General features: G+C 40.1%; 3 protein-coding genes across 5 annotated transcripts; 1 reads left to right on the top strand and 2 right to left on the bottom strand.

Annotated features, from left to right (window-relative positions):
• Nucleotides 1–42,689: 42,689 nt before the first annotated feature.
• Nucleotides 42,690–53,481, bottom strand: imp4 (IMP U3 small nucleolar ribonucleoprotein 4). Its single transcript, XM_076099723.1, has 9 exons — nucleotides 51,647–53,481; nucleotides 51,046–51,154; nucleotides 50,850–50,933; nucleotides 50,628–50,737; nucleotides 49,500–49,632; nucleotides 44,896–45,050; nucleotides 44,701–44,795; nucleotides 44,530–44,603; nucleotides 42,690–43,121 (listed from the first exon to the last, which is right to left on the bottom strand). Exons 1-9 carry the CDS (start codon nucleotides 51,647–51,649, stop codon nucleotides 43,009–43,011), a joined length of 876 nt encoding a protein of 291 aa, XP_075955838.1. The 5' UTR covers nucleotides 51,650–53,481; the 3' UTR covers nucleotides 42,690–43,008.
• A 976-nt stretch (nucleotides 53,482–54,457) lies between these two features.
• On the bottom strand, nucleotides 54,458–79,057 carry rabl6b (RAB, member RAS oncogene family-like 6b). Of its 3 annotated transcripts, none has more exons than XM_076099720.1 (17): nucleotides 78,913–79,057; nucleotides 75,650–76,040; nucleotides 75,405–75,539; nucleotides 75,042–75,089; nucleotides 74,775–74,804; nucleotides 72,621–72,673; nucleotides 71,165–71,253; nucleotides 68,091–68,231; nucleotides 65,448–65,553; nucleotides 65,172–65,275; nucleotides 62,352–62,737; nucleotides 61,973–62,120; nucleotides 60,783–60,986; nucleotides 58,352–58,613; nucleotides 58,019–58,205; nucleotides 57,086–57,150; nucleotides 54,458–56,991 (listed from the first exon to the last, which is right to left on the bottom strand). In XM_076099720.1, the coding sequence occupies exons 2-17, from the start codon at nucleotides 75,777–75,779 to the stop codon at nucleotides 56,800–56,802; spliced, it is 2,280 nt and encodes a 759-aa protein (XP_075955835.1). In that variant the 5' UTR covers nucleotides 75,780–76,040; nucleotides 78,913–79,057; the 3' UTR covers nucleotides 54,458–56,799. The 3 variants fall into 3 exon arrangements, with proteins under 3 accessions (XP_075955835.1, XP_075955836.1, XP_075955837.1); XM_076099721.1 differs by having other exon boundaries at nucleotides 75,650–75,879; nucleotides 78,913–79,014; XM_076099722.1 differs by lacking the exon at nucleotides 74,775–74,804.
• Nucleotides 79,058–79,981: 924 nt separating this feature from the next.
• traf2a (Tnf receptor-associated factor 2a) lies at nucleotides 79,982–107,857 on the top strand. The gene is made up of 10 exons (XM_076099502.1): nucleotides 79,982–80,379; nucleotides 82,799–82,877; nucleotides 84,240–84,338; nucleotides 85,755–85,916; nucleotides 89,863–89,937; nucleotides 90,074–90,148; nucleotides 98,762–99,244; nucleotides 100,407–100,584; nucleotides 100,705–100,853; nucleotides 104,031–107,857. Exons 1-10 carry the CDS (start codon nucleotides 80,192–80,194, stop codon nucleotides 104,247–104,249), a joined length of 1,707 nt encoding a protein of 568 aa, XP_075955617.1. The 5' UTR covers nucleotides 79,982–80,191; the 3' UTR covers nucleotides 104,250–107,857.
• The last annotated feature ends 36,322 nt before the right edge of the window (nucleotides 107,858–144,179 follow it).

Raw genomic sequence — 144,179 nt, 5'->3', positions numbered from 1 at the left:
CTAGAGATGCATTTTCATTATTTATGGTCTTAAAAGACGTTTCAGGCAGAGAGGAGGCCAAAAGTTGATTTTGTGAAAGTAAACATAGTTTTAAAGATTTTCTTCAGAAAAGTGGCTCAGGACAGGAGATTTCACAGTTTCATGTCATTTCCATGAATATCTGCAGCTTTCAGCACTTTACTGCCTAGAGATGCATTTTCATTTTTTATGGTCTTAAAAGACGTTTCAGGCAGAGAGGAGGCCAAAAGTTGATTTTGTGAAAGTAAACATAGTTTTAAAGATTTTCTTCAGAAAAGTGGCTCAGGACAGGTGATTTCACAGTTTCATGTCATTTCCATGAATATCTGCATCTTTCAGCACTTTACTGCCTAGAGATGCATTTTCATTTTTTATGGTCTTAAAAGACGTTTCAGGCAGAGAGGAGGCCAAAAGTTGATTTTGTGAAAGTAAACATAGTTTCAAAGATTTTCTTCAGAAAAGTGGCTCAGGACAGGTGATTTCACAGTTTCATGTCATTTCCATGAATATCTGCAGCTTTCAGCACTTTACTGCCTAGAGATGCATTTTCATTTTTTATGGTCTTAAAAGACGTTTCAGGCAGAGAGGAGGCCAAAAGTTGATTTTGTGAAAGTAAACATAGTTTTAAAGATTTTCTTCAGAAAAGTGGCTCAGGACAGGAGATTTCACAGTTTCATGTCATTTCCATGAATATCTGCAGCTTTCAGCACTTTACTGCCTAGAGATGCATTTTCATTTTTTATGGTCTTAAAAGACGTTTCAGGCAGAGAGGAGGCCAAAAGTTGATTTTGTGAAAGTAAACATAGTTTTAAAGATTTTCTTCAGAAAAGTGGCTCAGGACAGGTGATTTCACAGTTTCATGTCATTTCCATGAATATCTGCATCTTTCAGCACTTTACTGCCTAGAGATGCATTTTCATTTTTTATGGTCTTAAAAGACGTTTCAGGCAGAGAGGAGGCCAAAAGTTGATTTTGTGAAAGTAAACATATTTTTAAAGATTTTCTTCAGAAAAGTGGCTCAGGACAGGATATTTCACAGTTTCATGTCATTCCATGAATATCTGCAGCTTTCAGCACTTTACTGCCTAGAGATGCATTTTCATTTTTTATGGTCTTAAAAGACGTTTCAGGCAGGGAGGAGGCCAAAAGTTGATTTTGTGAAAGTAAACATAGTTTCAAAGATTTTCTTCAGAAAAGTGGCTCAGGACAGGTGATTTCACAGTTTCATGTCATTCCCATGAATATCTGCAGCTTTCAGCACTTTACTGCCTAGAGATGCATTTTCATTTTTTATGGTCTTAAAAGACGTTTCAGGCAGAGAGGAGGCCAAAAGTTGATTTTGTGAAAGTAAACATAGTTTTAAAGAATTTCTTCAGAAAAGTGGCTCAGGACAGGATATTTCACAGTTTCATGTCATTCCATGAATATCTGCAGCTTTCAGCACTTTACTGCCTAGAGATGCATTTTCATTTTTTATGGTCTTAAAAGACGTTTCAGGCAGAGAGGAGGCCAAAAGTTGATTTTGTGAAAGTAAACATAGTTTTAAAGATTTTCTTCAGAAAAGTGGCTCAGGACAGGATATTTCACAGTTTCATGTCATTCCATGAATATCTGCAGCTTTCAGCACTTTACTGCCTAGAGATGCATTTTCATTTTTTATGGTCTGAAAAGACGTTTCAGGCAGGGAGGAGGCCAAAAGTTGATTTTGTGAAAGTAAACATAGTTTCAAAGATTTTCTTCAGAAAAGTGGCTCAGGACAGGTGATTTCACAGTTTCATGTCATTCCCATGAATATCTGCAGCTTTCAGCACTTTACTGCCTAGAGATGCATTTTCATTTTTTATGGTCTTAAAAGACGTTTCAGGCAGAGAGGAGGCCAAAAGTTGATTTTGTGAAAGTAAACATAGTTTTAAAGAATTTCTTCAGAAAAGTGGCTCAGGACAGGATATTTCACAGTTTCATGTCATTCCATGAATATCTGCAGCTTTCAGCACTTTACTGCCTAGAGATGCATTTTCATTTTTTATGGTCTTAAAAGACGTTTCAGGCAGAGAGGAGGCCAAAAGTTGATTTTGTGAAAGTAAACATAGTTTCAAAGATTTTCTTCAGAAAAGTGGCTCAGGACAGGTGATTTCACAGTTTGATGTCATTTCCATGAATATCTGCAGCTTTCAGCACTTTACTGCCTAGAGATGCATTTTCATTTTTATGGTCTTAAAAGACGTTTCAGGCAGAGAGGAGGCCAAAAGTTGATTTTGTGAAAGTAAACATAGTTTCAAAGATTTTCTTCAGAAAAGTGGCTCAGGACAGGTGATTTCACAGTTTGATGTCATTTCCATGAATATCTGCAGCTTTCAGCACTTTACTGCCTAGAGATGCATTTTCATTTTTTATGGTCTTAAAAGACGTTTCAGGCAGAGAGGAGGCCAAAAGTTGATTTTGTGAAAGTAAACATAGTTTTAAAGATTTTCTTCAGAAAAGTGGCTCAGGACAGGTGATTTCACAGTTTCATGTCATTTCCATGAATATCTGCATCTTTCAGCACTTTACTGCCTAGAGATGCATTTTCATTTTTTATGGTCTTAAAAGACGTTTCAGGCAGAGAGGAGGCCAAAAGTTGATTTTGTGAAAGTAAACATAGTTTTAAAGATTTTCTTCAGAAAAGTGGCTCAGGACAGGAGATTTCACAGTTTCATGTCATTTCCATGAATATCTGCAGCTTTCAGCACTTTACTGCCTAGAGATGCATTTTCATTTTTTATGGTCTTAAAAGACGTTTCAGGCAGAGAGGAGGCCAAAAGTTGATTTTGTGAAAGTAAACATAGTTTTAAAGATTTTCTTCAGAAAAGTGGCTCAGGACAGGTGATTTCACAGTTTCATGTCATTTCCATGAATATCTGCATCTTTCAGCACTTTACTGCCTAGAGATGCATTTTCATTTTTTATGGTCTTAAAAGACGTTTCAGGCAGAGAGGAGGCCAAAAGTTGATTTTGTGAAAGTAAACATATTTTTAAAGATTTTCTTCAGAAAAGTGGCTCAGGACAGGATATTTCACAGTTTCATGTCATTCCATGAATATCTGCAGCTTTCAGCACTTTACTGCCTAGAGATGCATTTTCATTTTTTATGGTCTTAAAAGACGTTTCAGGCAGGGAGGAGGCCAAAAGTTGATTTTGTGAAAGTAAACATAGTTTCAAAGATTTTCTTCAGAAAAGTGGCTCAGGACAGGTGATTTCACAGTTTCATGTCATTCCCATGAATATCTGCAGCTTTCAGCACTTTACTGCCTAGAGATGCATTTTCATTTTTTATGGTCTTAAAAGACGTTTCAGGCAGAGAGGAGGCCAAAAGTTGATTTTGTGAAAGTAAACATAGTTTTAAAGAATTTCTTCAGAAAAGTGGCTCAGGACAGGATATTTCACAGTTTCATGTCATTCCATGAATATCTGCAGCTTTCAGCACTTTACTGCCTAGAGATGCATTTTCATTTTTTATGGTCTTAAAAGACGTTTCAGGCAGAGAGGAGGCCAAAAGTTGATTTTGTGAAAGTAAACATAGTTTTAAAGATTTTCTTCAGAAAAGTGGCTCAGGACAGGATATTTCACAGTTTCATGTCATTCCATGAATATCTGCAGCTTTCAGCACTTTACTGCCTAGAGATGCATTTTCATTTTTTATGGTCTTAAAAGACGTTTCAGGCAGGGAGGAGGCCAAAAGTTGATTTTGTGAAAGTAAACATAGTTTCAAAGATTTTCTTCAGAAAAGTGGCTCAGGACAGGTGATTTCACAGTTTCATGTCATTCCCATGAATATCTGCAGCTTTCAGCACTTTACTGCCTAGAGATGCATTTTCATTTTTTATGGTCTTAAAAGACGTTTCAGGCAGAGAGGAGGCCAAAAGTTGATTTTGTGAAAGTAAACATAGTTTTAAAGAATTTCTTCAGAAAAGTGGCTCAGGACAGGATATTTCACAGTTTCATGTCATTCCATGAATATCTGCAGCTTTCAGCACTTTACTGCCTAGAGATGCATTTTCATTTTTTATGGTCTTAAAAGACGTTTCAGGCAGAGAGGAGGCCAAAAGTTGATTTTGTGAAAGTAAACATAGTTTCAAAGATTTTCTTCAGAAAAGTGGCTCAGGACAGGTGATTTCACAGTTTGATGTCATTTCCATGAATATCTGCAGCTTTCAGCACTTTACTGCCTAGAGATGCATTTTCATTTTTATGGTCTTAAAAGACGTTTCAGGCAGAGAGGAGGCCAAAAGTTGATTTTGTGAAAGTAAACATAGTTTCAAAGATTTTCTTCAGAAAAGTGGCTCAGGACAGGTGATTTCACAGTTTGATGTCATTTCCATGAATATCTGCAGCTTTCAGCACTTTACTGCCTAGAGATGCATTTTCATTTTTTATGGTCTTAAAAGACGTTTCAGGCAGAGAGGAGGCCAAAAGTTGATTTTGTGAAAGTAAACATAGTTTTAAAGATTTTCTTCAGAAAAGTGGCTCAGGACAGGTGATTTCACAGTTTGATGTCATTCCCATGAATATCTGCAGCTTTCGGCACTTTACTCCCTAGAGATGCATTTTCATTTTTTATGGTCTTAAAAGACGTTTCAGGCAGAGAGGAGGCCAAAAGTTGATTTTGTGAAAGTAAACATAGTTTCAAAGATTTTCTTCAGAAAAGTGGCTCAGGACAGGTGATTTCACAGTTTGATGTCATTTCCATGAATATCTGCAGCTTTCAGCACTTTACTGCCTAGAGATGCATTTTCATTTTTTATGGTCTTAAAAGACGTTTCAGGCAGAGAGGAGGCCAAAAGTTGATTTTGTGAAAGTAAACATAGTTTCAAAGATTTTCATCAGAAAAGTGGCTCAGGACAGGTGATTTCACAGTTTGATGTCATTTCCATGAATATCTGCATCTTTCAGCACTTTACTGCCTAGAGATGCATTTTCATTTTTTATGGTCTTAAAAGACGTTTCAGGCAGAGAGGAGGCCAAAAGTTGATTTTGTGAAAGTAAACATAGTTTTAAAGATTTTCTTCAGAAAAGTGGCTCAGGACAGGATATTTCACAGTTTCATGTCATTCCATGAATATCTGCAGCTTTCAGCACTTTACTGCCTAGAGATGCATTTTCATTTTTTATGGTCTTAAAAGACGTTTCAGGCAGGGAGGAGGCCAAAAGTTGATTTTGTGAAAGTAAACATAGTTTCAAAGATTTTCTTCAGAAAAGTGGCTCAGGACAGGTGATTTCACAGTTTCATGTCATTCCCATGAATATCTGCAGCTTTCAGCACTTTACTGCCTAGAGATGCATTTTCATTTTTTATGGTCTTAAAAGACGTTTCAGGCAGAGAGGAGGCCAAAAGTTGATTTTGTGAAAGTAAACATAGTTTTAAAGAATTTCTTCAGAAAAGTGGCTCAGGACAGGATATTTCACAGTTTCATGTCATTCCATGAATATCTGCAGCTTTCAGCACTTTACTGCCTAGAGATGCATTTTCATTTTTTATGGTCTTAAAAGACGTTTCAGGCAGAGAGGAGGCCAAAAGTTGATTTTGTGAAAGTAAACATAGTTTCAAAGATTTTCTTCAGAAAAGTGGCTCAGGACAGGTGATTTCACAGTTTGATGTCATTTCCATGAATATCTGCAGCTTTCAGCACTTTACTGCCTAGAGATGCATTTTCATTTTTATGGTCTTAAAAGACGTTTCAGGCAGAGAGGAGGCCAAAAGTTGATTTTGTGAAAGTAAACATAGTTTCAAAGATTTTCTTCAGAAAAGTGGCTCAGGACAGGTGATTTCACAGTTTGATGTCATTTCCATGAATATCTGCAGCTTTCAGCACTTTACTGCCTAGAGATGCATTTTCATTTTTTATGGTCTTAAAAGACGTTTCAGGCAGAGAGGAGGCCAAAAGTTGATTTTGTGAAAGTAAACATAGTTTTAAAGAATTTCTTCAGAAAAGTGGCTCAGGACAGGATATTTCACAGTTTCATGTCATTCCATGAATATCTGCAGCTTTCAGCACTTTACTGCCTAGAGATGCATTTTCATTTTTTATGGTCTTAAAAGACGTTTCAGGCAGAGAGGAGGCCAAAAGTTGATTTTGTGAAAGTAAACATAGTTTCAAAGATTTTCTTCAGAAAAGTGGCTCAGGACAGGTGATTTCACAGTTTGATGTCATTTCCATGAATATCTGCAGCTTTCAGCACTTTACTGCCTAGAGATGCATTTTCATTTTTATGGTCTTAAAAGACGTTTCAGGCAGAGAGGAGGCCAAAAGTTGATTTTGTGAAAGTAAACATAGTTTCAAAGATTTTCTTCAGAAAAGTGGCTCAGGACAGGTGATTTCACAGTTTGATGTCATTTCCATGAATATCTGCAGCTTTCAGCACTTTACTGCCTAGAGATGCATTTTCATTTTTTATGGTCTTAAAAGACGTTTCAGGCAGAGAGGAGGCCAAAAGTTGATTTTGTGAAAGTAAACATAGTTTTAAAGATTTTCTTCAGAAAAGTGGCTCAGGACAGGAGATTTCACAGTTTCATGTCATTTCCATGAATATCTACAGCTTTCAGCACTTTACTGCCTAGAGATGCATTTTCATTTTTCATGGTCTTAAAAGACGTTTCAGGCAGAGAGGAGGCCAAAAGTTGATTTTGTGAAAGTAAACATAGTTTTAAAGATTTTCTTCAGAAAAGTGGCTCAGGACAGGTGATTTCACAGTTTGATGTCATTCCCATGAATATCTGCAGCTTTCGGCACTTTACTCCCTAGAGATGCATTTTCATTTTTTATGGTCTTAAAAGACGTTTCAGGCAGAGAGGAGGCCAAAAGTTGATTTTGTGAAAGTAAACATAGTTTCAAAGATTTTCTTCAGAAAAGTGGCTCAGGACAGGTGATTTCACAGTTTGATGTCATTTCCATGAATATCTGCAGCTTTCAGCACTTTACTGCCTAGAGATGCATTTTCATTTTTTATGGTCTTAAAAGACGTTTCAGGCAGAGAGGAGGCCAAAAGTTGATTTTGTGAAAGTAAACATAGTTTTAAAGATTTTCTTCAGAAAAGTGGCTCAGGACAGGATATTTCACAGTTTCATGTCATTCCATGAATATCTGCAGCTTTCAGCACTTTACTGCCTAGAGATGCATTTTCATTTTTTATGGTCTTAAAAGACGTTTCAGGCAGGGAGGAGGCCAAAAGTTGATTTTGTGAAAGTAAACATAGTTTCAAAGATTTTCTTCAGAAAAGTGGCTCAGGACAGGTGATTTCACAGTTTCATGTCATTCCCATGAATATCTGCAGCTTTCAGCACTTTACTGCCTAGAGATGCATTTTCATTTTTTATGGTCTTAAAAGACGTTTCAGGCAGAGAGGAGGCCAAAAGTTGATTTTGTGAAAGTAAACATAGTTTTAAAGAATTTCTTCAGAAAAGTGGCTCAGGACAGGATATTTCACAGTTTCATGTCATTCCATGAATATCTGCAGCTTTCAGCACTTTACTGCCTAGAGATGCATTTTCATTTTTTATGGTCTTAAAAGACGTTTCAGGCAGAGAGGAGGCCAAAAGTTGATTTTGTGAAAGTAAACATAGTTTCAAAGATTTTCTTCAGAAAAGTGGCTCAGGACAGGTGATTTCACAGTTTGATGTCATTTCCATGAATATCTGCAGCTTTCAGCACTTTACTGCCTAGAGATGCATTTTCATTTTTATGGTCTTAAAAGACGTTTCAGGCAGAGAGGAGGCCAAAAGTTGATTTTGTGAAAGTAAACATAGTTTCAAAGATTTTCTTCAGAAAAGTGGCTCAGGACAGGTGATTTCACAGTTTGATGTCATTTCCATGAATATCTGCAGCTTTCAGCACTTTACTGCCTAGAGATGCATTTTCATTTTTTATGGTCTTAAAAGACGTTTCAGGCAGAGAGGAGGCCAAAAGTTGATTTTGTGAAAGTAAACATAGTTTTAAAGATTTTCTTCAGAAAAGTGGCTCAGGACAGGAGATTTCACAGTTTCATGTCATTTCCATGAATATCTACAGCTTTCAGCACTTTACTGCCTAGAGATGCATTTTCATTTTTCATGGTCTTAAAAGACGTTTCAGGCAGAGAGGAGGCCAAAAGTTGATTTTGTGAAAGTAAACATAGTTTTAAAGATTTTCTTCAGAAAAGTGGCTCAGGACAGGTGATTTCACAGTTTGATGTCATTCCCATGAATATCTGCAGCTTTCGGCACTTTACTCCCTAGAGATGCATTTTCATTTTTTATGGTCTTAAAAGACGTTTCAGGCAGAGAGGAGGCCAAAAGTTGATTTTGTGAAAGTAAACATAGTTTCAAAGATTTTCTTCAGAAAAGTGGCTCAGGACAGGTGATTTCACAGTTTGATGTCATTTCCATGAATATCTGCAGCTTTCAGCACTTTACTGCCTAGAGATGCATTTTCATTTTGTATGGTCTTAAAAGACGTTTCAGGCAGAGAGGAGGCCAAAAGTTGATTTTGTGAAAGTAAACATAGTTTTAAAGATTTTCTTCAGAAAAGTGGCTCAGGACAGGAGATTTCACAGTTTCATGTCATTTCCATGAATATCTGCAGCTTTCAGCACTTTACTGCCTAGAGATGCATTTTCATTTTGTATGGTCTTAAAAGACGTTTCAGGCAGAGAGGAGGCCAAAAGTTGATTTTGTGAAAGTAAACATAGTTTTAAAGATTTTCTTCAGAAAAGTGGCTCAGGACAGGTGATTTCACAGTTTGATGTCATTTCCATGAATATCTGCAGCTTTCAGCACTTTACTGCCTAGAGATGCATTTTCATTTTTTATGGTCTTAAAAGACGTTTCAGGCAGAGAGGAGGCCAAAAGTTGATTTTGTGAAAGTAAACATAGTTTTAAAGATTTTCTTCAGAAAAGTGGCTCAGGACAGGTGATTTCACAGTTTGATGTCATTCCCATGAATATCTGCAGCTTTCGGCACTTTACTCCCTAGAGATGCATTTTCATTTTTTATGGTCTTAAAAGACGTTTCAGGCAGAGAGGAGGCCAAAAGTTGATTTTGTGAAAGTAAACATAGTTTTAAAGATTTTCTTCAGAAAAGTGGCTCAGGACAGGATATTTCACAGTTTCATGTCATTCCATGAATATCTGCAGCTTTCAGCACTTTACTGCCTAGAGATGCATTTTCATTTTTTATGGTCTTAAAAGACGTTTCAGGCAGAGAGGAGGCCAAAAGTTGATTTTGTGAAAGTAAACATAGTTTCAAAGATTTTCTTCAGAAAAGTGGCTCAGGACAGGTGATTTCACAGTTTGATGTCATTTCCATGAATATCTGCATCTTTCAGCACTTTACTGCCTAGAGATGCATTTTCATTTTTTATGGTCTTAAAAGACGTTTCAGGCAGAGAGTAGGCCAAAAGTTGATTTTGTGAAAGTAAACATAGTTTCAAAGATTTTCTTCAGAAAAGTGGCTCAGGACAGGTGATTTCACAGTTTCATGTCATTTCCATGAATATCTGCAGCTTTCAGCACTTTACTGCCTAGAGATGCATTTTCATTTTTTATGTTCTTAAAAGACGTTTCAGGCAGAGAGGAGGCCAAAAGTTGATTTTGTAAAAGTAAACATAGTTTCAAAGATTTTCTTCAGAAAAGTGGCTCGGGACAGGTGATTTCACAGTTTGATGTCATTTCCATGAATATCTGCATCTTTCAGCACTTTACTGCCTAGAGATGCATTTTCATTTTTTATGGTCTTAAAAGACGTTTCAGGCAGAGAGGAGGCCAAAAGTTGATTTTGTGAAAGTAAACATAGTTTCAAAGATTTTCTTCAGAAAAGTGGCTCAGGACAGGTGATTTCACAGTTTCATGTCATTTCCATGAATATCTGCAGCTTTCACACTTTACTGCCTAGAGATGCATTTTCATTTGTATGGTCTTAAAAGACGTTTCAGGCAGAGAGGAGGCCAAAAGTTGATTTTGTGAAAGTAAACATAGTTTCAAAGATTTTCTTCAGAAAAGTGGCTCAGGACAGGTGATTTCACAGTTTGATGTCATTTCCATGAATATCTGCAGCTTTCAGCACTTTACTGCCTAGAGATGCATTTTCATTTTTTATGGTCTTAAAAGACGTTTCAGGCAGAGAGGAGGCCAAAAGTTGATTTTGTGAAAGTAAACATAGTTTCAAAGATTTTCTTCAGAAAAGTGGCTCAGGACAGGTGATTTCACAGTTTGATGTCATTTCCATGAATATCTGCATCTTTCAGCACTTTACTGCCTAGAGATGCATTTTCATTTTTTATGGTCTTAAAAGACGTTTCAGGCAGAGAGGAGGCCAAAAGTTGATTTTGTGAAAGTAAACATAGTTTCAAAGATTTTCTTCAGAAAAGTGGCTCAGGACAGGTGATTTCACAGTTTCATGTCATTTCCATGAATATCTGCAGCTTTCACACTTTACTGCCTAGAGATGCATTTTCATTTGTATGGTCTTAAAAGACGTTTCAGGCAGAGAGGAGGCCAAAAGTTGATTTTGTGAAAGTAAACATAGTTTTAAAGATTTTCTTCAGAAAAGTGGCTCAGGACAGGAGATTTCACAGTTTCATGTCATTTCCATGAATATCTGCAGCTTTCAGCACTTTACTGCCTAGAGATGCATTTTCATTTTTTATGGTCTTAAAAGACGTTTCAGGCAGAGAGGAGGCCAAAAGTTGATTTTGTGAAAGTAAACATAGTTTCAAAGATTTTCTTCAGAAAAGTGGCTCAGGACAGGTGATTTCACAGTTTGATGTCATTTCCATGAATATCTGCAGCTTTCAGCACTTTACTGCCTAGAGATGCATTTTCATTTTTTATGGTCTTAAAAGACGTTTCAGGCAGAGAGGAGGCCAAAAGTTGATTTTGTGAAAGTAAACATAGTTTCAAAGATTTTCTTCAGAAAAGTGGCTCAGGACAGGTGATTTCACAGTTTGATGTCATTTCCATGAATATCTGCAGCTTTCAGCACTTTACTGCCTAGAGATGCATTTTCATTTTTATGGTCTTAAAAGACGTTTCAGGCAGAGAGGAGGCCAAAAGTTGATTTTGTGAAAGTAAACATAGTTTTAAAGATTTTCTTCAGAAAAGTGGCTCAGGACAGGAGATTTCACAGTTTCATGTCATTTCCATGAATATCTGCAGCTTTCAGCACTTTACTGCCTAGAGATGCATTTTCATTTTTTATGGTCTTAAAAGACGTTTCAGGCAGAGAGGAGGCCAAAAGTTGATTTTGTGAAAGTAAACATAGTTTCAAAGATTTTCTTCAGAAAAGTGGCTCAGGACAGGTGATTTCACAGTTTGATGTCATTTCCATGAATATCTGCAGCTTTCAGCACTTTACTGCCTAGAGATGCATTTTCATTTTTTATGGTCTTAAAAGACGTTTCAGGCAGAGAGGAGGCCAAAAGTTGATTTTGTGAAAGTAAACATAGTTTCAAAGATTTTCTTCAGAAAAGTGGCTCAGGACAGGTGATTTCACAGTTTGATGTCATTTCCATGAATATCTGCAGCTTTCAGCACTTTACTGCCTAGAGATGCATTTTCATTTTTATGGTCTTAAAAGACGTTTCAGGCAGAGAGGAGGCCAAAAGTTGATTTTGTGAAAGTAAGCATAGTTTCAAAGATTTTCTTCAGAAAAGTGGCTCAGGACAGGTGATTTCACAGTTTGATGTCATTTCCATGAATATCTGCAGCTTTCACACTTTACTGCCTAGAGATGCATTTTCATTTGTATGGTCTTAAAAGACGTTTCAGGCAGAGAGGAGGCCAAAAGTTGATTTTGTGAAAGTAAACATAGTTTTAAAGATTTTCTTCAGAAAAGTGGCTCAGGACAGGAGATTTCACAGTTTCATGTCATTTCCATGAATATCTGCAGCTTTCAGCACTTTACTGCCTAGAGATGCATTTTCATTTTTTATGGTCTTAAAAGACGTTTCAGGCAGAGAGGAGGCCAAAAGTTGATTTTGTGAAAGTAAACATAGTTTCAAAGATTTTCTTCAGAAAAGTGGCTCAGGACAGGTGATTTCACAGTTTGATGTCATTTCCATGAATATCTGCAGCTTTCAGCACTTTACTGCCTAGAGATGCATTTTCATTTTTTATGGTCTTAAAAGACGTTTCAGGCAGAGAGGAGGCCAAAAGTTGATTTTGTGAAAGTAAACATAGTTTCAAAGATTTTCTTCAGAAAAGTGGCTCAGGACAGGTGATTTCACAGTTTGATGTCATTTCCATGAATATCTGCAGCTTTCAGCACTTTACTGCCTAGAGATGCATTTTCATTTTTATGGTCTTAAAAGACGTTTCAGGCAGAGAGGAGGCCAAAAGTTGATTTTGTGAAAGTAAGCATAGTTTCAAAGATTTTCTTCAGAAAAGTGGCTCAGGACAGGTGATTTCACAGTTTGATGTCATTTCTATGAATATCTGCATCTTTCAGCACTTTACTGCCTAGAGATGCATTTTCATTTTTTATGGTCTTAAAAGACGTTTCAGGCAGAGAGGAGGCCAAAAGTTGATTTTGTGAAAGTAAACATAGTTTCAAAGATTTTCTTCAGAAAAGTGGCTCAGGACAGGTGATTTCACAGTTTGATGTCATTTCCATGAATATCTGCAGCTTTCAGCACTTTACTGCCTAGAGATGCATTTTCATTTTTATGGTCTTAAAAGACGTTTCAGGCAGAGAGGAGGCCAAAAGTTGATTTTGTGAAAGTAAACATAGTTTTAAAGATTTTCTTCAGAAAAGTGGCTCAGGACAGGAGATTTCACAGTTTCATGTCATTTCCATGAATATCTGCAGCTTTCAGCACTTTACTGCCTAGAGATGCATTTTCATTTTGTATGGTCTTAAAAGACGTTTCAGGCAGAGAGGAGGCCAAAAGTGGATTTTGTGAAAGTAAACATAGTTTCAAAGATATCCTTCAAAACAGTTGGCGCAGGATATCTGATTACACAGTTTCATGATGTTTTCATTAGAACCTGCTTTTTAAATACCTTTACTGGTTTAAGGTACATTCTCAGCCTTTTATGCTCTCAAAAGATTTTTCAGGCTTGGAAGAGGCCAAAAGTGGATTTGGTGAAAGTAAACATAGTTTTGAAGATATTCTTCAAAATACTGGCTCCGGACAGCTGATTTCACAGTTTCATGATGTTTTCATTAGAACCTGCTTTTTAATCACCTTTACTGGTTTAGGGTACATTCTCAGCTTTTTATGCTCTTAAAAGACGTTTCAGGCAGAGAGGAGGCCAAAAGTGGATTTTGTGAAAGTAACATAGTTTCAAAGAATTTCTTCGAAAAAGTGGATTTTGTGAAAGTAAACATAGTTTCAAAGATTTTCTTCAAAAAAGTGGATTTTGTGAAAGTAAGATTCAAAGATTTTCTTCGAAAAAGTCGATTTTGTGAAAGTAACATAGTTTGAAAGAATTTCTTCGAAAAAGTGGATTTTGTGAAAGTAAGATTCAAAGATTTTCTTCGAAAAAGTGGATTTTGTGAAAGTAAACATAGTTTTGAAGATATTCTTCAAAATACTGGCTCCGGACAGCTGATTTCACAGTTTCATGATATTTTCATTAGAACCTGCTTTTTAATCACCTTTACTGGTTTAGGGTACATTCTCAGCTTTTTATGCTCTTAAAAGACGTTTCAGGCAGAGAGGAGGCCAAAAGTTGATTTTGTGAAAGTAAGATTCAAAGATTTTCTTCGAAAAAGTGGATTTTGTGAAAGTAACATAGTTCCAAAGAATTTCTTCGAAAAAGTGGATTTTGTGAAAGTAAGATTCAAAGATTTTCTTTGAAAAAGTGGATTTTGTGAAAGTAACATAGTTTCAAAGAAGTTCTTCGAAAAAGTGGATTTTGTGAAAGTAAACATAGTATTGAAGATATTCTTCAAAATACTGGCTCCGGACAGCTGATTTCACAGTTTCATGATGTTTTCATTAGAACCTGCTTTTTAATCACCTTTACTGGTTTAGGGTACATTCTCAGCTTTTTATGCTCTTAAAAGACGTTTCAGGCAGAGAGGAGGCCAAAAGTGGATTTTGTGAAAGTAACATAGTTTCAAAGATTTTCTTAAAAAAAGTGGATTTTGTGAAAGTAACATAGTTTCAAAGAATTTCTTCGAAAAAGTGGATTTTGTGAAAGTAAACATAGTTTCAAAGATATCCTTCAAAACAGTTGGCGCAGGATATCTGATTTCACAGTTTCATGATGTTTTCATTAGAACCTGCTTTTTAATCACCTTTACTGGTTTAGGGTACATTCTCAGCTTTTTATGCTCTTAAAAGACGTTTCAGGCAGAGAGGAGGCCAAAAGTGGATTTTGTGAAAGTAACATAGTTTCAAAGATTTTCTTCAGAAAAGTGGCTCAGGACAGGTGATTTCACAGTTTGATGTCATTTCCATGAATATCTGCAGCTTTCAGCACTTTACTGCCTAGAGATGCATTTTCATTTTTTATGGTCTTAAAAGACGTTTCAGGCAGAGAGGAGGCCAAAAGTTGATTTTGTGAAAGTAAACATAGTTTTAAAGATTTTCTTCAGAAAAGTGGCTCAGGACAGGTGATTTCACAGTTTGATGTCATTTCCATGAATATCTGCATCTTTCAGCACTTTACTGCCTAGAGATGCATTTTCATTTTTTATGGTCTTAAAAGACGTTTCAGGCAGAGAGGAGGCCAAAAGTTGATTTTGTAAAAGTAAACATAGTTTTAAAGATTTTCTTCAGAAAAGTGGCTCAGGACAGGAGATTTCACAGTTTCATGTCATTTCCATGAATATCTGCAGCTTTCAGCACTTTACTGCCTAGAGATGCATTTTCATTTTTTATGGTCTTAAAAGACGTTTCAGGCAGAGAGGAGGCCAAAAGTTGATTTTGTGAAAGTAAACATAGTTTCAAAGATATCCTTCAAAACAGTTGGCGCAGGATATCTGATTTCACAGTTTCATGATGTTTTCATTAGAACCTGCTTTTTAAATACCTTTACTGGTTTAAGGTACATTCTCAGCCTTTTATGCTCTCAAAAGATTTTTCAGGCTTGGAAGAGGCCAAAAGTGGATTTGGTGAAAGTAAACATAGTTTTGAAGATATTCTTCAAAATACTGGCTCCGGACAGCTGATGTCACAGTTTCATGATGTTTTCATTAGAACCTGCTTTTTAATCACCTTTACTGGTTTAGGGTACATTCTCAGCTTTTTATGCTCTTAAAAGACGTTTCAGGCAGAGAGGAGGCCAAAAGTTGATTTTGTGAAAGTAAACATAGTTTCAAAGATTTTCTTCAGAAAAGTGGCTCAGGACAGGTGATTTCACAGTTTGATGTCATTCCCATGAATATCTGCATCTTTCAGCACTTTACTGCCTAGAGATGCATTTTCATTTTTTATGGTCTTAAAAGACGTTTCAGGCAGAGAGGAGGCCAAAAGTTGATTTTGTAAAAGTAAACATAGTTTTAAAGATTTTCTTCAGAAAAGTGGCTCAGGACAGGAGATTTCACAGTTTCATGTCATTTCCATGAATATCTGCAGCTTTCAGCACTTTACTGCCTAGAGATGCATTTTCATTTTTTATGGTCTTAAAAGACGTTTCAGGCAGAGAGGAGGCCAAAAGTTGATTTTGTGAAAGTAAGCACAGTTTCAAAGATTTTCTTCAGAAAAGTGGCTCAGGACAGGTGATTTCACAGTTTGATGTCATTTCTATGAATATCTGCATCTTTCAGCACTTTACTGCCTAGAGATGCATTTTCATTTTTTATGGTCTTAAAAGACGTTTCAGGCAGAGAGGAGGCCAAAAGTTGATTTTGTGAAAGTAAACATAGTTTCAAAGATTTTCTTCAAAAAAGTGGATTTTGTGAAAGTAAGATTCAAAGATTTTCTTCGAAAAAGTCGATTTTGTGAAAGTAACATAGTTTGAAAGAATTTCTTCGAAAAAGTGGATTTTGTGAAAGTAAGATTCAAAGATTTTCTTCGAAAAAGTGGATTTTGTGAAAGTAAACATAGTTTTGAAGATATTCTTCAAAATACTGGCTCCGGACAGCTGATTTCACAGTTTCATGATATTTTCATTAGAACCTGCTTTTTAATCACCTTTACTGGTTTAGGGTACATTCTCAGCTTTTTATGCTCTTAAAAGACGTTTCAGGCAGAGAGGAGGCCAAAAGTTGATTTTGTGAAAGTAAGATTCAAAGATTTTCTTCGAAAAAGTGGATTTTGTGAAAGTAACATAGTTCCAAAGAATTTCTTCGAAAAAGTGGATTTTGTGAAAGTAAGATTCAAAGATTTTCTTTGAAAAAGTGGATTTTGTGAAAGTAACATAGTTTCAAAGATTTTCTTAAAAAAAGTGGATTTTGTGAAAGTAACATAGTTTCAAAGAATTTCTTCGAAAAAGTGGATTTTGTGAAAGTAAACATAGTTTCAAAGATATCCTTCAAAACAGTTGGCGCAGGATATCTGATTTCACAGTTTCATGATGTTTTCATTAGAACCTGCTTTTTAAATACCTTTACTGGTTTAAGGTACATTCTCAGCCTTTTATGCTCTCAAAAGATTTTTCAGGCTTGGAAGAGGCCAAAAGTGGATTTGGTGAAAGTAAACATAGTTTTGAAGATATTCTTCAAAATACTGGCTCCGGACAGCTGATTTCACAGTTTCATGATGTTTTCATTAGAACCTGCTTTTTAATCACCTTTACTGGTTTAGGGTACATTCTCAGCTTTTTATGCTCTTAAAAGACGTTTCAAGGCAGAGAGGAGGCCAAAAGTGGATTTTGTGAAAGTAACATAGTTTCAAAGATTTTCTTCAGAAAAGTGGCTCAGGACAGGTGATTTCACAGTTTGATGTCATTTCCATGAATATCTGCAGCTTTCAGCACTTTACTGCCTAGAGATGCATTTTCATTTTTTATGGTCTTAAAAGACGTTTCAGGCAGAGAGGAGGCCAAAAGTTGATTTTGTGAAAGTAAACATAGTTTCAAAGATTTTCTTCAGAAAAGTGGCTCAGGACAGGTGATTTCACAGTTTGATGTCATTTCCATGAATATCTGCATCTTTCAGCACTTTACTGCCTAGAGATGCATTTTCATTTTTTATGGTCTTAAAAGACGTTTCAGGCAGAGAGGAGGCCAAAAGTTGATTTTGTAAAAGTAAACATAGTTTTAAAGATTTTCTTCAGAAAAGTGGCTCAGGACAGGAGATTTCACAGTTTCATGTCATTTCCATGAATATCTGCAGCTTTCAGCACTTTACTGCCTAGAGATGCATTTTCATTTTTGATGGTCTTAAAAGACGTTTCAGGCAGAGAGGAGGCCAAAAGTTGATTTTGTGAAAGTAAACATAGTTTCAAAGATTTTCTTCAGAAAAGTGGCTCAGGACAGGTGATTTCACAGTTTCATGTCATTTCCATGAATATCTGCAGCTTTCACACTTTACTGCCTAGAGATGCATTTTCATTTTTATGGTCTTAAAAGACGTTTCAGGCAGAGAGGAGGCCAAAAGTTGATTTTGTGAAAGTAAACATAGTTTCAAAGATTTTCTTCAAAAAAGTGTATTTTGTGAAAGTAAGATTCAAAGATTTTCTTCGAAAAAGTCGATTTTGTGAAAGTAACATAGTTTGAAAGAATTTCTTCGAAAAAGTGGATTTTGTGAAAGTAAGATTCAAAGATTTTCTTCGAAAAAGTGGATTTTGTGAAAGTAAACATAGTTTTGAAGATATTCTTCAAAATACTGGCTCCGGACAGCTGATTTCACAGTTTCATGATGTTTTCATTAGAACCTGCTTTTTAATCACCTTTAATGGTTTAGGGTACATTCTCAGCTTTTTATGCTCTTAAAAGACGTTTCAGGCAGAGAGGAGGCCAAAAGTGGATTTTGTGAAAGTAACATAGTTTCAAAGAATTTCTTCGAAAAAGTGGATTTTGTGAAAGTAAACATAGTTTCAAAGATATCCTTCAAAACAGTTGGCGCAGGATATCTGATTTCACAGTTTCATGATGTTTTCATTAGAACCTGCTTTTTAAATACCTTTACTGGTTTAAGGTACATTCTCAGCCTTTTATGCTCTCAAAAGATTTTTCAGGCTTGGAAGAGGCCAAAAGTGGATTTGGTGAAAGTAAACATAGTTTTGAAGATATTCTTCAAAATACTGGCTCCGGACAGCTGATGTCACAGTTTCATGATGTTTTCATTAGAACCTGCTTTTTAATCACCTTTACTGGTTTAGGGTACATTCTCAGCTTTTTATGCTCTTAAAAGACGTTTCAGGCAGAGAGGAGGCCAAAAGTGGATTTTGTGAAAGTAACATAGTTTCAAAGATTTTCTTCAGAAAAGTGGCTCAGGACAGGTGATTTCACAGTTTGATGTCATTTCCATGAATATCTGCAGCTTTCAGCACTTTACTGCCTAGAGATGCATTTTCATTTTTTATGGTCTTAAAAGACGTTTCAGGCAGAGAGGAGGCCAAAAGTTGATTTTGTGAAAGTAAACATAGTTTCAAAGATTTTCTTCAGAAAAGTGGCTCAGGACAGGTGATTTCACAGTTTCATGTCATTTCCATGAATATCTGCAGCTTTCAGCACTTTACTGCCTAGAGATGCATTTTCATTTTTTATGGTCTTAAAAGACGTTTCAGGCAGAGAGGAGGCCAAAAGTTGATTTTGTGAAAGTAAACATAGTTTCAAAGATTTTCTTCAAAAAAGTGGATTTTGTGAAAGTAAGATTCAAAGATTTTCTTCGAAAAAGTCGATTTTGTGAAAGTAACATAGTTTGAAAGAATTTCTTCGAAAAAGTGGATTTTGTGAAAGTAAGATTCAAAGATTTTCTTCGAAAAAGTGGATTTTGTGAAAGTAAACATAGTTTTGAAGATATTCTTCAAAATACTGGCTCCGGACAGCTGATTTCACAGTTTCATGATGTTTTCATTAGAACCTGCTTTTTAATCACCTTTAATGGTTTAGGGTACATTCTCAGCTTTTTATGCTCTTAAAAGACGTTTCAGGCAGAGAGGAGGCCAAAAGTGGATTTTGTGAAAGTAACATAGTTTCAAAGAATTTCTTCGAAAAAGTGGATTTTGTGAAAGTAAACATAGTTTCAAAGATATCCTTCAAAACAGTTGGCGCAGGATATCTGATTTCACAGTTTCATGATGTTTTCATTAGAACCTGCTTTTTAAATACCTTTACTGGTTTAAGGTACATTCTCAGCTTTTTATGCTCTTAAAAGACGTTTCAGGCAGAGAGGAGGCCAAAAGTGGATTTTGTGAAAGTAACATAGTTTCAAAGATTTTCTTCAGAAAAGTGGCTCAGGACAGGTGATTTCACAGTTTCATGTCATTTCCATGAATATCTGCAGCTTTCACACTTTACTGCCTAGAGATGCATTTTCATTTGTATGGTCTTAAAAGACGTTTCAGGCAGAGAGGAGGCCAAAAGTTGATTTTGTGAAAGTAAACATAGTTTTAAAGATTTTCTTCAGAAAAGTGGCTCAGGACAGGAGATTTCACAGTTTCATGTCATTTCCATGAATATCTGCATCTTTCAGCACTTTACTGCCTAGAGATGCATTTTCATTTTTTATGGTCTTAAAAGACGTTTCAGGCAGAGAGTAGGCCAAAAGTTGATTTTGTGAAAGTAAACATAGTTTCAAAGATTTTCTTCAGAAAAGTGGCTCAGGACAGGTGATTTCACAGTTTGATGTCATTTCCATGAATATCTGCAGCTTTCAGCACTTTACTGCCTAGAGATGCATTTTCATTTGTTATGGTCTTAAAAGACGTTTCAGGCAGAGAGGAGGCCAAAAGTTGATTTTGTGAAAGTAAACATAGTTTCAAAGATTTTCATCAGAAAAGTGGCTCAGGACAGGTGATTTCACAGTTTGATGTCATTTCCATGAATATCTGCATCTTTCAGCACTTTACTGCCTAGAGATGCATTTTCATTTTTATGGTCTTAAAAGACGTTTCAGGCAGAGAGGAGGCCAAAAGTTGATTTTGTGAAAGTAAACATAGTTTTAAAGATTTTCTTCAGAAAAGTGGCTCAGGACAGGTGATTTCACAGTTTGATGTCATTTCCATGAATATCTGCAGCTTTCAGCACTTTACTGCCTAGAGATGCATTTTCATTTTTTATGGTCTTAAAAGACGTTTCAGGCAGAGAGGAGGCCAAAAGTTGATTTTGTGAAAGTAAACATAGTTTTAAAGATTTTCTTCAGAAAAGTGGCTCAGGACAGGTGATTTCACAGTTTGATGTCATTCCCATGAATATCTGCAGCTTTCGGCACTTTACTCCCTAGAGATGCATTTTCATTTTTTATGGTCTGAAAAGACGTTTCAGGCAGAGAGGAGGCCAAAAGTTGATTTTGTGAAAGTAAACATAGTTTTAAAGATTTTCTTCAGAAAAGTGGCTCAGGACAGGAGATTTCACAGTTTCATGTCATTTCCATGAATATCTGCAGCTTTCAGCACTTTACTGCCTAGAGATGCATTTTCATTTTGTATGGTCTTAAAAGACGTTTCAGGCAGAGAGGAGGCCAAAAGTTGATTTTGTGAAAGTAAACATAGTTTTAAAGATTTTCTTCAGAAAAGTGGCTCAGGACAGGAGATTTCACAGTTTCATGTCATTTCCATGAATATCTGCAGCTTTCAGCACTTTACTGCCTAGAGATGCATTTTCATTTTGTATGGTCTTAAAAGACGTTTCAGGCAGAGAGGAGGCCAAAAGTTGATTTTGTGAAAGTAAACATAGTTTTAAAGATTTTCTTCAGAAAAGTGGCTCAGGACAGGTGATTTCACAGTTTGATGTCATTTCCATGAATATCTGCAGCTTTCAGCACTTTACTGCCTAGAGATGCATTTTCATTTTTTATGGTCTTAAAAGACGTTTCAGGCAGAGAGGAGGCCAAAAGTTGATTTTGTGAAAGTAAACATAGTTTTAAAGATTTTCTTCAGAAAAGTGGCTCAGGACAGGTGATTTCACAGTTTGATGTCATTCCCATGAATATCTGCAGCTTTCGGCACTTTACTCCCTAGAGATGCATTTTCATTTTTTATGGTCTGAAAAGACGTTTCAGGCAGAGAGGAGGCCAAAAGTTGATTTTGTGAAAGTAAACATAGTTTTAAAGATTTTCTTCAGAAAAGTGGCTCAGGACAGGAGATTTCACAGTTTCATGTCATTTCCATGAATATCTGCAGCTTTCAGCACTTTACTGCCTAGAGATGCATTTTCATTATGTATGGTCTTAAAAGACGTTTCAGGCAGAGAGGAGGCCAAAAGTTGATTTTGTGAAAGTAAACATAGTTTTAAAGATTTTCTTCAGAAAAGTGGCTCAGGACAGGAGATTTCACAGTTTCATGTCATTTCCATGAATATCTGCAGCTTTCAGCACTTTACTGCCTAGAGATGCATTTTCATTTTGTATGGTCTTAAAAGACGTTTCAGGCAGAGAGGAGGCCAAAAGTTGATTTTGTGAAAGTAAACATAGTTTTAAAGATTTTCTTCAGAAAAGTGGCTCAGGACAGGTGATTTCACAGTTTGATGTCATTTCCATGAATATCTGCAGCTTTCAGCACTTTACTGCCTAGAGATGCATTTTCATTTTTTATGGTCTTAAAAGACGTTTCAGGCAGAGAGGAGGCCAAAAGTTGATTTTGTGAAAGTAAACATAGTTTTAAAGATTTTCTTCAGAAAAGTGGCTCAGGACAGGAGATTTCACAGTTTCATGTCATTTCCATGAATATCTACAGCTTTCAGCACTTTACTGCCTAGAGATGCATTTTCATTTTTCATGGTCTTAAAAGACGTTTCAGGCAGAGAGGAGGCCAAAAGTTGATTTTGTGAAAGTAAACATAGTTTTAAAGATTTTCTTCAGAAAAGTGGCTCAGGACAGGTGATTTCACAGTTTGATGTCATTTCCATGAATATCTGCAGCTTTCAGCACTTTACTGCCTAGAGATGCATTTTCATTTTTTATGGTCTTAAAAGACGTTTCAGGCAGAGAGGAGGCCAAAAGTTGATTTTGTGAAAGTAAACATAGTTTTAAAGATTTTCTTCAGAAAAGTGGCTCAGGACAGGAGATTTCACAGTTTCATGTCATTTCCATGAATATCTACAGCTTTCAGCACTTTACTGCCTAGAGATGCATTTTCATTTTTCATGGTCTTAAAAGACGTTTCAGGCAGAGAGGAGGCCAAAAGTTGATTTTGTGAAAGTAAACATAGTTTTAAAGATTTTCTTCAGAAAAGTGGCTCAGGACAGGTGATTTCACAGTTTGATGTCATTCCCATGAATATCTGCAGCTTTCGGCACTTTACTCCCTAGAGATGCATTTTCATTTTTTATGGTCTGAAAAGACGTTTCAGGCAGAGAGGAGGCCAAAAGTTGATTTTGTGAAAGTAAACATAGTTTTAAAGATTTTCTTCAGAAAAGTGGCTCAGGACAGGAGATTTCACAGTTTCATGTCATTTCCATGAATATCTGCAGCTTTCAGCACTTTACTGCCTAGAGATGCATTTTCATTTTGTATGGTCTTAAAAGACGTTTCAGGCAGAGAGGAGGCCAAAAGTTGATTTTGTGAAAGTAAACATAGTTTTAAAGATTTTCTTCAGAAAAGTGGCTCAGGACAGGAGATTTCACAGTTTCATGTCATTTCCATGAATATCTGCAGCTTTCAGCACTTTACTGCCTAGAGATGCATTTTCATTTTGTATGGTCTTAAAAGACGTTTCAGGCAGAGAGGAGGCCAAAAGTTGATTTTGTGAAAGTAAACATAGTTTTAAAGATTTTCTTCAGAAAAGTGGCTCAGGACAGGTGATTTCACAGTTTGATGTCATTTCCATGAATATCTGCAGCTTTCAGCACTTTACTGCCTAGAGATGCATTTTCATTTTTTATGGTCTTAAAAGACGTTTCAGGCAGAGAGGAGGCCAAAAGTTGATTTTGTGAAAGTAAACATAGTTTTAAAGATTTTCTTCAGAAAAGTGGCTCAGGACAGGTGATTTCACAGTTTGATGTCATTCCCATGAATATCTGCAGCTTTCGGCACTTTACTCCCTAGAGATGCATTTTCATTTTTTATGGTCTGAAAAGACGTTTCAGGCAGAGAGGAGGCCAAAAGTTGATTTTGTGAAAGTAAACATAGTTTTAAAGATTTTCTTCAGAAAAGTGGCTCAGGACAGGAGATTTCACAGTTTCATGTCATTTCCATGAATATCTGCAGCTTTCAGCACTTTACTGCCTAGAGATGCATTTTCATTTTGTATGGTCTTAAAAGACGTTTCAGGCAGAGAGGAGGCCAAAAGTTGATTTTGTGAAAGTAAACATAGTTTTAAAGATTTTCTTCAGAAAAGTGGCTCAGGACAGGAGATTTCACAGTTTCATGTCATTTCCATGAATATCTGCAGCTTTCAGCACTTTACTGCCTAGAGATGCATTTTCATTTTGTATGGTCTTAAAAGACGTTTCAGGCAGAGAGGAGGCCAAAAGTTGATTTTGTGAAAGTAAACATAGTTTTAAAGATTTTCTTCAGAAAAGTGGCTCAGGACAGGTGATTTCACAGTTTGATGTCATTTCCATGAATATCTGCAGCTTTCAGCACTTTACTGCCTAGAGATGCATTTTCATTTTTTATGGTCTTAAAAGACGTTTCAGGCAGAGAGGAGGCCAAAAGTTGATTTTGTGAAAGTAAACATAGTTTTAAAGATTTTCTTCAGAAAAGTGGCTCAGGACAGGAGATTTCACAGTTTCATGTCATTTCCATGAATATCTACAGCTTTCAGCACTTTACTGCCTAGAGATGCATTTTCATTTTTCATGGTCTTAAAAGACGTTTCAGGCAGAGAGGAGGCCAAAAGTTGATTTTGTGAAAGTAAACATAGTTTTAAAGATTTTCTTCAGAAAAGTGGCTCAGGACAGGTGATTTCACAGTTTGATGTCATTTCCATGAATATCTGCAGCTTTCAGCACTTTACTGCCTAGAGATGCATTTTCATTTTTTATGGTCTTAAAAGACGTTTCAGGCAGAGAGGAGGCCAAAAGTTGATTTTGTGAAAGTAAACATAGTTTTAAAGATTTTCTTCAGAAAAGTGGCTCAGGACAGGAGATTTCACAGTTTCATGTCATTTCCATGAATATCTACAGCTTTCAGCACTTTACTGCCTAGAGATGCATTTTCATTTTTCATGGTCTTAAAAGACGTTTCAGGCAGAGAGGAGGCCAAAAGTTGATTTTGTGAAAGTAAACATAGTTTTAAAGATTTTCTTCAGAAAAGTGGCTCAGGACAGGAGATTTCACAGTTTCATGTCATTTCCATGAATATCTGCAGCTTTCAGCACTTTACTGCCTAGAGATGCATTTTCATTTTGTATGGTCTTAAAAGACGTTTCAGGCAGAGAGGAGGCCAAAAGTTGATTTTGTGAAAGTAAACATAGTTTTAAAGATTTTCTTCAGAAAAGTGGCTCAGGACAGGAGATTTCACAGTTTCATGTCATTTCCATGAATATCTGCAGCTTTCAGCACTTTACTGCCTAGAGATGCATTTTCATTTTGTATGGTCTTAAAAGACGTTTCAGGCAGAGAGGAGGCCAAAAGTTGATTTTGTGAAAGTAAACATAGTTTTAAAGATTTTCTTCAGAAAAGTGGCTCAGGACAGGTGATTTCACAGTTTGATGTCATTTCCATGAATATCTGCAGCTTTCAGCACTTTACTGCCTAGAGATGCATTTTCATTTTTTATGGTCTTAAAAGACGTTTCAGGCAGAGAGGAGGCCAAAAGTTGATTTTGTGAAAGTAAACATAGTTTTAAAGATTTTCTTCAGAAAAGTGGCTCAGGACAGGTGATTTCACAGTTTGATGTCATTCCCATGAATATCTGCAGCTTTCGGCACTTTACTCCCTAGAGATGCATTTTCATTTTTTATGGTCTGAAAAGACGTTTCAGGCAGAGAGGAGGCCAAAAGTTGATTTTGTGAAAGTAAACATAGTTTTAAAGATTTTCTTCAGAAAAGTGGCTCAGGACAGGAGATTTCACAGTTTCATGTCATTTCCATGAATATCTGCAGCTTTCAGCACTTTACTGCCTAGAGATGCATTTTCATTTTGTATGGTCTTAAAAGACGTTTCAGGCAGAGAGGAGGCCAAAAGTTGATTTTGTGAAAGTAAACATAGTTTTAAAGATTTTCTTCAGAAAAGTGGCTCAGGACAGGTGATTTCACAGTTTGATGTCATTTCCATGAATATCTGCAGCTTTCAGCACTTTACTGCCTAGAGATGCATTTTCATTTTTTATGGTCTTAAAAGACGTTTCAGGCAGAGAGGAGGCCAAAAGTTGATTTTGTGAAAGTAAACATAGTTTTAAAGATTTTCTTCAGAAAAGTGGCTCAGGACAGGTGATTTCACAGTTTGATGTCATTCCCATGAATATCTGCAGCTTTCGGCACTTTACTCCCTAGAGATGCATTTTCATTTTTTATGGTCTGAAAAGACGTTTCAGGCAGAGAGGAGGCCAAAAGTTGATTTTGTGAAAGTAAACATAGTTTTAAAGATTTTCTTCAGAAAAGTGGCTCAGGACAGGAGATTTCACAGTTTCATGTCATTTCCATGAATATCTGCAGCTTTCAGCACTTTACTGCCTAGAGATGCATTTTCATTTTGTATGGTCTTAAAAGACGTTTCAGGCAGAGAGGAGGCCAAAAGTTGATTTTGTGAAAGTAAACATAGTTTTAAAGATTTTCTTCAGAAAAGTGGCTCAGGACAGGAGATTTCACAGTTTCATGTCATTTCCATGAATATCTGCAGCTTTCAGCACTTTACTGCCTAGAGATGCATTTTCATTTTGTATGGTCTTAAAAGACGTTTCAGGCAGAGAGGAGGCCAAAAGTTGATTTTGTGAAAGTAAACATAGTTTTAAAGATTTTCTTCAGAAAAGTGGCTCAGGACAGGTGATTTCACAGTTTGATGTCATTTCCATGAATATCTGCAGCTTTCAGCACTTTACTGCCTAGAGATGCATTTTCATTTTTTATGGTCTTAAAAGACGTTTCAGGCAGAGAGGAGGCCAAAAGTTGATTTTGTGAAAGTAAACATAGTTTTAAAGATTTTCTTCAGAAAAGTGGCTCAGGACAGGAGATTTCACAGTTTCATGTCATTTCCATGAATATCTACAGCTTTCAGCACTTTACTGCCTAGAGATGCATTTTCATTTTTCATGGTCTTAAAAGACGTTTCAGGCAGAGAGGAGGCCAAAAGTTGATTTTGTGAAAGTAAACATAGTTTTAAAGATTTTCTTCAGAAAAGTGGCTCAGGACAGGTGATTTCACAGTTTGATGTCATTTCCATGAATATCTGCAGCTTTCAGCACTTTACTGCCTAGAGATGCATTTTCATTTTTTATGGTCTTAAAAGACGTTTCAGGCAGAGAGGAGGCCAAAAGTTGATTTTGTGAAAGTAAACATAGTTTTAAAGATTTTCTTCAGAAAAGTGGCTCAGGACAGGAGATTTCACAGTTTCATGTCATTTCCATGAATATCTACAGCTTTCAGCACTTTACTGCCTAGAGATGCATTTTCATTTTTCATGGTCTTAAAAGACGTTTCAGGCAGAGAGGAGGCCAAAAGTTGATTTTGTGAAAGTAAACATAGTTTTAAAGATTTTCTTCAGAAAAGTGGCTCAGGACAGGTGATTTCACAGTTTGATGTCATTCCCATGAATATCTGCAGCTTTCGGCACTTTACTCCCTAGAGATGCATTTTCATTTTTTATGGTCTGAAAAGACGTTTCAGGCAGAGAGGAGGCCAAAAGTTGATTTTGTGAAAGTAAACATAGTTTTAAAGATTTTCTTCAGAAAAGTGGCTCAGGACAGGAGATTTCACAGTTTCATGTCATTTCCATGAATATCTGCATATTTCAGCACTTTACTGCCTAGAGATGCATTTTCATTTTGTATGGTCTTAAAAGACGTTTCAGGCAGAGAGGAGGCCAAAAGTTGATTTTGTGAAAGTAAACATAGTTTTAAAGATTTTCTTCAGAAAAGTGGCTCAGGACAGGAGATTTCACAGTTTCATGTCATTTCCATGAATATCTGCAGCTTTCAGCACTTTACTGCCTAGAGATGCATTTTCATTTTGTATGGTCTTAAAAGACGTTTCAGGCAGAGAGGAGGCCAAAAGTTGATTTTGTGAAAGTAAACATAGTTTTAAAGATTTTCTTCAGAAAAGTGGCTCAGGACAGGAGATTTCACAGTTTCATGTCATTTCCATGAATATCTACAGCTTTCAGCACTTTACTGCCTAGAGATGCATTTTCATTTTTCATGGTCTTAAAAGACGTTTCAGGCAGAGAGGAGGCCAAAAGTTGATTTTGTGAAAGTAAACATAGTTTTAAAGATTTTCTTCAGAAAAGTGGCTCAGGACAGGTGATTTCACAGTTTGATGTCATTCCCATGAATATCTGCAGCTTTCGGCACTTTACTCCCTAGAGATGCATTTTCATTTTTTATGGTCTGAAAAGACGTTTCAGGCAGAGAGGAGGCCAAAAGTTGATTTTGTGAAAGTAAACATAGTTTTAAAGATTTTCTTCAGAAAAGTGGCTCAGGACAGGAGATTTCACAGTTTCATGTCATTTCCATGAATATCTGCAGCTTTCAGCACTTTACTGCCTAGAGATGCATTTTCATTTTGTATGGTCTTAAAAGACGTTTCAGGCAGAGAGGAGGCCAAAAGTTGATTTTGTGAAAGTAAACATAGTTTTAAAGATTTTCTTCAGAAAAGTGGCTCAGGACAGGAGATTTCACAGTTTCATGTCATTTCCATGAATATCTGCAGCTTTCAGCACTTTACTGCCTAGAGATGCATTTTCATTTTGTATGGTCTTAAAAGACGTTTCAGGCAGAGAGGAGGCCAAAAGTTGATTTTGTGAAAGTAAACATAGTTTTAAAGATTTTCTTCAGAAAAGTGGCTCAGGACAGGTGATTTCACAGTTTGATGTCATTTCCATGAATATCTGCAGCTTTCAGCACTTTACTGCCTAGAGATGCATTTTCATTTTTTATGGTCTTAAAAGACGTTTCAGGCAGAGAGGAGGCCAAAAGTTGATTTTGTGAAAGTAAACATAGTTTTAAAGATTTTCTTCAGAAAAGTGGCTCAGGACAGGTGATTTCACAGTTTGATGTCATTCCCATGAATATCTGCAGCTTTCGGCACTTTACTCCCTAGAGATGCATTTTCATTTTTTATGGTCTGAAAAGACGTTTCAGGCAGAGAGGAGGCCAAAAGTTGATTTTGTGAAAGTAAACATAGTTTTAAAGATTTTCTTCAGAAAAGTGGCTCAGGACAGGAGATTTCACAGTTTCATGTCATTTCCATGAATATCTGCAGCTTTCAGCACTTTACTGCCTAGAGATGCATTTTCATTTTGTATGGTCTTAAAAGACGTTTCAGGCAGAGAGGAGGCCAAAAGTTGATTTTGTGAAAGTAAACATAGTTTTAAAGATTTTCTTCAGAAAAGTGGCTCAGGACAGGTGATTTCACAGTTTGATGTCATTTCCATGAATATCTGCAGCTTTCAGCACTTTACTGCCTAGAGATGCATTTTCATTTTTTATGGTCTTAAAAGACGTTTCAGGCAGAGAGGAGGCCAAAAGTTGATTTTGTGAAAGTAAACATAGTTTTAAAGATTTTCTTCAGAAAAGTGGCTCAGGACAGGAGATTTCACAGTTTCATGTCATTTCCATGAATATCTACAGCTTTCAGCACTTTACTGCCTAGAGATGCATTTTCATTTTTCATGGTCTTAAAAGACGTTTCAGGCAGAGAGGAGGCCAAAAGTTGATTTTGTGAAAGTAAACATAGTTTTAAAGATTTTCTTCAGAAAAGTGGCTCAGGACAGGTGATTTCACAGTTTGATGTCATTTCCATGAATATCTGCAGCTTTCAGCACTTTACTGCCTAGAGATGCATTTTCATTTTTTATGGTCTTAAAAGACGTTTCAGGCAGAGAGGAGGCCAAAAGTTGATTTTGTGAAAGTAAACATAGTTTTAAAGATTTTCTTCAGAAAAGTGGCTCAGGACAGGAGATTTCACAGTTTCATGTCATTTCCATGAATATCTACAGCTTTCAGCACTTTACTGCCTAGAGATGCATTTTCATTTTTCATGGTCTTAAAAGACGTTTCAGGCAGAGAGGAGGCCAAAAGTTGATTTTGTGAAAGTAAACATAGTTTTAAAGATTTTCTTCAGAAAAGTGGCTCAGGACAGGTGATTTCACAGTTTGATGTCATTCCCATGAATATCTGCAGCTTTCGGCACTTTACTCCCTTGAGATGCATTTTCATTTTTTATGGTCTGAAAAGACGTTTCAGGCAGAGAGGAGGCCAAAAGTTGATTTTGTGAAAGTAAACATAGTTTTAAAGATTTTCTTCAGAAAAGTGGCTCAGGACAGGTGATTTCACAGTTTGATGTCATTTCCATGAATATCTGCAGCTTTCAGCACTTTACTGCCTAGAGATGCATTTTCATTTTTTATGGTCTTAAAAGACGTTTCAGGCAGAGAGGAGGCCAAAAGTTGATTTTGTGAAAGTAAACATAGTTTTAAAGATTTTCTTCAGAAAAGTGGCTCAGGACAGGAGATTTCACAGTTTCATGTCATTTCCATGAATATCTACAGCTTTCAGCACTTTACTGCCTAGAGATGCATTTTCATTTTTCATGGTCTTAAAAGACGTTTCAGGCAGAGAGGAGGCCAAAAGTTGATTTTGTGAAAGTAAACATAGTTTCAAAGATTTTCTTCAAAAAAGTGGATTTTGTGAAAGTAAGATTCAAAGATTTTCTTCGAAAAAGTCGATTTTGTGAAAGTAACATAGTTTGAAAGAATTTCTTCGAAAAAGTGGATTTTGTGAAAGTGAGATTCAAAGATTTTCTTCGAAAAAGTGGATTTTGTGAAAGTAACATAGTTTCAAAGAATTTCTTCGAAAAAGTGGATTTTGTGAAAGTAAGATTCAAAGATTTTCTTTGAAAAAGTGGATTCTGTGAAAGTAACATAGTTTCAAAGAAGTTCTTCGAAAAAGTGGATTTTGTGAAAGTAAACATAGTATTGAAGATATTCTTCAAAATACTGGCTCCGGACAGCTGATGTCACAGTTTCATGATGTTTTCATTAGAACCTGCTTTTTAATCACCTTTACTAGTTTAGGGTACATTCTCAGCTTTTTATGCTCTTAAAAGACGTTTCAGGCAGAGAGGAGGCCAAAAGTGGATTTTGTGAAAGTAACATAGTTTCAAAGATTTTCTTAAAAAAAGTGGATTTTGTGAAAGTAACAGTTTCAAAGAATTTCTTCGAAAAAGTGGATTTTGTGAAAGTAAACATAGTTTCAAAGATATCCTTCAAAACAGTTGGCGCAGGATATCTGATTTCACAGTTTCATGATGTTTTCATTAGAATCTGCTTTTTAAATACCTTTATTGGTTTAAGGTACATTCTCAGCCTTTTATGCTCTCAAACGATTTTTCAGGCTTGGAAGAGGCCAAAAGTGGATTTGGTGAAAGTAAACATAGTTTTGAAGATATTCTTCAAAATACTGGCTCCGGACAGCTGATTTCACAGTTTCATGATGTTTTCATTAGAACCTGCTTTTTAATCACCTTTACTGGTTTAGGGTACATTCTCAGCTTTTTATGCTCTTAAAAGACGTTTCAGGCAGAGAGGAGGCCAAAAGTGGATTTTGTGAAAGTAACATAGTTTCAAAGATTTTCTTAAAAAAAGTGGATTTTGTGAAAGTAAACATAGTTTCAAAGATATCCTTCAAAACAGTTGGCGCAGGATATCTGATTTCAGTTTCATGATGTTTTCATTAGAACCTGCTTTTTAAATACCTTTACTGGTTTAAGGTACATTCTCAGCCTTTTATGCTCTCAAAAGATTTTTCAGGCTTGGAAGAGGCCAAAAGTGGATTTGGTGAAAGTAAACATAGTTTTAAAGATATTCTTCAAAATACTGGCTCCGGACAGCTGATTTCAGTTTCATGATGTTTTCATGAGAATCTGATGCTTACACACCTTTACTGGTTTAAGGTACATTCTCAGCCTTCTTATGCTCTTAAAAGACGTTTCAGGCTGGGAAGAGGCAAAAAGTGGATTTTGTGAAAGTAACATAGTTTCAAAGAATTTCTTCGAAAAAGTGGATTTTGTGAATGTAAGATTCAAAGATTTTCTTCGAAAAAGTGGATTTTGTGAAAGTAAACATAGTTTTAAAGATATTCTTCAAAATACTGGCTCCGGACAGCTGATTTCACAGTTTCATGATGTTTTCATTAGAACCTGCTTTTTAATCACCTTTAATGGTTTAGGGTACATTCTCAGCTTTTTATGCTCTTAAAAGACGTTTCAGGCAGAGAGGAGGCCAAAAGTTGATTTTGTGAAAGTAAACATAGTTTCAAAGATGTTCTTCAGAAAAGTGGCTCAGGACAGGTGATTTCACAGTTTGATGTCATTTCCATGAATATCTGCAGCTTTCGGCACTTTACTGCCTAGAGATGTATTTTAATTTTTTTATGGTCTTAAAAGACGTTTCAGGCAGAGAGGAGGCCAAAAGTTGATTTTGTGAAAGTAAACATAGTTTCAAAGATTTTCTTCAGAAAAGTGGCTCAGGACAGGTAATTTCACAGTTTGATGTCATTTCCATGAATATCTGCAGCTTTCGGCACTTTACTGCCTAGAGATGCATTTTAATTTTTTTATGGTCTTAAAAGGACGTTTAAGGCAGAGAGGAGGCCAAAAGTTGATTTTGTGAAAGTAAACATAGTTTCAAAGATTTTCTTCAGAAAACTGGCTCATGACAGGTGATTTCACAGTTTGATGTCATTCCCATGAATATCTGCATCTTTCAGCACTTTACTGCCTAGAGATGCATTTTCATTTTTTTATGGTCTTAAAAGACGTTTCAGGCAGAGAGGAGGCCAAAAGTGGATTTGGTGAAAGTAACATAGTTTCAAAGATTTTCTTCAAAAAAGTGGATTTTGTGAAAGTAAACATAGTTTCAAAGATATCCTTCAAAACAGTTGGCGCAGGATATCTGATTTCACAGTTTCATGATGTTTTCATTAGCACCTGCTTTTTAAATACCTTTACTGGTTTAAGGTACATTCTCAGCCTTTTATGCTCTCAAAAGATTTTTCAGGCTTGGAAGAGGCCAAAAGTGGATTTGGTGAAAGTAAACATAGTTTTGAAGATATTCTTCAAAATACTGGCTCCGGACAGCTGATGTCACAGTTTCATGATGTTTTCATTAGAACCTGCTTTTTAATCACCTTTACTGGTTTAGGGTACATTCTCAGCTTTTTATGCTCTTAAAAGACGTTTCAGGCAGAGAGGAGGCCAAAAGTGGATTTTGTGAAAGTAACATAGTTTCAAAGAATTTCTTCGAAAAAGTGGATTTTGTGAAAGTAAACATAGTTTCAAAGATATCCTTCAAAACAGTTGGCGCAGGATATCTGATTTCACAGTTTCATGATGTTTTCATTAGCACCTGCTTTTTAAATACCTTTACTGGTTTAAGGTACATTCTCAGCCTTTTATGCTCTCAAAAGATTTTTCAGGCTTGGAAGAGGCCAAAAGTGGATTTGGTGAAAGTAAACATAGTTTTGAAGATATTCTTCAAAATACTGGCTCCGGACAGCTGATGTCACAGTTTCATGATGTTTTCATTAGAACCTGCTTTTTAATCACCTTTACTGGTTTAGGGTACATTCTCAGCTTTTTATGCTCTTAAAAGACGTTTCAGGCAGAGAGGAGGCCAAAAGTGGATTTTGTGAAAGTAACATAGTTTCAAAGATTTTCTTAAAAAAAGTGGATTTTGTGAAAGTAAACATAGTTTCAAAGATATCCTTCAAAACAGTTGGCGCAGGATATCTGATTTCAGTTTCATGATGTTTTCATTAGAACCTGCTTTTTAAATACCTTTACTGGTTTAAGGTACATTCTCAGCCTTTTATGCTCTCAAAAGATTTTTCAGGCTTGGAAGAGGCCAAAAGTGGATTTGGTGAAAGTAAACATAGTTTTAAAGATATTCTTCAAAATACTGGCTCCGGACAGCTGATTTCAGTTTCATGATGTTTTCATGAGAATCTGATGCTTACACACCTTTACTGGTTTAAGGTACATTCTCAGCCTTCTTATGCTCTTAAAAGACGTTTCAGGCTGGGAAGAGGCCAAAAGTGGATTTTGTGAAAGTGACATAGTTTCAAAGATTTTCTTCGAAAAAGTGGATTTTGTGAAAGTAAGATTCAAAGATTTTCTTCGAAAAAGTGGATTTTGTGAAAGTAACATAGTTTCAAAGAATTTCTTCGAAAAAGTGGATTTTGTGAATGTAAGATTCAAAGATTTTCTTCGAAAAAGTGGATTTTGTGAAAGTAAACATAGTATTGAAGATATTCTTCAAAATACTGGCTCCGGACAGCTGATTTCACAGTTTCATGATGTTTTCATTAGAACCTGCTTTTTAATCACCTTTACTAGTTTAGGGTACATTCTCAGCTTTTTATGCTCTTAAAAGACGTTTCAGGCAGAGAGGAGGCCAAAAGTGGATTTTGTGAAAGTAACATAGTTTCAAAGATTTTCTTAAAAAAAGTGGATTTTGTGAAAGTAACATAGTTTCAAAGAATTTCTTCGAAAAAGTGGATTTTGTGAAAGTAAACATAGTTTCAAAGATATCCTTCAAAACAGTTGGCGCAGGATATCTGATTTCACAGTTTCATGATGTTTTCATTAGAACCTGCTTTTTAAATACCTTTACTGGTTTAAGGTACATTCTCAGCCTTTTATGCTCTCAAAAGATTTTTCAGGCTTGGAAGAGGCCAAAAGTGGATTTGGTGAAAGTAAACATAGTTTTGAAGATATTCTTCAAAATACTGGCTCCGGACAGCTGATGTCACAGTTTCATGATGTTTTCATTAGAACCTGCTTTTTAATCACCTTTACTGGTTTAGGGTACATTCTCAGCTTTTTATGCTCTTAAAAGACGTTTCAGGCAGAGAGGAGGCCAAAAGTGGATTTTGTGAAAGTAACATAGTTTCAAAGATTTTCTTAAAAAAAGTGGATTTTGTGAAAGTAAACATAGTTTCAAAGATATCCTTCAAAACAGTTGGCGCAGGATATCTGATTTCAGTTTCATGATGTTTTCATTAGAACCTGCTTTTTAAATACCTTTACTGGTTTAAGGTACATTCTCAGCCTTTTATGCTCTCAAAAGATTTTTCAGGCTTGGAAGAGGCCAAAAGTGGATTTGGTGAAAGTAAACATAGTTTTAAAGATATTCTTCAAAATACTGGCTCCGGACAGCTGATTTCAGTTTCATGATGTTTTCATGAGAATCTGATGCTTACACACCTTTACTGGTTTAAGGTACATTCTCAGCCTTCTTATGCTCTTAAAAGACGTTTCAGGCTGGGAAGAGGCCAAAAGTGGATTTTGTGAAAGTGACATAGTTTCAAAGATTTTCTTCGAAAAAGTGGATTTTGTGAAAGTAAGATTCAAAGATTTTCTTCGAAAAAGTGGATTTTGTGAAAGTAACATAGTTTCAAAGAATTTCTTCGAAAAAGTGGATTTTGTGAATGTAAGATTCAAAGATTTTCTTCGAAAAAGTGGATTTTGTGAAAGTAAACATAGTTTTAAAGATATTCTTCAAAATACTGGCTCCGGACAGCTGATTTCACAGTTTCATGATGTTTTCATTAGAACCTGCTTTTTAATCACCTTTAATGGTTTAGGGTACATTCTCAGCTTTTTATGCTCTTAAAAGACGTTTCAGGCAGAGAGGAGGCCAAAAGTTGATTTTGTGAAAGTAAACATAGTTTCAAAGATGTTCTTCAGAAAAGTGGCTCAGGACAGGTGATTTCACAGTTTGATGTCATTTCCATGAATATCTGCAGCTTTCAGCACTTTACTGCCTAGAGATGCATTTTCATTTTTTTATGGTCTTAAAAGACGTTTCAGGCAGAGAGGAGGCCAAAAGTTGATTTTGTGAAAGTAAACATAGTTTCAAAGATTTTCTTCAGAAAAGTGGCTCAGGACAGGTAATTTCACAGTTTGATGTCATTTCCATGAATATCTGCAGCTTTCGGCACTTTACTGCCTAGAGATGCATTTTAATTTTTTTATGGTCTTAAAAGGACGTTTAAGGCAGAGAGGAGGCCAAAAGTTGATTTTGTGAAAGTAAACATAGTTTCAAAGATTTTCTTCAGAAAACTGGCTCATGACAGGTGATTTCACAGTTTGATGTCATTCCCATGAATATCTGCAGCTTTCAGCACTTTACTGCCTAGAGATGCATTTTCATTTTTTTATGGTCTTAAAAGACGTTTCAGGCAGAGAGGAGGCCAAAAGTGGATTTGGTGAAAGTAACATAGTTTCAAAGATTTTCTTCAAAAAAGTGGATTTTTTGTGAAAGTAAGATTCAAAGATTTTCTTCGAAAAAGTCGATTTTGTGAAAGTAACATAGTTTCAAAGATATTCAAAGATATCCTTCAAAACAGTTGGCGTGGACAGCTGATTTCACAGTTTCATGATGTTTTCATTAGAACCTGCTTTTTAAACACCTTTACTGGTTTAAGGTACATTCTCAGCCTTTTATGCTCTCAAAACATTTTTCAGGCTTGGAAGAGGCCAAAAGTGGATTTGGTGAAAGTAACATAGTTTCAAAGAATTTCTTCGAAAAAGTGGATTTTGTGAAAGTAAACATAGTTTCAAAGATATTCTTCAAAACAGTTGGCGCAGGACAGCTGATTTCACAGTTTCATGATGTTTTCATTAGAACCTGCTTTTTAAACACCTTTACTGGTTTAAGGTACATTCTCAGCCTTTTATGCTCTCAAAAGATGTTTCAGGCTTGGAAGAGGCCAAAAGTGGATTTTGTGAAAGTAAACATAGTTTTAAAGATATTCTTCAAAATACTGGCTCCGGACAGCTGATTTCACAGTTTAATGATGTTTTCATTAGAATCTGATGCTTACACACCTTTACTGGTTTAAGGTACATTCTCAGCCTTTTATGCTCTCAAAAGATGTTTCAGGCTTGGAAGAGGCCAAAAGTGGATTTTGTGAAAGTAAACATAGTTTTAAAGATATTCTTCAAAATACTGGCTCCGGACAGGTACATAAGGTACATTCTCAGCCTTTTATAAAAGACATAGTTTCAAAGATTTTCTTCAAAAAAGTGGATATTGTGAAAGTAAACAGTTACAAAGATATTCTTCAAAAAAGTGGATTTTGTGAAAGTAAACAGTTTCAAAGATTTTCTTCAAAAAAGTGGATTTTGTGAAAGTAACATAGTTTCAAAGAATTTCTTTGAAAAAGTGGATTTTGTGAAAGTAAACAGTTTCAAAGATTTTCTTCAAAAAAGTGGCTCAGGACAGTTGATTTAACAGTTTCATGTCATTTTTCATGAATACCTGATGCTTTCACCACTACTGCCAAAATATGCATTTTCACTTTTTATGCTCTTAAAGTGACTGATTACTTGGAAAGTTACTGGCAAGTTCATTAGATCTGTTGATGTACTCTTGCCATATGTCACTTTAGGTTGCTGTAGCTGTGTTCAGGCAACTACAGGATTCAGTCCGTACAAGATGCGGTTCGGGCAGTAAGTTGTCCTATTGACATCCTGCTCAGTCTGGAGGGTAGGGAGAGTTTCTCCTCTGCTGGTGAGTATGGGACAAGGTTGGCAGACACTTTGTCCACAGGGGTAGAGGCAGTTAAAAGGCATCAAGTCTTCTGAGGCAGCAGAAGCCATGTTCTGCTGCCTCAGGTCAGCAGAACATGGCTTCTGATTTTTGTGCCAAGTACCAGTACTATTTAGAGGGGGAGTTGGTATGGATGCATAATAGAGTCAGGAAACTTGGTATGCGCCCTACGTTACAGAGGCAGTTTAGAGGCCCTTACAAGATTTTAGAAATAGTGACTCTTATCTTATCAGGCTGGTTGAGTGAGGGACGGGAATGGTTGTCCATTTCAACGCACTCAAATCTTTTCTCTGTTCCCTGACTGAAGCATCAGCAGCTCAGGAGGGGGATGGAGTACCCCGACAATGGCAAACCAACTCCAGACTTCCATCTGAGGTCCCCTTTAGCTCGACCTGGGTCATCATGCACAGCCGCCTGAGAAGGAACCAGGGAGAAGAGGGACGGAATTGCTAGCCCCTAGGCCATCAGAAAAGGAAAGCGACTCCACAGCTGAACCGACGTCGGAGATCATGTAGGCGATCGGAAGTTACTCATCAAGGGGATGAAATAGAGCCTTAGCCCTGCCAGTCCCAGTTTTTGAGACTGATGCCTCAGCCCACCCTTCAGAGACAAAGGAAGCTTGTTACTGAATCCCACAGGAGAAGGGGACGACGGAGGGTACCACCATCGGGTATGCGCCCTCCAAGCTGTTAGTCCACTGACTACGATATGGTGTCAATGTGACTTAAGTGCATGTCCTGTAATGGTAATTTTTTACGTAGTATATATTTTTACTTACGTAGTATATATTTCTACTCAGTATTAGGGGTGGGGGAAAAAATCGATACAGCATAGTATCGCGATATTTTGCGTGGCGATATTGTATCGATACACGGAGGCCAAGTATCGATCTTTTATTATATAAACTATTTAAAAAAAATAATAATAAAAATTAATAAACATTTACTAGAAAAATCAAATCAATTGCTTTTTCAGTCCACTAGATGGTGCTGAGTTGTTTTCTGGTGAGGTCAGGAAAGGTCCCGGGTCAGCGTGATTGGTAGGAAGTTGGTCAAAACAAAGATAGAGACATCTGGACTCACAACGGGGTTAAATCTGCCAACAGTAGCCAGGCTCATGGGGAGAGTGCAGCGCATAACTGTATCTCTGCCCTTGACGTCCACGCATCGCAAGTTATACTGAGTTACAGTGGCGGCTGGTGGACAATTTTCTAGGTAGGGCCATCCTATCAATTTCAGCAAACATCCCAGTATGATTTAATGCAAAGAAATGAAAGTATCAAACACGCATTACTACTTTGCAGTTAAATATTTAACATTTATTCCAACACGGAAAAAAGCAGTAAATAACACTTATATAATATAATATAATAGAACATGTTTATTTATTGAGATGCCCCTATGGACCCTGTTATCGGAGGTAAAGATCAGAGGAGAAGTGAACATGAAGTGTAATTATGAATACTGATGTTAAATTAAGCTATGATGAGTTTTCACTGTTAATTTACCATCTCAATTAAATGTTGATGCCTCCATGACCAAGTTAAGCAGACGAGACTGAGGACAACTATGTAGAAGAAAAGATGTTCACTTTGCCTAATATGTAGCTTGACAGAGTTCTCCATGTGTGTCCTGGTGTTCTCATGTTCCCTTACCTCCTCATCCCTCACTCCCTAACTGTCATGCTGGATCTGTCCCCGTTGTTTTAAAAGCTAAATAAGTTATTAGCATGACGTCATCCAGCTAGCCAAACCTGTCTGGTACAGCTAGTACAGAAGCTTTGCATGTACTGCTTCCCTTTCCCGCTAGTCTGCTGTCTGATTGTGAGGTCAGGCTGATCTGATATCAGCTCTTTGGCCTGCAGAATCTCCGCCAAAGTTCTCCTCTCAAACGGGTCTTGGACGAGTAGTGCTCGCGCTGGCGCTCGCACTCGCCTGTAGAGACTTCTCCTGACGAGAACGCGCAGCCAGGGGGGCCAAATAGTTTTGGCCCCACGCTGAATCTATTTGAGGGCGCTGATTGTCTAAATTGTATGTCACTCATTTATATCTTTAATCAGCAATTGGCTAAACTGCTTCATAGACCCGCCTCTTTTGGGCCAAAACGATTTGGCCCCCCTTGTTGCGTGTTCTGAGACGTGTCGTGCATACAGGTGGAGGAGGCCCTGTCCACATTACTCCGTTTCTCCTTGGATGCAGATTTGTCAAATAGAAACGATCTCCGTCCACACGGGAGTTTCAGCATCATTCTCGAGTTGATCTGCGTCCACACGGCAGCCTTCGAAGGCGGACAGCACGTGACCATTAACGTACACTGGGCATGCGCGTGACGGTGTAAACAGGAAGTGGATTGCTTGCTTAGTTAAAAAAAAATAAAAATACGACAGAGTAATAAAGTAGTCTTTAATAATGAAAGGTTGTATTTGATACTTAAGATCTTCCTCTAAAATCTCCCTCTATAAACTCAAACAGACACAGTTCGTGGAAAGTTTTAGAAGTTTTATTTTTCAGACGTAGTTACAGAGCTGCGGGTCTCTCGCTCTCTCTCTCTCACATCAAATTTACTTTAACATCAACACTTACACGTAAACGTTTACTAGATTATGGGTCCATCAATGTGGTCTCTCACTCGTTTCCTCCGTGTTGTTGATGTCTAGTAGCTCTGAACATCATGTCCGCCTAGCTAGCTTCTAAGCTAATTTTAACATTACCGCCAATGGAGAAATGCTAACCGCTATTAGCATTACAGCGGTGCGGGTCTATCTCTCTCTCTCACATCAAATTTACTTTAACATCAACACTTACACGTAAACGTTTACTAGAATATGGGTCCATCAATGTGGTCAACACACGTCTCTCACTCTATTCTGCTCTTGCTTCGTGCAGGAAAGCTTAGCAGATCACTAACAGTAGATCCGTGAAATAAAGACCATGGAATCCATAGAAGAGTTTCAAGACTTCAGTGTGAATCTTTCTTATTTGTAAAACTGTGGAAACACAATATGAAATATGGCTTTACAAACTGTCCCTATACACATTACATGAATACAAAACAACAATCCATGATATAGCCAGCATGTAACATGTCCGCCTAGCTAGCTTCTAAGCTAATTTTAACATTACTGCCAATGGAGAAATGCTAACCGCGATTAGCATTTAATACAACACAAATGTTATACTAAACACGCGAATAGAATATATCTACGTACATCTTTTCATGCTTCATAAATACATACTTACAGACTAAGGTCTCTCAAGGCTACCAAACGGAAGAAGTAAAACGTTAGTGCAGCGTGTCTTCTCATTAGAATCTAAAAACAACGAGCTGCTCCATAGGGCTGATGACGGTCACGCCGCTCGCTAATCACTCCAATAACAGCTACTTCCTCCACAGAAATGCAGACTTTTACTGCACAACAGCTGCTAGCTGCTGCTAGCTGTTGTGCTAGCAGCAACATCGTGTAGCTGTTGTGCTAGCAGCAACGCTTGCAATTAGTTATCCATGTTGAAATGAATCGCTGGTAGCCCAGTTTGTTTTCTTCCGGGTACGGGTCACGTGATAGTGAGTGTGACGAATCAGGGACGGAGACGTCATGGTTGCCAAGAACCAATCCAGTAGCGAACACGGGTGTGGGCGTAATTATTTCTAAGCACATCCGTATACGACCATCCACACGCAAACGCAACCCCGGAGTTCTCAAATACCTCCAACCTCGGCGGAGTTGTCAGATTCCTCCGTTTAGGGTGCTCCAAAACTCCGGCGTAGTGTGGCCGCTCAGTGTAAACGTAGCAAATACGGAGTAAAAACGGAGTAATGTGGACAGGGCCGGAGAGCACGAGCAGACGAGCACACAGGCGGAGAGGACGTGCAGGAAAAGCATATATTTTGCGCAGATATCATATTTGACCCATATTACTGGGTACATTCCATAGTTCAAAAACACAAATATTGACAATTTGTATAATTTATGATTATTATATATATATATATATATATATTTTTTTTTTTTTTTGTGTGGCTCAAGGTGGGGCCAGGCCCCATGGCCCTCTATTGACCAGCCGCCGTTATATAACTCTATATATCCGTTATATAACTCTAATATCCTACTTATATAAGTTATAGTTCATATACTGAGTCCACACGTTTGCATTTAGTTAAGTTGGACTATGTAGTAATACAAACAGTTCAGTTTGTCAGGTTCATGCAACATTTATGACATTGTTGGTCAGTCTGTCTGCTTGACAATCATATTTTGCTGCAATAAAAATGATTGAAGTGAGATGAACAGACTGAAAACTATATCTTATTAGATAAAACATGTTGACACAATTTTCCTTTGGGGACATAATTTGAAGTTGAAAAAAGTAATAAATCGCAATATAGGCCTATGTTATCGCAATACTCGTTTTTGCTGAGCAGCAGTACGGTGCTTGTTAACACCTAATAACCAGAGCATTCCGTGTAGAGGGCATTCACAATTTCTCAAAACACGTCAACATGTCTAACAGTACGCATTATGTTGTGATGAATGAACCTTCTCTGCGCAGAGAATAAATACTTAAAATACAACCTGGCTTTTGGTATTATGTATTTCAGCATGAAAAGATTCACGCAAAGCGGGTATCGGAATTTTTTCCACCACAGTCCTCCGTTAAGAGGAGGGGAAACTATAGTGAACTTGGGTTGCAGTGTCTTCGGAGACTATGACAACTTATTAAACACTAATGGGTTTTACAGTTGTCACTGTCGAAGACTCTGTGAGCTGGTCACACTCAGCTCGACTTGATTGCTGAGACGAAGAACTGATAAATCAAGAGCCGAGCAAGTGGCAGTGCGTGTCTGGGGAGCTGAGGTAACGTGCCTGACGAAGCCACTGCTATTGTGTTTTGTTCGCCAGCCGCGAAGACAGTAAGTAAAGGGAAGATGTTCCTATGGTAGGGCGGCTGCTAGTAAAGCTGTGTGGGCCCCTGACACGCTGTTTCAGCACTGGACCAACAATTCCCCCACGGGTTTACGCTGCATGCCAGGTCAGACTAGCGCCACAAGCCTAGACCCCGGGGGAGGGTCTCGATCACCCGGGATTAGAAGTCATTTTAATATAGTAAAATAATAAGTGCTTTTTGGTCCTGTTTATTGCGGTCTTTGTATCTTTGTATATGTGGTTACGTGAAGACTTTTAATAGATCGTTATACAGTAGTAATGTATCCGTGGAACCGGGGGATCACTGGGGGGGGGGGAGTTAGGTATAGGAAGATACCTGTCTAGCTCAGTTTAAACAGTGTGCTCTATTAGTGTGAAGCAATTGTGCCTGTTTGGGGTGAAATCTGGTGTGCCTTTTACTGAATTCAGGGTGTTTGATTGAATGCCCTTTGCAGCGCAATGAGTGCATCAGAGGTGTTACTGGTTGGTGGGGGATGGACTTGTCTGAGGAGGTGTTACAGTGTAGCCAGTCTGCTGGGTTCACGAGGAGCCTGCTGTTGTCTGATGAAATGATCGGAGTGAAATAAAGAGCCTCCAATTGTTTTGTCTTACATGATTGTGAAGTATGTATTGTTCTTAAATCTCTGACACTGGATTTAGTGTTTTGCAACCGTTTGTGTTCATTTACAAATGATGACGTGCGAGTTGTGAATCAGAGGCACGTACGTTTGTTCAGATACAAATCACTCTGCATTTATTTGTACTACGAGACACAGATTTAAAGATAACTGCATTGTTTTTGCTCCATGATTTGTTCTTCATGAACACAACTATGTTCAGACAGCAAATTAATGTGGGATCTTGTTTTTGCAGCACAGCTCCAAACAACCCTACAGTTCCATTGGTGAGAAAGAACAAGAACCTGTGTCACCTGAATCCTAACTGATGAAATTACATAGGGGGATGCTCAATCCCCTGCAGTTGTCACTTACAGTAAATATTTGCACACATAAGTATAAACACCATTGAGCCAACATAGATCATTACGCATTTTATATTTAAAAAAAACAACACAACAGTTTTAATACAGAACAGTATGCATTAGTTCTTTGTTAATCAATGGTTTTATCAAAAAAGGCCAAATTTAGTTGAAATCTACTTTCACTCATGATGGATTTGATGCAGTTCGACTATGGTAAACCCTTTATTTTAACAAATTATAGTTCTATCATATTTGGTACGCAACAAACAAAAACTCACGTCATTTTATGAACTCCACATTTAAAAAAAAAAAAAAAAAAAAAAACAGTCCAAAAAGCATTTTTTGACAACAGTTTGTTCTGCTTTATTAGTTCCTATTGCACACTGAGGAACCTCCTCTTCTTGGCTGTGTGTGTGTATGCATGGTGACGCCACTCCACATCCGCGGTGCTCTCATTCTCCAGGGTGCCGAGTTTGATCATATACACTGAGTAAAAGGACAGATGTTAAAATTCTACACATCCCAGAAGAAAAGTAGTACAGAACAGAGGAATACTATTTCCTGAGAACAGGAGCCTTTAGTACGAAGCGGGATCAACATACCCAGGATTTATTTTGGTATGACAATAGTTTAGCCTTATTCTTTCAGCTGTAACCCCGGCGGTGACAAAAACACTTGGAGGCAAATAAAAAATAAATGTAAATACATAATTCAAAGAGGTAAAAATGTTTCCCTCCATAATTTATAATCTCATACAGCATACATAAAAGTAACTGAAGCAAAGTAACACAAGGCAACACATCCAGTCTGTGACTAAGACACGACTCCGACACACGGCTCAAGAAGCATATATGATATATGATATGAAAATATGACAAGGAATATGTACTGATTTCCCCCCCCCCCCCCCCCCCAAGTTCGTTTCACACCGCCGGGGTTGCAGTTTAAAGAATAAGGCTAAAATGTAGTCACACCCCATAAGAATACATCTGCAACACATTCATTTAATATAATACACACATGTAATTAGATTCAGATCTATCGTGCTCTAGACGAAGCAGTGAAATTAGAACTTCATTTACACATCAATGAAGCTGTTATTTCAACTGTGTTGCTTTTAGTTTGGATTATGATTTTAACTTCTTTGTATTTGTGTAATATTATCTAAATACCCACAGGCCGAGCTTTGATTGGTCAGTCGAAGGTGCTTTTGAGTAGATCACTTATTTGAAACATAATATACTCCTTCATACAAAGTTAAGCGAGCCATCCAGTTCAGGGTGAAAAGTCTCGTCGTCAAAGATTCACTCACACAGTTTCTTAAGAAATTTATTTCTCTCGTAATTCCTCTCTTGTTAAACTTCCTCATGAGTAATACGTTTTCAGTTTTATCTCGTCCTGTAGAGACGTTTATTAACACTGATATTTTTACACGACATTCACAGCCCTCTCATGAAGACAAAGCTTTTCTAGTGTTTTTCGTTTGAATTCTGGACTGGGTTTAGCCTAGCTCAGACTCAAGGCTGTGTTGAGACCGACATTAGCACTGCGAGAAAAAAGCTTTTCTTTTTTAGAGTTTTGTTATATGAGAACAAAACAAAGACTGTTAAAGGGATCCCGTGTGTTTAGTCATTTAAAAATCTGGTCCAAGTTATGAACCCAGTGGGACGTTTCACGAGTAGTAAATACACATAGCAGCGCTCTCTGGTGGACAGACCACACGATGAAATGCCATCAGTGTTTCTATGCTCCTTTTAACCACGCAAAGCTGGGGAACGTACACGTTGTATTTGGATAAGTTACTACACTGTTTACCCCCGGCTTCCAGTCTTAGTGCTAAGCTAATATATAAATATAGAAGATGAAAAATCTCTTAACATCTATTCATACTTACGTTTCATCTCAAACCTGGGTCCCACTTCTGTCAGCTCGATGTTCTTGTGATCCGTTTTCTTGTAGGTGTGATGCCTGTAATAAAGAAAAATAAAGAAAACGTGTTACTCATATCACTGTTCACCGCAAAGTCTTTATGGCATGTACACCGAGGCAGTCGTTTCACACTGACCTGAAAGAGATGAAGTCCTCCTGGTTGGCGAATGTAATGACACGCCTACTGTCCTCCTTCGGCACTGGAAACAGATACTTGAGGATATTTGAAACCTGCGTGAGCAAAATTATCAATTAGTTGTATCCAAAAACCAAACAGGTGACAGAGAATATCAACGGCACGTGCATAAAGCACAGTCCGGCACTCACTCACCCTACTGCCGAGTCGTGAGGAGAAGTTGTGAAAGATGAGGTGGGGGTAGGCCTCCGACATGGTGCCTATGTCTGGGACATCGTGCCTCATCACTACGTTGTACAGCGTGAAGTAAGCCGTGGGTCCGAACGGTAAGTGGCACACCACCAGGCCGTCTGAAAATATACAGGCACCAAAATAAATAAATCAGATGCTCCATGTGCTCTCTGTACTTACTCTTTATACTCTGATTACAGCTGCACTCCGTTTAAAATCCCATGCAATCTTGTTTTCCTTTTACTACTCGGATAAATGTCTTTTGGGTTGGTTGTCATTAAATTTAGTGCTAACACACAACATGCTATTATTACGGTGTTAAGCGGATGTTTACCATGGTCGCCATCTTTAATCCGTGTGTTAGCAGGCTACTACTGAGGTTGAGGGTAATTCAATTATGGTTCATCCTCTGGGGAGCATGAATGTCCTAAAATGATTCCATGGCAGCCCAAAGACTCGCTTTGGCGTTTCGCTTCTCTCGCTCTCTCCCTCTCATAGAAACTCTCCTGGGCGAGTGTGTGTGTGACGTATGAGGCGTGTGACAAGCAACCACCCAGTGAACATCACAGGCAATATCCCATTCATTAATAAATCAGTCAAATAAATATATAAATAACTATTAAATAATAAATTAAATGAATGATGATGAAGAGACTGCCTGTTGAATTTAACTTTAACTACGTGAATAATTAGTAAAACTTCATAAACTTCGGGGCGACCATGGCTCACTGGGTTGGCTGGTAACCGCAAGGTCGACGGTTCGATCCTTGACTGGGACGTGTCATGTGTCGAAGTGTCCCTGAGCAGGACACTGAACCCCTAACGGCTACCTGGCAGCCCACTGCTCCCTATATACAGGGATGGGTCAAATGCAGAGACAAATTTCCCCCTTAACGGGATCAATATAGTATAATAAATTTAAATTAATAAAGAAAACATTTAAAATGACCAATCTGACTTCAAACTATAGTTCACCACCTCAGAGTGTCGCTCAGATTCCAGGATATTCTGATGTGGAATTTCAAAATGAAAGCACCTCTAACATGTAATATAAAATAATCCCTCGAAATTTAGATTAGTTTTACTGGAATGATCACGCTGCATTAGAGGGTTTAATTAAACAGTGAAACTATTTTAGAAAATAAATGAAAATATGAAGCTATGTATCGTATATCCCAAAAAACGGAGCAAAATTTCCCCATTCACTTGAATGGGGTTTCGGCGTCAAGAGAGCAAAAAAAACCACTTAACTTTGGGCCCATATTGACTAGCCATACATTAACGTAGAATAATTATTCAAAGTATAAAACGTAGACAAAACGCTGGACTTTATTCAGCCAAAGGGACATTTTGATAGCTAGCACAGTTTTCATGAAGTCACAGATTAAGTTTCAGGAAAATTTTGGGTCTGTTTCAGATTTTATAATGGGTGTTGCACGGCTCGTTAAGCGCTAGAGTGAGGGCATAACTGTCAGAGTGGAGCGGAGCAGGAAAATATTCAGTGATTTTTAGAAACAAATTGCTCCAGCTCCCACAATTTTTACTCTTTATACACCATTTTTGGCCAAAAAGCTTGGAAATGTTGTGCTGTCTGTGGAATCCAACGGACTTACACATTTGGCTCAAAGAGCCGCAGAGCGACATGAACTCCAACCAACTGCTCCATTAGACTCCATGTTAAATCTGACCACTCATTTCTCAAAGAAAGCAGACGGTACCAGTTTTGTATATTGCTCTGGAGCTCACATTTTTAATACCACAAACATAAAAAACACATTAACGCGTTTGCCAGAGTCTTATCTTTCTCATGGTACCCATATTTTGGCACTCAGACTCCTGCTAATTTGTTAAAAGGAGTTAGGGGTTTTGTTCAAAATCACTGTTTACTGTAATGTTTCTTAATCAGTCTGCCTCTAACACCAGGTGCGTCCTCACCATGGCAACCAGTTACACACACGCACGCAGGCTCTCTCTCTCTCTGTCTCTACACACACACACACACGATATTCAAGGAAAGATCATTAGACCTCCTGTCTGCCTGTCTCACTCACTCACTCAATCCATCTAACTGTCTGTCTGCCTGTCTCTCTCTCCCACTCACCGAGTCCATCTAACTGTCTGTCTGCCTGTCTCTCTCTCCCACTCACCGAGTCCATCTAACTGTCTGTCTGCCTGTCTCTCTCGCCTACTCACTCAATCCATCTAACTGTCTGTCTGTCTGCCTCTCTCTCTCCTACTCACTCAATCCATCTAACTGTCTGTCTGCCTGTCTCACTCACTGTCTCTCTCTCCTCTCTGTGTCTCTCTCTATCATACAGTCATTCAGGTCTGAGATATTTTTAGAGGACTTTTCCCCTCTCACCCCCCCCCCCCCCATTTCAAATTAAAAGCCTCACAGAATGAATTCTAACTGGAATGCGTGTGATGAAGCCTCTCATTTTAGTGTCAAACATTATGATTCTGTCTCCTCTCCCCCTCTCTCACCCACCCACCCTTTCAAAATAAAAGCCCCACACATACAAGATTCAATCCAAGAGTATGAATCTGAAATGCATAAAAGAGAGTTGCGCTATCTCAATTGAACCTGAATGACACTACCGGTAACATTGCCGTGTGTATATATTGCGATTTCTTCGGGCAGTAGAAGCCACACTGTCAAAATTTCTTTAGAATTTTCTAGTTAAAATTGCTACCCAAGTTTATGTGTCAGGTACTTAGTTTTTTGTTGACTACCGAAATAGCCCTTTAAATAACATCCTCCCGCACGTCGGGGGTGCCGACGGGACTGCGGCCTGAGAACGTCCGCGGCCGAAGTGTAAACCATATTGTGTAAAAGTCATGTAAATCGGATGCTGTTTGTCAGAAAATGCAGATTTCCTTTGGCCTGGTGGCGCTGTGAGTATTAGTAAAAATGAGCTTGTAGACATCCTCAGGCCATGAGTGTTATCAAGCATGGGAAGTTTGGTACCGTTTGGAACAAGTCCAGCTGAGTTACATCAGCATTTTTGATGGGGAATCACGTAATGTAGCTGCCTGCTACGGCTAAGCCATTTGATCAAACGTAAAGCTTTTGATAAATATTAATCACAACAGTGTTAAGATTGTACTGACACAATTTGAAGAGGATCAGACAAAGTACCTAGGAGGAGTTTGTTAAAGTATAGCGCCTATAAATTGTCCAAAATCATGGGAAAATTCACACATAAATCAAAATGGCCGACTCCCGGTATGGTTTAGAGCCTGGTCCTAGGAGACTTTTTTAAAAGTCTTTATGGGATACATGCATCTTCCAAATTTCATACATGTAGTTGAAACGTAGCGATGGGGCTGCTCTTTTGAAAAGTTGTAGGGGGCGCTATGGAGGCAATTCAAAACGGCCAAGCCAAAATCACATATAAAATATGTCTTCCCATGACATATGACACATTTACAAAGTTTCATGAGTTTTTGATCATCCCAAGCCACTGAACCATCAACTTCTTTTTCATGGCGAATGATGCGTTGCCATGGCAACAGCGTTCAACAAAAACTCACAATATTCATGATGAAGCATCTTCAATGTCATAAGGCTTTCCTTACTAAATTTAAAACTGATCTGATCAACTGGCTAGGAGGAGTAAATAAAAGTATAAAATGTGACATTTCCTTTTGCCAGTAGGTGGCGCTATGAGTTGTTGGCATTGATATATGCTCAGACTTGAAGTAGCATCATGCATATGTAATTTTTTGGAGACTAAATAATGTACCTTGGAGTTATTACAACTTTATTGTTCATGCCGAATGAGGCAAAATGGCCACCACAGTCACCACAGTCAAGGTTCTTCCATGAAAACTCACAAATTGAATAACTTTTCATCACAAAGGTCTGAAGAGCATCCTAACCAAATTTGAGGTTGATCCCATTAATTCTGTAGGAGGAGTTTGTTAAAGTACAAAGGCTGAAAACTGCGAAAAGTGACAAAAAAGCACAATGTGGCAGGCTGCAAATTTGGTGATTTTAGGACAAATGGTTGAGAAGTTATGTGTATTGATATATAAGCCACGCCCCTAAGACGTTTATTGGTCCATATCTTGTGAACTCAAAAGAGATATCAAAAAGCTTTTAATAACCTTTGATGATGTAGATCCAATAATGATCCTGAGCAAATTTGGTAGTATTCGGACTCGGAGTGTAGGAGTTTGCAAAAGTGTGTTTTTCACAAAATTCAAAATGGCGGATAATCTAAGTAGGCGGAGTTTAGGGGTCTGAGAGGCTTTTTTGTAGAAATAGCAGAGTTGAACATGTGTGTTGAATTTCAAGTAAATCGGACATAAGGGCGTCGCCGGTCCAAATTCTAGGGGGCACTAGAGAGCCATTTTTTTTACACACAAATATTCAACCTATATCAGATGGCTATAATCACCAGGACTGACAAGTGTGCAAAATTTGGTGAGTTTTTGAGTTTTGCAAGTCCGCCAAATATGCGCCCGATGTACTATGTGTATTCGAATTTCAATAGGGCCTTCGCGGCCCGATGTTGTCGGTTGCTCGTGCCCTAATAAAAGACTGAGGTAAAACACAGGCGTACCTGGCTGTCCTCTGGTTTCATGCACGATGACGAGGTCTGTGACGTTGTTGGCTTTACAGGCTCTCACCAGCGCGTTGATCTCGTGGTTTCCTCTGTTCATGCGCTGGGCTCCAGGGAACATCAGCTTTGCCTCCTGTAACCCCACACACACACACATTGTTCTCCGATCTCTTTGGTTGCTCTCGGCTGTCAAGTTTGTGATGAAGAAAAGACAGTTGAAGAGGAAGTTGTTTGTAAGTCTGCTCTTTACTCCAACACGTCTCTCAAGTGTCTCTGTTGTTCAGTAGTTTGTGCTTTTTTTTTTCTTCAAATAAGCAGCAGTAACTCGTCCGTTCGAGTCCCACGTGTTCTAGTTTTTTTTCTATACTAGTTTGGTGTTGTTAAACTACAATTCATCAAGACCTTTTGATGTTTTTTGATTCGCCCTACACCGAGGCATGAGGCACTAATTTTCCTTCAAGAATTCCAGATAAGAGGAGGTGAGTGATTTACAAATGGTCATTTTGTGGCTGAAGTATTCCATTGCTGATTATAAGCAGCCTTAAACTGGCCAAACATGTTAATGTAGGACCTTTCCCCCAATGCATGCTGGGATAGGCTTTAGTCCATCTAAGGCTCCAAACAAGAATATGATTGTTAGCCTTGTTGTTGGATTGAAATTATTTTATCATTGATTATATTATTAATCATTATATTATCCATTTCATTACCATTTTTGGTCTATCAATAAATAAATTAAAAATTAAAAAAATCTGGAGTAAATGGAGCAAACGCTGCATTTTTAGATTTGTCATTTACAGATGACAAAGTAACTCGTAATTTGGTAATTTTGTTTTTAGAAACGGCTCAATTTAACCACAACAGGCATTCATTTATTATCTTTTTATTACTGTGCACTTTATTTTCCATTATTGTATTGCATTATTGCAGTGGACAGTGTTCAGTCTATTCTTTACAGACATGATAGCAATTAATTGGTACTGTTCTAATTGAACACAGTCTCCATTTTATTTATAATTAGTTAAAAAAGAAACATCTTTTAAAAAAAGTACGGTAATGTAGTAGTATATCCTATAGGTCCATCTGCTGTCCTGACTGAGCCATTCATTGCAGACGAACCGGTCTTACCTTGGAAAACATCTTGAGTCTGGAGCTGGGGTCTCTGGATGTGGTGACCATGACTTTAGGATCTTCAACTCCTGCCCATTTATACTCATCGTCCATGTGGGAGCTGACACCTGCGCGGAGAAGACCCAAAAAATCAATATGAACAAACACATTGTTGCAAAGATCAGAAACGGGATGATATCAGACAGGATGCTGTTCATAATAAGCAATAATAACACCCGCCTTCAGCCCCTTCATCGTCGTACTCCAGTAGCTTCTGCAGCTGCAGAGCATCTTTGCGTACCTCGGTTGGAAGGAGACGATTTTCTGCAGAGGGGAAAAAAGAAAAACAGCTTGTGTTGACACCAGGATCGTTTACACTGCCGACCAGCCGTCGTACCAAAACACAACAGGATGAAAAATGATAACGCCATCCCACCTTCAAGCGCGCCCTTCAGCTTCTGTTTCTTCTCCTCAATTGTTCGGAGCCGGTCCTCTTGTGCCTTTCTATACAGGTACTCTCGTCTCAGTCTCACCTCCCGACGAAGCTGCAATGACAATATCACACCAGATCAACTCAAGCAAAGAGATGCAGGCTCTTAATACGCTGATGTCATTCGGACAGGGAAAGGTGAGCTTGGTTCAGAAACTATGGCGTTTGTGTGACAGAGCGAAATCAATCTAATCAGTCTTTTCACTACGACACCGTGGTTAAAGGTTATAAACTATAAAAAAGGTTTTTAACCGCAGTTCTGGGTGTCTTCTTTGTACAAGACTCAAAAATTAGCTATTTTCGAACTAACTATGCAACTTATAAATACACGATACAAAATCGATTTGTCGAACTTCACAAATCGATCTTTATCAAGATGTGGACCAGAACTGTGATGTTTACATTCAATGGCGATATCACGCGCACATGAATGACCAGTAACGTCACATTAATACATAGCTGCACTGCTAATGGAACATTTCATACCAAGCTATTAAAACTCCTCATGCTAATATATATATTTTCTTTTAGTCATTTTTAGACTTACCATGGTGTTTCTTTAAAGAGGAACCGGGTAGCAGGCGAGGAGTACTCACATGGAGGTAGAAGGACATGCGTACAAGAGCTTCCTTCGTTGGCTGACAGGAGGAGCCAACCAAATCGCTCGATACTGACTTCTTCTTCTTTTATTTTTCCTGGCGGTTGGCAAACAGCTTTCGGGTGCATTACCGCCGCCCACTTATCTGGAGTGTGGACTAAGTACCTACCCTCTCTCTCATCCGATAACAGCAAAAAAACAAGAAAGAAAACTAAATAATTAAACAAACAAAAATAAACGAATGAAACAAACAAACACAAAAATATTAGCAATATTATTCTTGTTGACCCTAAATATTCTTGAAGAGGTTTCCTCGCTTTTAGTCCATTATTTAAAACTTCTCTCGCTGAATCATACTTCTGACAAAACAATGAAACTTCTTCACAAAATTCACACTTTCCATTATTATGCTTTCCAATAACAGAGGGCCAAATATCCTTCGAACCAGTTTCTTACTTGATACTGTATTCATATTCATTTATTTATTCATTTTTGTATTTATTTATTTACTGATGCTTGTTATTGCATTATCGTTTTTGCTGCTATTTAAAACTGCAAATTCCACCACTGTGGGACAAAGACAGGAATCGCTTCTCTTCCTGAGCATAACCACTTTCTGTGGTCAGATTATGCTTATTTTATTATTATTTTTTGGGGGATATTGCTTTTGGCAAGTAGGTATGTGTAAAACCTTCACCTAGAACTTCAATCTAGATGTTCCCTTACAGAGTTAAAAAACTTGATGCGTACTGTAACTGCTTTATTTAGTATCAATAGCTGAAATAGATGTTAGAGGCTGTACGACTGCCTGGAATTCGTAATAAAATGTACTGATATTGTAATAAAGTCATTGGGCATATCAGGGGTACAACTGAAGTTTCCACATCATTTTAAATCATACATTGATTTAAATTTAAAGCATAATACATGTGCAGATTATCCATCTCAATGAGGTAAACGCATATTGTCGAAAACCTCATTACACAGTGAAACAAATCAGTATAGGGAATAAGGGAATAAATTGAGATAATTGTGAAGGTGGTGAAATTTCTTGTAATGGGTTGGCTACTTTTGTATTGTATTGGTAGGAGGTTATACCGTTTACCAGCTCTTTTATTTACCACTAGATGGTACTGCGTGTGCAGGTGCCTGTGAGCTAATGTATTGGCAGAAAGTGACATGTCCCTGAGCTAAAGCATGAGAGCCTGCTGAGGGTTTGGTGTAGGCAGAGCTCCAGCGACTTTAGCCTAGCAGTGGAGAGGGATAACCCCATCATAAAGCTGGCTGAGGGCTACTTTCACAGCTGTAAGTAGAGCTAGTAGATCAGTCTTCAATGGCCATCAATCTTGGCAAGGTACCTATCTTAAAGCTGCATTAATCATTTAAAAAAATATTAACGTTGGATCAAATGATCAATTTGAAAGGTGATTAACTACAGAAATGATGACCAGCTCTGCAGTCGGATCATTGTCTCTGTTTTGTCTGGCCCTCAACCGAGCTCCCATCAACCTCATTTACAGCCACCAAAGCGCTGATAAACCAGCTGTTCAACACCTGCTCAGCTGCAAACAGCAGACGGACACAGTCAGAGACTATAGCTGGAGAACACACCGGAGCATTAAGCAGCTAAAGAGAAGGGTATTTCCCCCAGGAGCTGGTGGAGACCAAAAACAGAGCTCAAAGATACGTCAATATAGGACCTAGATACTCAAAGTGGTCAGAAACACAATTCTTAACAAATGCTAATGCTGCTCTGTGTCTGGTGGATGAGTGAACAGATTCGCTAACACGACCACCAGAATATCGAAGGCGATTCACATGAGAGCAATTCATCAATTCGAGGGACATTTACAAAAAAAAACATTATAATAGGAAAGTATATAAATATGCTGGTTCAAACATTTAGCATGCAATGACTAAACAAACTGTTTAATGCATTTTGATCAACGTGACAGAAGCAGTTAATGTGGGAAAACAGCAGACAATTGTTCACAATCATTTGCATGAATGTGCCAAAGCATTTGCAATGAGATAATTGTTTTTATGATGTGGAGGTTGAACAAGTAGTTTTGAGTTGTTTTATTTTACCCAAAATAGCTTCCTGTTGAAAATGATTTGGGCTTTGAAAAACTAAAGAATGAGGTAGACATGTACGTTTCTTTGCCATCCCCCCTGCAGCGGATATCTGGAGGATAATAAAGATAATAAATAATAAAGATGGAAAAATTAAGATGGAACATAAAAACACATGAAATCAGAGGAATGCAAGCAGAGACTAAACCAACACCTGGTTAATTCCTAAACCAGGTGTTTGTCTTTTAATTTGGCTTATTGAAGAAGTTTTGACAAACGCTAATAAATAGTTTTCTTGATTATCCCCTAATCGATAAGAGTAAAATCAGGCAGTAAAATAAAACCCCCACATTTGATCATCATCAAGGTCACGTGTCAAAGTGCCGTCCCATTCGTATTTCAACTATTTCAAGCCCCTCAAACTCAACTACTAACCTGCTGACGTCAGTGACGTCCCCGAGGGTTCAGGGTTTAAGGCCTTAGAGAGGGGACTTTGGGGATTGGGCTTTAGAGCAGCCTGATGACATCACCTGAGCAGAGCTCTGGCTGATCCACAGTATGAGGTTGCAGCATGATGAGGAGGAAGATGTCCTGGCTTCATTTCAGCTATACTTCTCTTTTTGCAGAAATGCACAGAATCATCCAAACCATGGCGTTTTTTGTTTTTTTTTAAGACAAGAAATGATCTTTATGAAGAAATAAGTTTGTATTTATTGGACAAACCAAACATAGGCAAACTCACAGTGTAAAGATGGAGGTGAAAAATAAATGAAGGGTTTCATTCCAAAATACCACACATCCATTTGGAAACACCTGAAAATACATATCCATCGTCGGTACTCCGGAGAGCAGATTTTTCCCTCCCGTGTTGGATCTTTCTTGGTTCAATCATTTTATAGCATTTCAATGATATTTATGGGCATTTTTCCATATTTCCACATTCCGTATGTATCATTTTGGAACAAAGCTCTTCAGATATAAAGGATATTATTGATATACTTTATACATTCTTTTCTTGCTGTACATTTAAGTCTCATGCTTTGCTTGAAACTGCACTTTCAGCATTTATCCTCAATCATATGATAAAACAAACAAAAAAACAAAACAAAAGGAAGAGCACACAGTATTCAGGATCAATGCTGAGTAGTTTCAACTTTGGAATATCAAACATTTCTTTGTACAACACGTATGAATGGAAGATGGAGACCGTATGAAATCTGTCGAAATATACACATCGTTATTTTCTATTAGATGCAACAATGCTTCACTTGTTTGAAAAAAAAAGAAAAGGTGGTGGTTTATGGAAGATACCGTTTGTTGTTCATATCACCACGTACATGTCTTTAAACGCAGTGGAAGTGAACCATTAGAGTTTATAGGAGATATGAACAGCACAAACTCACAGTTTCAGTGCAAACTCACGCAAACTAAATCCTGACGTTTCGCAACAAAACAAAACAAAACGGAAGCAATAAATAACAAGGATAAAACAGGACATCTTGCAGAGAAATATTAACACGACTCCATAACACTCCCTTAGCTGGTGTTGTTGCTGTCAGAGGAGAATCAAAGGAAAACAAAAGACAAACAGATGTCCTGATTCACTTCAATCTGATAAAAGGCTTCAGAGATGACGGAGACTCCGTTTTCACCAATAAAAGGCGAGCAAACGCTTTACCGTAGGAAAACTTAAAAAATGGTTCACGAGGACGGCGGAACGTCATTCCCTCAGTCGGAGCTAAACCTCTGTTAAGGCAGTTGCAGAAAACATTTGTGTGTCGCCCTCAGGGTGAAGCAGAGAAAAGGGGGCCGCTAGGTTCGCTTGTCAACTGTTGATTTGTGCTAATGGGACAGGAGAGTAACTTATACAAGTTATATTAACCATTCATGAAATAACCGGCGAGGACATACGGCTTTAAATGAGGCTTGTCAAGATAATCACGTTATCTACTTATCGTACAATATATGGACATGACCTCAAATATTTTAACGTTAACTTATTGAATGATATATGGACATGACCTCGATAATTTTTGCTGACCTCGATATTGCATGTCAGTTTCACACAGACTATGTCCACAATAAGCCTACTAATAGAGAACACCATAACACTTTTTTAGTGGAAACTGGTAATGCCAGGATCAGATTACACAATATTTGTTTCTTTCAAGGTGGTCACGGTCACATTAGACAATCAGAGTCATACATTCTTGCTGTGACTTGGCCAAGAGACACAGCAGACTATAGTACACAGACTGACTCACTGTCCCAACATCATGGATCACCACTTAGGAGTTTTCAAACCAGGCAAAAATAAATATTTTTTCAGGACACGGTAAGGCGTCCGTGATGCTGAATTTTGTCTTCCACTTTGACACACTACAAGGGAAGAGGAGTGCAACTGTCACATCTAATGCTTTCAAATGTAGCCGGCTTAGTGTGGACGTACTCTAAGAGTGAAGAAGGGAAAGTCATTTCCTTTGTTGTCGATGGCCAAAATTCTTCAATCAACTCAATCTAAATTGTTCCTCAGAGACATGAGACCAAATCTGCCATTGAGCACTTGAGCCAAAAAAAGAAAAGACAGAACATGATGGAGTCTCTAAGGAGTCACTCATCACTTTAAGCATGCGCTCCAATGTTACACCAAACAAACTAATTCAGAACAAAACGGTGAGCCTATTTACAGTAGTGGAGTGGGAGTGGATTAGTTGCAGTGTATCAAATCAAAGACAAAATGTTCAGCCAACATATTCAAACGTGTCAAAGTACAAAGAGCCAATCTGTGGCTATACCGATCATCAACATTTTTAATTTATGTACGTGTGGGTCTCCCCGCCGTTTGCTGTCGGCTGGAGTGGAAGTGACCGCGGTAGTGCAGATGGGGAACTCAATCAGAAGGAATATACAGGTATCAGAGTCCTTAGTGATTTTACCTGGGTGTTGTCGGTAGCCTTGCGTATTGCGTATGACTTGGAGATGCTTTATGCTCTTACAAGTCAAGGAACCAGGAGTTTGTTTTTTATTTTTTATAGTTCTTCATAATCCCCGTCATCTCGTTTGATCAACGCTGCTCCTCCGCCCAGAAAGTCCTCCAACTCGTCCACTTCTGTTTTCTTGGTCCGGGACTTCTTCTTCTTTTTTTCTTTCTCGTCTCCCGCTGCAGCTTCGTCTTTTTCCTTTTTCTTGAGTTTGTGTTTCTTCTTGTTCTTTTCGTCTTCCTAAAAACCAAAGAACACAAGTTATTGTGTTGACACTGCTGTCTTTTAGAAATGTTACAACTTACAGTGTGTAACATAACAACAATAACTTTACCTCTTTGCTTTTCTTCTTCTTTTTCTTCTCTTTCTTGTCTTTGAAGGAGTGTTTGATTTCTTTGTCTGAAAGAGGAACAGATACACCCATTGGTTTGTGGACTGTGGTTTTAAAAACTTGAGTTTGGTGTTTTAGCCGTTGCTAAAAGTGTCTACAATCTGCGTTTGAAGGATACATTCCGGATCTCAAATTGATTCAGCAGAGAAAACAGGTTGGGAAGATAAAGATAGAAGCTAAATTTGCAGATCACAGAGTAAAAGTGAACCACTACATCACCTGGTGATCCAGACAGAAGAGCATGAAATTAAGGAACAACACTGTTCCTGTAAAGACGGGCAGGTCTTTATTCACTGTTACTATTATTAATGAGCAAAAAATCTGCATGTGTCTAGACATTGAGTATACCTTCAGTAGCTAGCGTAGCATGGAAGTGCTAAGGCTAGTTAATGATGAGCTGACGTACTCTGCTGATGTTAGCTCCGCGGGTCTTTACGTAGAAACGGAACGTTTTAGAAACCTATATCTCCTTCCAACCTCTCCGTGTAACGAGTATCACTATTACACAACGTTTAACTAACTCCAAATCCACTGAACAAGCATTTTGGATTTTTGCATTTTGGATTCAACAAAATAATAATTAGCTTTGCAAAACCGAGAAGGTGGAGCAGCTATTGCCAACTTTTCTTTTTGTTGAATAAAGAATCTATTTCAAATTGAGAAGACGATTCTGAAGCGAGAATCTCGACACCGCACCAGCGAAATAAAATCGTGAGATTCCCAAAGAATGCCATGTGATATACTGACTCAACAAAGCAGATATTATGTTAAGTCACTCATCAGAACAACAGCTTATTTGTGGATACTAGTGTGGATTCTAATCAAAACTTCACTTCAGAGTTAGAAAGGCACGTGGACAGATACTTCATGACTTGCCTTCCTGCTCCTCGCTGCTGTCCTTGGCGGCGGGAGCCTCTTCTTGGATGCCGAGGCCAAACAGGTCGGTGATGTCCTTGTGTTTGAAGGAGATCACGGTGGGCTTCAGGGGTTCTAGCACCTTGGCTAACTGCACGTCCTCGTCAGAGAGGTCGGACAGAAGCTCGTCTCTGACCGGAAATATGGCCTGGGAAGAAAAAGGGTCAGTCGAAAAATGAACGATCGCATGAGGAAATGTTTTGATTTTTCCAAAAACTACAAAATAAAAGTTCAGGTTTTCTGCAGTAAAAAAAGAGCCGCGAACCGAGTCAACTTCAATCTACTTGACTTTACCTTCGTTATCTTTGGTGTGTCCGACGCTTCAGACTCGAAGTCGGGGTCATCCATGACATACGAGAGCATCTGCTGGGCCGCAGGGGCCTCGGGGTCTGTATCGGAGTCCTCGGCTCTTGGTGGGCTTCCCTTCTTCTTGCCCTGGTGTCGGGGCAGCTGCTCTGCTGCTGGGGTTAGAGTGAGGGAGATGGGTGCTGCGCTCTGGTCTCTGAGCTCTGGAGCTTTAGATGCCACCTTTGGTTTTGTGATGTGGATCACAGGCCTGAAACAGGGCGACATGGAACACGCACTGTATACATTTTTATCTTTCACTCCATGTTTTTCTGTAGGCTCTATTTGCGATGCCACTGGGATCTTTAGCTGCAGCTGTTGTGAACATTGAAGATTCTTCGAAAAGTCACAGAAGCCACAGGATCTCCACGGCTACATCGAAGTGATTCACGGCTCAGGCCATGCATTTTCTATTGCAATATATTAAGGTTCACAGAACATCCAGTCAAAAAGAAAAAAAAAGAGACCGGTTTCTGTTAGTAACCACGATGATGTGTTTTTGTGGGCAGAATAATTCTCTGAACACGTTAGCCAGCAAGTTCTGTTGGCTTTGTTGTTGCTGTTTTTGTTGGTTGTTTTTGAACGATGGCCGATTAAAATATGAGGTTCTCTGAATATGTGCAGCCACTCTTTCTTCGGGACCGTGAGTGTTACTTGAGAAACATTAACCAAAGGGAAAATAAATGGATTATCATTAAGATGTAGAAACCAAGCATGCATGGTAAAGACAAAATGGGGGAGTAGAAATCTTCAGATGCCTACAACTATCCTACAGAAAGAAAACTAGCTATTCCAGCATTGGCAACAGCTGCTACACTGCAAAGCAACCAGGGATGCACTGATACCGGATATAGGTCTGATTCTCAAATAGCTGGATTGGGTATCAGTGACAATTGGCTGATCTGGTATCGGATACCATTATTTGAATAAATAACTATTCAGTGCATTTATATCCGTTTTGTTTTACAAAATTAGGAACGCAATGTTTAAATCAAGCCTGATGGTTCCTTACATTTAAAAGGATGATCCCGGAATCTGTATTGGGTCAGAAACAGTCGGTATATCCCTAAAAGCAAACCAAAGCAGAAGTTAGACTTTCCACATCCGCGAGTACGTGAAGGTCCGCGTGACGTAACTTTCATCCACAGACGGTGTATTTGAAGGCCCTGTGTTTTTCACATGTGAAGTGGAGGGAACTATTCTTTCCTTTGTTTTTGCCTCCAGCTAACACCGTGACCAAACCATGACTTCGGCACAAAAAGGGTCTATCGCAAAGATGCCTTCAAATGGAATAAAAGAGTTTGGTGTTTTTCACATGTGAAGTGGAGGGAACTATTTTAACTATTTTTGCTATACCGCCATCTCTTCTTGTTGGTGTGAACAAGACACAAGAGAAAAGGTATGCTGTTGTATTAAAAACACGAGCCCATCTGACAGAAAAAGGGCAAACGTGAAATGTGAATCTGCTGTAGCACGTCATGTGGAGGGAGATCGAAAAGAGTGCAACCTGACTACTGATGGGTGGTTTCTGATCTCTTTTTTTTTTTTTAAACACCAGGGATGAAAACGATAGCTCATACAGTCAAGGTGTCGGTAACAGCAATCTCACACCGACTTCATAATCAGACAGTGATGAGATCTGTGCCATGTAGCTTTCAGTGAACTGTCTGAATGTAGTTCATTCGATCTGGACATAGTCGAGCGCCAAGATGCATCAACATTTGCTTTTAGCTCTTTTTAGAGCGACAAATCTTTCCATCACTGCTCCGACGATCGCCATAACTGACCTCTGTGTACCTGTGCAACCATGTGCCGCTATGTCATCAACTGTTGAATAACTTCAGGTTTTATGCTTATTTCTTCACAGTTTGAAAACATAAACAATGTTTCCATTTGGTGAGAGGCTTTAAAAAAAAAAAAAAAAATAAAAAAAAAGCAAATGATCAAATCTTGCAGCACCCTATGCCTGTTCTCAAGGCACGGCAGAGAGCCGCAGCACCGACTTTGGGAAAATATGCCATAAGCTAAAATAAGTTTAATTCCTTCATTGATCTAGGTGAAATTCCATCAACACAACTTTGGATTCATTGTATTTACATTTTGAATGTTCCCTTTAAATGCAGAGCCAATATATTGCTGATATCATCTTATTTGGGCTTCTCTTTGGTGATGCCATGATGCCATGATGACTCATGGCATTAACTGCTGCAACACGATCGGTGGCTTTGTGGTTATTTATATAAGATGTGGCTTGAAAATATTGATCCCCTGGTTGGTTAACTTTTACTATGACGGCTCTGCTCTTACTCAGCCACATTTGCTCTACATCAACCCTTAATAACCACAACATATATCCACGTCATTGTGAGAAAGCACTTACGCTTTCAGCTCAGGTTCACTGTCCAGGTCTTGGTTCTGTGTGACGGCGGGGGCCGCTGGACTCCCCTCATCCTCGTCACTGGTCAGAGTGATATCTTTGCTGGGGGGCAGAGTCTTCGGTTGGGGAAGGCTGGGCTCCGTGTCGTCGGGATCCAGCTCATCCAGGAAACCAGACACCATGGGGTTTCCTCTGTCCTCGCCGTCACTGGGACAGACACGAGACAGGAAAAAGGTCTTTTTTTAACCTTTACTCATTGAGAGAGGAGGGTCTTCTATTGTGAGCTACAAACAAACAGCCTGTTCGATACCAGGGGCCGGTTGCACAGAGACACTTAAGGCTTCAAGGTATTTTCTGCATTGAGAGAGATTCTACAGTGGTAAAATAGTAGTTTCCATGGAGAGCGGTTGTTGGTATTGCCAGGCCATTTAGCCACAACACTGGTTGTTATATTTTCATGGTTGCAGACTAGCTGGATGTTGATTGACATGAAATACGTTGACATGAAATACGTTGTCTATTACTGACCGGAAAGATCAAAACCGTAGTGCAATCATCAATTGCAAAGGGGCGTCTATTCACTGGTCCCCGTACACATGTGTGTAAATCAAAGTCACAAATTACAGGTCCTCTCTCGTTAAATGGCGGCATTTTGTCACCTCCCTGGCAGCAAGCCCGTGCCTCATGCAGCCATTGTCCAAATTTAGTGTAAAATCAATTGCTCATCGTTAAGCGTATCCAATGGGTTCTCCCGGTCTCGGAACAGTCTTCCGGATGCGTTCATTGCTTTAATTTATTGACATAAACTCAGCCATGTTGTAGTTAAGATTTTTTGTGCAACAGTTTGACTAACTTTATGGGATTTCTTAAGTATAAGACCAAGATAAGGAGAAAACCTTTAAATATTCAAGTGAAAACTTTAAGGAAAGCTTAAGATGACTTAAGGGTGTTTTGTGCCACTGACTATATTTTAAGGGAATGTAAATTTAAACTTTTAGGAAAATCTTAATTTAGGGTGTTTTGTGCATTTTGTATTGTAAATCTCGTCACATCAAAAATAAAAACCCATGTTGAGGCTATTCAAAAAACTGTATGGAAAAAAAGGAATGTAGAACAGTGAAACATACTCAAATCTTCTGAAAGGATTAAGAAGCTAACTGAAAATGACACAAAAGCCTTGGAGGACATCTCACCTGTCGCTGTCCACAGCCGGTGCAGGCTGAGGCACCTTGGTCTTGGAGGGCAGGCTGTCCTCCAGGAAGCTTCTATCCAGCCTCTCATCTGGCACAAAGTCGTCCACACTCTGAACCTTAGCAGGACACACAGGTGCGGCTGGGTCGTCTGAGGAAAACAGAGACCAATAACTGTAAAATAAATTAATTTTGTTTTGCTAATTACACAATGAAACGGTGACATTCGAACACCAGCCAGGGCTCTGATCATTTTAAACTTGGTAAGTTTCAGACTAGAGGATGACAGTATCAACAAAGGTTGCAGACAGTGTGCATGTAGCTACAGAGGAGACGGCGTGTGAGTCTTTTACTGCTCCGGTAATCTTTAGAGAATACTTACCTGGCGCAGAAGCAGGAGCCTCAGCGGCAGGAGGTGAACCAAACCAGCGGGACATGAAGCCGCGTTTCTGGAGGGCGGACACTCCTGATGCGGCCGAGGCCTGAACGTGTTCGGGCGACTGGGCCGGCGGCTTCAACTCAACAGCGGGGGGACTTGCTGCGCTGACGGCTGTCGACGGAGGCGGAGGGGAGGAGGCGGACACGGACGGCGACTGCGGGAGCACTTGGGAGGGAACCGGGGGCTGAGGGGTGCTGGGGCTGGAGCTGCCCGTGGAGGCCCCGCTGGGAGGGACGACGGGGGACTGGGAGCCTGAGTCGGGACTCTGACCGTTAGCGGGACCAGGAGAGCCGAAGCCCTTACTGCGAGACTCCAAGTTCTCCAGGAAACTGCAGGAATCACAACGGGGCTGGTTAATAAAGTATGATTCACCTGCAACAATATCTGAGGCTATTAAGACAGCGCAGAGACTGTAGAGTGTAAATGCTGCTCTTGTAAAGTCATCAGGAATATTTCAATTGTCTTGACGATGTTCTGTTCTTTAAGCTGGTTAATCACTCAAGAAAACCCATTTAAGTTAGAAGCTTGGATACGAACACAATTTCACAAATCTATTTATCATTTGCATTGAAAAACAGATTACTGATTATTCCTTTTACGAGAAATTAGCAATAAACTGAAATGGAACTCGTCTTTGTTAAAACATTTCACAGATTCAGCAACAGCTGCCCAGACAAATGTGGATATGTCCTTCTTAAAATGTAACTTAAGAGTTTTGTGTCTTCTGACAACAAATAATTAAAATTAGTGGACATGTGCAAAAACTATTTTTTTTCAAATTTCTGGTGCACACAAGAAAGTATCAGGTGCACATAGTATACCACTTAGGGCCATTGTAGGCACAAAAATAAATAAAATTAAATTGTGATCTTTGACTACACATAGGTGTGTGTCATATTTCAGCACAGCTGACACTAAAACCCAAACATTGACCACACTGCCCAACCATAGCTACACACTTGACACTTTTAAGGGACCGTGCCCAACTGTCACTGTGCCAAAACAACACAGAGAAGGCACAATTTCTTTAAAATGTCATTACCTCAGTTTTGCACTCCATATTATTTTCTCTGATAAATTAATGACTTTAATTTTAACAGACTTTAATAGAGTTATCTCTCTGAATATTACCCCCTCCCCCGGCTCCGTCATTTATTTATTTTTGTACCCATAATTGCCCAAACACGCCGTTGCAGCCGTGCTCGAGAAACTTGTAGATGAAAAAGCGTTTGCTCATTTCCCTCTGCACTCTATACACATACCCGCAAACTCATAAGAGGTGAAAAAGGTGACAACCCTGTGGGGGTGGGCGGGAGAATTGTATTTTAAATATGAGCTTTAAAATGTATCATTCTGGTGTATTCTGAGAAGAAAATTAAGTGATAAGACAATATTTACTTTAAGCAAATAACTAATTTATTATTCAGTTATTAGTATTTCAGCTGGCTAGTTAGCTTTTTTCAATCAATATTATTAACCTTTATTTAGACAAAATCCATTAAGGCCGAGGCCTCGTTTTCAAAATGTTTAGTCATATAACAACACAGATAGCAAGAGTAGCGAGACCCGTCGCCTATACAAAAGAAAGTGATAGTTTTCATTGAACCCCGTTACTGTATGGCTTCATATTAATGGACTTCCACTGTTACTGTTAGAATTGTGGCCCATCTTCTATTTGCAATTAATATGCATTCAAACCAGTTCAATTATTTAAATTGAAATGATTTTCTACTCTGGCTGAGGTAGCTTATCAAGGGTAAAATAATAGCTGCAATCTATACATACCTCTGCATTAGCAACCTGCTGAAATGAAGGTACAGGCACCTTAATTACTCTCTCTCTCTCATTACTTCAGGGCCCTTGGGAGTAACTGCACGTGGGACTGTTGGGACTGGAAGTACACTGGCTGTGGTCATTACAGTGAACAGTGTCTGGCAGTGTGATGAGAGGGCATGTGAGCCCTTGTTGCTGTAGTTTATCTCCTTGGAGCAGAGGCTGCATTTAGCATACCCTGCCTTATCAATGTATTTAAAATACTGTGACACCGGGTAGCTGTCCTGCTCTCCCTTCACGTCTGTTTAGACCTCCACCTTTATCCAGGCCCAGCTCCACTCACATCTCAGCCCTGCGTCAAGCTGCGCTACACAAACAGCCTACTCTTCCTGAAGCTCTTTGACCTCATCATCTCATCAGTATCTGGGCCTCATGTTTCGTGGTCATAAAAGTTATCACCACGCAATTGCCTCATTCTACTTTGAGTTAAAAAAACAACAACCTGCAACCAGATCCGCCGGTGTTCCGGTTTAACGTTTAACGGAACACGGGGGGCTGCATGTTTCATTACGTTACGTTTTTTCCTCCTAAATTGCGATAATGATGAACATTAACAGTCGACAAAGTTCCGCATGCAGTGGACGTTAACTTAACCCAGCAAGTCTTAACTGTAATGGTACACAACGCAACTTAAACTTTAACGGAGGGAAATGAAGAAAGCGTAGACATCTTAACGCTGATTGGCCAAGACTCGACACGTCACATCAAAGAGGTTTTATTGCGAAGATCACCAAATCACCTTACTCTCCTCGTCTCACTCCAATCTGAGAAACACTGGCTGGCCAGTTGACCCCCCCGAAAATAAAATCTCTACGGATCTACACGATTCACGTGGATGACATATTTTGATTTAAAACGGCGAATTTCGACAAGTTTGCAGGTATGTGTACAACAGTGCACGGGTAGACAGAGAAACAAAACAGACAGTACATATCATAGTTCTGATCCTCAGTCTCCTGCTGGACACAGAGCTCCTCCAGGGTGGCATCCATGTCCAGCTGATTTGTCTCCAGCTGCCTCAGGAGGGTCTCTCTCTGCAAGCGCGCGTGCACACACACACACGCACACGCACACGCACACACACAAAAGTTAAAGCAGATTTATTAAAATCCTTATAAACCAGTGTACAGGACGGAAAACTAACAAAAAACATTAAATTATTATGATAGTAATGACAAATGAAAAGTGAAATGAAATTTGTTTTACCTGTAGCTGCAGGAAGGGGATGTTGAAAAACCTGTGCAGATATTTCAAACCAAACCCATTCTTCATTGAGGACTCGGCATAGTGGATGTAAGACGCTCCCATTGGTCTGTAAAACACAGGTATTACTTTCATGACAATTTCCTACAAATGCAGTATAATCCTCTTCATTGTATCAAAAACAAGATGTAAACACGTTAAAGCTGCATTCATTACTTTTTGGCAGCAGAACAAGCTTTAAAAATAACAGACATATCACTTTGTTAAGTTGGTGAATGTGTTAGCAAACCCCTCTCTTTACACACACCCAGCATTCATTAGGAGTCATGTGTCCACCTGATAAACGTCCAATAATCTCTCTCCTTTTAGCTCTGGTTTGGTCTCCACCAACTCCAGAAAAGAATATCTGACTCTTTAGCTGCTAAATGCTCCACTATGTTCACCAGCTGGTCTCTAACTGGGTTTGTCTGCTGTTTGAGTACTGTGGCTGCTGACAGTTCTATGTGGGTTTCGTCACTATGAGCAACCTCTTTAAACAATTCACACAGGGATTTCATCCGCTGTTATTACAAAAATATTGATGAATGCAGCTTTAATAGTTTTATTAGGATAAGATCAGCATAGCTCCCGGAGGTCGAGCCGCAGGGATTTTCTGGCCTTTTACAGAGTCTGGCAGGTATCTGGGCAAACATTTTTATTTTTATTCTAATCTGAGGGAATAATCATTAATCTGAGGGAGGGCAGAATACGATTTGAAACCCAAATTATTTAATTGAAGCATTAGAATGAAAGACAGTTTAAGTTAAATGAATCAAGTGGAAAAGATCAAGGATCAAGGATCACACAAAATGGGAGCATTTTTTATTATTCATTTTTAGCTAGGGCTGGATAATGATTTTTCTCCATCAAAGGGCTTTCTCCGAGTCATTTAGTTCTTCCAAAACACTCTTGTTAAAATTGTCACTTCCACCACCTCTGACTATGCACACCTTATCACATGGTGTGATGCAGTCTTGTCCTCTGCTGATGCTGCCTACAGGTTAATCCAGTGGCGGGCCGTGCATTTTATACCTAGGCCTTCACTGTTGTCCTGCAGCTGAAATACCACCTTATTGATGATGGCGCCACAGATATTATCAGTTTCTAAGGCTGTAACTATGTACGTATTAAATGTACGTAAAGTTCGGTACGAGACTTGCAATACGTTTGAATAGTACTAGAGCATCTGGAAAATGCAGAAGCTTATATTCAGGAGAATATAATGTTTTCTGCGCTCATGGAGGACAGTGGTTCTCAGCTGGTCTGGCTGTGGGACCCACCATCACTCCTTAACGACAAGTCACAGCCCAAAGAGATCGTCTTATGATTTTACTTTCACAACTTGAGCATTGTACGTACTGCTCTGCAGTGTCTTTCCTCGTCTCAGTCTCCTGTGTCATGGTGCATCTCACTCAGTCAGAATGCCCATATTTGATTGGCTGAGCTGCATCACGTGATGTGATTCACTACCTGACATGCCTCTGCTGTTAAGCTTCGTTTCACGATAGTCACGTGCTCGCCCACTGACCAATCACAGCGCACTCTGCACCTCGCGGCAGACACTGAGCTGCACTAATGCTGACGTCATTATAGGCCGGCGAGCAGGCTCTGATACGTCAAAGAATACGCCCAACATGTCAAACTAAAGATCTGATTGGTTGAAGAATATGACAATCAACAATATCGTCCCCGTTCACTTAAACTGCAAATGGATGCAGGCCTCCGTCTCTGTTCTTACCTAGAGACACAGAGGTGAAATCTGATTGGATAAAAGCTCTACTTAAAACAAGCTGCACTAGAAGCAGAGCAACTGAGGAAGACAGTAGCTGTGCATTGAGAAAATAAGATAATGGGAAAAATATTTTTATAAATTATAATACATGTAGTGTATTTAAGAAAAATTATTAAATTATAAAATAGATATAGCTTTGTGATTCTGTTTAGGCCAGCAGAGAAGGCCTTGCAGGCCCTGACGGCCCGCCACTGGGTTAATCACAAGGGCGTGGGAGAATCGTCATGTAAGACTCGTAAAGAGGCAACTGTGCAGCCTTTATGATACTTCTTACTTACATCACATCTTTCAAATTCGAAATCCACCTTTACGGTCAAACTCCACCGCTGAATCAAGTCGGAGAATTGACTTTCAAATACAACGACTTGCATGTCAACCATCGCAGTGAATGTTTTAAGTTCCCATCCCCAACACTGGACCATTTCATAGAGATTTCGTAGATTTACACTGTTTAAATACACTGTGTCAAATGAGGAATACTTACGAGGACATTTCCACCTTGGCTTTTTGGACAATATATTAGTTATTGTTAATGTACCATATTGCACAATTATATCTACATTTAAGTATTAAATGTTGAATGCTAACATGCTGGCTTGTTGAACTCTTTTGTTTGCACACACAAGACTAAACTATTCAGTCAGAGAGGTGTTGGGCTACTATATGCTTCAAAAACCAGCAGATGTCAGTGTTGTGGCCGCGTTTGAAGCCCAGAAGCTTCCCATCTTTTTTCGGCACAAACAGAAATAAAGCCTCAAAGCTTCACAAGGCTTCATCCGCCCATAGCTACCATTTAGCCTGGCGCTGATCTCTACCTGTTCAGTCCAGCGATCAGGTCTCTTATATCGTCGGGGAGGATGACGCGGTGCTCGCCCATGTCCCTGTGGTTGCCCAACACGCACACCGGCACGTGGGTGGGTACTTTGGGCAGCTCCCTCAGGATGTAGTTAAAAGTCCTGCAAGTGACAAAAACATGCATGTGTGGGTGGGCGAAGGAAACTTAAAAGATGCTCAGACTGATAGAAATGTATTCATGAAGTCAGGCCGATATGGAATAAATCAAATGTCACAATGTTTTTGACCAAATACCTCAATATTGCTAAGATATCTTTGTGTTGCTTTCACAAACTATTCACACAATGAGATTCTGATAAAAAATCATCAGTAATCTGGATATTATGACGAAGTGGGTAAAGCCAAATAATCAAACAGCTGGAACTTTACTGCAATGCAGCCCTTAACCAGAAGAAGACAACAATTATGTCTTATTACCAATGGTGGGCCATCAGAGCCAGCAAAGCCTTCTCTGCTGACCTAAACAGAATCACAAAGTTATAGCTATTTTAGAATTTAATAATGTTTCACAAATACACAACATGTATTCTAATTATTTTCCCCATTAGCTTATTTTCTCATTGCACAGCTACTGTCTTCCTCAGTTGCTCTGCTTCTAGCACAGCTTGTTTTAGGTAGAGCTTTTATCCAATCAGATTTCACCCCTATTTCTCTAGGTAAAAAGAGAGGCCCGAGGCCTGCTGGATAGCCTTTGCAGATTAAAGTAAATGGGGACGATATTGTTGATTGTCATAGTGTTCAACCAATCAGATCTTTAGTTTGACATGTTGGGCGTATTCTTTGACGTGCCAGAGCTACCGAGGTAGTCTACAAGTATGTCAGCATTAATGTGCAGCTCAGCATTAACGTGCGGCGTAATTGATCAGTGGGCTAGCATGACCGTTGTGACACTGAAGCAGCTAGCAGAATTTAGTAGTAGTAGTAACAGTTCAAGTTGAAAGATATGTAAGAAGTTATGACATTGACATGACATTTTTAGCGTTTTGCTTGGTGTAGATTTTTTTTTTTTTTAACCTAGCTTTGTTTTTTTAAGACTCAATGGCTGAAGGAGGAGAAACAGATTTCTCAAGAAGGACATTTTCAGTAAGAAAGGGTCGGCCAACCCCACAGCTAGCAGCCCTGACCCAGCCAGGAAAAGGATTTGTACGAACGGTATTCCTGGCTGACAGTGTTGGAGAAGCGTTGCACATTTTATGGCTAAGAATGCGTTTCATTTGCAACCGAGCGTCTTGGTGTTTGGAGCCGTTTGGAGCTACGCTAACCTGAGTTGGCTAACCAAGGCAGCAACATGACACCATAAAACGGCAGGACACTTACAAGCTACGGTGCTTTTGAAAATTTGGAGACCCGAGTGGATCTACAACTCAATGAACACGTTCGCAGGAGGACCTCTGGCTGGAACTGAACCGCACCAATGTACTGTACAACCGCGTCATTAAACTCTTCATTAACAAAGAAAGGAGGGTATACTTTGTCTTTAAGTGAACAGCAGCTTTGGTAAGTGAAGTGCTTTTGTGTTTTACATCTGTAGTAGCGTTACTACTGTGTTAATTTGTCTATGGTGTCGTTTTTATGATATGGTTGATATTGTTCCCTCTGATGTGAATAATATTTGAATGGCCCGTGCTCTTTAGTGTGCGGTGGAATACGTGTTTTAGCGCTGCAGGTTTGCTGGATTGATTTGTCATGCTTTGTGGTCATATACATATATGTTCTTGTGAATTTGTTCTTGTCATTGTGTTAATTACATTGATTTTGACTATATGCATTGTCCGTTAATGACGAACAATGTTCCAAATCGGCAGAGATTTGGCAAATTTTTCATGGGCACAACCCACACACATAGCTCTGCTGCTCATCCCACAAATGCATGTTCCTTACAAATGTGGCACCATTTAAAAAGGGAAATAAACAGGCTTTCCAACGGTATAAGATTTATTGGCAAGAAGCATTGTTACAACAAAGAAATAATCTACCAAACACAAATTTCCTTACTTTTTGTGCTATGTTTAAATGTTAAATAAAAGACTGTGTAATGGTCATGGTAATGAAAGAACATGCCCCCCCCCCCAGTGTGACTGACTGATGTGGTGGTTTGAATAGTTTTTGGACATAAATGGACCTCGATGGCACAAAGATATATCAGTATTTCATATACACACAATACTTGTTGGTGTATACATTCACTGTTGGTTTTGGTGTATTTGTGGTATTTGTTAAAAGAAAAATTTATACAAAGTATTTCCTGTCCGTGCTCAACTAGAAAAAAATGTCATGTACACCTGAGAGTTGGGCACTAACAGCGATACCAATACTGTTACTACACTGAAAGTAACAGGTCAGTACGCCATGGCCACAATAACAACAAACGCCTAAACACCTATTGGTGCATCATGTCGCTCATGGCTAGACATAATAGTATTTTTTTTTTTAAATATCTCCATCTATTCCCTCAGACGTAATACCTAAAATAGCCGTGTTGAAATGTCTTTGAAGGTTTTTGCCTTTGAAGCAGAACATAATCTACCAGTGGAAGCTCTCAGCTGAAACCTAATCTGCCCATGCATTAGAGCTCACTGACTAGACAGTGCGAGGACAACAACTCAGACAACTCCGACCACGAGGCCTGTCACAATAACTCACATATCTTTTGGACGATATATTGTCCCATCAATTACGATAAGTCATTTTAAGACAATTTTATGCCACTGATATAGTGATAATATCATAGCAGAGTATTGCAAGTACAACATTTGAAAGAGCAATTAACTTAATTCTTAAAGATATTCAGAAATTGGAATTGGAATGTGAAAAAATAAGTAAATAAAACAAATTAAATAAAACCACACAACTAAAACAAAAGGTCAAATGGATATTGGAACGCCTGACATTTATTCTGCATGTTGACTAAAATGTTGGTGACAGTCTTATATGAACAAATACTCTAGCAATATAATAACACAACGGGGATAGAGGTCATGTTCATATATCGAACAATAATTAGATATACTATTATTGGGACAGACCCACTTACCACTGCTTGGTGATGTCAAACATCATGATGACTCCATTACAGTTCTTGTAGACATCCAGGAACTCTGCATCCAGGGCCACCTCATCCGACTACAACACATACATTAAACCAATGCATGAATCACATGATACAGGAAGGAAATCTAATGCTTTTTACCGCACCTCTTACTCTGGCAAACTCCTTCACTGACCCACATACTATAAAGCAGTCTCTTTCCTAAGCACATGACAGCCATGTGATAATTAGGGCCCGAGCACCGACTTAGTCGGAGCGAAGGACCTATTGTTATTCTAATGTTTATTATTATTAGGGCCGGAGCACCGACGTAGTCCGAGCGGAGGACCTATTGTTATTCTAATGTTTATTATTATTAGGGCCAGAGCACCGATGTAGTCGGAGCGGAGGACCTATTGTTTTTTATTATTATTATTGTGTGTGTTTCGTCGCAAAAAGGAGGTGCTTGAGATACTGGGAATTGTTTTAAATTTGGCACGCAAGCCAGAATTTGCGAAAATTGCAGTCTGATTTTTCACTAAACCAAACAGGAAGTCGGCCATTATGAATTTTATGACGTTTTTTGACCGTTTCAAGGCATCATACTTTAACGAACTCCTCCTAGAGATTTAACCCGATTGACTTCAGATTTTGTCAGTATGCTCTTGAGACCTTGGCAGTGAAAAGTTACTCAAAGATCAAAAAGTTATCAAACTATGCATCAGTGGTGTGGCGGCAAAAAAAACGAATTTCATGGCGAATTTCAATCCTTCGCCATGAACGAATAAACTGATGTAACTCGACTCCACATTGTCAGATCTTTACCAGATTTCACATGTTTGATTAGACTCCAGTCCTGAAGACATCTGCAGGCCAATTTTGAATCATAGTCATAGCGCCACCTACTGGTAACAGAAAGTTAAAGTCTTTATACTTTACTATGGCTTGTTTCTCTTAGTAGGTAAATCAGATCAACATCAAATTAGTTCCACACAAATGTAAGAAGTTCACAATCCCAGTTGATGAAGCTTTTGATGTTTCGTGGAACGCCAGTCCACCGTTGTAGTCTTCGCCGTGAAAAAGTAAGGTAATTTTGAGAGGCTAAAAATGCTCGAAACATAAGCAAACTTGGCATACACATTTAAAGCCCAAAATGTAGTGTGTGCTTCAGAGTGGCAAATCGGCTCAATAGCGCCCCCTACAAAATTTAGAAGAAGCAGCCCTCGCAGTACGTTTCACATAGATTTACAAAATTTGGTAAGCAGATGTATCACATGTAAACCCAACCGGAAGTCAGCCATTTTGAACTTTGTATGAATTTCTAGTGTTGTTTTTGCAATTTCCAGGCGCTGTGCATGATGGTCACAGACATGCATGGCCGCGTCAACCAGAGTCCTGCCAGTACCCTCGACGTGCGTGAAGTTGCGAGGGCCCGATCAATGCTGCTTGCAGCTTTAATTACCTCTTGAGGCTCATTCTCCAGTTTTAAATTCTCTCCGCGCCTTTTGCCTTTGCCTGAAAGAACAAGAGATCACAAGTTTAGACGAGCTGAAAAGACAAAAAACATCACAGCCTAGAGCTTAGCTAGTGGCTTTATGTTAGATTACGGTGAGTAAAAGAAGCAGAGCAGCACAGCCGCTTTTCTAATGGAAAAGCATCTTGCAGCCGTATTTTAACGCACGGTATCCTTTAAACACACACTGCTGGTATTAATACCTCTTTCACACCAATGACCAGGGTTGGACCGAGGTTATCTGACCCGTGTTCAAACCTTCTTTTGTCAATTCAAACCAAGCCACATTGAAAATGTGCAAACATGCTTTAAAAACAGATGCACTCAGTCTATATATAGATAAGCGAGAGCAGTGTGTCCAAAACCACTGTTGTAGGGATCGTACACAGTAAATTCCCCAGTGTCAAATATGCATTGTCAAAGTATATGGACTCTTTCAGAGTTATTACAACAACAGCAAGAGTAAAACACCCCCCAGTGTTGATGTCATTGTTCACTGCGACAAGACAGTGTTCTCTGGAAAGAACTCTGTACTCTGGTAAACTCCGCCCCCATCCTTCTCCTTTCAAACGGATCGGGAGTTTCACCGTGCTGCCATTTCTTAATCAACACTTGGTGTCAAGTAGGTCCAACACTCATGAAGAGTAACTTAGTAATTTTGATTAACACTCAAAAAGACCTAGTGTCAAATTTAAATAACACTACGAGTGTTATTTACATCATAGTGTAAAATTTGAGTAACACTTCTCAGTGTAGTGTAGTGTAAAATATTAACTCTAACCAGAGTTAAATTGACTCAAAAAATGTAACACTATGTCCAGTGTAGCTTTAACACTCTGTAGATAGGGACCATATGTTCACTGAATCAGTGTTAAAATTGACTCTTTAAGTGTTTCATTGACACTGTCGATTTTACTGTGTAGTACTGCTAGCTCCCGCACTGCAAAGTCTTGCCACATATCCATGTTGTTACGATCGCCAGCCTTTCACTTCCAATGTAGCTGAAAACATTCTTGTTTGTTTATGGACTATGGGGCCATGTCACGTTTTTTTGCTCATTGAAATTTATTGTTGTCAGTGTAGACACTCGGAGGGCTCACCCAAAAACGAAAGAAACGCTGCGTTCCGAAGCGCCTATTTTTCAGGGCGCAAAGGCTTCGCCCTGAGATATAAATAGTTCAACGCTGGAACGCTGCGGGGCGCTCCGCATGTCATGTGACGAGGAACAACCAATTACAGCTGGAAGATATCTTTTTTATTATCTGTAAACATCAGTTTACGGTGAATGAATGGAGGAGAAATTAATAAATTTAGTGCAGGACTACCCAGGGCTTTACGATCTGTTCCAGGTTCAACAGACTATTTTACTTCCTTCCCGTCGCCGACAAAAGGACGTCACAACATCCAGTTGAAATGTCAGACAAACTGAAGAAACAGAATCAAGTAGTAAAGCTAAAGTGAGGAATTTGCAGTGCTGCAAATTTACCTTTGTTTTGATTTTGTTTAGTTTAGTCAGTGGGGCTTTCATCATCATCGTCGTCATCACAGCATGCAGGTTTTGGTTGCTTAGTAACAGCAGTAGCGCAACCCCCCAGGCACTTTAGATAAAAACATGAAAGCGGCATTTCTGAAACTGGCGTTTCTCACACGTTTTTCAACGCAACATGACAACGGCACCTAAGACCTGCGTCACGACTGTGCGCCCCCCATTTCCAACCAATGACATAATTTGTCCCGCCCCCAGCTGTTAGCAACATTGATAGCGTGCCATTCACATTAAAATCAACCCTGGTCTGACCCAACTCTCAACCTGTGTCGTTAAGTCAAAGTCGGTCAATGTGGGTTAACCCTTTGAAACACACAAACAACGCCGGTCCAACCCCGGTTAAGCCCTCGGTGTGAAAGGGGTACACGTCACGGCTCACACGGTGCCACAGTCTTAGGGTCAAGCTACACACAGCAGAAAAAAGTCAGCCAAACTCAGAAAAGTAGCCACGCAGCAAACCGTGGGAATATTGACATTCAGATAAGAGTAAGACGAGGCAGGGCCAAACCCACAGCACACAAGCCAGTTCAATCTCTACACACTACAGTGGCGCTCACCTACACCTTCGGGAAGAGGATATTTTTGGCCTGAGATGAGTGCAAGAGAAGTGCAAAAAAAATAAAAATAAAAATAAAAATAAAAAGACAAAGTCAACACTGAGGACAGAAACCCAAACAAAGCAGAAACTGATGTGTCTGTTTGGTGTCATGAAATACTGCAGCAGGTTGACAGCAGTAGAGAGAGACAAAGGCTTGACTCCTTAGAGCGAGGCGAGCCTCTGTGGAAAGTCTGGTTCTTTAATGGGCATGTATGTCAACACTTACCTTTGTCTACCACGTCCCACACCTCTACCTTGACCACATCATCAGTAGCTGAGGGGAAACAGAAAGGGTGTTTGCATTATTCATGCTCTTAGGCCACGGATTTGAATACTTCAAATGTGCAGGCTCTACTATAGATCCAACAACTGCAAACACTAAAAAAAGGTTTGCTTGGTATGGAGTGACTAACACAAATACAGGACACCTACTCTAAAACTGGGTTAGCTGCGGCTAAGTCTAAATTTTACCTTGATATGGAGCCACTGAAACAGATCACCGAGGCACAGAACAGCAGATGTCAAATATTCACCAAAATAGAAACACGGCAAAAGCAGTGGTGATCAAATATAGTCAGCAAAGACTTACTTTTGTAATTCCAATGGATACTTGTAGCTTGGATTTCCTGAGTGGGAAGATACTCCTCCACAAACTTCTTGCCCTGCAGTCGATGCCATAAAGTACTCTTTCCGGTGTTTCTATCTCCCCGGATGACTATTTTCACTGGATACGGAAAGAGAGTTCATCAGAAAACAGTTCATCAACTTCACTAAAAAAAATACTAAAAACTAAATATATTTGACTGCAGAAGCCTGTTTGCCTGAACCACTTACTATTGTACTGGACCCCCTTGGCGAAGCGTCTCTGCAAACTTTGGTTCATGGACTGCAGGCCAGCCGGAATGTTCTTGTCCCTGAGCTGCCCTGGCTCAGACCCCACCAGCTTCTTGAGCGCTGAAAACATCTTGCCGGTGCGTCTCGGGCTTCTACAGTAACGGTACGGTGGTGGAACTCCCCTGAAGGTCCGTCACACAACAACCGAAGGGATCGTGTAACAGCGTGTCCTGGTGGATGAGGAAGTTAAGGACCCATGCTTAGAAGCACATATGAAGCCAAGTGACTCAATATCGTCTCTCAATTCAGCAGCGGTTCTCTTAGATCTGACTGGATGTTCTTGGTCGCCAGTCAGAGGTGGAAGTAATTACTATGTTATTTTGAGCATCATCTGTGAAAAAACAACAACAGAGGAATACAAAAGTTATGGTTGGGAATAAACTCCCATTCACTTTCAAGGTGTAGGCATGATAAGAAAAAGGCAAATTCTTCAAACACAACAGTTAAGAGGAAAACATGGTTGCCATTTTTAGCAGGCTTACATTTTGAGTAATGAAGACAGTGCAGATATACGTCAGCTTAATAATGGAAATGTGACGTGCATACGTGTCAGGGGTATGTTTTGCAGGCTTTGCGGTCTCATTTTTACATACAGTTTAAAGATTCCGGGACACTTCGCCTCACAAGACTGTTTTTCGTTCAGGTTCATCTGGTTCTTTGTCAGTTCTATCAATTTGCACATTTCGTTTGTGATGTTTAACAACTTCATTTTAAAACAGATTCCTCTGTGCACGTTATCTGGTTCTGATTTGACCAGCCATATTTAAATATCACTAATGCAACAAAAATTATATATCAATGGATTTTGGGGCGCACGTTTTGCTTTACCTTTTTTTCTATATGTTAAAAACTGGTTTGCCATTGATGGCAACCAAAGGCCAAGCATTGGTTGCCAATTTCTCAAAATGACTGACAATGGTAACCCTCACTGTGGAGCCCTGTAAGATGGAAATAACCCCATTAGAACCTGATTTGATGTTGCCCCAGCTTGTGCCTCTCATGAGTCACAGAGCTAAGCATCCAATTTTTCTGCACAACAATTATTCTAAATTAATAATGACACTGTGATCACTGGAAAAACCCAGCCGGTCGTTTATCCTTGTGTTCTAAATTCTGAATGTATTTCCAGAAACACTCTTCCAACCATCTGGATGAAACAATATTCCATCTCCATTATTACTGCAGTTATGAAATCTTCACACTAGGCTTCCAGTTAGTTACAGAATATATGTTTAAAGTGCTGCTGCATACTGTAAATCACTGAGTGGTTTAGGACCAGAATACATGTCTCATCTCAGCTGGAACAGCACAGAGTTTGGTCTGAAGCAGCATTTATCTGTTATGCTGCATGAAACTGGAACAAACTGCCCAAAGATCTTAGATGCTACCAGTGGCGGCTGGCTAATAGAGGGCCATGGGGCGTGGCCCCACCTTGAGCCACAAAAAAATAATAATGATAAATTATGGACCCAGTAATATTTGTAAATCATGATGTCTGCGCAAAATATATGCTTTTCCTGCACGTCCTCTCTGCCTGTCTGCCAAAGTCGCCCCAAGCTCGCGTTCTCGTCAGGAGAAGTCTACAGGCGAGCGCGAGCACTTCTCCAAGACCCGTTTGAGAGGAGAACTTTGGCGGAGATTCTGCACGCCAAAGAGCTGATCCCAGATCAGCCTGACCCCATAATCAGACAGCAGACTAGCAGGAAAGGGAAGCAGTACATGTGAAGCTTCTCTAGTAGCTGTACACCAGACAGGCTTGGCTAGCTGGACGCAGTCATGCTAATAATTTATTTAGCTTTTTAAAACAACGGGGACAGATCCAACATGGACAGTTACGGGAGTGAGGGATGAGGAGGTAAGGAAACATGAGAACACCAGGGCACACATGGAGAACTCTGTCAAGCTACATATTAGGCAAAGTGAACATCTTTTCTTCATGTTTACTTCTCCTGATCTTTACTTCCTATAACAAGGTCCATAGGGGCATCTCAATAAATAAACAAGTTCTATTATATATATATATATATATATATATATATATATATAGATAGATAGATAGATAGATAGATAGATAGATAGATAGATAGATAGATAGATAGATAGATAGATAGATAGATATAGATGTCGTGACGTGTTTATCAAAGTGTTATTTACTGCTTTTTTTGTGTTGGAATAAATGTTAAATATTTAACTGCAAAGTAGTTATGCGTGTTTGATACCTTAATTTTTTGCATTAAATCATACTGGGATGTTTGCTGAAATTGATTGGATGGCCCTACCTAGAAAATGTTCTACCAGCCGCCACTGGATGCTACTATGTTTGTTTTGACAGTATTTTTATTCCTGTACTTAGTATTATTTTTCACATTACTTATCTTTATATTTCATATTTTATCTATAGATGTTTTTATTTTTATTTTCTAATGTAAAGCACATGTCTAAAATTGTTCTATAGAAATAATCCTACAATGAGACAATAAAAAATGTTCTCACCGGTCTACCATTGCTTCCTAATACACAAAAAAAAGGGCTAGCCTGAAATTACATGTCTGTGCTAAATTTGTACGATTTGAAAAAACGTTGGAATTATAAGTAAGATTCGTCTACATGAATGTGTTATTGCATTAGAGCCAAAACGACTAGTCGATTATGAGAGAATTACTAGTGCTGAATAAGGACATATGGCTGCTCCGTGTCCCTATTAAATCCTAATGGGTCCGAGCTGTCACAAGAGCCGTTACATTATTCACCACCAGACCAGCCTCGGGACGGGTCTCTAGTTCCCATCCGTGCAGTGACTTTGGTCAACTTAAAGAGAGAACAGCTCACATGTAAAGTCGAGCGGTGCAACACCGTGACTCAATTATTCTGGGGGTGAATTTTCCCTTTAACGTTATCCACCTCACGTTTGCATTAACTGTCCAGGCTGTTTAGCGCTCCTGACAGGGTTATTTATCAAAGTTTTGATTCAACTATACCGAATTGATTAAAGTAAAATACTCCGACGGGCATGTCAATAGTGAAACAGTGATATGTAACCTACACTGGCTGTGTAACGTTATCCCTCGGCTCTGTTGTAGCTAGCTCTCCAGACGATGTTAGCTAGCTTAGCTAGCTTAGCTCCCCACCGTACGCTCATTGGCATTACACCGCTGCCAGACTGGATGCTTTTTTCTCAGGTAGTATGAGCTGGAAATACTCACGGTTATTTATTAATACGAGCAATTGCAGTCCCGACATCTTTTTCTCGAAACATCTGTCAGTCCTCCATCCCAACAGAGATGTAGCAGCAGCGACATTCCTTTGCAAAAGAGAGCAGCCACATAGACACAGCTACAAGCGCGAGACACAAATGTACAACTTCCGTTGCATCTTTCAAAATAAAGCATACGTATTTGCTCATAAGCGCATTAAAAACATACATTTGACAGCCAAGAAGTTAATTATTGACCCTGGAAGCAGCAGTTGAGAAAGCACTCCCACCACAAGTTCCATTCAGTAACTGTTCGGCCACTGTTGATTATATATCAGTGGATAGTTTCCAAGAACAATAATTAACTTTGAATCTCAACAGTTAAATAGATGAGCAATCCTAAAAGCCCCCAAGAGGAAATCGAAATTTGAGCATCTAAAATTCCATAACTGGACACTGAACTCCATCTGATGCGCTACATTGTGGGGAAAAGTCAACAACGACAACAACAACGTATTTTTCCAGAAACGAATGCCGTTATTTAGGATAATCCAAAGACATAAATCACTGAACAGATTTTGAAGGACCATCTGCTCATTATAAAGGAGGCCCTATACTTCTTATGTAAAATTTAAGGGGCAGCAAAAATGTCAGAGGTGGAGAGGAGATCTGAAAATCTGGGCAAATACTAGCAAAACTATCTGCAGTGATAAATGCCATAGCAATAATGTATGTATGTATTTTATGTAATTTGGATTAACTGACCTGTTTTCCAAATGATTTCAGTGGGAACTCCTCAATTCTATCATAGTCTACTGCTCTCTACAATATGATTCTGCACAACCTAAAACTGATGAATACGAATACCTTGCTTTATTTTGAAGACATGATGACAACACTTCCGAGATTATACCGGTTTAAATATCGCTGCTTTGCCGCAACTCTCGCGGTCCAATCCAGCGCTGAGCAGCAGCCTGCTTCCTGGTGGTACTCGCCTCGTCGCTGCTCTCTTCTCACGGGCTCGCGGCGCCTAGCGGCAGACGTAGTCATTTACAACTGAACGTAGCATCCTCAGCTGTCACATCTATCACATGAAAACGCCCGGTCTTATTTGTCAATGCAATATGAAGATCAAATATGCGTTCTTAGCATAAGCAGGGATGCATATTTTAATAGACTGTCAAAGAGCAATGGGTCGCTGCCGGCTATTGTTTGTAAAACTGCATTCAGCTGCGTTCGCTCTCTTGAACGCACCCCGCTGAGTACCTCGATATTGTTCAAGGGGAATAATGGCTGCGCAGGAGCAGTCTCCACCATCTTCCCTGGAAGGCAACAAACCTGGCTTCCCAAAGAAAATTTTGGCCAACAGCCTCGAGGACAAGCATTTGTGCAACTCGTGCCAGAAAGTGTTGAGAAGGCCCTTGCAAGCCCAATGCGGTCACCGCTTTTGTTCGTTCTGTTTCAACAAAATTGTGAGGTGAGTAGTGTCGTTGCTAGGAAGCTAGCTAGATGGGTAGCCCGTATGAGCGATCGGAGTCACCAGCCCTCCTTTAAGTATCCTTAAATGTAATGCTGCCCTGCTTATTGTTGCTGGTAACGCCTATGCAACCACACGGACAAGTATGATGAACACAGTGCGAAGACCCACTAAACAATTCGGCGTGCAGGTAATTCACCAACTTGATCACCAACTTGATCCCAATAAAATATGAATCTGTGTGACTGGTTGTCCCAGGTGCCCTCGTAGTCTAGTCTGCTAACCTCTGACGTGGCAAGCCCGAGCAAGCAGTTGAGTTGAACTTGACAGTGTTTTGTATTCACGTAAAATCAGGTTGACATGCATGCCGAATTTACGAGAAGGTCCGGCAAATGATAGAATATTTCAAATGTATTCCAGTCAGTTAGTATCTTTGTCGATAAGCGAGCCAACATTAAACTCTGCATTTTCTTATCTGAGTTTATGATGACCTTTATCCATATGGTAGATAAGGTGACCAGACAAGGGTCTATCCAATACATGTACTACGTGTACTTTTCAGTAGTTTTTCAATATTAGAATGACAGCAGTAGGAACGAGAGTACGACTGACTGAGTTTATTCATTTTTTTGTCATTAAACAGAAACAGGAATAGGCTTTAAAAAAAAATCCTATATATCATAATTTTTCGTATTTGGACTAACGGCGCAGTGAGAAGTCAAGCTTGGTTGTGAGATCACAAATTTTTCATTCTTACAGTGCGCATGTGTCTGCGCCGTTTTTTTTTAAATTTTCAGATATAGTTGTATTTTCGGATCAGTCATTTTTGGTGCAAGCATCGCCAAGAGTAACATTTGCTGCCACAGCCAGGCATATCCTGTCTGCATCTCTGTGACCTTTATTCAAAAAAAAAAAACTGTTAGCAACTGTGTCACACATAAATCTGTGACCCATCAGATTCTGTGACTATGTAGATTGGGGGTGTAGAACAGCCCGTGAAATGATTCTCCCTAGAGAGAGGGTCCCCCTGGTTGAAATCCAGACATTATATTAGTTAATATTATGCTTTTATAGTCCATATTCCAAAATATTTGTTTAGTTAACGGTGCTAAATTCGATATATAGCCTCAAGGAACTATGTGCTATTTAAAGGTATAGTGTTGTTGTCTACCTGAGAAGAGACACACTCCCTCCGTGTGTGTGTTTAAAAAAAAAAGTTTCTCTGTGCTTTGTTTACAAAACCTTGCCGGCTGTGCGTGCTTGTTAGTGCATGTGAAACTTTTGTGTACATGGTTCTATGTGTATGTATGCATGCATGTGTAGGTAGATATATTTAGATATGTATTCACTACTTGCTAAATTATTGTTACTATTATTATTGCTATTCTTTTTTATCATATAAATGTCAGGAACTGTAATAATTAAAAAAAAAATAGACTTCCCACAACTAAATGACAAAAAAACGTATTTTCACTTTATGCACTGTACTTGTCAAGGTACATATTGTATACAGTTACACAGAGGGTGGGGGGGGGGGGGGGGTTGGATAGGGACCCAAAAGCAGGGCCCCCAAATCTGGTTATGCATTTGCTGCAGGACGGTAACTGATTACTTACCAACTGCATGTGATCGGGGGTTTCCTGCAGTGAGATTATTGCAATACAAACATGTTATTCTCTCTTGTTACTTCTGATATCATTTGCCACAGTTGTCTGGTTTCTTGTGTGGATATAAATTAAACTTGTGACTTTACCATTTTTTTAATGAACTTAAGCAATACCTTCAATAAAATTACAAAATAGACTATAGTGTGTGTAGGACTGCAGCTAATGATTATTTCCATTATCTGCCAATGTTTTCCTCAATCGGTCAATCATTTTTTCAATAAAATCTCAAATCACGTTTTTCTACTGTCAAAATTTACATTTTCAAATGACTAGTTCTGTTCTACCGACTGTTCTACCGACTGTTCTACCGACTATTCAGAATGATACCAAACTACTAAAAAGTGAATCAAAATGGTGGTTGATTATTTATTTTTGTCGATCGACCCAATCACATACTCAAGTAATAATTTCAGCTCTATATGTTATCTCAACTCAAGGTCTACTTACTAGCTTTATTAAAGCCTTCATCTCAAGGGTCTTCATCAGCAAATGGAGCTGTGACCGGTTTTGGTCTGGCGTTCACTTGAGGACCATGAGATGCAGTCAAAAGCTCAGATGAAACCTTTAGTTGAGATTCTACCTTTTATAATCAGTGATCCTAGGGTCTTGAGTGAATTCAATGGACCTAAACAGCATTTGGAGAGTGGTGATGGTAACATCAAGCATCTATATTGTCCGACACACGGTAGATGGTAGTTTAATTTTGGCACAGTATCTATACTTATCTAATATTTGCCTTTCCTCCCTTCAAGTTCTGGACCACAGAAGTGCAGTGCTTGCATCAAAGAAGACTTGTTTGAGGAACCCACCTCCATTCTTAAGCAAGGCGGGGTACGTACATTTTTTCACCCTACATTGCATCTTGTTTTTCTCCTTAGTTGGATTAAATATTGCATTACTATGATTTAAAGTTACCACAAGGAACTTTTAATTGGTTCTGAAACAGTCTCAATTTAATCCGGATGCCTCTATCTGACCTACATAAGCAAACAAGACCACCAGTGAGAAGATTGGCTATTTCTATATAGTTATTCTTGATGCTTCTCATCGGTGCCACTGGGTCCGATTCCGGCGTCATCAGACGGAATCGTGTAGGTTCACCAGACACTCCTTCAGCGACCAGCCCACCGCGGAAATACCTAGATCCGGCTTTTCTGCTGATTTTTGACTTGCAGCTGGAGCTCTGGCGGTAGATGGAGAACTCTGTGCCCAGCTGGAGGCACAGGCCGTATTGTTGGCCGCGGGAGAACCAGAGCCAGGAATGCACGGGGAACCTGCTGCAGTAAAATGAGAGGGAATCTGCTGCTAGGAAACACTTTTTTTGTGTCGATTGGTTGTCCACAGGGACAACCAATCAACACAAAATGAAAGTTCCTCGCAGGAACTTTGATGCTCCATTCAGATGTAATAAGTCGGTAGATGCACTCAGCTGTGTTATCACCAGCGGCCCCTAGCAGCCGGTTAAGAGTAGTGAGTGAGGAGTCAGCAGGGTCAATAGCGGTATAAAACAGGCAACAAAAGGTGTTTTGAGTCACGGCAACCAAGAGAGATCCTTGACAATGCAGCCATAACTGGCCACCAAAAATATAATGCAGTCTGCTGCAGCAGAATGGGAGATTAGCCGTGGACAGACACAGAGGTGCCCACTCACTCACTAATGGATGCACATATGCTACCTGCTATCTGTAGAGATACAATTATTTCACTTTATGTATTTTGTTTGCCATCCTGCCATTGCATTGGACTGTTTGTTTTTCCCGTGCTGTCTACTGTCTGCCCGATTCCATGTGAATGCAGCATAGGTTCCCTAGTTTGTTGACATAATCACCAGTCTGTCATTAGTAGTAGAGTTCTTTGGGTAGCAGGTGTGGAGAGATGACATTTCTGAGGATGTTAAAACTCTGTACTCAGCACTGTAATGTCTCAGTCATGGTTTGTTTTCCGATCCAATGTGTCGGAGTGTAGAGCCAGCACAATAAAAACTTTGAAAAACTTTAATTCTTGGCAAGTGTAGAAAATAGAAGAAGCCACGAAAGTCCCGTGTCCCTAGAATGACCATATGTGCCGGGGAAATTAGAGCCAGGAGATAAAACATTTGATCCCCAGGAAACTGATGCAGAGCATTTGTAACACAACTCCTCCGCCTGGAATTGAAGACACGAACCGGACAACAACCTCTGCTTCTCCGTGCAGGCTTTCCCCGACAATGCGGCTCGGAGAGAAGTGGAGGCCTTGGGGGCCGTCTGTCCCAACGAAGGATGCACGTGGATGGGGACCATCAAAGAATTTGAGGTGCAAATTCATGGTTGTTCCTCGTACTATCAACTCTTATTCATAAAGCAGATTATATGCGTAAAAGAAATGCAACACAATGCACTTTACTTGAAAAATGACATAAAATAAGTGCAATTACATCAGTGCAGAATATACATATGCCAGAATAAACATGACACACACGATCACACACGCTAAGACGGTAGCCATAGACTCTTTTCAAGAGAAATGTTTTAAGCTGCTTTAGAGTTAGAACGAGGGATGGTTAAAAGACCGATACCTATGGAACTGAGGGCTCTTGCTGGTTTGTATCTAATCAGCATGTTTTTTTAGGTGCAAGGTAGGGCTGCGCAAAAGATGGATATTATATCGATATCATGATATGTGACGAGATATCTTCTTAGATTCTGGATGTCGAAATATCGAATAGGTGTTGTCATTTCCCGGTTTTAAAGGCTGCATTTCTGGAAAGTGATGTCATTTTTTGAACTCACCACACCGTTCTATCTGTTTTATTAATTGCCTTTACCGACTTAGTCATAATATCCAGATTACCGATGATTATTTACGAAAAATCTCATTATGTGAATAGTTTGTGAAAAGCACAGAGAGCCAGCTCTACAATATCGTAGCAATAGTGATATCGAGGTGTTTGGTCAAAATATTGTAATATTTGATTTATTCCATATCGCTCAGCCCTGGTGCAAGGTAATCTAGAGCTTGTATATAAGTAGCAGAATAAAAAAAAAAACGATGTCTAGTTTTGATGGGGAAAGAACAAGCAATACCCGTTGTTGTCCCGTTACGGAACACATAGTCATCGTAGCTACAGCGAGAGACGTCACTCACGCAACGTCTGTCTGTGCAGTATCTCTAATTATATATTTTTTCGGTCTTAAACTTCAACAGTTCTACGACAAAATGCGACTCACTTGACTTATAATTGACAAACATCATATGTGTAATAAATGGAACAATTCAAAAGATTTGTCTTTCGCCGTTTACTATTGTACATATTTTTTTTTCCGAAATAAGGTCCCATGGTGGTCCAACGGAAGGTGCGGGACTTCACCACTCTATGAGAGCATGTATTTATATGCGGATCGTTCAACTTTTATATGTGCCGTTCCTGTGCTATGGTGAGACCTAAATAGACGTCCAGAGGGCTGTCTGATGTTTGATGGATATTAAGCTCAGAACAAACTGTTTTTTTCAAGTATTTGGAGACGCGCCTGTATGGAATGTTACGTAAAAACCAGAATGACTTTAGCATATACATAACGTTTACAACACACTGGACTTTTTCAAGGCAATTGTCAGTTAAATCCTTATACACTCCCCAATCTACAATGAGTGACATCATCAAAGTACACCCAAGTTCATAGAACAGTAAGTGGACATTATAAAAAGTGTTTTTTTGTTGGTCACCTGCAGGCCAACCACGAGGGCAACTGTGACTTCATGATCATCCTGTGTCCCTCCTGCAAAGAGCTGATGAGGGCCAACGAACAGGAGCGCCACAACGAGAGAGAATGTCCAGAAAGGACGCTCAACTGCAAATACTGCAAGGAACCCTTCCTGTTAAAGAACATCAAGGTCAGGCTTCTCTCTATTGCTAGAATTATAAAATACAGTATTTCACTGTATATGAAATTAATTTAGGGAGCCGATGTTTTTAGGGACATACTGTAATATTGTAACATATTAGACTGTATATAAGAAGTGGACGTAGTCACCCATTGGTTTGTGGACTGCCGTTATGAAGCCTCAAGTTCGGCATTTTTGCTGTCACCATCTTGGATTATCTTGGTTGTTTTTTTCCACAACTAATGAACAGAAGTTAACCTATTTGGAATGAGGAGGAGTGAAGTAGAGACGGCGTATACGTCTCTGGTAGCGGCAGAAACCTGTCAATCACAGTAAGCCCGCCCTAAAGCATACCCTGCTTTATGGTCTATTTGACTCTAAATCAGGGGTGGGCAATTATTTTTCCCAAGGGGCCACATGAGAGACACGGACTGTTGCGGAGGGCCAGACCAATAGACTGAACTCAATCCTGCTCAATAGTATTCCACCTCTTTATAAAAAGTAAATTGTATGGTTTTGATAAGCTGTGAGTGGTAAGAGTAAATATTATTATCAGTGGTGGAATGCAAAGTATATTTGCTTAAGTACTGTACTTATATACAAATTCAAGGTACTTTACTTGAGTATTTCTATTTTATTCAACTTTGTACTTCCACTCCACTACATCTCAGAAGGAAATATTGTACTTTTTACTCCACTACATTTGTTTGGCAGCTTTAGTTACTTTGCACATTATAATTTTTCAAACCTTTCCTAACCGAACAACAGTGTATAAAGGAGTTAAAATGAGCTCCACCTTAAACATCTGCAGCAGGAATAATGATCCAAACAAATATACATTCGTAATATCCATATATAATAGTAAAACACTGACAAATTAGTACTTTTATTACTTTTGTTTGTAGTCCAATTGCCTAATTTTCTGTTTTTCAGTTCAGTGAACGAGTGCACTGAAGTCGGGTTGAATGTCTGAGGTGGATATGTGAAGGACAGCTGACAGGTGATCGTCAGTGAGAGAGGATCTGGAACCAACATCTTCTGAGCATGTTGGTTTTTGCATCTTAGCTAGCAAAGCCTCAGATGTCCGTGTCCGCTCTGCATCACCATCACATCCCAGGTAGCCAAAATGACCTGGCCCAGCTCCGGCGTAAGCTCGGCATGCCTGAAGAAACACGACGGGCCGAGTCCGGTTGCCGACTCGGCTGAGACTCGGGATGAATTACGCGCCAGAATCGGGCCAAATACACTGGCCCGGTTCTGGCTGCCGACACTGCCATTATTGTGATTGCAGTGATGCTGCTGCTCGCACACATCCACGAACGTACTAACATACGTAAATTGAGCTAAAAAACAGTAGCAGTTGCCTTCAAAATAAAAGCAATGTATCTGTATTCTGTGCATGATGTACAATTATTTAAGTTTTATTCCTAATTTCCCATTGACAGACAACAGGCCGAATGTGGCCCGTGGGCCGTACAATGCCCAGGTCTGCTCTAATTGGACCATAATTTACTAATTGAACATTATGCTGTATTGAAGAAGACTTGAAACTAGAGATTGAGACCATAAACTCATGTCTACAATATTTAGTGAGGTAATAAATCAAGTGAGAAATAGTCATTTTCTTATAGACTTCTATACAATCAGAGGAGTTGCCCCCTGATAGTCAGTAGAGAGAATGCAAATTTAAGACACTGCAGCATTTGCTTCACTCGACAGAACTGGAGGTTGCCGCCTGGTCCAGGGACATACATACTTTTGTTGTGTTCAAAGTATATTATTAATTGTCATGTCTCATTTGTCATAACGGTTGGCGGGACAGAACTCAGGTCACATGACAACAGGTTGTATATGTTTTCCTCCAGTCAGCCAATGACACGAATAACCAATGGGACTTTCTGTCTTTAGGGTTTGTTGAATGGGTTGTGTTTAGGGGCAACTTCTGTTTGTTTTTTTCTACCTGGACGCTATTTCTTTGTGTCTAAGGGACAACAATTTCTTTAATTGGACCGGTTTTGAGGTAGAACGCTGCAGACAGTTATCACTCAAGCCAACTCCTTACTGCCAATGTACGTCAACTAAAAGTGCTCGTTTGTGCCACTGACAGACTCAGATTGTTTTTATAAGTGTCTGTCAACATTATGGAAATGATCCTTCAGAGAAATAAAACCTTTCTCTTTACCTTTTGCTTTGGAACCAGGCGGCAACCTCTGGTTCTGCCGAGTGAAGCAAATGCCGAAGTGTCCTAAAACTCGCATTCTCTCTACTGACCAGCAGGGGGCGACTCCTGGTTGCAAAACGAAGTCCAATACTATGGAAGTCTATGAGAAAATGACCCTACTTCTCACTTGATTTATTAAGAGTCCATTTAGAGTCAAATAGACCATAAAGCAGAGTATGCTTTAGGGCGGGCACACTGTGATTGACAGGTCGCTGCTGCTACCAGAGCCGTATACGCCATCTCTAAGTCACTCCTTCGCATTCCAAATAAACATCGAACAAAAAGTTCGGAAATTAGTGTTTGGTAGATTATTTCTCTGTTGTAACAATGCTTCTTGGCAATGAATTTTATACCGTTGGAAAGCCTGTTTGTTTACCTTTTAAACGGTGCCCCATTTGTAAGGAACATGCATTTCTGGGATGAGCAGCACAGCTGAGTATGTGGGTTGCGCCCATGAAAAATTTGCCAAATCTTCTCTGCCAATGCCAAACAGCTTATTCTGCTGTTGCTATTGACCGTCAGGCCCGTTTGCGCTGGTGTCGGCAACACCTGCACTGGAACCTGAACATGTGAACACGTTATGTTCAGCGATGTCTAAGGAAGTTGGATCGTAGGGTCAAAGTGTGGAGAAGACGGGGAGAACGCTATGCTGATTGCTGCACCGATAGAGTAACACCTTTTGGTGGAGGCAGTGTGATGGTGTGGGGCAGCATCTCCATCACTGGAAAAACGAGGCTTGTCTTCATTGGACGCAATCTCAATGCAGAGAGATATCGAGATGAGATTCTGCAACCAGTTTCTCCACAGTCTGGGACTGAACTCCATCCTCTAAGATGACAACGCTCGCCCCAACAGAGCGGGGTTTATCAGAGACTACCTCCAGAATTTGGGAGTAGAGAGGATGGAATGGCCTGCCAGCAGTCCTGACCTCTAACCAAGTGAACACTTGTGGGACCAGCTGTTCGTGCCAGAGTGACCAACACAACCATGTTGGCTGACTTGCGACAAATCCTGCTTGAGGAGTGGAATGCCATCCCACAGCAGTGTGTGACCAGCATGAGGAGGAGGTGCCAGGTTGTTGTGGCTGTGTATGGTTCTTCCACACACTACTGAGGCTCATGTTTGTTAAATGAATAAATTGTAAAATTGCCAATATGTCTTGTTTCTTCCTTGTTACTGATAGACTTCAATCATACAATCCACCAAACGACACCAAACAAGAGTCAATAGCAACAGCAGAATACGCTGTTTGGCATTGGCAGAGAAGATTTGGCAAATTTTTCATGGGCGCAACCCACATACTCAGCTGTGCTGCTCATCCCACAAATGCATGTTCCTTACAAATGGGGCACCGTTTAAAAGGTAAATAAACAGGCTTTCCAACGGTATAAAATTCATTGCCAAGAAGCATTGTTACAACAGAGAAATAATCTACCAAACACTAATTTCCGAACTTTTTGTTCGATGTTTATGTAAACATCCGTTCATTAGTTGCGAAAACACAACATGGTGACAACCATAATCCAAGATGGCAACGGCGAAATTCCTGAACTCGATGCTTCAAAACAGCAGTCCACAAACCAATCACGATGACTACCTCCAGTTGTTGTGAATTTTAACCAGCTCAAACTTTATACCGTAAGATACATTTAGTAACATTGTTGCCAACTACACCAGGATGAAGTATTTCTGTTATAGTGATTTAACTTTAGGTACTTTTCATTCTTTTTTTAGGCTCATGATGAAATCTGTCCAAAGTACCCGATGATTTGCGAAGGTTGTGCGAAGAAAAAGATCCCCAGAGAAAAGGTATCCCACATCTTTCTTTTCAAAGTGATTTCTCATAATTCTGTTAGATTTATCTCATTAACCATTTAGCTAGGGATCCAAATCTACAACATGTTCTGCAGATCATTAGCTCGTTTTATTTTGTTTTGTTTTGCAGTATGTGGACCATATTAAGTTCTGCAGTAAATGTAAAGCACCTTGCAGATTTCATGTTGTTGGCTGCGATACGTCTGTAAGTAGACATTTCTGTTATAATTTGCTCTATGTGTAACAGTGGCTAATGTAACAACAACTGAATTATGTAATAACGTGGCAAAATTCAACAAAATCTCCCAGAACGAGTTTACAAAATACATTTTCAGACCAATGATTTAAGTAGAAAGGTAAATATTAACATACATTTTCACAATACATTAACTAATATATGAGAAAATAAATGTATACTTACTGATACAACAGTCTTTATTATATTTAGAGTATATTCTTTAGTTTCCAAAGGTATTACATAATTGAACAGTTATTACATAATTTGTTGCTGCTTGCCTATGAATGCATGCTGGGTTGTTGAACACGAAGCCTGTGTGTACTGTATATGCATGAAGCCTACATAAAGTATTCACCTAACTTGGGCTTTTTTTTTAATACAGGTTATTGTTTTATAATAACACATAAAATGGGGTTCCTTCGGGTTTTTGACAATGATCAGCAGAAAAACAAGATTCAGACCTGTTTATGGAGAGTTTAGTGCAAATATAAAACACACATTTGATTGCAGTTTATTATTCTTTATTTGTTACTTTTAGCTGCCACAAAGGTAGCAGTTACTCTTCTCGGGGTTAACACACACAGCAAAACGAACCGCTTTACCTCAATTAGGGTGTCCTTTATCTGGTAACTACAGTTTTTAAATGATGTTTTCGGGTTGTTCGTCCATTCTCGTGAACATGATATCCACCTTAAGGAGGATTCATTATCATGTGTAATATTTCTTTCAGTATATCCTGTGCTACATAAGTTAATATTACTTTTCAATGTCATCGCCAATATTTCTCTCAATATGATGCACAATATACCTTTTCTATTTTAGTTTCTATTAGGCACTGCTGTTATTATTACTTCTTATACACTTCTTTTACTTTGTGTGCTTCTTTTTATTCTTATGTTGTTGTAATTTACTTTTTAGGGCCCGAGCACCGACGTAGTCGGAGCGGAGGACCTATTGTTCTTCCAATGTTTATTAGGGCCCGAGCAACTGACAACGTCGGGCCAGCGAAGGCCCAATCTCAAGACAGTTGTGATTAAAAGTTATCAAAAGCTTTATGTTTGATCGAATGGCTTAGCTGTAGCGGGCATCTACTTTACGCGACTCCCCATAAAACAAGCTAATGTAACTCAACTGGACTTGTTCCAAACAGTCCCAAACTTCCCATGCTTGATAACACTCATGGCCTGAGGATGTCTACAAGCTAATTTCCACTAATACTCACAGCGCCACCTGCTGGCGAAAGGAAATCTGCGTTTTCTGACAAAATGTCATCCGATTTACATGACTTTTACACAATGTGGTTTACACTTGATATAGAGGAACATAATGCATGTATGCCCGTGTTCTACCGCACCACACAGCGGATACAGGAAGCGGTGCACTATTTGTAAAGCATCAATTCCAGCATCAGGCGGCCCACGCTGGAAAAAAGCGGCCGCGCTGTCCGACTGTCACAGAAATTCTCAGCCGCGCAGGCCGGAGTCCCGCCGGCACCCCCGATGTGCGGGAGGATGCGAGGGCCCATTCATCGCTGCTCGCAGCTTTAATTAGGGCCAGGCAACCGACAACGAATTGAAATTCGAATACACATAGTACATCGGGCGCATATTTGGGGGACTTGCCATACTCGAAAACTCACCAAATTTTGCACACTTGTCAGGCCTGGTGAATATAGCCATCTGATAGAGGTTGCATATATATCTGTAAAGAAATGGCTCTCTAGCGCCCCCTAGAAGTTGGACCGGCCAGTATGTCCGATTTACTTGAAATTTGACTACTAGGGGGCGCTAGAGTAAACCCGCCACATTGTGCTTTTTTGTCACTTTTTGCAGTTTTCAGCCTTTGTACTTAAACAAACTCCTCCTACAGAATTAATGGTATCAACCTCAAATTTGGTCAGGATGCTCTTCAGACCTTTGTGATGAAGTTATCAAATTCGGGAGTTTTCATGGAAGAACCTTGACGTAGCGTGGCGGACATTTTGCCTTATTCGGCATGAACAATAAAGTTGTTATAACTCCAAGGTACATTATTCAATCTGCAAAAATTACATATGCATGATGCTACTTCAAGTCTGAGCATATATCAATGCCAACAACTCATAGCACCACCTACTGGCAAAAGGAAATGTCACATTTTATACTTTTATTTACTCCTCTTAGCCAGTTAACTAGATCAGTCTCAAATTTAGTAAGAAAAGCCTTACGACATTGAAGATGCTTCATCATCAATATTGTGAGTTTTTGTTGAACGCTGTTGCCGTGGCAATGCATCATTTGCCATGAAAAAGGAGCTGATGGTTCAGTGGCTTGGGACGTTCAAAAACTCATGAAACTTTGTACATGGGTCTTAAGTCATGCAAAGACATATTTTATATTGGATTCTGGCTTGGCCGTTTTGAATTGCCTCCATACAATTTTCAAAAGAAAAAAGCCCCATCGCTACATTTCACCTACATGTATGAAATTTAGTAGACACATGTATCCTATAAATACTTAAAAGAAAGTCTCTTAGGACCATGCTCTAAACCAGGGGTCGCCAATAGGCGGTCCGGATCCGGACCCAGACGCCGTTGTATCCGGACCCAGGACCTAAAATCAATTTTATTTTGACAGAGCGCTTCTATTTTAACCGGCGCAGCTTTTTCAGCCTTTACGGCACTTGTTCAGCGGTGCAGGAAACACACCGACCAAGGGTACTTCTCAAGTCTCTTAATTGTCATTTCCTCACTCCTCGATCCTCGCTTGAACCGGAAGTTGTTTCTGCGCCGCCATATTGACGGCCGTCCCAAAGCTCTAATGTAGCTCGGAGGAGCGAGGATGGAGGAGGGACCTCTGATTCAACATCTGGTTTAAATAAATGTTCATTGTAGTCTGAACAACAAAAGGACCACAAACAACTTTCTTCATTTATTAGAAAGATTTTTGTTTTCATGATCTGTTTCCGACCGCTTGTCGAACCTCAGATTCAAGAGGAGCAGTGCGGATTCCGTCCCGGCTGTGGAACAGTGGACCAGCTCTTTACCCTCGCAAGACTACTGGAGGGGCTCTGGGAGTTTGCCCAACCAGTCTACATGTGCTTTGTGGACTTGGAGAAGGCTTTCGACCAGGTCCCTCGGGGGGTCTTGTGGGGGGTGCTGCGGGAGTATGGGGTGCCGGACCCGTTACAACGGGCGATCCGGTCTCTGTACGACTGCAGTAGGAGCTGTGTCCGCATTCTCGGCAATAAGTCAGACACGTTCCCGGTGGGTGTTGGCCTCCGCCAGGGCTGCCCTTTGTCACCGGTCCTGTTCGTGATTTTCATGGACAGGATATCTAGGCGCAGCCTGGGGGCGGAGAATGTCAGTTTCGGGGGTCTCGGGATCGCCTCTCTGCTATTTGCAGATGATGTGGTCTGTTAGCCTCCTCGGATCGTGACCTCCAGCATTCACTGGGGCGGTTTGCAGCCGAGTGTGAAGCGGCGGGGATGAGAGTTAGCACCTCCAAATCTGAGGCCATGGTTCTCTGCCGGAAACCGGTGGATTGCTCCCTCCAGGTGGGGACGGAGTGCCTACCTCAAGCGAAGGAGTTCAAGTATCTCAGGGTCTTGTTCACGAGTGAGGGTAAGATGGAGCGGGAGATCGACAGACGGATCGGTGCAGCTGCAGCAGTAAAGCAGGCGCTGCACCGGAACGTCTTGGTGAAGAGGGAGCTGAGCCGGAAGGTAAAGCTCTCAATTTACCACTCGGTCTACGTTCCTACCCTCACCTATGGTCACGAACTCTGGGTCGTGACCGAAAGGACAAGGTCGCGGCTACAAGCGGCCGAAATGAGCTTCCTCCGTAGGGTGGCCGGGCTCAGCCTTAGAGATAGGGTAAGGAGCTCGGTCATCAGGAGGGAGCTTGGAGTCGAGCCGCTACTCCTTCGCGTCGAAAGGAGTCAGCTGAGGTGGTTCGGGCATCTAATTAGGATGCCTCCTGGACGCCTCCCACTGGAGGTTTTCCAGGCACGTCCAACTGGGAAGAGACCCCGGGGAAGACCCAGAACACGCTGGAGAGATTACATCTCCCAGCTGGCCTGGGAACGCCTCGGGATCCCCCAGAATGAGCTGGAACATGTTGCCGGTGAGAGGGAGGTCTGGGTCGGCCTGCTTGACCTGCTGCCACCGCGACCCGACCCCGGATAAGCGGTGGAAAATGGATGGATGGATGATCTGTTTCCCTCAATAACTTTTATTATGAATACAATTAAAGTCGGAGGGAGCTGGAGAGACTAAACACTTTTTACATCGTTCCTGAGTGTTTGAGTTTTATCATTTAAGAGAAACAATAATCATATTCTGGGTTATTTAATAATGACACCACAGTCACAATTTCAAAACGTACAGACGCAAATAATTCATAAATAAGACGATCGCATTCCGCCCGTAGAAATCGATCCTGCACTTATAAACAGAACACAGGACACAGTTTGTTAACAGACTAGAGAGAAACACCTCTACAGTGATAACTGTGTATCTTTATTAGTTATTAGTATTATTAGTTACTATTATTAAGTACAGTGATCATGTGAACAGACACAAACTTCTCAAAAGTCTCTCCAGCTGTTAAAGCCTACTGACAGCTGATCCTCCGTCATCTGAAACAGACGTCGCTCAACGTGACGCAACTGAGGAAAGGACGTCTCATGTCTCTTAAAACATATTTCCTCGTTTCCTCTCTCCTCGCATGGTTTCCTCCATGCATCCCTGGTGGGAGGGACTAAGACGCAAGGAAAGGACGCAAGTAAGGGAAACGGGGATGCAATTAAGAGACTTGAGATGTAACCCAATGCATTGTAAATCACATCACGTGATGCAGCTCAGCCAATCAAATATGGGTATTCTGACAAGTTTCCTGAATCGAGTGAGATGTACACACACCGGGGGAGAGACGAGGGAAGAGAAGGTAGAGCAGGAGAATAATACGTGAGTCAGAGAAGTTATTTCACATAGCGTTCTCCAAAAAGAGAAAAGTGGTCAAAGAGACCAGAGAGACCAGTCTTTAACCAAGAATGAACAGACTCTTATAGGTTAATTCTTCACATGGACAGTTTATCGTTTATTAACCACAGATAAAGTCCATGGACACAATTTATCTTTTTAGATGAGAAAAATATAATATTGTGGCTTTTTTGATTGACATCACTTCACACCTGAATGAACTGAATTTAAAGCTGCAGGACAATTCAGTGAAATAAATTTTTCTAAAATTAAGTACTTTATTTTAAGATGCACATTTTTGAAAAGCTTTCTGTTATGTCAGTTATTCTTTAATCCAGCCCTTATTTTACTTGAAATGAGAAGAACATTGATTTATGTATTTCTATGTAGTATTTATAATCCATCCAGTTAAATTTGAAAAGTGAGAATAATTGTTAAAATATAATTGATGTGTACTTTCTTTATTTGATTTGACAGTTGTTGACTACACAGAGACGTTACTACTACTAAGCTTCTTGAATATATATATATATATATATGGCATTAAAATAGCGCAAGTTAGATATTATTGTAATGTTCCGGACCTTTGCCCGAGGACATTTTCTCAATCTGGACCTTTTGGAATTTTAATTAAATACCCCTGCTCTAAACCATAAACCATTGATTTTTGTGTCATTTTTCGATAGATTTTTGCACATTTGTACTTTAACGAACTCCTCCTAGGGAATTTGTCTGATCCTCTTCAAATTTGGTCCGTACAATCTCAAGACCGTTGTGATTAAAAGTGTCACAACCTGGCTCTTAGGCTATGACAAATATAGAACAGACATGAGGGATGATGGCAAAACAAACTATTTATTTTAACTAAACCAAGGAAACACAAGAAGATCAAAACCAAAGTATAATCGAGCCGCCGCTGGCGGGATCACTCCTCGTATGCAGGAGAAAGGCCACGCCCTGAGCAACACTAGAGCTGGGCTTTTATGCCCTCGCAGTTCCAGGACCAGCTGCTCTGCATCAGGTAATCTACCCTGCAGGGACAAAGGCATACCACCGTGGTTAAAGGCAGGGGCCATCACATCCCCCCCCTTAAAGTTGGTTTCCCAAGGGATCACGGCACACTACCACGTCCCCAGTCACCACATTTTGACTGTGCCATCAAGTGGACAATAAATGTAAAACAGGCAGAGTTATTATAATGACACCATGGCTTTGGTGTGTGAAGCTTTGAATTGAATAAATTAATGAATGATGTTTGTGATGCTCGTAGATAGATTGCAAACAAACCCGCAATAAAGTCCCAAGTCCACAAAATGTGAGGGGGGATCCATTGCATTTCGCTGCCCCTTATATTTCGAATCGCACGCCAAACCCGCGAACCATTTCCTGAATCAGTCACGTGGTACGGCCGGCTCGCGAGGCTTCGAACATCACCACATACGTCATCAACACAAGCCTCGATACGCCAGTGACTTGCGGTGAGGCACTTTCAGATACAAATATATGAACCCAATAGAGTAGCTTATATCACCATTCAATTGGCAGCTTGCACATTGACTACTGGTTGTTTTTCATATTTCATATCAGCATTCTTTACACACATAGGCAAGGTACATATTTGATTCCACCGGGAGTGTTTGCGCCGCGATCCGGCTGCACGTAGTGTTTTATTTGCTCAATCCCTTTTCGGTGTCTGACTTCCTGGCTGGGTCGAGCTGCTCTGTGCAGCTTGATGCGACTTCAGCGCCGGTCTGTCAAAAATAGATTCTCGCGCGCCCCCTTCATTGAGGCGGACGTACTGTTTGCCTTCCCTCTGTGCTTTTTCTCTGCGGTTTCTGTCAGATCAGCAAGACTAAATAGGTTCTACACATACATGAAATACATTACCTATTCTATGGAAAGAAAGGACATATAATAAAAGTGTCTACAAATGTGGTGAGAAACAATGACAAAGCAAAAGGCATGCGCTCAACCCAGTTTGAGGGATTGCACAATCTGAGATGAGGCACAGCTCGTCGCTGCCTCACCTCGCGTGTCTCCTCTCTGTTTGAACGGGACATGTGCAAATTCAGCCATTTTGATTATAAAAATGCTTGAAATGATTGGAATCATACAGAAAGGCTTTGCCTCACCTGCCTCCCCTAACCGCACATCCCTGCGATACGCGCTTCACCAAAAACGTCCTGGATTACTCGACACACGCTTTGAAGCCTCGACAGGGAAGGTCACATCACTAGTTTTGAGACCTGCATTTACTTTGAAAGTCTGTTATGTTACTAACACTGAAGCGCATTCACACACATTCAGTTTTTTTTTCACAGGGTGACAGTTATGATTGTATTCGGAGGTACACTCAAAACATTCGAGGCTTAAGACCTGGCAAAATGACCTGGCTACGCCATTGGTCGACACAGGAAATATCGTTTAACTCGTGCACGCAGTGTATGATGGTCACAGAAATACATGTCACCCAGAGTCCTGCCAGTACCCTCGATGTGCGTGAATATGCGAGGGCCCGATCAATGCTGCTTGCAGCTTTAATAATCGTATTGCTATTCTATTTTGCACTGGTGTCAGTGTTGCATTTCATACACTTAATATGTATTACTCTATTGCTTAAATATTGTTTTTTCTTATTCTTGTTGTAATCTGTGATCAATCTCTGGCACAAGAATCTTCCACGGGATTTTATTTAATCTCTTTTACAGTTTGGAGGTCAAAGGTCACTGTGACCTCACAAAACACTTTTTGGGCCATGATTCAAGAAATGGCATGTCCAGAGTAGAGTGTGGATACCAGACCAAGCCTCCTTGATGTGGTGCTTCAATTTCTTGTTGGTGAAAACATAGAGTAAACAGGATGTACCTTCTGTTTATGTTGGGCTGCTTCTTGTTCAGTGCTTACTTTAACCATGGTAACAATAATTGCGTGACAGGGTAGCAAAAACTCGGTGCTTCATCTTTCATCGACTGCGTCGGGCTCGGGACAATTCGTAAATGAACAACAGAATATGTGTCGGACTAGAGTCGGTGTCCGGGTAGAAATATGTGGACCGAGCCACACTCTAGTCTAAAGGCCAGTATGGTCCAACAGAAGAGCTTGTGGGTTTGGTTGAACAGCTGTGGAACAAGTGCTCCTATGTGAACCGCGGCCCATGTCACTCCCTTCTGTCTCCAGGTTTACAGCTGTGATAGGAAAGATATTCCTTTCCTTGAACGCTCCTTTTCATTGTCATTATTTTGGATTAGTTTGGGATGTCTTTAAGTCTTCGTGTTGTGGTTTTTGACAGGAAACTGACTTATCAGGTGGATTTAACATAACATCAATAAGACACCGTGATTACCGGAGCTAGTCTCCATTCAACTTCAACTATTTTTGCTGCTGTTTTGTGTCAATGTGGTGAAACGATAAAGCATGAAAAACTGCGGGGATGAATACTTTGTACAGCGTGTATTTCCATTATTAGATCCATTATTTCATTGCTGTATGCTTTCTCTTTTCTTCTTCTGTGGCACAACTTCACATAACATCCTAACTTTCCCTTTCTGTTCTTATGTAATGGATGAGGATTATAGTTAGTGTTCTTAATGTGCTTCTGCTCGTATCTTTCTTTGAGTGGAGGTGGAGAAAGAGAAGCTCCACGACCACGAGCGGCAGTGTTCGTATGAACACCTCAACCTGCTCCTGCACTTCATCATGGGCATCAAGGTGAGCCTGGAGAGCCTGCAGCCCCAGAGCCTGGAGGTGGCCAGCCACAAGCTGCAGGAGCTCCACCAGTCCCTCAGGGACCTGGAGCTGAAGATGAGCCAGATGGGAGGGGGCGCTGCCGCTCCCGTGCAGGGCGCGTGCGCCCTGTCCCTGGCCACCTCCTTCACCCCGCTGCCCAGCGCCACAGGCGCCGCCCTGGAGCTGCAGCTCCACAGCGAAAAGGCCAAGGTGGCAGAGCTGAGCCGCCGCTGCCAGGAGCTGGAGCTCAAAGTGGGCACGTTCGAGAACATTGTGTGCGTCCTCAACCGGGAGATGGAGCGCTCCTGCACCACCATGGAGGCCTACAACCGCCAGCACCGGCTGGACCAGGACAAGATTGAGATCCTCAACAACAAGGTGACAAAAAAGATACATGTAGTCCAGCAGTGAATTCCTCAAGATTAAGTTGAAATCTGTATGATCCCAAAGGGATTATTTATTTAACCTTTATTTAACCAGCTAAAACCATCTGAGATAAAATATATTTTACAATGGTGACCTGGCCAAAAAGGCTACATCGATTTCCTATATAAAATAAAACATGCATTGTCCATGCATCAACAGAAGAGGTTAAATATACATAAGGACAAAAGGGCATAAAGACATGACAAAATTGTTTTGCATTGTAGCAAGAACAGTGTGTGATAAAACCTTCTGTTAACTTTAGTTTAAGACTGGTCAAAGAGATGAGGTTAAGTCTAGCCTGCAGGTCATTCCAAGACCAAGACCCATAACAAAATCAACTCCTGTTCCCAGTCTCGGTCCGCACAGGTGGCACCTCAGAGCCCAGCCAATATTGGAACTAAGATTGTACATTGGTAACCTAATTCAAACAAACCAGTGCTGCGTGCAGTGCAATAGCAACTGAAGACCATTCGACACGATTGCTCAATGTGGCGAGATGAGTCCTGTAGCCTGAGTTTGAAAAACATCTTAAAGCAGAATGATAAAGAAATATAAATCAGATTGTCAAGGCAGCAGAAATTAAAAGACAATCGGGCATCGGGCCTCTCTCCTTACACAGAGAAATAGGGGCTGAATCTGATTGGATAAAAGCTCTTTATACAAGCTGCACTGGAAGCAGCGCTCCAAGGCTGGAAGCAGAGCAACAGAGGAAGAAAGGAGCTGTGCAATGAGAAAATAAGCTAATGGGGGAAAAATAATTATAATACATATAGTGTATTTGTGAAAAATTATTAAATTATAAAATAGCTATAACTTTGTGATTCTGTTTAGGCCAGCAGAGAAGGCTTAGCTGGCCCTGATGGCCCACCACTGCTTCATACCCATATATAAAAATGATGTACAGATCCTTGCGGCAGTCAAAGGTGCAATAAAGTTCTGTGTCCCTGTTTTTCCATCTTGCTTTTTTCTCTAAAAGTGTAACGTAATGCAAAAGTTGCTAAATTATTTCCCTATAAATCCATATAGGCCTATATCATACCTATAGTTGGCTCAATAGAAACATTGCTAAAAGCGAAAAGTGAACCGTCCTGTCCCGTGTGTTTGTGCGCTGCAGGTCCGTCAGCTGGAGAGGACGGTGAGTCTGAGGGACCTGTCCATCGTGGAGATGGAGGGGAAGATGAGGGAGATGTCTGCAGCCACGTACGACGGCATCTTTGTCTGGAAGATCTCGGATTTCACCAAGAAGAGGCAGGACGCTGTGGCGGGCCGCGCCCCCGCCATGTTCTCTCCCGGTAAGCGCTCTGTGTGATGACCAGACAATGATGACGCGTGTGTCCGATTTAAGAGATTTCCACTTCTTGCAGTGAATAAAAGACATTGTTGCGCTTTAACGCCATGTTGTTGTTTTCCAGCCTTTTACACTAGTAAATATGGCTACAAGATGTGCCTGCGGATCTACCTGAATGGTGACGGGACGGGCCGCGGCACCCACCTGTCTCTGTTCTTTGTGGTGATGAGAGGACACAGCGACGCGCTCCTCAAGTGGCCTTTTAATCAGAAGGTAACACACGTCTCCACCCCACACACCAAAATAATGCTACCGAACAATGGTAATTACTTTCAACAATGCATATACATACAGTATATAGTAACTGAGTAGGTACTATACTTAGAGTACTGTACTTAAATACAGTTTTGAGGTACTTGTACTTGCATGCTACTTTCTACTTCTAATCCACTACAATTCAGAGGCAAATATTGCACCGTTTACTCCACTGCATGGTGACTTGCGGTTGGCAGTTTACTAAATTATGGTAGCTACTTTGCAGTGGTGTATAGTAATGAAGTAGAAATACTTTGTTACTGTACTTAAGTCGTTTTTTTGGATATCTGTACTTTACTTTACTATTTATATATCTGTTGACTTTTACTTTTACTTCACTACATTTTGCAAAGAAAACTGATACTTTTACTCCGATACATTTCCCCTGAAACCTTCGTTACTCGCTACAAAATCAAATCTATCTTTAGAAAAAAAATTAATCATGAGACCAACGTCGGGGACTTTGATGGAACAGAGACTGCAAGCAAGCAGGTTTGGCGAATCAGTGGTCCTAGCTTGCAAGTTAAATCATTGGTTAATCACGTTAATGCGCAATTGCAAACAAGTGCTCTCAAAGCCGTGGTGTTTTGATTCACAGTGATGCCCAGGATGCTAGCTAGCGCGACTACATGAGTAGAATTCCACTCTACGATGACTGATTTCATGATGGAAATGGAAGCACCTGCTACTCCCGCAACAAACTACGGTGGTGACGAAGACCAACACCCGTGGATCGCTAGCGAGTTAGTGAGCTGAGGAAGTGTTGCCAGTTGTGAGATTGTTGATTTGAGTCATCTTAGCTATAATCATTGCAGCACTAGTTGGCTAACGTTAGCTAACTTAACGTTAGCTAGCCACCGCACCATAGCATTGACAGGAGCCGCGAGAGCGCAGCATTAGGGAAATCCTTCCCAGCTGTGCGCAAGCTGTCTGTGAAGCTGAACACACCTCTACCTGCCTCAGCGGCCTGTGAAAGGATATTTAGCATCGCAGGACTAGTCTTCAGCTCAAGAAGAGCCAGACTGAATTCTCGCAATTTTGAAAACCAACTTCTTTTGAAGATGAACAGGACATTTTTCAGTTTCAAGTAATGACTGGGTTGTTACCTTCGGTGCTGCTTTAGTATTGATCATGTTTTGATATTTGAGTTATTTTGTGGATGATCAGATGGAGTTATGATGGTAGCAGTTGCCCAATTGCAGATTCAGCTTGAGCAAAACCTTTGCAAAACCTTTGCCAAATCAGGCCCATAGGAGTTTACAAGGCAGGTGTCCTTTCTCAAAACACTGACCTGATGCATCAAGTGGATATTTTTTGCTGAACACAATATTATGCATTTGCCCTCTACATCCTCTAGTCGGAATGAGCATACCTATAAACGCACTGTTACAACTCCTTCATAGTGTCATATTGCTTTTCGGAGAATTATGATGATAAGTTCATAGTAGATGCAAAAGTATACTTATGTACAATATATTATGTTGAACATTGTTGCTCCTGGATGGATCACAGCCAACCCAATTATTTTCAACACAGCTCCATGTCCTTGGTCATGGTGGCCACAGCACTTAAAAGAATAAACTTCATAATTCTCAAAATTCTGACCCTTTGCTTTTTTATTAACAGCATTTACTTGTACTTTTACTTTCAATACTTAAGTACATTTAATATCAGAAAATTACTTTTGATACTTAAGTACAATAAATATCAGATACTTTAAGACTTTTACTCAAGTAGTATTCTAATAGGTGACTTTTACTTTTACTGGAGTCATTTTCCAGTAAGGTATCTTTACTTTTACTCAAGTATGGCTTTTGGGTACTTTATACACAAATATATTATGACACATTATTAAAGGTTAACATGGTAGACTATGTTAATCTTAAGAGGGTAATTAACAAGCTACCGGCAGTATATAAAGGATTCAAATGATCTCCTCCTTTACCAGCTGCGGCTGTTAGGTGATGCACACAAAAATGCATTAATAATTAAATACTGTGATGTTATATTTATTATTCTGAAATGGACCCATATACAAAATTAGTACGTTTTGATGCCAATACTTTAGTACTTTTACCATTTTAAATGCAGGACTTTTAATTGTAACAGAGTATTTCAACACTGTGTCATTAATATTTTGACTTAAGTTAAACATCTCAGTAATTCTTCGTTCACTGCATATATGCATACACACATAACTGAACCCCATCCATAAGCTAAACATGCCATGACACTGTGACTTTAAAGTACGGAGCTGCAGTCATCACAGGGTTAGCCTAGCTTCAAAATTATACCAAGCAACACCTACACACACGCACACATTGTATCTTGTTTGTGTAATCTGTACACAAACAGAAATGTAAAAATCACCATTTGTGGCTTTAGGAGAAGTTGCGCTAGTTCTTAAAGGTTATCTTAAACAGCTATTTGTAATGTAAAGATATAGTGGAGTAATGTGTGTGTGCTGGGTCGGCTGCAAGTGCATGTTAATAAGCTAAGCTTGAGCTAGCTTATGGCATGCCTGCCGCTCAGCACTGCTCTAACGCGGCAGCTACAACTCATAAAGTCGTTCCACCTCAGGTAAACAATTTTAGCTGTGTCAGCCCATCGTTGGCTCTGTTAGCGCTATTTGCAGCTAGCCGCCGGCTCAACCACCGCCACGTTGAAAACCATTTGGAGGCAATAGATATGCTCTGAAATTTAGAATTCACACCATTTTTTTTACTTTTGCCAGAGTCAGGCTAGCTGCCCCCCCCCCCCCCCCCCCCCCCCGGCTAACAGTCTTTATGCTTCCAGCTTCAAACGTAAAGAGTGAGATTGTTATCGTCTCATCTAACTTTCAAGAAGAAAACAGATAATTTAATAAAATGCACAGTATTTTATGGACAGTGTGGATATAAGTTTCTTATTTTTGCTAGTTGCTAATTTTGGCTGCTTTTGGCTAACTTGTTTTTAAATGGCTTTAAAATCCAAAATATTTTACATTTTTGTTTCATTATTGCACCAAAATTATTATTTAAGAGACACTTGCCTTTTCTACAATCCATTATTACATGTGAATAAACCGTTACTCGTATTCCAACAAGCACCTTAAAATATCATACTTTCGGCTCTACTCCTAACGCCTGTACCCAGGTCACCCTGATGCTGCTCGACCAGAACAACAGGGAGCACATAATCGATGCCTTCCGGCCCGACGTCTCCTCCTCGTCCTTCCAGAGGCCTGTCAGCGACATGAACATCGCCAGCGGCTGCCCACTCTTCTGTCCGCTCTCCAAGCTGGACTCCAAGAACTCCTACTTACGCGACGACACCATCTTCATCAAGGCCATTGTAGACCTCACTGGGCTCTAGGTAAAAGGACGAGGGCACAAATCCAACCCCTGCCTTTTGTTGCTACTAACCTGATTGAATCAACAGGCTTTTGTGTCACCAGTAACTGGCGTTTGTCTTCGGGGGTCTGTCTAATTCTTTTGGGTTTGGTACCCATTGTTGGCAGCAATACACAAGACCAGAGCAGGAAGCTTTTTTTTTTTTTTACCGTGTGGCTTTTGGTTTCCAAATCTTTAAGCCACTATCTAGTTTACAAATCAAACTGAGTTTTGATTTGACAAAAACAGATTACCTACCAAAGTGACTGGAGGAGTGAACACAATATTATTATGTCAGTATTTCCCTGATGACAGAAGAGTCATCAGAAGGTATTGGAACTGATGGAAGCATTCCAAGACTTGTGTGGAATATTATGCTTGTGAAAGTAGACAACTAAGATGCCATTGTCTCTAATCACCAGTCATCATCCTGTGGCTTCTGGCACCACGGATGAAGCTCCTCATCTATGGTACGAGATTTTTACGTGGATATTATGTCCGTTCACATTCGAACATCAGCCGCGTTTACCTTCAGTTGTCGAGCGAATTTTAAGCAATCTTATTTCGCCGCGTTTCCACCAACTGGTGCAGCGAATAAACTAGGCTACAGCGTAGTCTCAACAGAGGATACATATCGCTGTAATCCGCCAATAAATTGGCAAACTGCAAACAAAACAAGTAGCCTTTCATGCTGTCTGGAGATGAAGACAAGCATTCACAAGTTATGGGAATATTCGAGAAGACAGCAACAGCAGAAACAGCTGATCAGTGATGAGAGTTAAAGGGCCGGTGTGTAGTATTCAGGGGGAATCTATTGACAGAAATAAAATATGATAATTATAAGTTATCACCTGAAAATAAGAATCGTTGTTTTTGTAACCTTACAATGAGCCGTTTATATCTACATAGTGATCGGGTCCTCTTCACGGAGCCCGCCATGTTTCTACAGTAGCCCAGAATGGACAAACAAAATACTGGCTTTAGGCAAGGTCATTTGTTTCTTCAGATACTTCACCGCTAGATGCCGCCAAGTTCTGCACACTGGCCCTTTTAAATGTTCGGCAAAGGCATTTTCCTTAAGTCATTTAGTGCATCAACCATTTTTTGGCAAAGGCGAAAACCACCATAAGCGAGCGTAAAAACATTTTTGCTCCACTGAGGAAGTTTTTTTAATTTTCACGTTTCCTTACAGATTTTTCATTGCTTCAAAATGCGCATAAAAATATGTGAATGGAAACACAGCTATTATTGTTTCCTTCTGCAAGTTAATAAGTCCTCAAAAAAAAGTAATTGCTGCTAGCTGGTAGTTATGTTCAAAAATAATTGGGCCTTAACTAGTAGCTTGTATAACTACCATAACTCAAGTCAAGCCATGGAAAAGCTAAAAATGACTCGTTTGACATATTATGTCCTTGAGAAGTTAATTTGGCTAACGTGTTGACACACTATTAATTATTTACACCTCCAGCAGACACAGCATTCATTAGGAGTCGTGTCTTTGGTGACCAGATGAACGGAAGTCCAATATTATCTCCTTTTAGTTCCGTTTTGGTCTCCACCAACTCCTGAAACATCTGGTTCTTTAGCTTGGGAGCTGCAGAATTGGGTTATAATTCACTCAAGGTATGTTGCTGTGACGGACCCTATAGCATGTAATTTGGCCCAATGTTAACATAAAACTATTAGATAGTGCAGCTGTTAAACTACAAACGGCTGGTGATACTAGCAGTATTTTTGTTATCTGATTTTCACCTGGGTTTTTGCATTGTATTTTTAAGTTTGAAATTTCAAATGTCTTTTGCATTTGCGACGTGGAATTCCAATAACAGTGTGAGACGCCCATGTAGCCTTCAGCGTATCGCTCAGCCCTGCACACAGTTTGTGGTGCACTTGGACTCGTTTACTGTTCCTTTAACGTCTATGCCTCCAGCTCTCAAGTTCTGTGTTCATTGGTAATTATTTGTGGCGGTGGACATTGCTTGAATTCCATGAATTCCGAGTGCAGTATTTCCGTCTGTTTGCGCGTGTGCGCAGTTACATTTCTTCGCTGTTCGTTTGCATGTTGGCTCTGTGGAAGATGCACCTTAGCTTGCAACAGTTTCTGAGCTTTTCGTCCAGGACGGCGATGGTAGTAGTCAAGCGAATTTTCCCCAAATGGAAATATGACATATTTTATTAAAAATCAAACCTATATTTGCATACAAGGTCTGACAGATCCTATATATATATATATATATATATATATATACAGTATATGGCTTTATTCCATATTTGTTTGCATATTGACACTTTCTTTGACCATTTTACCAAGGATGTTATAAATTTAAGTTTAGCAATTTATAATATTTAATAACATGCATACGTGCAAATATTGAAACGGCCAAAATGGAGTATTGAATATACCTGCGCAGTGATTTTGTACGTGCCTACACAAAAGGTGTATCAGAAATATGTCCACTACTGTGTCTTCACAAAAGGATCCATTTCCAGTTTTTTTTTTTAAATGATTTTTCTTCTACAGTTTGTGGTGTTGCCTAAATTTGTTTCTCTAAATGTATTCATAAGATTGTTGTGCCTCCATGGGGGCTATAGAACATACATTTGTAAAAGAGTTTCCATGGTTTGCTTCTCACAAGAACCTTTTGGTACAGTTCCCAGTTCTTCACGGACCATGTTTTGTTTTTTGTTGACATGCGCTGAAGTCTGTGAGGCAGATAATCAGTGCATGAATCGCTGATGTTTTTCTCTCTATAATCATATTCAGTCATTTCAATGGGAGACATGTGCGAATAAATTCTGAGTGATGGATACAGCTCCTACAAAGTTACTTCATCACTAGGGCTGTCTATTGGAAATAATGATACAGGGGTTACGAATGCCATATATTGCCATATCGATACTGTAGGCAAGACGATTTATTGCGATTTTCGAAAATCTAAATTTAGGAAAACTATCGCAGTATGAAGAACTGCATAAAATCTGACCTTCACCTTTTTTTATGCAATCAGACCAGTGGAATCTGCATTTACATTTATCACACAACATCTTAGCACTACTTTTTGTGCGATCTGAGCCACTGTCAACGAAAAATCGATATTCTAGCACAAAAACATAATCTCACCATACTCAAGTGTATCAATATTTTCTTACACCCACATTCATCATCATCCTGCATTTCAGCTTTTACATTTGATTATAAGTGCATACTTATAATTTCTCAGTTGTGCGTAGATATTGAACTGGTAATATTACTAAATGCAGAAAGAGACATTGATCCTTCTGTGAAGACACTGAGCTATATTTCCATATGGGTGTAGCCTTCGGCCGTGCTTAGACACGCAGACGCGTGGAGGCTGGAACTGAGATGGGAAGGCCTCCGGATGGAGGCAGAGCCGAGGTATTAAAAGAGGAAATGGTTGATATTATTGTAATATTTTCCTATTTTTGGCTTTCCTCACAGCCTTGAACTGACCTACTTTTTACAGATAAAGAAGTGCCTGTACCTTTTTTTTTTTTGGAATGTTCCATGAGCCCACTTCGTTGTGGATGTGCTTTCCTGTGAGTTTAAACCTACCAAAATGTGAAAATCTTCATTTTGTGCAGTGTATTTTTTATTTTGTATGTCAAAATTCATTTTCTGAACTCTTTGATGTGATGAAATCCAAGTGACTAAGAATGTCTCTCTTTACATACACAAAACTATTGAATGTTACATTTTTACTTTACGTAACAACATATTCCATGAGGTCCAGCTTTTGGCAACTTCCTCCAAACACATCCAGCATGTTTTTAAACCTGTCAACAAATACTGAAAGCTCTCTGTGCACGAGATGTTTCAGTAAGGATTAAATGCATTTATATATAACACTGGTTCATATTGTGGACCAGCATTTTATTTTTTATTTTATGATCGATATATACAGCACACAAGCGTGTGATCAAATTGAGGTTCCACCTTTTGACGGCGTTAAAGAGTTTGATGAGGTGTGTGCTGCTATGAAAAACATATCTGAATTAAAGCTGCAAGCAGCATTGATCGGGCCCTCGCAACTTCACGCTCGTCGAGGGTACTGAAAGGACTCTGGTTGACGCCATGCATTTCTGTGAAACATCATACACTGCGTGCACGAGTTAAGCGGTATTTCCTGGTACTGGCAGGACTCTGGGTGACGCGGCCATGAATTTCTTTGACCATCACACACTGCGTGCACGAGTTAGATATTTCCTGCATTGACCAGCAGCGTAACAAGATCATGTTGCCAGGTCTTAAGCCTCAAATTATTTGAGTGTAGCTCCGATACAATCATAAATGTAAGCCTGTAAAGATCATTAAGAAAATAAGTGTGTGAATACGCTTCAGTGTTTGTAACATAACAGACATAACAATGGGGTTCAACTCCCTGTAGTGTCCTGCTGATTGTATTTGGACTAACATGAAAGTTAACAAAACAGTAGTGTCATTTGCTTTTACTTGAACACTTTAATTTAACACTGTTTTCATTTTAAGCTCTTCTGTAGCTTTAGATTGTAGTGTGAATCATTCATTGTAACATTTAACCTCATGTAGAAGATCTGGTCAGATAATTTATACTAATGCCCACTGACATGGTTTGAGAACCACTGTTATCCAACTTTTGTTATCCAACAAAATGAAAGATTGCTGACTTCCGGTTGGGTTTAGAGCATAGACCCCTATGACTCTCTTTTTAAGTCTACATGTAATACCAGTGGCGGGCCGTGCATTTTATACCTGGGCCTTCACTGCTGTCCTGCAGCTGAAATACCACCTTATAACCACATTGTGGCGCCACAGCTATTATTCATTTTTAAGGCTGTAACTATGTACGTCTTCGTATTAAACCGTTCGGTACGAGTCGTCTGAATAATGCTAGAGCATTTAGAAAATGCAAAAGCCTAAATTCAGGAAAATATAATGTTCTCAGCTGGTCTGGCTGGGGATCCACACCCACAGAGATTATCATTGGATTTTACTTTCACAACTTGAGCGTTGAACGTACTGCTCTGCAGTGTCTTTCCTCGGCTCAGGTTCCTCTATCATGGTGCATCTCACTCAATCAGAATGCATTTTGATTGGCTGAGCTGCATCACGTGATGTGATTCACTACCCATCAGCCTCTGCTGGATGTTAAGTTTCGTTTCACGATAGTCACGTGCTCGCCCACTGACCAATCACAGCACACTCTGTACCTCGCTGGAAAGCTACACACGGACACTGGCGGCATGTAATGCTGACGTCATTATAGGCCGGCGTGCAGGCTCTGATAGTCAAAGAATACGCCCAACATGTCAAACTAAAGATCTGATTGGTTGAACACTATGACAATCAACAATATCGTCCCCATTTACTTTAATCTGCACTGGCTGCAGGTGAGACTCTGCAGGCCTCGGGCCTCTGTTCTTACCTAGAGACACAGAGGTGAAATCTGATTGGATAAAAGCTCTACTTAAAACAAGCTGCACTGGAAGCAGAGCAACTGAGGAAGACAGTAGCTGTGCAATGAGAAAATAAGATAATGGGAAAAATATTTTTATAAATTATAATACATGTAGTGTATTTAAGAAAAATTATTAAATTATAAAATCGATTTATTTTTTTATTTTTTTTAATATATATAACTTTGTGATTCTGTTTAGGCCAGCAGAGAAGGCCTTGCAGGCCCTGACAGCCCGCCACTGATGTATATATATAATATAAATAAAATGTAAAAATTATGTGACTATATGTGTATCTAGTATTATAAAATCAAAGTGAGGAGCAATTTTTAAAAAATGAAAGCGTCCAAAAGAAGAGATTAACCAACACATAAACCAGTATATTTCTAAACATTGCGGATTTAGATACTACATTTCTGGTCAATATTTTTTTTTTAATATTTACTATTTTTGTAGCTATTATCATTCTATTGGGATAAATTAGATTAGGATTAGATTCTTTTTTTTTATATAGCATAAACCTAAAAGTTTGATATCACATACCATTTAATTTTACGCATATGTATATCATTGTATTATTTATTTAATGTACCATTTATTGAACTTGAATAACCTTTTTTTCTTTTTTTTTTACTAACAGAAGTTAATAAAGGGAAATACTATAGCGTCACTCCAGAAAGTCAGTGATAAAACCATGGCTTTCCCATTGGGCCAGTGTTACAGGAACTCATGTAAAGCAGCAACTCAGACTTAACCTGCCCCAGATCAGGTCAGTTTCCCAGCATAAATTGCCATAGTAACTGAGCTTGAACCGTGTTGAGTTTGTTTTATTTAACCGAATCAACTGAAAATGGTTTATTGAAAAAGAGGTTTATTTAGTAAACTCGCTTTATGGACCCCAGCTCAGAATCAACTCGCCTCAGTTTACCTTTTCAAGCTTTTATCATTTTAAACACATGGGAAGTACAGTATAACATTGAGCAATATAAATAGTGTCGTATCTTGCATGCGACAGTTCTGTTGAAGTGATGAGGAAGGATGCTCCGTGGACACTGTTCTTGCTGGTATAATAAAGTTTATTACAAACAAGCAACACATGCCATTACGGACGTCTAGATCGTCCGGAGGTCTCAAGTCGAATCCGAAAAGTCCCTGCTTCTAGGGCGCTCGCTTCATCTTTATATAGGATACATGTCATGTTTACATCTGGGCGGAACGTAAGAGAATGTATGTGGCCTCCTCATTCTACACATCCCCCCTTCTGCCCCTGGTCTCCTGCACATCTGGTTTTCATCTAAGACCACTACACTGGGGGTCTTCTCTGTATTGTGCAAGGCCTGAAAATATACCACAATAGTTAATTTCATTACTGGATTACTCCAAATGCCAAAATGGTGACAGACTTGATCCACATACAAAGAAGCTCCTCTTGATCTCATCCAAGATGGTAGCTGACTAACGTCAGTTGGTAATCGACATGCGTCCCTGATCTTCATCACGTCATCGGTGGCTCTTGGTCGACCCTCTGGAACGGCTAATGTCTCCCAGACATCTGGTGAAGATCTCCCTGCACCACTGACAAACGTCCTCCTGCGTGATTAATGGTGGAAGCAGGCAGTAAATCATTCTGTGGCAGTGAGCGTGAGTGACATCCACTGAAAAATAATGTGTGGAATAGTTTTTGGATGTTCTCTCCATGTTAAAGCTAAGAGATAACTGCCAAATGCCGTTTAACCTTTAAGATTAAATGATGAAAGCACGTTTAGTGTCATGAAACTTGCTCCACACAAGAGCTCCTCAAAAAAAAAAAAAAACTTCCGTGCTCATTTTCTTCTCCGTGTGCTATCGAAAAAACTTAGTGAAGCAAGAAGAAGCCTTTACAAAGGTCCTATTTTTGGTTTCTTCTTGGTCAGGTTGGAAACGGTATTCCATGCATAGCTTCAAAGACGGAGATCATGTGAAGTAGCCGGCACCACTGGGATAGAGGAAATGACCAGTGACAGGCACTTGGGAATACGGTGAGTCCTTCTCAAGGAGGAGGAAACATTACCTGCTGTTTCTATGAATGGGGCTATGGTTGTCTCCAATTCTCTCCTCATCCAGGTTAATATGCTGCTTTAAACCAGGCAAGCTGGAAAGAGATCAACAGATCGGCTAAAGGTCCGGTCACCGCGAATAATTCCAATCCCCACTCTTCCTTTCTCCGATTTTGATAAGTGTATTTTGTTACAAGTGCTCCAGTAATATAGACTAAATCAAAACAAAAAATTCTGTCAAATTTAACAAATTTCAGGGGAGCTATCGGCCGCAACATGTGCGCTGTTGCTGCAACCAACTAAAAACTGCTGGACTTTATTTAGAAATGTCTGAGATGTTACTGACTACAGTCCAGGCTGTGCGTTTAAAACCGAGTCTGATGCGTCATGACCCAGCATTGACCAGTTTGTTCAGTGTGGGTTGGAGCATCACTAACCATTACCAGCGTAATCACACAGTGCATGCGATTAGAAGCTCAATAATGACCCCCGCACTTGGCGAGTTGAGCCAGGATATGTGGTTTAATATGTGAATTATCACAGGATATCCCAGAGAAAGAATGTCCTCTGTTTAAGAGGCATTGTGTGACATGCTTGTATAATCCCTGTAAGCAAACGCTTGTTATCAATTCATCAGTGTTATTGTGAAAGAATTGCTCAAGGGCAAGAAATGCCTGAAAATATACTATGGCTGGAGTGAGTGGAAAATCGCTATCTAAGTGTAGTTTTTATCAAACATGACAACGTGACTTGTTGGGGACTATTTTCAGCGGTGGATCAATCCACATTTAGTGCTGTAGTGAGTACTTGGTGCAGCAGGATGGTGTATGTGGGACTGAGTCAAAATAAACTACAGTGTGTGTTTATAATAAGAAAATATAGAATGTATTCAAACTCATCCTTTAAATGCATTGTTACAGTGCTGTTTATGTTCCTGTCATTAACTTGAAGAATAATTCTGGTTTAAAAAGACTTGATTCTTATTTTCATGGTCTGGACCATCATCCCTATCAGCAAAAAAACAGGTTCAGATCAGACAGGTTGGTCGAACTTATGTGGAGAAGTAAATGAAGGCAAACAGTAAAATTAAATGGGTTGATTATCAAAGTGATGGAAAAAGACTCGATCCAAATTTCCCGCATAGATTTTGAATAATAGTCTTTGTGCTGTCTCAGGAAGAGATTTGCATCATGTTGCTCAGTAGAGGGCAGGCTTGTCTCAGTTTTTACTCCAATATGAACAACGTTCTAGTTTCTTTTTTTGTGTTTTCACACCACAAACCATGACCTGTTTCACGTATAATCACCAGAAGACTCTTCTAATGTATTTTTATCCGTTGATGCACCCGCTGTCACAGTGAGGGATTCAATTTACCTGTGTGTATCATTAGACATACAAAGGGGGAAGATAGAGTGGCAGGTGAGGAGAATAATTAATGTCTACCATCCATACATCTCTCCATCCTCCTCTCCTGCCCCCCTTCCTCCTAAGCATAGTCGCCATAACCCACTGTGATTAGGCAATGTGGGTAGCAGCCTTCATCCTTTTTCCTCTCAATTATATCATTTTAAAACCACTTCCCCCCCATCCTCTGGGTCTATAGTTTCCGAACCACACTTCTATGTGAGCTCGGCGTTTATGAAGAGGTCTACAAGGAGGACTCTTGTGTGTTTCATCTGTTAGACACACAAGCAGCCATTCTCCGTCTTAAAGGTAACAGTGGGTGGCCACTCAGGAATGTCCCTGCTGAGTTCATGTACACTGCAGGATGGGGGATGTGACTTCATCATCCATGCAGGGGGAGAATTGCAGTTCCAGCAAGAAACAACTCTTGCTTCTCTGCTTTGTATTAATGGTACTTCTACTTAAGAGTGTTATAAATTAAGAATTTAGCTTGACAGCATTTTGCCTTTCATCAGTTATACTGAACACATTTAAGGCTATCCATGAACACGAATCATCAAGTAGCATTTAAATAGAAACTTTACAAGCATGAGTAAAAAAAAAAGTCAAGTTAAACTGTCTGTTTCATGCTTAAATGTTAACATCATAGATGTCATTAGCAAAGAAACATTGATTCATATTAACATTATTGCTGGAGCCTTGTTAGCTTGGTGTTCTAGCCTTATTGGTGTGTTGTTAGCTAGTTCCCCAGCCCTGCTAACCAGTCTTTCAGCTAGTAACAAATTATACATTGGTTAAGCAAAAAAATCACAGTGAATTACAATATAAAATATCCCAATAATAATTAATTTGAAGGTCTTAATGTCCAGGTTTTAACTGAGCTGTTTTTTTTAGCTGTACAGGGCACCGTTGTCGCAACTTTTAAATGACTAGTGTTACATTTCAATGTGAAGCAGGCCCTATTTTAACTACACGTTGAATTCATTGACTGTATATAAGAAGAAGTCGACGTAGTCACCTTGAAGCCTCCCACTGGTGTGTGGACTGTGGTTTTTAGTCCTCAAGTTTGGCATTTTGGCCGTCGCCATCTTGTTCTCTTTGAACCAGAGTGGGACCATATTTCGACAAAAGGGCGACGCTGTACTAGCGACCTGTCAATCACAAGGTAGCCCGCCCTAAAACATACTCTGCTTTATTGTTTATTTGACTCTAAATGGACCATAATTTACTAAATGAACATCATGCTGTATTGAAGAAGAATAAACTCATGTTTACAATCTTTACTGAGGTAATAAATCAAGTAAAAAAATACAGACATAAACGTCTTTACAACCAGACGTCTTTTTCCGCATCGGCTTCACTTTTTTAACCAATATTGGTTAAAATATACATATAGTTGCTATTTTACCTACACTTAATTTGGTCTACCCTCATATTTAATGTACCCTCACTATCGGTGAGCTGGAACCTATTTCTCCCCCTGCTCTCAGTATAATATCATAAACTTCAGCATGTATCACTGTTCTATTAGACTGCATAAACTTTAGCTACTTCTATCTAATGAACTGGCAACTGAGCTAGTCATTGAGATCAAGATATGTTTGGAACATTGGTTATATGTCACCTACATGCCTAAGAAAAAAAACGTTTTAACCAAAGCAGGTCAAGTTTTAATTTAGATGATGTTTGCTTGATATTTTCAAAAAGATCTAATGAGCTCCATGTTACCTTAGTAAACACATGTTCAGGTCATCACCATTAGCCAAGTTTACATCCAAATTTAGCAAAAACTTTCAAATACATTGCTTGTCTTCCAACTACTCAAAGTGACTACTTTTACACTACATGTCATTCACCCATTCACATCCATTCATACACTGCCCATCAAGACTGACTAATCATTCCCAATTAAACACTAAGCAATTTGGGATTAAGTGTCTTGCCCATGGACACATCAACATGGACTGGAGGAGCCACAGTCGCTTTTCCTTTCCACATCTGAAATCGACCATCTGATGAAGAAAAAGGAAGGGTCCTGCATTCTGGAGAAGGGCTTTATCCTGGGATCAACTATAATAATAGAAATAGTAATACATGGAATATGTATCATTAACGTTTATCTGCAGTGACAGTTTTGCTGTTTTTGGGAGAGCAGCAGATAGTTGTACTATCTCATTCCCCCTGGTATCTCTCGTGGCAGCGATATACCGAACTATTCACACTTGTGTTTGTCTTAGCTCACTCTGCGCCCCAAAATCACTTATTGTTATCGCTTTTAGAGGCCCTGGAGAAGACAAACCGCACTCTGTCTTTGGGCCAGCAGCTGTTTTACTACTCAATGGAAATAGTGAATGGCATTCAGGAGATGCCGCTGGGCTCTCAAGAGTTTCTACCTGCTGTGTTGTTCATCATTACCGTAAAGAGGTACCCACTGAGCGGCAGGACTGTTACTGAACACTCCCCCCCCCCCCGTACTTTGAACTGAACCTTAAGTTAATAAGCCTGTTAGCTCAAAAAGCACAGTTGTTAAGATGGAAAAGTTGTGAACGCTCACCACCTTTTAGCACTGACTCACCAGAGGCACATCAGGTCATTAATCAACGTGGCTCTGGGTCAACATGGCAGAGTTCATCAGTTCGGATCAAGGAGGGCACACGGCGATTCGTCCTCACCTCGCACTCAATAATAGAATAGTTTTTTTTCCCGATGTCATTGAAAGGTCTGGAGAGGTACGTCGGCATTCAGCTAAATGAACAGTAGCTGATTTGCTATGTTCATGTATCACTCAGCAACGCTCGTTAACCCACGATGAACATGGGGCCCCCTGCTTGGAAAACTCCCGCAGTGGGGAAAACAAAAGTTTAAATCACGGATTCCCACAGGAGCCTCTTTCATGTGATGTTTTTTTTACCAGCGAAACCCACATTCTGGTGGCTTGAGCTCACTTCCACCACCATCTCGTGGTTCTGCCTCCCCCTGCTGATGTGGCGAATATGCACATGCTCGTAATGTCCTTCATTAGTCCTTGCGAATACACACTTTGAAACAGATGTGCACAGTCAGCGGCTGATGGGAATGGAACAAACTGGAGGTGATGGGGTGGGGGGGACTAAACTGTCTGCTCCTGGTGCCATGGCAACACCATCGAGAAAAGCTTCCCCTTGTGAATGACGTTTTCCATAAACACTGTACAGACAGGCGTTTCTCAAACATCTGGATGCAGGCTGTCGGATACAAACGTCTTGTATTTATTTAGGTTTTCCTCATAATCTCCATGACATTGCAACATTGCGAGAATTGTCAGATCTTCTTCCCCTCTTGGCTGAGGGCATCTGTATGATCTTGTGTGACTCAGTGTGGTACAACATGGTTCCATCACTACAAGAATTTCCAATTTGGGCCACCCAGTTTAGAGGATATTTAAATTCAACAGAACCATTTAAATTTAACAAAACAAATTATAAAGTGACATTGTATCCAAATAACATATAACACAATTAAGACTTAGACGAAAGCATTCACCAGAACTCCATTTCCCAACGGCCTGCCCTGCGTCTTATATTGCCAACATGTGGCTGACCTGTTGAACCAGATGGCGGAGCGTTTCAGCCAGGGTCAAGTTAGGGTTCACCTGCATGGGCAGCAGACTTGTAACTGTTAAATATATCTCTGACGGGGCCTGGTGACTCCCCAGAGAGCACAGCTATCAAATGGCCCATATGCACTGCACCATTGCATGAAACCACAGGTGGTATTGGGCCTACAAGTCATTGTTTCTCCAGGCTGGGTCCGTTGAGGGCCACGTTGTGATGGAGAGAATAGTTCCGGAGATAGAAGTTGGTCAGAGTTGGATATAGGCGTCCCGCCTCTGGAGGATCGGGATGATAAAGCAGCTGTCTGAAGACACTCGGCGGAAGCAATTTGTCATTTATAACAAGGCACATTCTCCAGGGAGTCGGCGCTGATGGCGTGCAACTTACAGCCTTTTGTTAGAAATGCAACGATATCGCTAAAATAATACATCTACGAACGCTTTGTAAACATGAGCTCAGTCTGAGGCATTCGGTTTTCCTCATAGAAGGAAAGTGAGACGGATGAATGAAAAGAAATGGAGGGTTGGATGTTTTTGATTCATGGTTCGAGAATGAGGTTTGGTCTTGGACGAAGCCAGCAAGTGTTCCCTGGTTAGATGGAAATGGAGATCCAGACTAGAGATGTGAACTACAGAACGTGGACTGGAATCTGGTCCTGACAATGGTCCTAAACTTTGCCTTATGAGTCCAAACATTCTTAGTAAAAAGTAGGACTTCAAATATTTGCATAAAGTAGCTAAAGGTAGTGGGGAAAGCATCAATGTACGCTGTGTGCGATATTATTCATAAAAAGCTTTAATAGTTAAAGGACATACAGTACTGTAGTAACCATTTGAAGTGAGCACCATTTAACGTTACTCAAATACATGTCCAATTCTTTTCTCAAGCACAGAACTCAAGAGTCCTAAAAATGAAACATTTCCATAAAATATTACAGGCAAGTTTTTATATTTGAATCAACATTTATTCATTGTTTTCCAAATGTAAGATTATAAGATGATATATCAGCCGAAGTATTGCACATTTAATGTTATTCATGTTGTTCATGTTGAGTGGGTGTTGTGACAGATCGTGCATCTTTCATCAGCTTATCATCATCATATGGAAAGTGTGCTGTCTCGACTGGTCACTCCTGGCTGAATCAGGAAACCTTAACAGTTCTTTGAAATCATTTGCGATTTGAGACCAAGGCTGAGTAGAGCTGAATAGTCAAAAAAATGACATCCCAATGTCTTTTCATGAACCATATTTCCTTGACGTCGATGGAAAACATCATGAGGTCGAGGAAAGATGTAAAGGAGAGTTCATAAGGACTTTGGAAAAGACAACCTCAGAGCTAAGAGCATCCGTCTGCACTTACACTGGGCAACGGCGGATGTTTAAAAAAAAACTTTATCACCTATAGAAAATAAGTACAGTGACAAACTCAATGCTGTACAATTCAAATTAGAATTCCTGTCCAAAATAGAACCTCACCTCCTAAGGTTTATGCATGGCACTCTTAAATGTGAAAATAAGAACAAAAGGATATCCTTAGAATTTTGAGCCACTTAAAAACCACACAATGTTTCATAGATGATATATATGTGCATTCTGCAAATATGAGGGGTAGGGTCATCATTTCAGGCACATTGATATGATTAAGTGTAATGGATCTTCTGGATAAGGATCTACGATTCAAAGTTTCCTTTAATAAATCAACCCACTCCACACTCAAATGTTATTATGTCCTTACACTAAGGGCTTGATTGAATTTGACAAACGGGGGGGGGCAGCCAAGTCTTACTTAAACAAATAAAAGTTTCAGGTGTGGTTTGTAACACCTGGATAGGGCTTCGGTAAAGGCTCTTTTCTGTGAAAAGCAACAGTGGTGCCCATAGAGCTCTTCAGCCCCTCACTGCAGAAGAAGTGAAGAATAAATCACCTGCGAGATATAACAGTAAGTATACCGCTGAGGTATAATTTATTTATAATCTATTCTTAAAATAAAAATATTGATTATCTGAATAATATGATTTATCTGAACTAATACCACGGTACATTAAGAACAAGGGATCCACTGGTGTGATGCACAGACTCAGGCCATGTCCACACTACTCCGTTTTTACTCCGTATTTGCTACGTTTACACTGAGCAGCCACACTACGCCGGAGTTTTGGAGCACCCTAAACGGAGGGATCTGAAAACTCCGGCGAGGTTGGAGGTGTTTGAGAACTCCGGGGTTGCGTTTGCGTGTGGACGGTCGGATACGGATGTGCTTAGAAAAAATTACGCCCACACCCGTGTTCGCTACTGGATTGGTTCTTGGCAACCATGACGTCTCCGTCCCTGATTCGTCACACTCACTATCACATGACCCGTACCCGGAAGAAAACAAACTGGGCTACCAGCGATTCATTTCAACATGGATAACTAATTGCAAGCGTTGCTGCTAGCACAACAGCTAGCAGCAGCTATGCAGTAAAAGTCTGCATTTCTGTGGAGGAAGCAGCTGTTATTGGAGTGATTAGCGAGCGGCGTGACCGGCATCAGCCCTATGGAGCAGCTCATTGTTTTTAGATTCTAATGAGAAGACATGTTGCTCTAACGTTTTACTTCTTCCGTTTGGTAGCCTTGAGAGACCTTAGTCTGTAAGTATGTATTTATGGAGCATGAAAATATGTACGTAGATATATTCTATTCGCGTGTTTAGTATAACATTTGTGTTGTATTAAATGCTAATCGCGGTTAGCATTTCTCCATTGGCGGTAATGTTAAAATTAGCTTAGAAGCTAGCTAGGCGGACATGTTACATGCTGGCTATATCATGGATTGTTGTTTTGTATTCGTGTAATGTGTATAGGGACAGTTCGTAAAGCCATATTTCATATTGTGCTTCCACAGTTTTACAAATAAAGATTCACACTGAAGTCTTGAAACTCTTCTATGGATTCCATGGTCTTTATTTCACGGATCTACTGTTAGCGATCTGCTAAGCTTTCCTGCACGAAGGAAGAGCAGAATAGAGTGAGAGACGTGTGTTGACCACATGTATGGACCCATATTCTAGTAAACGTTTACGTGTAAGTGTTGATTTTAAAGTACATTTGATGTGAGAGAGATAGACCCGCACTGCTGTAATGCTAATCGCGGTTAGCATTTCTCCATTGGCGGTAATGTTAAAATTAGCTTAGAAGCTAGCTAGGCGGACATGACGTTTAGAGCTACTAGTGAGAACAGACATCAACAACACGGAGGAAACGAGTGAGAGACCACATTGATGGACCCATAATCTAGTAAACGTTTGTGTAAGTGTTGATGTTAAAGTAAATTTGGAGAGAGAGAGACAGAGCGAGTATTTTTTTTTTTTTTAACTAAGCAAGCAATTCACTTCCTGTTTACACCGTCACGCGCATGCCCAGTGTAGTTAATGGTCACGTGCTGTCCGCCTTCGACGGCTGCCGTGTGGACGCAGATCAACTCGAGAATGATGCTGAAACTCCCGTGTGGACGGAGATCGTTTCTATTTGACAAATCTGCATCCAAGGAGAAACGGAGTAGTGTGGACAGGGCATCAATCTTCTTGCTCATGAAATAAGTGACAAGACCATCATTGTTGTGTTAATTCAACCAAGTCCTCTGTGTGCTTCAAAGACAAAGGCTCTTCATTCGGAAGCCCTCCACTGTTCCACAGACGCTTTCCTAAAACCCTAATGTACATCGTATCCTATAAAGCCTCTATTCTCATCACCGCCAGAACATTCATTCCTTTCAGATTGCCTTGCGGTCGGCTTCCGAGAGGTCCGGTCCATCTGTCTCTAGACGGTCTGGACTTACAGGAGGCTTTATTTTCATTGCTAGAAGCAGTATCCTCTGGAGCACCGGGGCCTCTCGCCGGGGCCATGTTTTCCTTGTCAACGGCTACTGTTTTCTTTGGAGGCCTCACCGCACTCTCACTGATAGCGCTGCAGTATAGCGTGAGGTGAAGAGTTCTCCTCACCGAGTGACACTTGTGGAGCAAAAAAAAAAAAGCAATCGAAGAAGAAAAACCCCTGTGTGGTTCTCATTATCACGTGTTCTGTCGTGAACCCTCGATTTATGAGCCTGGCTTAGCTCCAAAAGCAGACTGCCACAGAGATGTTGCTGTTTTGTGAAAATGACTGTTGCATGTGATGTAGAGAGGGATGTAAATCACGTTCGGTGGCTTAAGTCATCTAAGTCAGACTTGGCCTTCAGTGGTATGGCTGTGTGTTTAATATCCTGCAGATGTGTGTAACCTGTTTTAAACATTAAGATACTCTTCTTCATTGAGGCAAACTCTTCCTCCCTTGTCCACATCTCTTCTTTTGCTCCCTTTCCGGCTGAAACGGCATCTTCATGGAATTGCATTTCTTTGTTAGGGACCGTATGAAAATGATTGGGATGGGGAAGGACGATGACACTCATGATTCACTTAAAAAGAAAAAAAAAGCAAGGCCCTCCGTAATATTCAATATAATATTTCAAAAATAATAGTCAATTTCAATTCAAACATTATGCTTAATGGAATGATAATTTTCACAGTAACCTCAAAGCACACATCAGTAGCATTTCCAAAGATTTATGATAAATGTAACAAACGCTAGCTGCTCTCTGTGAATGGAGAGCTGCCAATTGAAATGTGTTGTTGGAGCTTGATGAGATCGGATGTCTGTAGATGGTAATTAAACCAAAGCCTTGACGATGATACTGTATGTATGAATGGAGCTGCAGTGTCTCTGTAACAGTTCGGTTAACTAGACGAGAGCAGACGATGTGTGTTCAGATTGTCGTGGATTAGAGAAACCGTGGGCACACAAATCGACAGTACTGGTAACATTCCAAACTGTGAGTGCATAAGTGTGTAGAAAAGAATGGTAAGTTACCGTTAGATGCTAGTTTGATGGAAGATTGAAATAATGATAGAGGGTAGCCCCTGTGATAACCCTGTAGAAAAACACACATTGGAGACTGCAGATGCAATGCACACACTACTCCTGCTGATGGCTAAGGGCTTTTAACTGAAGAAAAACAACTTTATACTTTCTTACAACAGGTGTGGGTGCCAGAAGGTTCGAGTGTTACGTTCACTCGGTATGCTCGGGTCTACAAATTTTCCGATACAATCTTTTCCTTCGATATACCAGTGCGTTAAAAACACAAAAAAAATCAAACAGGTCTTAATTTTCCTCTCATATATCTATTTCATTTTTCGGTGGAAACATCACACAACTGTAGTTATTCTACTTTCCCATCAAAAACGACATTACTCATTTCTACTCTATAGACCTTGAATGTATCATAATGTGACTCAATTAAACCTCTGTTAACGTTAGCTGTTAGCTCTGTTGTTTAGCCAAGCAGGACTGCCCACCGGCTGCTAATGCTCACGTTGTCTAGCTCTCCTCCTGACCATTTTTCAACAGAGATTTGTTGTTGACAATGTAGCATTATAAGGGAAAAAACAGGGTGCACGAGAATGTTTAATGAGAACTAGTTTGCACATCTGCGGTAGCATTTTAGGGTGTAATGAAAATAAACAAAAATGTGTTGTATCATGGCAGTAGACAAAATGACCTATTTAAATCAAATTGCAAAAAAAATCGTAACACTACCAGGCACTAAAGGTTGTGTAACCAAACTGCAGCAGCAATTCTCCCCAAAGTCCACAGGCAGCAGGAAAAATATCTGCAGGCTAACAAGCACTGAGTCTGATTCTAGTACATGAATGGAGCTGGCGAGGCCCCAGACTCCCAGTGCAGTCTTGAAAAATTGTAATCTGGGCAGAGTAAAAATACCCTCCTTATCTTTCCCACAAAACGTCCAGACTCTACTCCCTCCAGCAAAATAGATAAATATATGATAATAAACTAAATTTATATAGCACCTTTCATAACATAAAATGCAGCTCAAATTGCTCTACAAGAAAAAAAGAAAATCGATAACAGAGATATTAAAAACAGGAGATACAAAGCGAAAACAATAAAATAATAAAGTCCTAAGGAGATTAAAAAAGAACAGAATAACACTAGTATTAAAAACAAGTTGAAAAGGGTTAAAACTATTTCAAGATATAAAAACCTTAAAACAATCAAATAAGCACAATGATCTTGGTATAAAAGTTGGAATTAATTTAAAGCAAAATTATGAAAAAGCTAGTGATAATAAAAAACAGATGCTTGGAGACAGATAGCAGGCTGGGTTATGTAGAGGAAAAAAAGGTGAAAGACAGTTAAGAGCTATTAGAAGGGCTGGTTCACTTTCAACCCCCTGTATCTAAATCACTGTCTTCACCCTTAACACTTTCACTCAAAATGCCTAGGTGAGCTGTGGCCTTCCAGCTAGCTTCAGCTAGCCATTCATTAGACAAGCCACCGCTACTTAGCTCAATGTCACAGGTCATGTTGAGGACTAAATATCAGGTATTTTTCCGCCACTGCTAACAATATGAAGGACAGCGTTCGTGCTTTGATCGTTCACGTTCAAAGACTGGTGACGATGAGCACCTGGATCTTCCCGGTGGTTTACAGGGTGCAGCTATGTGGCAGAAATTATAATAATAGTTATTATTGCCATTGACTGCTGTTTGAAAGCTGTGTGTTGACATGGAATGGGGGGGGGGCATCTCAACATGACCATTAAGGCTGCAAAACAGATATGGCGAGGATTCACAAGAGGTAAAGAAGAAGGCGATGTGAAGTAATGCATTGAACACTTTATTTACATAGCATTTTACGTGTCGAATGCAAAGGAATGTCAGCAACGCACCTGGCTGTTATCAAAAATATGACTTGTGGTGACAGGATTGACTCTGGTACTTTTAAACCTACTGCTATTTACACAAAACTGTCAGAGTACTTTCCTTTTTTTCCTGTATTTTTGAGTCCTGTCAGAGAATTAAACTGGGACCTCAGTAGCTATGGCGACTCGCCTGACTAAACAAATGCCGGCAGCTCCGGTAGTCAATGCGTCAGCAGCAGTATGCTGGCTTCCTGCTTTCTCAGTGTATATGACTGATGAATTTGGAGTTGTGCTGAACAAATTACTGGCACAGATTCAGGGAGGCGACAAGTTCAAAGTTACTTTTCTCTATCTAACTTTGTTGCATGGTAGTTTTTGTATGAGGGGCCCCTTCGGATGCTTTTTATTGCTGCTGTTAAGTTGTTGCAACTCCGGCTAATGGCATTTACCCGTGTAACCGGTGCAGAGAAACATCTTAATCTGTGAAAATGCATTTTTATGTCAGTAATTAAAAGAGCTTTGACATTGACCCCATCAGTGAAATCCATTTATGGGGGTGAGACCCTGTAAATTGCCGTCATTCCAGAGATTCCCTGGGGAGCCATAGAATGGGGGGCGGGGAGGGCTGACACTGGCTGTGGAGAGGGGAAACAGAAAACAATGGAGTGACAGTAGAGAGACATAAGAGCGTTTCCAAGCAGGGAATGGCCCGGGGGAACCCAGACCTACCAGGCCCGAAGGCAAGCAGGTTCTAGGTGTGGCAATTTGCTTGTGGTAATTTAAAACGCTAGTGTCCTCTTCAGAACAGGGCGAATTCTTGGTCTGTGGTGTTCCTGCTTGCAGCTTTCTTAAAAAAAACGATCAGACAAACACACTCAACACTGCGCCTCCATGGGTCCTCAGCAATACACCTGCTATGACATAGTTGCGTCGCTGGTGCAACAGAGTCTGGTTCAGGAAAAAACAACAGGGCCAGACTTTGGCAAGGTAAGCAACATGGGCCCTGGGACCCCAAGTAAAAGGGCCACAAACAACTGTAGAATTATTATGTTTAAATATTGAATTATGTATGTCTAGAGGTCATTTCTGTGACATAAAGTGGCAGTATTTTGATGGCGGTAACGTTATTAATATTATAAGTTAGTATCAAGTCTAACACCGGTGAAATGTAGCTCAAGCGCAAGTTCAGTCAGGAAGACACTCACTCATAATCTCTGTCTCTCCTCTCCTTGTAATTACTCTATCAGCTGACTGGGGGCGTGCACTTTTAAGTAACCAACCAGTTGCACACCGGTTCCTGAAGCCAATCATATCGTTGCTGTCAAACTTTAAATAGTGTTCTCCTCTCTGCTGCTGTCAGTTGTCATTTCAGCTAAGCAGATGCGACCCTCCTCCACCCAGTCACCTCCAGTCAGCATCACAGTCATGCTCCTGATTCATCATCAGATTGCAGCAACTCCTTTCACCACCACCACCAGTGTCTGGACTCCAGGGGGGATTAGGCCTATTGGACCTCAGTATCCCTACCCTCGGTGATAGTACTTCAGGATGGAGTCCAATCGCCAAAGACTTTGCACTTTTCATATTTGATGCATGTATAATAAATCATTGTTAAATTATAAAACAAGTCTCTCCTGATTGAAATACAGTCTCACTCAAGGGGAAACACATCCAAATTACTCATGGTCACACTGGTGAAATACACTCTGGTTCGATTCTGCTTCCAGTTGGCTGTCCGCTCCCGTTGGCTCCTCTTCTTCACTTGAAGAAGAGGTCGGTAATAAAGTGAACTGCAGTTGATGAGCCGCTGTCTTCCCCGCTGCCAACAACTTGCTGGACTCCTTATGCAGAGCCCTGAAGCCCCGCCCCTGCTGCCGCACCGACCGCTGTTCATTCAAAGTTCATTGCAATTATATGTGTTGGGTGTCTAAATTGCACCAAATTTGACACAAAAAAACCCTTCTCCGGCAATACACCCGCCAAGTTTGAAGATCGGATGAACGTTTCTAGAGAAATGCGAATGACGGACAGACAGGCTTTTGGCAGAAAATGTCTGTTATCGGCTTCAATGTACACAATTTCAGAGATGACAAAAATATTGGTCTGTGGATGATTTATGGTTACAGTGGAACTAAAAAGCGGCGACATGGCGCATTGCTCTCCATAAACATACAGTGAGTGGCAGCGGCAGTGAACATACTTCATGTTAAGGCTAAATGATTTCCCCGCGTTTCTGCGGCATGCCACAGAACCACAAGGTGAGGCTTGAAGAGCACAAAGGCTCTGTTCTCTGAGGTCTTCTGTCCTCTCAACCAAGATCAACTCCCTACAGGCCTGAGGCTCCGGCTGCCGAGGGATCCTCCGGCTCGGCCCTGCTGGGGGTGTCTGCAGTAAACACTTAACACTTAATGGTAGAAACTACCATTATGTCCAAAACTCTGTATTTTTGGGTGTTTCCCAGTAAACTGTACACTTAACAGTAGCAAAAAGAAGATGGTCATATTTTGTCTTCTTGAAGCTAAACATAAAATTGCAATGGCTTGGAAATCTGTGCACAGGCCGAGCAAACGAAATTGGATAGAGGGACTGATACAGTGCCTTGCCCTAGAGCAGCGGTTCCCAAACGCACCCCCTTCTACATCCCGACCGGGTTCACGCACCCCCAATCCCCCACAATTTAAAAAAAAGCAAGAGAGCCTATTTATAGCCGCATAAAAATCGGACCAATGAGTGAACAGTTTGCTCGCGAGTGGCATTTGTTTAAAAGATAAAAAAACACAAAAAAGACAAAAAAACTTCCTGCACCGTGCCTTCGAAAAGGTAACGGACGTACACCAGAAGATTGGCCACATCTGTAGGCTCGTCTACTTGCAGAGAGTAAAACTCACTCTTCTTCACGCGACCGACTAATGTAGCCAGGATGTCTTCGGACAAAGCATCGATGCGGCGCGACACAGTGTTGTTGGACACCGGGATCATGTCCAACTTGTTTGCTTCTCTCTCTCTCCAATCATACATTCCACCATCTCTTTGGCAGCTGGCAAGCACACGTTTTCGGCGATTGTGTGAGGTAGCTCCTTTCTTGCTATTCTGTAACTGACCAGATATGAAGCCCGTAGTGCGTTTTTTGTAGACCCAACGAATGAGACTGCAGTTGTTTTGGGCTGTTTTGTAACTCCTCCAATTTCGATATAAACAATGGCTTTTGACTTGCACTGGCATGCTTGGTGTTCAGGTGGCGACGTAAATAAGAGGGCTTCAGACAGCTGTTAGCCAGAACCTCACTGCACCGACTGAAACCCTGTCTCCTAAAAATTACGTTCCCCCAAAACTAAAATGCATTCTCAATTACGTTTGACCAAAAACGTATAAACGTAATCAGGGAGAAAATACGTTTATCGTCAAACGTAATTGAGAATGCATTTTAGTTTTGGGGGAACGTAACTTTTAGGAGACAGGACTGCACCATTAGACCACCATTACATTTGTTTCTCGCGCGCACCCCCTAGAGGCAGCTTGCGCGCACCACACTTTGGAAATCCCTGCCCTAGAGAAACTGACATATGTAGTTAAAGGGAAATATAACATCTTTGCAAAGATTTGGGGCTCATTTATGGAGTTTCTGGAGGGGGAAGATTTTGTTGTAACCCTGTAGTCTACCGTTTTCCTTTTTGTTTTTGTTTCCCTTCCCCGTTCTTTTTCCTTTTCTCTTTCTTCTCTCACTGGTCACATTAGGGAATGTGGGAGCATTCTATTTGTGGGGTATAATATGTATCTATCTGTACATGTACATATCTGTCACCCTCTACTGTTATTTTTATTTTTTGTTTCTGCTGTAACGCCCAACAACAACATATGCCATTGTTATATTTATTTGAAATATCTCCAAGTGCCTATGTGTGCCTTTTGATGTGCCTTGTTCTGTCTTGTTTGTGTATTGTGGAAAAGACAATAAAAAACATTTGTCAAAAAAACACTTACAGAGAGACACTTTTAAACACGTCACATTTGCTACTGGAGCCTTTAATCATAAACAATGACATAACACGGCGTGACCACCCCTCAGAGACACAACCCCTTTCCTGACACATTCAGATCTAGAGGGCAAAAATTAAAGGTCACTTCTGCAAATGATGTGCGGGAGGTAGTCATAATAATAAACTGTCCAAAGACAGGCATGCGGTTCAGTGGGGAGGCACGAACAAGCAGCTTGGCGGTTTTGCATAGGTGAGTCATCAGACCTACTGGAAAATATGGAAGGGGGAAGTGAGTAATGATTTCCGTTCCCTTAACGACTACTGTTGAGGTGCCTTTGAGCAGGTAACTTAACCCTCCACTGCTCTGATGGGGCTGCTCAGAGGCAACAAGTAGAAGGTGGTAGTGGAAAGCTGAGTACATTTTTGAATATGAAGCATGAAATCTGCAAAATTCTTATTTATTTTGTTTTGGCAACATCTTTAAGGGCTCATTGCCACAGTGTTTCTTCACTACACTTCAATAACAAGTCTGTTCTCATGACATCATTTTTTTTTTAGGTTGATGAGGTTGGAGTTTCCTGCCTCTGGTCAGCCTCAATGTTTTGCTCATGGTCATTATCCCGATCCATTTATTTATGTGATCTTTTGGTGACCAGAAACCAAATCTGTGTGCAATTCCATACTATATGTATTTCAAGGGCCCGATCACACCAGCTTCAGATTCAGAACCCATCCACTAGCGGTCTGACCATGGATCAGCATCTTGGGGCAAACCTATTCTTCCGTGTATTGGTCATTGTTTACAGTCCGATGATTAGAACGATATAGTAGTAGTCTTATTATTAGTTAAGAGACGATGTCTACGACCGGATTGTCTTACAAGTAGCCAGTTTCCGAGCTACCTTTAAGCTAATATAAAGCTAAATCATCGTTAGACGCCACCTGATGAGATCAGAGATTGCATTTCCTCCAATGCGCTCTGCCTCTTTTGCTCTTCACACGGACTGTTTACCTAATTCATCCAGGCGGTAACTTCTGGTTCAGAAGCGTGAAGCCAATGTGGAAGTGTTTTAAAAATGCATTCTCGCTTCTGACCAGCAGGTGGCGACTCCTCCGGTTGCAAAATAAGTCAGATTGTATAGAAGTCTATGAGAAAATGACTCTACTTCTCACATGATTTATTACCTCAATAAACATTGTAAACATGAGTTTATGGTCTCAATCGCTAGTTTTAAGTCTTCTTCAATACAGCATGATGTTTAGGTCACTACCCTATGGTGTCTTTACGTCACTCCTCCGCCATCCAAATATGGTCACTTCCGTTCATTGGTTGCCATTAAATCTGTTTATGGCAATTATATCAGCATTAAAATGGTGACATTTCAATTTGCACGATGTTTTTGCATCGAGTTCAACTTTGGCTAACTTTGACGAACAAATTTGCGCCACTGACTAATTCCAACCATCTTGACAGCGCCGAACTTTGAGAGAACGGAAAGAACCACAATGAGTCCAACATGGGGGAGGCTGTGATATTGACAAATTTGATTGTGTATTGTATTTATTGTGCTACAGAAATCAATGAAGATTAATAGCCTGGATTTACCATTGAGTACAACATGACATCAGTACAAACTCCAGTAGCTGTTTATCTGACATCACTGTTTAACTATGCTGATGACATGACCCTGATGAGGGGCTTCCTGTGGCCAGCTTCAGAGGGAGCTGAGGTAACTTCTGGCATCTTGCTTCCTCCTCTTGTGGTGACCTGCAGCTGGCCCAGAGTCAGAGATCACATGCGGCAAAAGCAGACACACCGACCGAAACGATGACTGATTTCTATCTGAGACACAGTCTAATGCAGGGGTATTTCCCCAATGCATCAAGATCCCCAGGGAAAGGGTTAATCCTCTCTGAAGACTGATGCGACCTGCTTCCTCTACTTTTCAGTTCAAAGAGCCTCTGAGTTATTGCTAGTGACATTCGACTAAACACTGGCTCCATTGTGTACTTTTCCTATGATATCATGTACAGTATATATTATCGGCCATTTAACAGATTTTTTTTTACACACAGATTGAGCTCTCATCAGGCTCAATTAAGTCAACATATGGCAATTATTACAGATTAGTATCTCACCACCGGCCTGGATAATTGGGGAGGTCTGATGGAATTCTGCGTTGGCCATTAGTGTTGAATAGGGTTTAACGGGGTCTAAAGCCTAGCTTTGCTGTGATTTATGCAATCAAATTAGGATCGTCGGGCACTGGGACCAATTTCAGAGCTCCATCCATACACCTGACTAAAGGCTGATAGATTCATTAGGCATCTGCTTCTATTTATCTGTTTAATTGCCACCATTAATCAAACTTAACCCCCCAATCCTCCCCCAACCCCCCTGCACCACTGTGCTGAACAAGAATGAGATGTTGCTCATGTATGACTTATTTTACACTAACAATGTCCAGTCTGGACTCACCTACAGTCGGCGAGGCTTCAGTTGTGCTTTGCTGAGCCCATAATTGTTCCCACTGGATTCAGCAGAAGTTGCTAATGATCAGATAAGTGTTTGAACGTGGCTCAAGAGAATGAAGTCATGTGTTTTATTGGTCCTCCCGAGGTCAAGGAAAATGTGGGGTTGGTGTATGCAATCCAATCCTCTGGCCCCTCTGCCCCCCGCGACTGCGATTGAGTTTGAGTATTGTGAAATTTAGATGAATTTACAGCTGGCTACTCATAAGTGCACTTTCTCTACGTCTGCTGGGAACACAGAAAGTCTTGAAAAGTAATAATGGCGCAGACGGCTGGAATAAGTTGTAAGTGTGTATCTGACTGACTGAGAGAAATGCTGTGTGTCAGTGTGTGGGATGTTTCCATTCAGAACCAGTGTTGTCTGACATCTGCTGAAAAAAACAAAAAGTGCGAGCACATGGTGGTGCAAAATTAAATGTCAGAGGATCTTAATAGTCATTGTAATCAAGGAATCTTGAATTTGTAGCAAATACCATCGAAGTCTGTGTTATATTTTTCAAGATCCCTAGAGGATGATTTTGTAATGACTTGATGATCCGTAAACGTGGCACCATGTTGGCATTTTGGTTTTCATGCCTCCGACAGCCATTGCCGGAGGGTTGTCCGTTCGTCTGTCCTTTCTGTTCATTCTTGAGAATGGATATCTCAGGGACGTCTTCAAACGTCAACCTGGACTCAAGCATGAACTAATTTGATTTTGGTGGTCAAAGGTCACTGTGACCTCACAAAACACGTTTTTGGCCGTAACTCAATAATTCATATGCTAATTATGACAATTTCTCTCAAATATCTAATAGGATAAAATGCTGAAGTGAAGATATTTTTTGAACAAACTGCAACTTAACTGGTTGGCAGAGCTAAACAACCGTGAGGGGGCAATTTTAGTTACTGAATATCTGGACCACTATTGGAAGGATTGCCATGCAATTTGGAACATACAGTCATGTTCCCCAGAGGATGACTTTGATCTAGCGCTATCATAAATTAAAATGTCAAATACTTTGGACAGAACTATAGAATTGTATTTCAAAGCATTTACCCTGATGTTTCTTTTGAGTTTCATCTTGAATGACCTTGAATAGCTTTTGTCTTCAAGTGTAAACTATTGGATCATTTAGATGTTCACTTGGAATATGACATGTTACTGTTTATCTCATTTCCCATTTCTGGTTTAGGGAAAATCATTCAGGATAGTGGAACAGTTATCCAGGTCGTCCTGACAAAAATTTTATTTGAGCACAATCATTGCCGCATGTTCTCAGATTCAGAATTATCATGCAGGTCAATATTTAGATGGAAACCTGCAGGCTTCATCAAATACATGTGTTGGGTATCTACTCGTTGTGCTTCTATAACTGTTCTCAGCATTGAAGAAGTATATGAGATTTATCGATTACAATTCACCGCCCTTCTCTCCTCGTGGTGAGGTAATTTAAGATGAGCAGGAATGCTCTTCAGCTAGCCTTGTACTTAACCCTCTGATGCTGTATTTTGGAGAGGGATGAATAACTCCAGGCACTCTATTTTCGTAAACTCTTCAATCTGGAGCACACAGAGCCCTCCAGCTGGCTAAATTTATGTCATCTGTCCTTGACAAAAAAAAAGAGTTTTACCTCACGAAATTGTGTCACCCAACATCATTCAAACTATAGCAGAGGACTAACCAGTCTGCAAATACAGTATATGAGTGTGTGGTTATGCTGAGTGCAGAGCTGGCCCCAAGCAAAATTCTCCTACCTGACACATGAGCAATATAAACCATTTGCTATTGACATTCCGGTGTATTATTAATTAATACTATTGTTGATTTCATTGGCTGCCCCAGATATAATTGTATACATTTTAAAATGTAAAATGCTATTTATACTATCTTGCTCCATCTTGTATTACTCCAAAGTCATAACTAAACCTTGACTGAGACAGTAGATAAACCTTGACTGAGACAGTAGATAATACTAGTCTTGTTTTGAAATGATGTGTATATGAGGAGCTTCAAAAAACGCTTTAAGGAAGGGATTTCTCTCCTAGGATGAACAGAAGTACAATAGATGTCATGTGTACAGAAGAAACAACATAATAAAATTACAACATAGTCAATCCATATGACAGAAATGATACATATAATCAGAGCAGTAGTAGCAGTATCTGCAGAAATAATAAAGGAAAATTGATGACTGACTACTAATAATGACTGCAGCAGTGCGTATAATAGAATGATAATAAAAGTAGTAATAATTAATTTAAATTTATTTGTAGAGCTGAAAATCACAAATTTGTCTCAGAGGGCTTTACAATCTAGTCTAGAAGTAACAAATGTATGAATACATTTTTCTTCATTGTTTTGATACAGGATGTGTCTGATTTTTGCAATTTTACATGGTGAAAAAAGTTTGACCTTGAAGTTAGTTTTGTGTGGGAGTTAATCCTCTGAACCCCAAAACCTGGCAGCGGGATTGAAAAGCATATTTTCTTTAAAGACTCGCCAAAACTACACCGTTTATCCTAGCTAGAAGCTTTAAAAACTGTCATTTTTGTCAGGTTTTCATCTTTCCAATGGTCCTTCAACATATGTGCAAGGAACACTTCCGTTAGAAAAAGAAACCAAAACAAAACCTACAATTTTGATATTTCATCAAATACATTTTAACTCAAGGTTCTACACAAGTAGAGGTTATAAAAATGGAAATTGTTCAATATGTACAGCACATAGAGCCTCCATTTCCCCCCAACATTGATAACACTAGTGGGCACTAGTGTAAAGATATTGGATATATAGATTCCATTGTTTTAAATTATCATCAATTTTTTTCTTTATGGCATGGTAACTGTGTTGTATATAAAGATTCTTTGCATTGGTGCTGTAGGCCAGGAAGATGCCATCTAGAGTAACTATTTCATTGTATTAATATTATTTCAAAGGTGTTCATGGCCAAGTACAATTTTTTCAGTTTCTGTTTAACATCAGGAAATTTCAGGAAATTATGTTCTTAAGGCATGCTTGGAGTTCAGCTATTTGGTTGGTTCCATCCATCCATCCATTTTCCTCCGCTTATCCGGGGTCGGGTCGCGGTGGCAGCAGGCCAAGCAGGCTGACCCAGACTTCCGTCTCACCGGCAACATGTTCCAGCTCATTCTGGGGGATCCCGAGGCGTTCCCAGGCCAGCTGGGAGATGTAATCCCTCCAGCGTGTTCTGGGTCTTCCCCGGGGTCTCTTCCCAGTTGGACGTGGACGTTGGACGTGTTCCAGTGGACCCACTGGAAAACCTCCAGTGGGAGGCGTCCAGGAGGCATCCTAATTAGATGCCCGAACCACCTCAGCTGACTCCTTTCGACGCGAAGGAGTAGCGGCTCGACTCCAAGCTCCCTCCTGATGACCGAGCTCCTTACCCTATCTCTAAGGCTGAGCCCGGCCACCCTACGGAGGAAGCTCATTTCGGCCGCTTGTAGCCGCGACCTTGTCCTTTCGGTCACGACCCAGAGTTCGTGACCATAGGTGAGGGTAGAAACGTAGACCGACTGGTAAATTGAGAGCTTTGCCTTCCGGCTCAGCTCCCTCTTCACCAAGACGGTCCGGTGCAGCGCCTGCTTTACTGCTGCAGCCGCACCGATCCGCCTGTCGATCTCCCGCTCCATCTTACCCTCACTCGTGAACAAGACCCCGAGATACTTGAACTCCTTCGCTTGAGGTAGGCACTCCGTCCCCACCTGGAGGGAGCAATCCACCGGTTTCCGGCAGAGCACCATGGCCTCAGATTTGGAGGTGCTAACTCTCATCCCCGCCGCTTCACACTCGGCTGCAAACTGCCCCAGTGAATGCTGGAGGTCACGATCCGAGAAGGCTAACAGGACCACATCATCTGTAAACAGCAGAGAGGCGATCCCGAGACCCCCGAACCTGACGTTCTCCACCCCCAGGCTGCGCCTAGATATCCTGTCCGTGAAAGTCACGAACAGGACGGGTGACAAAGGGCAGCCCTGGCGGAGGCCAACACCCACCGGGAACGTGTCTGACTTATTGCCGAGAATGCGGACACAGCTCCTACTGCAGTCGTACAGAGACCGGATCGCCCGTTGTAATGGGTCCGGCACCCCATACTCCCGCAGCACCCCCCACAAGAACCCCCGAGGGACCCGGTCGAAAGCCTTCTCCAAGTCCACAAAGCACATGTAGACTGGTTGGGCAAACTCCCAGAACCCCTTGGTTGGTTCCGTTAGATATAACAGGGTATCATCTGCATAAAAACAAAAGTTTGTTGAGTGTTTTCTAATAATATTGCCTGAAGGAAGCACATATAATGTGAATAGAATTGGTCACACTACAGAATCTTGTTGAACTGCATAGCTAACGTTGGTGTGCTCAAGGATTCATTTGGATACATGTACAATTGAGTTTGATCAGATAAATAGGACTTAAACCAACTTATCCCTTTAATGCCAATTATATGTTCCAACCTCTTTAATAGGATGTGATTGTTAACTGTGTCGAATGCAGCACTAAGGTATAATTAAAGCTGCAAGCAGCATTGATCGGGCCCTCGCAACTTCACGCACGTCGAGGGTACTGGCAGGACTCTGGTTGACGCGGCCATGCATTTCTATGACCATCATACAAAGCGCCTGGAAATTGAAAAAACGACACTCGAAATTCATACAAAATTTAAAATGGCTGACTTCCGGTTGAGTTTAGAGCATGGATCACTCAAGCTGTGTCTCAATTCAGGGGCTGAATCCTTCGGAGGACCCAGCCTTCGCGGTCTACGTGGGCCACGTCCTTTGAGGACTGCGTAGGCTAGACCGTGCGGTCTTCGAAATGAGATGGCCTACGCCACAGAGGACTTCCTGTTTGAGTCAACAGCTGTTCCCGCCCCGCCCCCCTCTTGCTGCTCCCATCACCTAAAAAAAAAAATATATATATATATATATAATCCCTGCTCAGCAGGATTATAAATATATATACATATAAATACATTAAACTAAAACCTATTCAGTATATATACTGGAAAGGTTTTAGTTTAGTGTTTTAATCAGTTTTTTATCATATATTCAATAATTAATTCATAGATCTTTTTCATAATATTGTTTTTCTATATTAATAATCAGTTAATTAAATCAGTTACTAATAACTCATTTTCAATCAGTTATAGTTCTTGTAATTAAATGTATTTATCAATAACTTTATTTCATTTCATTCACACATACATATATATATATATTGCAATCTTAAAGCAGAGGAAATCAATCAAGACAGTTAACATTAACAGCAGCAAAACAAATGTCAGCAAAAGTGTTTATTAACTTGCAGTAACACATACTTTTTTATAATTTACACAGCAGAATAAAAACAAATTCACACAGAAATCGTTTAAATTGGATGTCTTATTTCAATTTAAATTAATAAAAGAAAAAGGTGACAGTCACAACTGTCATCTCTGTTACAGCAACATTAACACATCAAAAGGATCTACTGGTTGTCTTATTAGTGAAGGCTTTGTAGACGATGAGAGCTAATGTAGGCCTAACTGTAACCTTAAGTACAGGATGGTCAAATGGAGATATTACAAATGGACTAATGTCTTAATTCAAAGCTACGGCTGCTAAATGTTTGTCCATCGTTCTCCCCTCAGCTCATGGCTCTCTGTAACAAAACAAGAACAGAATCGGTAAAATACTCAAATTCAGTGTATTCGTGTAATTAATCTCAAAGTTTGAAACGTTACCGGATTTAAAGTGATATTTCAGGTTCACAACCGGTCTACCTGAGCTCACGTTGGTCCATTTATGTACATGATATGAAGTAGAAATCATCTGTAAAATCATCACAATCTCAGTAAGATATTATTCAACCTCTGAGGTTTGAAAGTGAGGCATTAAAAGTTACTTTACAAGGCTAACTACGGTCGGATGCAGGCAGAGGAGCTGCCCGGTAATAGCGCAGCTGCTAACGTTAGTTAGCTTGTAAGCTACGAACGTCACGTAACTTAACCGATCACTTTAACACACGTGATGTTATAAGATCTCTTATTTTGCTTCAACATTAGTATCGGTGACATTCGAGTGAGTTGAAACCCAATACATTTAAAAGTGAATACTGCCGCTTCTCCAGCTCTCGCATCACTCGCCGCCATGTTGGTTCAAATAAAATCTTCACCGGCACGCAATGCATCTCGGGATATGCTGGGCCGCGAAGGATCCATGAGATGTGTCCTCCGAATCTGGGGTCTGAAGGCCGCATTCATCGGCTGCATTTTAAGGAGTCTTCAACAAACATGCGAATTGGGACAGCCTAGTCGCCGCGCTGTGACACAACCGGTCTACAAATGCAGCCTTCGAAGGATGCAGCCCCTGAATTGAGACACAGCTTCAGAATTTTTTTTAAGTCTACATGTGATACATCTGCTTACCAAATTTCATAAATCTAGGTGAAACGTACTGCGAGGGCTGCATCGTCGAAATATTGTAGGGGGCGCTATTGAGCCGAGTTGCCACTCTGAAGAATTAAAATGACATCAGATAACTACATTCAGGATTTTAAATGTGTGTGACAAGTTTGATTATGTTTTGAGTATTTTTAGCCCCTCAAAAACACCTTCGGTTTTCATGACGAAGAATGCGTCGCCACGGCAATGGCCTTTCACGAAACAACAAGCTTTGAGTATCTTTTAATCACAAAGGTCTTTAGATTGTTCTGACCAAATTCTAAGTTGATCTGATCAATTCCCTTGGAGTTCGTTAAAATAGAGCGCCTGTAAATTGCAAAAACTACACTAGAAATTCATACAAATCCAAGATCCAAGATGGCAGCATGTCAGTCCATGTCCACGTCAGTGCTCAGTGTTGTCTGTTTTGTTTTTAACTTTTCATACTGAACTAAAGCAAGGTATACACATAGTGCCTTTGCTAACTTTATTTCCTGAGGACTATGTGGTTATCTGTTTCCTCGATCATCTAATCGGGATACACTGCTCCAATCCTGGGAAAATCTCTCTCTTTTCCGGCCTCGAGGGCTTACTGCGCCGTCACCTGCCTGGCGTCTCCACCTGACCACGCCACCGCATCTCCTCCTCACCTCTCACCGCTCCAACTCCTCTGCCCGCGGCTTGCTGCGGATGCGCGAGCACACACACGCATACAATTCTCTCCCTGAATAGAGACAATGGCGTTTCTCGTGGCGCTATTTTGTGCGTTGTTTGTGTGGGATTTGGGAGCAAGCGATCGTATCTGGGTGAGTACATCAAAAAACGTGTTCTGCCCGTCGGACATTGCTAATGGTGGCACTTGCTTCAGGGCAGTAGTACAATCCGTACAAACCTCGAAGCAGTTGGCTCAGGACACAAACTTTTCAAAGAGTATGCTCAGAGACCTACCCCGCCTCCAAAGCCTTCTGGCTTTAAATAACTACTTTGCGTGCTGTGAGAGGCCTAGTTCGGACTTCAGTTATGAAATGTTAAAGGAAATACCATGTCATGTTTCTAAACAGAGGTGGTTGATTGTTTTATTATTACTGATATCTGGTAATGTACAGCCTAACCCTGGCCCTGAGCTGCAGTGTATTCAGACGCCAGCTGATTTCATATCCTTGCCTGGTCTACATATTATTCATTTAAATGTGCGAAGCTTGTTACCAAAAATGGATATGATTAGAATATGGGCCAAATCAATAGATGCCGACATCATTGTCATATCCGAAACTTGGCTGACAAAATCAGTTATTGATGATGATATTAATATGGATGGTTACAATGTTTATCGTACTGACAGGGCAAAGAAAGGTGGCGGAGTTGCCTGTGAAATCAAAATTTCTTGTCAAGGTGGTCCTGTCTGAATCGATTTGCAAGCATTCGGAATTTCTGGCAGTGGATGTTGAAATTTCTAAGGGCCTTTGTATGACCGTTGTTGGGTGTTATAGGCCTCCATCCGCATCAAACGAGGCATTACAGTCACTGATACACCTTCTATCCAGACTAAATTATGGTGAAATTGTTTTAGCTGGAGATCTTAACTGGGACTGGCTTAAGCCTGTGTCTAATGATTTTAAATCTTTTTGTGATTCTATCAATCTTACCCAGTTAATAAATTCACCCACTCGTCCAAATCTTAAGTGCTCTGAGAAGTCCACATTAATTGACTTGATTTTAACTAATGTTCCTCATAAATTCTCAGCTGTTGGTGTTTTCTGTAATGACCTAAGTAATCATTGTGTTGTTGCTGCAAACAGGAACACTAAGGTCCCTAAATTAAAACCACGTATCATTTATAAGAGGAATCTTAAACATTTTAATGAACAAGGGTTTTATCATGATTTGTTTCATTTTAATTGGAGGAGGATAGAGCTGATCCCTGATGTGGAAACAGCCTGGTCTTTTTTTTAATGATGGTTTTACACAAATCATAGATACACACGCCCACTTCAGGAGATACAGAGTACAGGGACGTGATAATCCCTGGTTCTCCTCTGATCTAGCAGACAGTATTCATGAGTGTAACCTGGCTTGGGCTACGGCAAGAACAACAGGTTCTGCCACTGACTGGCTTGTGTTTAGGCAACTAAGAAACAAATGTTCCTCAAGAAAGCAAAATCGGAATATTACTTGTCTGTTACTGCTGAAAATTTAAATGATCCGAGGCGATTTTGGAAAACTATAAAATCCCTCTCTGTAACCAAGAACTCACAAGCTTTACCTGCTTTTATTATGAAAGATTCTGTCGCTGTTCATGACAAAATGGAGATACTGAATTGTTTTAACAAACACTTCATATCTTCTGGCTCTCTGTTTGACTCTAGTTGTCCAAGGTCTGTGAAACCCTGTACTGGTGTTCCAGTTTATACTGGTCAGCCTTTTAATTTTACCCCATTTCCTGTGCAGGAAGTTCATAAAGCCCTAAAAAGCTTAGATCACAGGAAACCTTCAGGGCCTGACTGTATAGACCCTTACTTTTTGAAATTGGCTGCTGACTTTGTTGCAGAGCCACTTGCATATCTTTTTAATCTGACAATGACAAATAAGGACATTCCAAGGAAATGGAAATCTGCCTTCGTTCACCCATTGTTTAAAGGTGGTGACCCAGCTATTTTAAATAACTATAGGCCAATATCTAATTTATCTGTACTTGCTAAAATTCTTGAAGCTCTTCTGAGCAACCAATTTAAGGAGTTCTTATACACCAATGCCATTTTATCAACTCATCAGTCAGACTTTAGGAAAAAACATAGCACTATTACAGCTGCACTGAAAGTGGTAAATGACATTTCTGTTGCTCTTGACAAGAAGCAACATTGTGCGTTCACGAGCTACTTTGAGAATAGGTCTCAGTGCATCAGATATGAGGGAATATCCTCTGATATTGCAACCGTCTGTAAAGGTGTGCCACACGGCTCTGTGTTAGGTCCACTTTTATTTACTGTCTATATAAATGATCTGGGCCAAAATGTGTTGAACGCTAACCTTCACTTTTATGCTGATGACACTGTGATATATTGCTGTGCGTCAACTCTTGTGCAGGCAATTGATCTCTTGCAAAATGCTTTTAATGTTGTTCAAAATACCCTTCTTCAACTGAAACTTGTTTTAAATACAGATAAAACAAAACTTATGTTGTTTTCAAACTCTCGGAGTAGGCCACAGAATATCCCTTCGGTGGTCACTCTTGAAGGAAGTGAAATAGAGGTTGTTGACTCTTATAAATATCTGGGTATTTTGATCGATGACTCCCTCACTTTTCAGCCACATGTGCAGTACCTGGTGAAAAAGTTGAGGTTAAAACTGGGTTTTTATTTTCGAAATAAGCTGTGCTTTTCAACTAATGTAAAAAAGCGATTAGTTGCTGCTACTTTCTTACCTGTGTTGGACTATGGTGATCTTTAGATGCATGCCTCTGCTAACTGTCTTCGTATATGGTGGACACAGCTTACCATGCTTCACTGCGGTTCATTACAAATTGTAAAGCTCTGACTCGCCACTGTGAGTTATACTCACGGGTAGGATGGCCTGCTTTGGCCACCCGTAGGCTCTGTCATTGGTACACCTTTATTTATAAGGCAATCCTTGGTCTGCTACCAAGCTACCTGTGTGTCTTGATCATGCGGAAGTGTCGGACAATACTCCTTGCGTTCTCAGGACTTCTTCATGCTCACTGTCCCAAATGCCAGAACGGAAAAGGGAAAAAGGTCTTTTGTGTACTCTGCTCCCTCATCCTGGAATATGTTGCAGAATGACTTAAAACTAAAATAACTGATACCACTCACTGCTTTTAAATCTAAAATGAAAGAAATAGAGGCAGGTTCCCAAAAATGTCAATGTTTTTTAAATTAACTCGGTTAAGTCACTGTCTCTTAACTTTTAATTTCTTTTAACTTGTCTTGTTCTGTGTTTTCTGTCTGTAACTATGTGTTTCTTGTGTTGCTGCCTGTCTTGGCCAGGTCTCCCTTGAAAAAGAGATTTTTAATCTCAATGGGACTTCACCTGGTTAAATAAAAATAAAAAAAAATAAAAAATTCAAAATGGCTGACTTCCAGTTGGGTTTAGAGCTTAGCCCCTAAGACATTTGTTTAAGTCTAGATGTGATACACCTGCTTACCAAATTTTGTACATCTAGGTGAAACGCACTGCGAGGGCTGCATCGTCGAAATATTGTAGGGGGCGCTATCGGGCCGACTTTACACTCTGAAGCATTAAAATCACACCAGATAACTACATTCAGGATTGTCAATGTGTGTCACAAGTTTGATTATGTTTTGAGTAGCCCCTCAAAAACACCTTCGTTTTTCATGGCGAACAAAGTGTTGCCACGGCAACGGCTTTTCACAAAACAACAAGCTTTGAGTAACTTTTCATCCCAAAGTTCTTTAGATTGTACTGACCAAATTTGAAGTTGATTCGATTATTTTCCTAGGAGGAGTTCGTTAAAGTACAGCACCTGGAAATGACAAAAACGTTGACTTCCGGTTGGGTTTGGAGCATGGCCCCAAGATACTTTTTTTTAAGTCCAAATGTGATTTATGAGCCTACCAAATTTTATACATTTATGTGAAACGTACTGCGAGGGCTGCTTCGTTGACATTTTGTAGGGGGCACTATTGATCCGATTTGCCACTCTGAACGAATAAAATCATATTATATGACTACATTTTGGGCTTGTAATCTGTGTGCCAAGTTTGCTTATGTTTCGAGCATTTTTAGCTGCTCAAAATTACCTTAATTTTCACGGCGAAGACTGCGTCGCCACGGCAACGGCGTTCGACGAAACATCAAAAGCTTCATGAACTGGCATTAGGAACTTCTTACATTTGTGTTGAAGTACTTTAATGTTGATCTGATTTACCTACTAAGAGAAACAAGCCAAAGTATAAAGACTTTAACTTTCTGTTACCAGTAGGTGGCGCTATGACTATGATTCAAAATTGGCCTGCAGATGTCTTCAGGACTGGAGTCTAATCAAACATGTGAAATCTGGTAAAGATCTGATGATGTGGAGTCGAGTTACATCAGTTTATTTGCAATAATAAACATTAGAATAACAATAGGTCCTCCGCTCCAACTACGTCGGTGCTCGGGCCCTAATAAACATTTGAATAACAATAGGTCCTACGCTCCGACTATGTCGGTGCTCGGGCCCTAATAATAAACATTAGAATAACAATAGGTCCTCCGCTCCAACTACGTCGGTGCTCGGGCCCTAATAAACATTTGAATAACAATAGGTCCTACGCTCCGACTATGTCGGTGCTCGGGCCCTAATAATAAACATTAGAATAACAATAGGTCCTCCGCTCCGACTATGTCGGTGCTCGGGCCCTAATAATAAACATTAGAATAACAATAGGTCCTCCGCTCCGACTACGTCGGTGCTCGGGCCCTAACAAGACAAGTACAGAGACAAGTCCTTTGTCTGATGCAATTAGAAGGTCATTAGGAATTTTCACCAGTGCTGTCTCTGTGCTATGATGCACTCTAAATCCTGACTGAGAATCGTCAGATAAACTATTGTTTTGTAGAAAATCACATAACTGATTTGCGACTGCTTTCTCAAAGATCTTAGAGGCAAAGGAAAGATAAAGGTCTATAGCGGAAACCTCTGGATCAAGAGCGGGCTTTTTAAGAAGAGGTTTAATTACAACTACTATGAAGGACAGCGGTACATGGCCTGTTTATGAAGACAGATTGCTCATATCTAGTCTAAATGGTAAATAAGGGTTAAACTTCTTTATGCAGCCTAGTTGGGATATTGTTTAAGAGACAGGTAGATGTTAGTGTTGTAACGTATTGAGTTGAGATGTATAAAAGTAACATTTCCTTTTACAATCAACACTTGAAATGATGAAGGCACTTGCAAATTACATAGTAGTTAGGCACGCATGTAAACCGCAGATTAATACACAGTTCAACCATCATAGTGTGAAATAAAGATTGACTGCTAAATGTTATTGGCCGATATTGAGTAAAGAATAAAAACGTGATCAGGAGATCTGCATCAAGGATTTCTAGTCGCCGATCCCTGATGATACTACATTGTGAACAACATATCCGTGTTGAAATCGACATGGAGATTGTAATATTGACAGCCAATTTACTGAGGTTCAATTCAGCTCCATTGTGATAGTTTCAGGCTCTTTTCAGGAAATAATAAAAATCGAAACTTTTATTTTCTATTCATTTGAATTGCATTTCAAATAGTTTTATGCAAATAACCATTATAGATGACTACAATAAAGTAAAAGGATAACATTTACAATTTGGGATGGTTAGAATTGGTTGGTTTGTCGGTTAGAGTTTCAGTTTACACTGACTGACTCTGAGCGGATGAAATGATTGTGGTGTAAAAAAATAGTCTGGAGCCATATATACCAGCTGCTTACAAAATAAACAACAAAAACAATCTGTACCAGCCAACATGGATCATTAATGATTGGCAATTGGTAACAGCGGCAAAAAAACGTGGGGGCATCTCTAAAAGTTATATTTTCTCGCTTTTTTCTCTTGTGCTAATCCAATCCGTGACTTAAAACCGCAATACGACTCGAACCATGAGTTTAATGATCCGTTGCACCCCTAGTAGATGGTTTAGATGAAGAAATAGTTGAAGACAATAGGTGAAAGTCGATGAAAAAAAAAAATGTTTCTAGGTTTGAGGTAAATCCGGCCAGCCTCCTCGCTCCTCGAAAGGCTTTTTAGGAATTGGTACATGCTCCAAGGTGGAGTGCTGAGATCGATTTCTGGGTCCCATGGAGGAGGATGGAGGAGGGCACACATTTGAGAAATGAGAAAGTCCCCATGTCGCCCAGCTCACCTGACTCCTGGTCTGTGTAAACGCTATTTCAGAATGCATTTACCGGCATATCACGGATGAATTCTCTAAAAAACATAAGCACTTCTACTTTGGAGACTTTGGACTTTACACTGATGCAGATATGAGGCTGTTAACCTTTCCCTGTTGGCTTGAAGGTGACTGAGGTAGTGGAATCACGGCACTCATTCATGGTTTATAAATAGAAGGCATCCTTTTTTCCCCCCTCAGGATCCTTTGTGCTTCATATCAGCTGGGCTGTGATGTCAGAGGGTTTGGGGAAGCCCTGGGTCTGCTGCGGTCTAAGCTCTTGGAACAAAGCCACGAAGGTGGGGGCTGTTGGGGAGAGGAGAGGGGGTGGAAACCTAGCTGTCTGCCTCACAGTGCCTATTGTCTCCCTGCCACTGTACCCAGACCTGCTCTCAGCCCCTCGGCTAGCATGAACAGGATTACTGGGTTTGGTCCGTCTCAGAGCTTCAACCTCGTTTGTGGCAATGAAGGAAGCTTACTGGTCACTTCTAGATCAATCAAAACCAGCAGTCATAAGATCAAAGGTATATTGCGTAGGGATTTGCACAACTGCAGACATCTTTGGGATTAACTGAGATTCTAGATCAATGTAATACTGTGCTAAATTTCAGGACCCCAACACCCCCCTCCCCCTGCCCCCGTTTCAGTTTACTAATGGCTTTCCTGAGTAGTCCTTTAAACAGTTCTCGCATTCTACAAAATTAGTCTCACAAGCCTACATTAGCATCCAAATCCATAGATAAATGCATAGACATTCCTAAATCTAGTAAAAAGGGATTTTATGGGTTAATATGAATGCTTGCACAGCCTTGAGGAACATTGATGAGGGGGAAAAAAAATATTTGGACGGACCTTGATTTCAGTGGAT

Source organism: Anarhichas minor, unplaced genomic scaffold (genome assembly GCF_050575085.1).
Source record: "Anarhichas minor isolate MPS153535 unplaced genomic scaffold, ASM5057508v1 ptg000025l, whole genome shotgun sequence".
In the NCBI taxonomy this organism is placed as follows: domain Eukaryota; kingdom Metazoa; phylum Chordata; class Actinopteri; order Perciformes; family Anarhichadidae; genus Anarhichas; species Anarhichas minor.
The sequence above is the reverse complement of the archived record's forward strand: the minus strand, read 5'-3'. Positions and strand labels throughout refer to the sequence as shown.

Bases quoted from the DNA above. Each gene is read 5' to 3' on its own strand.
- imp4 (XM_076099723.1), bottom strand. The intron at 45,051-49,499 runs GTACGCCTGTGT...GTATATTTTCAG, and splicing joins TGAAACCAGAGGACAGCCAG to ACGGCCTGGTGGTGTGCCAC. The intron at 43,122-44,529 runs GTAAGTATGAAT...CCTTTTACTCAG, and splicing joins ACCCAGGTTTGAGATGAAAC to TGTATATGATCAAACTCGGC.
- rabl6b (XM_076099720.1), bottom strand. From the start codon at position 75,779: ATGTTTTCAGCGCTCAAGAAGCTGGTGGGGTCTGAGCCAGGGCAGCTC. The intron at 62,738-65,171 runs GTACTGTCTGTT...TGATTCCTGCAG, and splicing joins GAGGATCAGAACTATGATAT to TTTCCTGGAGAACTTGGAGT. The intron at 58,206-58,351 runs GTAAAGTCAAGT...TTTTCTTCCCAG, and splicing joins ACACACCAAAGATAACGAAG to GCCATATTTCCGGTCAGAGA.
- traf2a (XM_076099502.1), top strand. From the start codon at position 80,192: ATGGCTGCGCAGGAGCAGTCTCCACCATCTTCCCTGGAAGGCAACAAA. The intron at 80,380-82,798 runs GTGAGTAGTGTC...CCTCCCTTCAAG, and splicing joins TGTTTCAACAAAATTGTGAG to TTCTGGACCACAGAAGTGCA. The intron at 100,854-104,030 runs GTAACACACGTC...GCCTGTACCCAG, and splicing joins AGTGGCCTTTTAATCAGAAG to GTCACCCTGATGCTGCTCGA.